At 45.4% G+C, this 121,896-nt stretch overlaps 3 protein-coding genes across 7 annotated transcripts in view; 1 reads left to right on the plus strand and 2 right to left on the minus strand.

The window, feature by feature from the left end:
* P2RX4 (purinergic receptor P2X 4) overlaps positions 1–15,119 on the plus strand; it is a 16,312-nt gene extending 1,193 nt beyond the window's left edge. The window contains exons 2-12 of the mRNA XM_065889349.1: positions 2,952–3,099; positions 6,074–6,145; positions 6,262–6,334; positions 6,786–6,882; positions 10,736–10,816; positions 10,915–11,056; positions 11,155–11,291; positions 13,702–13,795; positions 13,914–13,979; positions 14,320–14,415; positions 14,907–15,119. Coding sequence (XP_065745421.1) covers positions 2,952–3,099; positions 6,074–6,145; positions 6,262–6,334; positions 6,786–6,882; positions 10,736–10,816; positions 10,915–11,056; positions 11,155–11,291; positions 13,702–13,795; positions 13,914–13,979; positions 14,320–14,415; positions 14,907–14,933 — 1,033 coding nt within the window. The 3' untranslated portion in view covers positions 14,934–15,119. The remainder of the gene's footprint in view (positions 1–2,951; positions 3,100–6,073; positions 6,146–6,261; positions 6,335–6,785; positions 6,883–10,735; positions 10,817–10,914; positions 11,057–11,154; positions 11,292–13,701; positions 13,796–13,913; positions 13,980–14,319; positions 14,416–14,906) is intronic.
* A 4,945-nt stretch (positions 15,120–20,064) lies between these two features.
* Positions 20,065–79,815, minus strand: CAMKK2 (calcium/calmodulin dependent protein kinase kinase 2). Of its 4 annotated transcripts, none has more exons than XM_065890074.1 (16): positions 79,747–79,815; positions 57,569–58,086; positions 53,092–53,139; positions 52,385–52,438; positions 51,623–51,674; positions 48,729–48,862; positions 47,034–47,070; positions 41,086–41,107; positions 40,869–40,957; positions 39,559–39,758; positions 38,754–38,807; positions 36,432–36,505; positions 36,257–36,344; positions 34,773–34,901; positions 30,190–30,290; positions 20,065–20,581 (listed from the first exon to the last, which is right to left on the minus strand). In XM_065890074.1, the coding sequence occupies exons 2-16, from the start codon at positions 58,019–58,021 to the stop codon at positions 20,509–20,511; spliced, it is 1,608 nt and encodes a 535-aa protein (XP_065746146.1). In that variant the 5' UTR covers positions 58,022–58,086; positions 79,747–79,815; the 3' UTR covers positions 20,065–20,508. The 4 variants fall into 4 exon arrangements, with proteins under 4 accessions (XP_065746146.1, XP_065746144.1, XP_065746145.1 ...); XM_065890072.1 differs by lacking the exon at positions 79,747–79,815 and adding an exon at positions 29,608–29,650 and having other exon boundaries at positions 20,222–20,581; positions 57,569–58,042; XM_065890073.1 differs by lacking the exons at positions 34,773–34,901; positions 79,747–79,815 and adding an exon at positions 29,608–29,650 and having other exon boundaries at positions 20,417–20,581; positions 57,569–58,021.
* Positions 79,816–80,667: 852 nt separating this feature from the next.
* ANAPC5 (anaphase promoting complex subunit 5) lies at positions 80,668–119,335 on the minus strand. Of its 2 annotated transcripts, none has more exons than XM_065889602.1 (17): positions 119,031–119,335; positions 116,043–116,122; positions 115,467–115,576; positions 114,408–114,600; positions 107,565–107,631; positions 100,530–100,631; positions 99,455–99,645; positions 95,780–95,861; positions 95,055–95,144; positions 93,661–93,842; positions 92,477–92,612; positions 88,560–88,634; positions 85,802–85,923; positions 85,232–85,339; positions 85,001–85,148; positions 81,397–81,559; positions 80,668–80,999 (listed from the first exon to the last, which is right to left on the minus strand). In XM_065889602.1, exons 1-17 carry the CDS (start codon positions 119,235–119,237, stop codon positions 80,788–80,790), a joined length of 2,268 nt encoding a protein of 755 aa, XP_065745674.1. In that variant the 5' UTR covers positions 119,238–119,335; the 3' UTR covers positions 80,668–80,787. The 2 variants fall into 2 exon arrangements, with proteins under 2 accessions (XP_065745674.1, XP_065745675.1); XM_065889603.1 differs by having other exon boundaries at positions 80,788–80,999; positions 93,661–93,803; positions 119,031–119,237.
* Between the last annotated feature and the right edge of the window lie 2,561 nt (positions 119,336–121,896).

Genomic DNA, 121,896 nt, shown 5'->3' on the forward strand with positions numbered 1-121,896 from the left:
GTAGAGTATGACCCACTCCCCAGGTGATTCTAATGTGCGGCAAATTTTGGGAATCCGTGTCCTAGTGTTTCCCAAACCTACCTGAACATGAAGGACTCATCTGAGGAATTGTGTAAAGGTAACCGGACACCATCCCCCCTCCCCCCCCACCCTGGGGTGGGACTTGGAATCTGTTAACACTGCCTAAGGGAATCCCCATGATCTGGCAGGTTTGGCTTCTACCATCTGTCAGCGCAGCAGCAGTAGGTACTGACAGTAGTCAGTAAAAGGGCTTTCCAGGTATGAACTCTGCATCAGAACCACTTGGCCTACCCCCAGGTTTGGACTCTAAGTCACATTAAGTACCGTCACAACCAACTCCTTGCCCCCCAGTGATTGTGATGCACCCTTAAACTTTGAGACCCACTACAAGCTGGTTAACTAAACTCACATTGCTGGGTTGGACCTGAAGCATTTGGAATCAGGAGCTGTCAGGCAGCTTTTTCCTTTTGGCTTTTGCTGCTCGTAGGAGAATCAGTTTACATATACTTCAGGGTATCTGTAAAGTTCTAGACTGCATACGGTATATCTGCAGTATGGTAGCCAGGAGTCACATGAAACTGTTGAGCATTTGAAACACCCCTACTCCAAACTGAGATGTGCAATCACCGTACAATGCACGCCAGATTTCGAGGACATAGTACAAAAAACAAATATCATGTTAATACATCTTATATTGATAGCATTAACATATATTGGATATGTTGAGTTACATAAAACATATCATTAAAATTAATTTTACCTGTTACTTTTTAATTTTTAACATGGCTACGAGAAATGTTGAAATTACACGATTCGCATTGTATTTCTGTTGGGCAGTGCAGCTTTATAGGATTCCTATGGAGTGTTGTCTGCCTCGATCATGAGGATTTTTTAAGCAGTAAATGCTTTGCTTTTATACATCTTGCTGTGATCAGATCTGACTCAGGATCTGAATCTAGGGCTTTTAAGAAAAATTTTAAAAAACCTCATCTCTTAACTTTCTGATTCAATTCATCTTGGTGAAATTGTGGTCTCTTTTCCAGTACTGATCAAAGGTAATCCTTCCTCAAAAAGAGACTGAACAGGACTTTCCTGGTGGTCCAGTGGTTAAGACTCTGCACTTCCAATGCAGGGGGCATGGGTTCAATCCCTGGTCGGGGAACTAAGATCCTGTGTGCTGCATGGCCAAAAAAAAAAAAAAAAAAGAGAGAGAGACTGAACACTTCTCAGTTATCTAATTGTATTATCAGTCACAGGATGAGGTAATAGTTATTTACATAGTGATTGAGATGAAACCATGTGTCTCTGACTTAGCAACACACTATCCAGTCAGCCCTCTGTATCCTCAGGTTCTGCAGCCACAGATTCAACCAACCATAGATAAAAGATATTAAAAAAAAAATCCAGAAAGTTCCAGAAAGCAAAACTTGAATTTGTCACTTGCCAGCAACTATTTTTACATAGCATTTACATCGTATTTACAACTATTTACATGGCATTTACTTTGTATTAGATATTATAGGTAACCTAGAGATGATTTAAAGTATAGGGGAGGATGTGCATAGGTTACATGCAAATACTATGCCATTTTATATAAGGGTCTTGAGCATCTGTGGTTTTTGGTATCCCCAGGGGTCCTGGAACCAATCCCCTGTGGATACCAAGGGATGACTATACTTGGTGGTAAAGTAATAGTGACCCTGCTCTAAGCTTCTCTGTGTCTGACTAGAATTAAATGGAAGCTTATACTGCAGCTGAATTCCTAGAAACCCTGAAGAAGGGGACTTCTTAGGGAAAAAGCCCATCTCTAAGATGGGTAGTGAACTTGGAGACTACTCAGACAATAAGTAACCAAATAAGCAAATTTCTGAAGTCTCAGCACCTAGAGCTTATAAGGAGGGGAGAGGGATGCTAGTAGTATTTCTTGATTCTAGAAATTACAACAATAGTAGTCACTATTGATGTTTAACAACAGCTCTGATGGGGAGGAGTTCTGATTTGTAGTACTGGGCAATCTCCACGGTGTAAATGCTCCCATTGTGGCCAATTTCAGTCTGCTGATAATGGCTCACAAACATTGTTCCAAGCATTTGACATGCATTAACTCATGTAACCTCACAACAGTCCTGTGAAGTCTTGTTATCATCCCCGTCGTATAGACGGGAAAAAACAGGCACAGAGAGGTTAGGCAGCTTGGCCAAATTTATGCCTAGTGAGTGATGAACTGAGATAGGCTGGCTTCAGTCTGTTCCAGTGTCCTAACCACTATGCACCAATGCCTTCAGATTTTTAATTATTCAGGCTGGTAGTGAAGTCTCCACTTCAGAGGAGAGAAACATACATATGACCTGAATTCTTAGAGAAAAAGTAAGAAACTATTATACATTTACTTAAAAGATATGATTCTCCTTTCTAGAGGGCATATATAGCATAGAGGGCAAGAAAAGAGACTTCGAAAGCAAAAAGCTTGAGTTCAAATGCTGACTCTGCCATTCACTAGCTGTGTGACCTTGGGCAAGTGACTTAACCTCTCTGAATTACAGTTTTCTCCTCTGTAAAATGGAGAAGAATGACACCTGCCTTATAAAGTGGTCAGTATTAAATTAGTTAATACACATAAAGAGCTTAGATCAGTACCTGGCACCTAAACACATTCAAATGGTAACTATCATTATCATAATTTCTATTATCTCATGGTAATTCTGCGGGTTATAGTGCATTGAAAGTGTTCAAATACCTAGTAATAAAGACAGCATTCACTGAGCATTTTCTTTGTGCTGATCACTGCACTAAGTTACAAAGGTAAGCAGCTTTTGCAAAGTCACAACTAGTAAACATACTTTCAGCCTCTGGCTACCAGAGGCTCCCTAGCATTAACTCAAATTCATGCAATCCTAATGGCAATTTAAGAGACCTGTTTTATTTTGTAGCTGGGTGTTTGTGTGGGAAAAGGGCTACCAGGAAATGGACTCTGTGGTCAGCTCTGTTACTGCCAAAGCCAAGGGTGTAACCATGACCAATACTTCTAAACTTGGATTCCGGATCTGGGATGTGGCCGATTATGTGATTCCAGCTCAGGTAAGCCTCCCACTGTGTCTCTGTCTAAAGCTCAAGCCTCTAGTTAGCTGCTTTCCCTTCACCTTTGCACTCTTCATTAGTGATTGGCATGCCCAGAGTTCTAACATCACCAATGCCCAGACTGATTGTTTTAGTCCAAGAAAGCAGTGCAGACAGACCTCTTTTTGGCTTAGGGTCTAACAGGTAATATTCAATCAGCTACGTTTCTTCAGCCCTAAAACATGGCTGGCTTAAACAGAGGAAGCTTTCCATATGGACATCTGAGTCTGTCACGGGACTTGAAAAGTAGAAAAGCACATGTTTTAAATCCTGGGAAAAATGCAGGTGGAACTATCACCTTTCCACATTTTGTGGTTTGCTTTACTGTTGTAAACCCACAAGGTAAATCTTTTCAGACAGCGTAAAAACTTTAACAGCCCGTAGAGACCCAAAGCCAAAGAAGAAGGAAACAGCCATACCCATATAGGATTCCATCAGGAACATAGGGAAGGGAAGAAACTGATGCAGCATCCTAGTCTCCCGTCTGTTAATCCACAAAGCTCCAAGTTAAATATTGACTCTCTTTAACCATGATAATGGCTCTGATCCACAGTCAAACCCCACATATCCCTCCAGATGGCCAATGTGCTAGGGTGACTGGGGTGGCCACATGCAGATAAGCTGCCAACTCTTGGCTCAGAGCAAGGACTTCAGAAACTCTCTCTTCAAGTGTGTTCATTTTCCCTCTGCCTTCTCAAGAGAAGGTTCTTGTGGGGTGCCCAGAGAGAAATCAGAGCTAATAAGCCATAAAGGTCAAATGGAACAGGGGATTCATAGTTTGCTGGAGGAAGCTGGTGCTGTTGGCATGCACCTGTCTCTACAGAGAGACTTCTGCTTCCTACGAAGCCACGGCCTCGTCCTGGCAGGCTCGGAATATCACACTCCGTCTGTTTACTGGACCCACAGAAGGGTACGGCCCCCTACTTCTGCCCCTCAGTGGAAAGGAGCACACAGCAGCTCTGCCTTCCATCTCGGATCGGAGCCAGGGGCCGTTTGAGTCCCACAGGGCTCTCTTCATGAGCTTTCACGATATCCTTCTGCTCCTCCACAGATGGAACACAAACATGTATTTGCACCGCATCTACTCGGCTCATCTCCAGACTGAAATTTCCCTAAACTTAAAATAGATAAGAAATAGGAAACAAAAAGTAAACCACGCTGACTTGTTCAGGTCTAACTCAGGAGAGACGCAGGAACAGCCTTCTGTAAACACCAAGCAAGCAGTGTGTCTACATATGGAACACGGGAGCCTGCTGGGGCGCCTGACCCGGGCCTCCTGCCACATTCTCACGCCCCCTCCTGCGGCCATTTCCTCATTTCCCAACATGCTTTGTTCCAGGTCTGTCTTTGAAAGATGCCAACTATTCCCAGAGCGTCTACCACCTTATCAGACCTGGGAGTGGAGATGTCTACAGACCCTTTGGTCCCTGAGTTTCCCTGATGGCTCCCAGCACTGACTGCTCTTCTCAGGAGTATGAAATGTTCAGAGCATTTCATTTTAGAGCACCAGCACCCAATAAGGAGGAGGTCCAACTAGAATTTGCAGGGTCTTTGTCTTTTTTTCCTTATACTGGGAGGTCACTGTTAGCAATTCTTCAGTCTCATCCCCAAGTGAATTGCTCTCGAGAAACTTTAAATCAACCATTTGGCACCTTCACACTTAGGAGGAGAAAACAGAACCTTCTCAAAAGGAGAAGTGTCAGGCTTCCCTGGTAGTGCAGTGGTTAAGAATCCGTCTGCCAATGCACCAGGGTTCAAGCCCTGGTCCGGGAAGATCCCACATGCCGCAGAGCAACTAAGCCCGTGCGCCACAACTACTGAGCCTGCGTTCTAGAGCCTGCAAGCCACAACTACTGAAGCCCGCGTGCCTAGAGCGTATGCTCCACAACAAGAGAAGCCACTGCAGTGAGAAGCCCGTGCACCGCAACCAAGAGTAGCCCCTGCTCGCCGCAACTAGAGAAAGCCCATGCGCAGCAACGAAGACCCAACACAGCCAAAAATAAAATAAAGAAAGAAAAAAAAAGGAGAAGTGTCAATGGCAAGCCCTGATTGGGCCTTCTGTATAGAATGTTTTATGTATTTATTTTAGTTCCTGTTAGGAAAGAGAACCAGCCTAACTTGAGACCTTTGAGGTCTTGTGTTTCTGCGCCTGTGAGGTAATCCGGTTGGCAGAGGATATACTGAGTACTTATTGACTCTTTTCCCTCAAGTCAAGCTTTATTAAGGAACCATTTCAGGGTATAGACATGTTTTTTTAACCTGAGGTGAAATTCATGTATCACAATATTAACCAGTTCAGAATGAAAACTTCAGTGGCATTTAACACATTCACGATGTTGTGTACCATCACGTCAGTCTAGTTCCAGAACATTTTCATCAGTCTAAAAGGAAAGCCCCCACTCATTAAGCTATCATCCCCTTGTCCACCTTCTCCCTCACCCCCTCACAACCACTAATCTACTTTCTGTTCCTGGATTTGCCTATCCTGTACATTTCACATCAATGGGATCATACACTACGTGGTCGTTTGTGTCTGGCTTCTTGGACTCAGCATCACGTTTTTGAGGTTCATCCACATTGTAGCCAGGTCTGTGCTTCATTCCTTTTTATGGCTGAGTCATATTCCCTTACGGGTATGGACCACAATTGGTTTATCCATCCATCCGTTGATAGACACTGAGTTGTTTCCACCTTTAGGCTATTGTGAATGGTGCTGCTGTGAACATGTGTGCAAGTATTGGAGTCCCTGTTTTCAGTTAGGTTATAACTCTCATCGGTGAGAATGGGAGACCCTAAGATCAGTGTTTTTAACTGTTTTCTGCATGGCACAGCGGGGAAGTGAAGGCACTGTCCTAGTTAAGGGCCTTCCCTGTGGCTCTGCCTGGCTCCTCTGCAGGTAGTAGGCAGCACTCTCTCCCCTCTGCCTGCTTTACAGGAGGAGAACTCCCTCTTCATCATGACCAACATGATCGTCACCATGAACCAGACCCAGGGCCTCTGTCCTGAGGTAGGCAGCTTCTTGGGGAAGAGCCTCGGGTCTCATACCCACCTCTCTGTGCCTGTCCCACTTTGGGTGGGACCAGGCCATGTGAAACCTGTTTTCACTGGTTCTTCTTCTTCCAGATTCCAGATAAGACCACCGTGTGTGAATCTGATGCCAACTGTACTGCTGGCTCTGCAAGCACCCACAGCAATGGTACAACGACTGTGGCTGCGACTCCACAGTAGATGCTTAGCCTGGGGAGGGTAGCCCCGGACCAAACTGCCTGCCCCGTGGGCCCCCTCTCAGAGGGAAATCTCCAGGATGGAGAAATCCCCCACACGAGCCTGGGAGAGCCTGGTGTCCAGACTGGGGTCCTGGGGCCCTCTCGACATTTATCTCTGTCATCTGCACCCCAGAAGCCATCCCAGATCTTGCCCTGTCCTGTGGCTCTGCATCACCCCAGCCCTGCAGTTGGCAAAGCAGTGATGTGGCTAGGACTTAGACAACTCTTTTCCTCCGATTTGAATTTCTGGATGCTGTCTAAATCCCAGAATTAGACTAGCTCAAGATTGACTGCATAGGATACATGGTGGAGTTTCTACTCTGCCTCACAAAGTAGAAAGTAGGAGACCCCCATAGACCTGGGTGCCCCTCGCCCCTGTAGGAGTTGCGACAGGAAGGTGTGTGCCGTTCAATGAGACCATGAACACATGCGAGGTGGCAGCCTGGTGCCCGGTGGAGGATAACGCACAAGTGCCAACGTGAGTCCTGCCAAAGGGACAGAAGTGTCCTAAATGCTGGGTCTCGGGCCTGAGAGAGGTGGCAGGGGAGTTGTGGCTTTGTGCTCTTGGTGTCAGCCTGTAGAGTGAGGCTTCCCTGGGCTGGTGGTTCTCAACCACAAGGCAGCAGCCCTCAGTAGCTAGTGGGCCACGGTGTTTGTCACTCATGATAAGAGTGCAGATAACTTACTGCTAGTTAGGCCTCTGTCAGTTGCAAGTAACTGACAGGAAACAGTTCTCAGGGCCTTAAACGGGTGTGTACACACACACACACACACACACACACACACACGCACAGTGGGGGCGGTATGTTGTTCAACTAACCACAGAGATCCTAGCATGGCTAGACCTGGGGCTCGAAGGACAGCATCCGAGTCACCACCTCTTGGCTCTGCTTCCCTCCGTGGTGGCTTCGTTTGCAGGACCCATGGCATAGTCCCTAGTCTCCCTGCCCAGCTGTCCGTAAAGATTCTAGACCTGTCCATCTTCACAGCTTCAGCCACATCTGTCAACCGATCCAACCCATTACTGTGGCTGGGGGATGGATTTTGCTTATGGCTCAGGCCTAGGTCATGTGCCTTCCTAGCTAGGCGGGGAGTCAGACCCACCAAAATGACACAGGTTGAGAGTGGGGGAGGTGTGGCTTTTAAAGGAAGTGTGCGGTTCTGTTACCAGAAAAAAGGTACAGATGCTGGACAGGAAAATTATTAATGTCTGTTAAAGTGTGTTTTATAAACTAGAGCAGGTTCAAGGTTGCCTAGAATAACATTCTTTCGAACTGCGATCAGCTGTGCTGTGAGTGGGCGGAGTCAGAAGTAAGCTCTCGGAACTGCTGGCAACCTGGGGCCTTTCTCACTCAGCGTTCAGACTGAGGCCTAGATAAGCCCAGGGGAGCAGGTAACCATGTGATCCTCACCCTGGGTGTGTCGCCACACAAGAGAATGGTGAGGACTGTGGATTGCTGAGGGCAACAGCTCCGGCAAGGGAGGGAATCCTAGCATTCTGGAGCTGGAAGGGACTTTATGGAGCCGGTGGCCATGTGTGGCTACTGAGCACTTGAAATGCAGCTGGGTCCAAAATGAGCTCTCAGCGTAAAATACACTCCAGGTTCTGAAGGCGTATTATTGAAAAAAAAAATGTAGTATCTCATTAATAACATTCTATGTTGTTTACATGTTGGAGTAACATTATAGATATATTGGCTTATTACAGAAAAGTTCATTTCACTTGTTCCTTTTTACTTTATTTTTGGCCGCGAAGCATGTGGGATCTTAGTTCCCCGACCAGGGATGGAACCAGCGCCCCCTGCAGTGGAAGTGCAGAGTCCTAACTACAGGACCGCCAGGGAATTCCCTCTTTTTACTTTTTAATGTAGCTACTAGGAAATTTTAAATTACAGTGTGGTTTGTGCCTCACAGTATATTTTCACCGGACAGTGCTGTTATGTATTTTTTTTTAATGGAGTATAATTGCTTTGCAATGTTGTGTTAGTTTCTCCTGTACAATGAAGTGAATCAGCTATATGTATGCCTATATCAGCGCTGTTATAGATCTAATCCAGTGTAGGGTGATTTTTAAGTGTACACTGATACACAAAATTTCAGCACTGAGTCACATGGAGAGAAAGGTCTTCCCATCTCCACTCTTATTCAGCCCCTAGCTGATATCAAGGAGGAGATTCTGGTCTGGAGTGTCTTCAATACCTCTCTGTCCCTCGCTGATTTCCATTTCTCACCGAGAACAAGCCCCAGGCTCAGCACCTTGGGCTGACAAAAATATGTCAGCTCGTAATGACATTGTTCTTAGTTATATTTATTTGAACGATGACCTCTAACTTGTGGCAGACGATATTTTTTATGGTCATGATAGAAAGTTTTACTTCAAAATGAATGTCAGTAAAAAAAAAAAAAAAAAAAGTGAGTTGATCCTAAAGGTGGAAACAACCCAAATGTCCATCAACAGATTGTGGTGAACACGTACAATGGAATGTTATTGAGCCATAAAAAGGAATGAATAAAAAGCTCTGACACAGGCTACCACAGGGATGAACCTCGAAAACATGCTAAGTGCAAGAAGCCAGACACAAAAAAGTCACATACTGTCTGATCCCATTCATATGAAATGTCCAGAATAGACAAATCCATAGAGAAAGAAAGAAAGTAGGTTGGTGGTTCCCGAAGGCTGAGGGGAGGGGAGAATGGATAGTAGCTGCTTGACGAACAAGCAGTTTCCTTTCGGGGTGATAAAGATGTTCTTGAACTAGATAGAGGTGATGGTTGTATAACACTGGAATGTGCTTCATGCCACTGAATTGTATACTTTATGAATCTTTTTTTTTTTGCAGTACGCGGGCCTCTCACTGTTGTGGCCTCTCCCGCAGAGCACAGGCTCCAGACGCGCAGGCCAAGCGGCCATGGCTCACGGGCCCAGCCGCTCCGCGGCACGCGGGATCCTCCCGGACCGGGGCACGAACCGGCATCCCCTGCATCGGCAGGCGGACCCCCAACCACTGCGCCACCAGGGAAGCCCTGAATTGTATACTTTAAAATGTTTAATTTTATGTTCTCTGAATTTCACCTCAATTTTTTTTTAAAGGAGGGTTAATCTTTTTTTTTTTTTTTTTAAAGGAGGGTTAATCTTAAAGACAAGTATTGCACATGAGGCACACAGTGGTATAGGGAGTGACAGAAGTTTGAGAAACGTTGATATAGTCCATCCCCTTGATACAGGGACGAGGGAATTCAAAGCCCCAAAAGAAGTGCCTCAGTCAAGGTCTTTATCAGCGGTAGCGGCAGGCTCAGCTCCCCACATTGTGTGGCCTCGCTCCTTTCTCAGGGTGGGGAAGACTGCTGAGGTTTTTTATAGCTTCAAAGATTCCACCTGGGGGGCTTCCCTGGAGGTCCAGTGGTTAAGACTCCACGCTTCCACTGCAGGGGGCACGGGTTTGATCCCTGGTGGGGGAACTAAGATCCTGCATGCCATGTGGTGCAGCCAAACAAACAAACAAAAAGCTTCCACCTGGGTCAGGGGGCCCCCCCACCGAGGAGTCAGTCTACAGTGCCAGATCCTCCTGGAGAAACCCTCCAAAGCAGTGGGGTCCCCTTGGGAAATTCAGCTCCTACTGTCAGCAGGAGCTGACGTGGCACTTCCAAGGTGTGGTGCAACAGCAGACATGCACTTTTTGTGTCAAGCCTGTAGGTGAATTCACTTTTGCTTTTGCTTCTTAAACCAGATCTGTTGAGCATTCCCAAGAATACCTGAGGGAGGTAAGCCCTGAAACCCAGCACCTGCCGGATGAGTGATTTCTAGTGAGGCCACGAGGCACCACCAGTCCCGCCCTTCGTTAGCTATTCCTCAGGTTCTTAAATTCCCACTGCCTTGAGGAAGAGGCCCTGCCCTTCCATGACTGGAAGAAATCAGAAACCTTGGTTTGCAGTCTCCTCTCTTGACCTGGTGTTTATGCAGAGGAAAGTAGAAAAGACGAGATATGTTTTACTTTCTTCTTGGCAAAGTGACATTGTAAGACACATGGGTATGCGACTTAAAAATATTACCTAGGGGGCTTCCCTGGCGGCGCAGTGGTTGAGAGTCCGCCTGCCGATGCAGGGGACACGGGTTCGTGCCCCGGTCCGGGAAGATCCCACATGCCGCGGAGCGGCTGGACCCGTGAGCCATGGCCGCTGAGCCTGCGCGTCCGGAGCCTGTGCTCCGCAATGGGAGAGGCCACGACAGTGAGAGGCCCGTGTACCGCAAAAAAAAAAATATATTACCTAGGTATATTAGGAGTGTACATATGTTTGTACTTTTGTTAACAATACGTTGTAATTTTTTTCAGGCCTGCTTTTTTAAAGGCTGCAGAAAACTTCACTCTTTTGATTAAGAACAACATCTGGTATCCCAAATTTAATTTCAGCAAGTAAGTGGTGGCCAGGAATTCGCCAGTGTCTTGGGGAAACTTGTGGCTCTTCTTTGAGGTTGTCCTTGCCCCTATTTTATGCTTCCTCCCGACTTTAGGAGGAATATCCTTCCCAACATCACCACTACCTACCTCAAGACGTGCATTTATGACGCTAAAACAGATCCCTTCTGCCCCATATTCCGACTTGGCAAAATAGTGGAGAACGCAGGGCACAGCTTCCAGGACATGGCTGTCGAGGTAGGTGTAGGTCCTGGCTTTTCTAACACAGTCTTTGACACATCTCCTTCTAGAATGGGCTCTGAGGAAAGCTCGCTCTGTCTGTTCGCAACCCACAGGGAGGCATCATGGGCATCCAGATCAAATGGGACTGCAACCTGGACAGAGCCGCCTCCCTCTGCTTGCCCAGGTATTCCTTCCGCCGCCTGGACACCCGGGACGTGGACCACAACGTGTCCCCAGGCTACAATTTCAGGTGGGTGTGAGCTTGGGCCCCATTCCTCATGTGCTGGGGGTGATGGTAGTTGCATCACTCCCCAGTGGGGGCCTCCACGCCCACCCAAGACCAGCACTCAGGCGGCACCCCAAGGGCAGGTGGGGAGGCGTGTGCCAGGGAGAGTGGTCCAAGCAGGGCCTTGCCCCTGTGGCATCCCGACCTGTGAGCGCCCTCCTCGCCTTTTCTTGCCTCAAGAACAACTGTCTGCTTTAGCTTTCCTGGGCTGGCCAGCCTCAGCCAGGACCCTGCTGGGGTTTTTTTCATTTTTTTTTTTTTGGCTGTGCACTTGTGGGATCTTAATTCCCCAACCAGGGATTGAACCCAGGCCTCCTGCAGCGGAAGCATGGAGTCCTTACCACTGGACCGCCAGGGAAGTCCCTCTGCTAATTTTGAGGAGTGGATGAGGAGTCCAGAGCCCTCTGCGGCCTGATCCATGAATTGGTTTCTTGGTTGATCTGGCCCCCAGAATCTCCCAAGGTGCAGGGGATACAAGTTTTAGCCTCAGGAAAGGCCTCTGCTGGTATTTCCCCGCTAGAAGTGCTGTGTATTGGTTTCCTGGGGCTGCCATAACAAATGACTACAAACTGGGTGGCTTGAAACAGCAGGAATCTGTTCTCTCACAGTCTGGAGGCTGGAAGCCCAGAATCAGTGTGTCAGCAGGCCAGGCTCCTTCCTTGCCTCTTCCAGCTTCTGGTGGCTCCTGACAATCCTTGGTGGTCCTTGGTTCATAGGTACATTACTCAGTCTCTGCCTCTGTCGTCACATGGCCTTCTCCCATCTGTGCCTCTGTCTCTGTGTCCTTTGTCTCTCTTCTTTTACGGACACCAGTCATATTGGATTTGAGGTCCACCCTAATCCAGTATGACTGCATCTTAACTAATTACATCTACAAAGACCCTATTTCCAAGTAGGGTCAGTGGTGCTCTTTTGCTGCTCTTGTCTCCCTCTAGTGGTGATGTGTGGAATCAAATGCACAGAGCATCTGCTGTCCTCTTGAACCATCTGGCTCACTGATAGAAGGGCAGATCCTTGCATTTTTCCCTAGTAAGGGAGTCAGATTTGCATTGCTCTATCTCTACGGTTACACAGTTTCTTGTAGAAACCACTGTGGAAAACCTCAATCTTGGGTTGGAACCCCAGAACAGAGAAGCCGATGGGACCCTCACAAGGACACCCATCCCCCTGACCTCCACCAGCATCAGGCCCCACCTGAGTTCCCCAGGCCTGGACCACGGCATGGAAGTTGTGGGCCAGACAGATCTCAGGCCACAGCTTAGGCTCCTGGTGGATCCCCTGTATAACACGGGCAGCAAATGGTATCGGTCTCAGTGGTTCTCCCCCCAGCATGCCCCTTCGTGTTCTATTTTTGCATGTGGGATCTTAGTTCCCCGACCAGGGGTTGAACCTGTGCCCCCTGCAGTGGAAGCACAGAGTCCTAACCACTGGACTGCCAGGGAAGTCCCCCTCCTGGTGGTCCTTTATAAATGGTTTTATTGAGATACACTTCACATACTACACAGTTCACCCATTTAAAGTGTAGAATTCAGTTGTTTGTAGTCTATTCCCAGAGTTGTGCAACTGTCACCACAGTCAATTTCAGAACATTTTCATCACCTCAGAAAGAAACCCCAGACCCTTTAGCAGTATCCCTCTATCCCTTCAGCTACGTCAATCCCTGGCAACCACTAATCTACCTAATTTGCCGGTTCTTGACTTTCATAGGAATGGACTCATACGATATGTGGCCTTCTGTGACTGGCTTCTTTCACCTAGCATCATGGTTTTTTTCCAGGTTCATCCATGCTGTGGCATTTATCAGTACTTCTCTTTATGGCTAAATAATATTCCATGGTGTGGGTATAACACATTTTGTTTATCCACTCATCCAATTGATGGATCAATGGTTCTTTAATACAAAAAATGTCCAGTGCTGAGATGCTCGGTCCCCCCACCCACAAAGCAGACTTGGCCATCACTGCTGGCTGGCCACCTTCTGTTAGTGGCCAGGGTCTCCTTGAGAGAGGCGGGGCTCAGCTGTATCAGGAAGGACTTTCAGAGGAGGAAGTTCCGTTTTAAGTCGTAGGAAGTGAGGGTGATGACAGAGGAGGGATCTCTTCGTGCGCCTTTGTGCCAGCATTCCAGACCCTCTGCCCTGCGGGCCCCAGCGCCCTCCTCCTCAACAGGCCAGCCCTCCTTCTGCGTGGCTCACATGAGCCCGGAGAAGCCCCGAGGTGCTCGAGTGTGGTTCGTTTGGCAGGCAGAGTGAGCCCTAAGCCATTGCCAACTCCACCAGGGCCTTGGGAGTTCACTCTGACGTCCCTCAGCAGGACCCAGAGGCTGTCTCAGGCCTCCCTGTGCCTTTTCCCTCTAACCTGGCCTCCTTTACCAGGTTTGCCAAGTACTACAACGACCTGACCGGCACCGAGCGCCGCACGCTCACCAAAGCCTACGGCATCCGATTCGACATCATCGTGTTTGGAAAGGTAGCTTGGCCGCTGGCTCCCCTCGTTCAGAGCCCACTGGTCCTCTTCTGGGCTGGCCAGGGGCAAGGGGCCCTCTCCCCACCCCTATCACAACTTCTTTTTCTCCCACCATCTGCAGGCTGGGAAATTTGACATCATCCCCACCATGATCAACATTGGCTCTGGCTTGGCGCTCTTAGGGGTGGTGAGTGGCTCACTTAGACCTCTCTGGCCACCCGCCTGGGGCTGTGACCCCCCCCAGCACTGCAAGTTGAGACCCTCTGCTGGCATCCTGGTTCTTCCCCTTGACCCCAGACTTGTTTCTAGGCTCGACCCTCCAGGCTTATTTCCCTTCCCCATCCCCACCTGCTTCCTCCTGCCCTTCTCCAAGACAGCGCCCCTCAGGCCCTAACCTTTTCCCCCCGGAGAGATGGAGGAGCCCTTCATTTCCTTGGAAGATCCCAGGCTTTGTGGGAAGGGGCGCACGTAGCATAATAGGGCCACAGCATCCTGCCTCATTCTTTCTTGCCCTGTGCTGCATTCAGGCGACAGTGCTGTGTGATGTCATAGTCCTCTACTGCATGAAGAAAAGATACTACTATCGGGAGAAGAAATATAAATATGTGGAAGACTATGAGCGGGTAGGTCGCCTCCTGAGCTCCCAGCCGGCAGGAAGGCCCAAGCGGCCTTCCTCGCCTGCCTCTTGTCCCAGCGGTGAGAACCCCTAGGTCATCTAGGTGTGTTGTCCACTCACGCAGTCACATGCAACTCTTGTCGTCTGCTCCATTTCTAGACCACCTGTACTAGCCTTTACTTCATACTTTTCTTCAAATGGACTCACTCTTTAAAATCTAGCCTTCATTTTAATCAGTGATGTCTCAGGTTAGTTATGATAATGGATATCATGCCAAAACCTCTGTCCACTCTACTTAAATTCGCCTTGAAGAGAAAGAGGGGTTGGGTACCCCTGGGACCTACCTGAATACGCTCAGTTGTGAAGGGCTGTCCAGACGTCCTCAGGGAAAGTGCCCGATTCCCACCTGCCCGAAATGGTCCAGGCTTGCCTGCGGGCAGCACAGGGCGGTGCACATGTATCCATATCAACTGACGATAAGCATATTGTTCTTTGCAGGGTCTTGGCAGTGAGACGGACCAGTGATGCCCACCCCACACCTGGGCTCTCCTTGGCCCTCATCAGAGCACAGCAAGGAGGGAGAAAAGGCTGCCTGCCATGTCACCCCAGAGGAAGTTCCAGATTCTGAGGCAGTCTCCACAAGTACTGCAGGGTTGCCCAGCTGCTCCCATGTCTTGTGTGTAGGGTTTGCGTAGTAAACCACTATGCACATTGGTCACCTCCTGTCTGTGGCTGGGTCACCTCCTGTCTGTGGCTGGGTCACCTCCTGTCTGTGGCTGGGTCACCTCTGCCGTTCCTTCTCTTTGGGGTCACTGGGGCAAGCTCTGGCCCAAGGGCAGTGAAGTGGCTGTGGCTACAGTGCCGAGGACTTCTCCAGGGCCGGGTCTCCTCAGAAGTTTCCATCTCCAGCCCCCTTCGAGACAGGCCCAGTCCTCCGAGGCCCAGCAGCTCCACTCAAGCACTGTATAAGGAAGGCGGGACACCTGGCTGTGCTTGTAGCTCTTCGGCACACCCGGGCTGCTGTTCCCCTCCCCCCACCAGAGGCTTCAACCAGGAGGTCATGAGGCGGAGCTAGTGTTTTTCCTTTGAGAAGAGCTACATTGAGATGACTGAGGACCAAACATTAAAACAAATGATTTTCTTAATCTCTGTGTGGTTTCACAGCGTGAGCTAGAACTTTCCTTCCTTCCCCTTTACTTGGACCAGTAAATCCATTTGTTATCCCAGCTCACTGTGCTCCTGAAACAGTCTATTGCTGGAGCTTAGGGTTTTTTTTTTTCGACTTTAACCTTCTCTTAAAACCTAAGAAGTGTGATCTTTGTTAGCTTGTGTTCCTATAGAGTTTACGAGATTTTTTTTCTGTGGTGTGCCGTTGTCTTACCAGTGCTTATATTTTACATAAAAGTGTGGGTCTACACTACAGGGAAGAGTTTTAGGTGACATGAAGGTGGCTTATGCTCCCTCCTCCTCATTTGCCTTCCAGAAACCTCCAACCAAAAGCAGCACCCCCTACACCTACCTTGCCACCGATTTGAGATGTTAATGAAGCTATTTCTAGCTTGCCTTCACACCGACTTTATTCTGCATCAGGTGTTCAGGATCTCCCTAAAGAAAGCAGCCTGCCCCTCCTCCTTGTTATGAATTCGTTTCCAACTGCTGAGGGAACGTTTATTTTAGAAGTGCTCTGCTTCTGCAGGATAAATGGCCAACCTGGGCTTTTCTTGCTCTGGGGAAAAAAGAAAAAAGTTTACAGACCCCTTTGAAGAAGTTCTGGTTCAAGCTACCTTTCTGAAAAATGCCTGCTTGAACACACCAGTCACGTGGAGCTGGAATTTTTAGGAAAGGCTTATTATCTTGCAGGCTAAGGAGTGATGGTTACTCGAGTGAGGAAAGACTTCTTTCAGCCTCCCTTTTCTAAAATGGAATGCTACAGCCAGGTGGGATGAGGGTTGGGGGTGGCATCGTCCTTTAACTCACCAGAATCATCTTGCTTTCTGCTACAGCCCCACTTGTTGGCACTCCTTGGCACTGCCTCTTAAGTAGGGTTCCTTCAGCCTTGCATCCGTGGATGACCTTCTAGGAGATTCTGAAACCCCTAAAACTGTGCAAAGTGATGCACCTGTGTGCATTTCTGCTCGCTTTCATCAGATTCTCAGTGCGGTCTTTGAATAGGAACACCTGCTCTTGTCTCTGGAAGGCCCGTATTTCAATGTTGTATTTCTGCAGTAATGGAACAGGAATCTTTCAGATTTCACCTACTGTCGCTTGATAACAGAAAACTGAAGTTCAAAGCTAGTAAAGCAATCCTGTGGGCTAGGTTCACATTTAGAATACAGGGAGCCCTCAGCCCGCAGTCTGGAGAAAGCAACCGTTCTAAAATAGTCTCCAGAGGCCGTGAAAACCGGCAACCGTCAAGGCTCTGCAGAACACTGAATCTGCTGACAAATTCAGCCTACTTTCTGAGCCTCGGCTTACAGATGATGATCCATAAAATGGGGTTAATACCTACCTCATGGGTGAAGTGTCACGTTGCATGCCTACCCACGGAACGTATTCAATGTGTGATTCAAACTGCTACCGTAGCTGCTCGCCTGTTTGGTCTCCATCAGAAGAACCTATCTGCCAGTGACCTGCCTGGCAGAGCAGTGCTTTGCAAGCTTCAGCATACAGGTGAGTCACCTGGGGATCTTGTTTAAATGGGGCGTGGGAATATGAATTTCTAACCCAGTCCCAGGTGATGCTGACACTGCTGATCCGGGGACCACACTCTGAGTAGCGAGGTACTAGGACATGCTTAAATTAGGGATTTACTGAGTACATCAGCCCTGATGGGCATCTGATCTTGCTGTCAGCTTAAGGAAAGAAAACAGACATAAGGACAGATGACCTCGAGAGCACTGACTTAATTAAACGACCAACAAAAACATCCCGAAGAGGCCCAGGCTTTGCACCATTTTGCTGTCTGTTTATTTCAAGTTTACAGAGAAGCTTAAACATTTGTGGAAAAACACCAAAGGCTTATTTTTCTCTTAAGTTCATGTACTTTTTAGTGATAAATACACAGTATTTAACTTTGTACACCTGATAAAAGGAAAATGCATAGTAGAAAGGATCAGGGATAAAACAGAAGCATCGGGCATGAAATCAATCACAGGATAGAAAAGTCAGCAGTCCCACGAAACTCGGCCCGTAAAGCTGGAGAGAAGATGGGAATCAACGACCTTGAAACCTTCCCTAGCACCTTGGAAGTGAGTGGAGGTCTTGGTTCTTTTCCCCTGGCAACGTGAAGCTCCCCTTTGGAAGATGGGTGAGAGCGACAGGTGGAGCCTGTGTCTAAATGCGCAGCTTTCCCCTCCTTGTCCTGAAAGGCTTTGAGGAAGGGAGCCCTAACTCACGGAAAAGCCCAGACCAGAGGGGAGATGGCCTCTCAGGCCCCAAGTGCCAACAAGGGGCTAGATAAGGCTTTATGGGAGCCACTGGCCAGGCTGCGGAATAGATGGGGCAGTGAAACAGGACAGAAGGAAGATGGGTAGAGAACATGTGCTGCTTCAAAGCCACAGGTGCAGGCCACCGCTTGCTTTCACCAAACTGGTCCCACAGATGAGCCAGTAATGGAAGAGACGGATAGGCATCCTTTTTGCTTACCTGGAAAAGCTTCTGCCCTTTCCTGACAGAGCCGGCTTTTGAAAAAAATCAACGTTTGTGCTTTAGGAGTGGAGACAAACCCCAAGAGTTTGCGCTCCAAGTAGCTCTAATGCTTTATGTTACAGCCCTCTCTGCTTATACTTTTCTCAGTGGGGCGGTTCCTTTCCACAGCTTTCTTTGGTGTTTCTTAGTTTAAAAAAAAAAAAAAAAGTAGTGAACGTGGGCCTCCCCCAACCCACTCGCCTACATAGCTCAGTGCTGCCTGATCGCTGGCATTCCACATGTGAACCCTTAGACGGAGAGTTTCGTGGTGGGAGAAATGGCGTCGCCTGATGCAGTTGTATAAACACAGGAGGAGTTCTGCAGAGGCTCTGCATGCTGCCCGCCCTCCCTGGGCGAGCCACTCGGCCAGGCCAGAGTCCAAACAGACAGGCTAGGACTAAGACTAAGGACCAGTTGACCTGAACCACTGCAAGGTGCCTACTGCAAACTAACCAGACCCTGTTTGCTCCCAGGAAGGCTGGAGCCTGTAAATTTAAACAAGCAAAGGAGGTGAGAGGAAGTACCAGATTACAGAAAGCAAGCAAGCAGGCCAGAGGACCCTCCAGCAGATGGGTGTCCTTTGCTCTTGGAAACCAGCATTCTCTAGCTCGGTACTGCTTTTAAGGTAGCAAGAAAAGTCTGGCTAAACGACAGTCAAGAGCTTATGAAGACTGATGGACGCCAAGAACACCCGGGCTCTGTGAACACGCTGGACGGGGGGAACAAGGCCTGCTTCTCTGTCTCTCTGCAAAAAGTCCTCGTACCAGCACTGATCAGCCAGAAACCACAGGAAAGCACGTCCTTCTGAGCCCAGTTACTGACACTGTTTCCCCCAAGCCAGATTCCACAGAGCACTGGGAATTCCAAAGAAGGAAGGAAGACGAAGCCCTTCCAATTTTCCTCCCTCTTGAACTTCACACTCACCTATGTGTGGCTCTGGAAGAAGTCCACTTGAACTGCAGCCAAACTTCCCAAGGTTAGTTGGAAGTCAAAAAGGTAAACTTTTTCTTTCTGGACTTCTGGCTACAAAAAGGAACTCCCTGTACCAAGCCCTGGTTCCCGTGGACCTGAGGACTGCTGTAGGTTTCAATCATCTTCTCTTAAAGGGTGCCCTAAAGTTATTGTATAGATCCAAACAGAGCTTTGCCGGTAAGGATGATCATTTGTGTCTCAGCTGAAAGAAAGCATTTCTGAACTGGCCCTCCAGAAACTGGGTAAGTGTTTCATTGACTACAACAATCAGCTAGTATTTAAGAAGAAAACAGAACCTTAGCAGCCTCTAGGATACACACATTATAAACAAGTTGAGCTGCTAATACACAGGCATAGATTTCATTGGCTCTAACTCCGATCACATCCCTGAAGGCATGGGAGAGATCCTGGAAGCTCGAAATGATTTCTGAACTGCTCTAGAGTCCAGACTGGTTAGAAAATTGAAAGTATTTTTTGTTGTTGTTTACTCTTAATAATGTACATGGAAGTGTAGGATTTCACCCTGAAGTTTTTGTAATTTAACAAGAGATTTACCAGAGCTCCCTCAACTACTGAAGAAAAGTTTCAGCTTTGAGCGGCTGTCATAAAGAAACACACTCGTTCAGTCCTTTAGGGGAGATGTCCCACCACAACCATTGAATGCCCCTCTGAGGCTGGAAAATCCCCCCTGTGAAGCTGTTAAGTGTCAAGCCCTTTCCGTTTTCCTGACTACAGCTCTACTTATAAAAAAAATTTTTAAGTCCTTCTTAAGGATAAGTTGCATCGAAGCTCCCTGCAGCTACTGAGGGCCAGCCCTGTCCTGACTCCTTGAGTCCACAGTTCTAGAAGGTGCCATGGTTCGGGTCTTGGGGTTTTGTGCAAAATCACACCCGCTCTTCCCCTCCCTTTCAAATGCAGCGAGTGTGGTCTCAGACCACACCACCAGAGTTTCCTGCCAGTTTTCCCCAATTTTTAAACTCCACACACATTCACTTGGTATATCTGACATGATTCTCAGTTCACAAGGAAGGATTTTTGGCATAAAAACATTTTAAAAAGCAAGTGTCCCCAAATGTACGTGGCTTTGGGTCTGCAACTCCTCACACCCTCCCATTCAGCCAGCCAGCGGCCAAGGTCGATGTCATGGAGTCGTCTTTTTTTTTTTTTTTTGTCTCCTTTAAAACAATAAAGAAATCAAACAAACAAATGGGAAAAACAACAACAACAATAACCAGAGATGATGGTCAAGGCTCTACACACGTGCTCGGTTTCCGTAGGACATGCTGCTATGGAAACGCAGGGCGCGGCCCGCGGAGGTGAGACGTGCATGCGAGGTCGAGGTCCGGCAGCTACTCCATCACCTCGTCCGGCCACGGAGGATGCGTCCGCTTGCCGGAGCCGGGGGCCAGGGCCCCCCGACTCTCCAGCCCTGGGCCGCCTTTCACAAGAGCGCTTCCTCCTCCCCCACGGGAGGCGGGTTGGGGCCCCGGAGGCTGTCTTCGCTGCCTTGCTTCCTGCTCACCAAACAGAAAACCCGTGTTAAGACCCAGCGCAATGCTGGCACGTCCCTGAACCAAGGTTTCCCGCGGCCCCGCACCACCTGGGATGGACATTATTTACTTAACTTCTTTTAGATTCTCCCCCCCGTTTTTCTTGCTCACATGATAAAGTTTCAAAGGAGACTTTGTATCCCCTCTGTAAACGGAAAACCAGCATCAAGTGCAAAAACAGCAAGGAACTATAAAAACAGCTGTGAATCTAGGGGCCTAACACCTAAAATCATGGCACATGTCACAAGTCATGTGTGGGCTCCACACTGGGGCCTGCTCACCAAGGGCTTTAGGCTCTAAGCTCTTGTAGGGCAGGAACCGTGACACTTGTCTTCAGCCCCCAGGTGCGTTTCCTGGGGGCAACGAGCAGCACGCCTGACTTGGCCTGGCACATAGCCAGCCTTCAGGAAACGGTCGTCAACAGAACTGCCCTCCGTACACAGGCCCAGGGGATACCTCCGACGAAGAGAAGGGCCCTCAACTCGGCAATGTGTGATCAGAGCAGGAGACCAAGTTGGTGGGAAGAAGTGTCCTGGTGTCCCCAGCTAGAGCTGCCTGGGGTGACAGACATGGGCAGTGCGATGGGAAATGTGAGGGAAAGTCCCTAAGGAGAGGCCCAAACCCTTTGCCATCATCAAGCAAACAATGCCCCTCCTAAGGGGAGCCGTTGGGCTTGCTATGCAGGACTAATGTCTATTGTGAGCCCTAGGCCCAAAGGGCAACTGCCCTTGCACGAGAGAAGGGCAACTGCCCTTGCACGAGGGAAGGGCAACTGCCCTTGCACGAGGGAAGGGCAAGCGTGATGTCTGTACATTCCTAGGAAGAAACTCCTCTTTGTTTAAAACTCACACTCACTGGCTTTTACGTTTCTGCCAAAGAATAGGGTGTCAAGTCTCCTGGGAGGAGAGTTGTAACTGGATAACCAATGAGGCCCTACAGCTGCCTGCTCACACCAGCTGGTCTCCCTGCAGACAGCTAGTGGGCCATGGGCCCAAGGCCTCTAACGACTGACTGAGCCCTAAGAGCTCCAGAGTGCTGGACCATTGGGACAACCAAAACATCCCATCGGTGGGCTGAGGGCAAGGGCAGGTAATCCCCAGGTGCTGCTGGGACTGAGGTGAGGGAATAAAGAGGCAGTAAAGTCCTCTGGGCCAGTATCAGTCTTTGGTGTCTTGCAACTTTGATCTCATTAAAAATAAAAGGTGAAATAAACAACAGACTTGCACGAAAAGGGAGGCAAACTCTAAAACTGAGGTTGAGAAGAGAAGGGCCCAGCAAAGGCCAGCCCATTAGGCTTCACCCTGTCACCCTGTGAGGCTCAAAGCATAGGCGGGGTCACCCCATCATGTGCTGCAGAGATGGCTGGGAACAATTAGGGACAGAGGCGGCCTTCACAGGCTGTTGATGACTGGCTCTGATGGCTACCTGCCGCTTTCCCTGCTCCTTTTTCAAGCATAAATGATCCCCAAATGGTCTTCCTATATTATCATATAAGCACCTGACTCCTACGGTGGCCAATAAATTTCATCTCAGAAGCCAACTCCTCACAAACGGAAACAGCCGCTGCTTCTACAAGAATGTTCACAGCAGCGTTATTCATGTGTGACAGCCTCCAAAATGGAAACAATGTCCATCACCGGATGAATGGAGAAATAAAATGTGGGTATATCCATACAATGGAATATGATTCAGCCATAAAAAGGAATGAAGTTGGGAGAGGAACCAAGATGACGGAGTAGAAGGACGTGCTCTCACTCCCTCTTGCGAGAACACCAGAATCACAGCTAGCTGCTGGACAATCATCGACAGGAAGACACTGGAACTTACCAAAAAAGATACCCCACATCCTAAGACAAAGGAGAAGCCACAATGAGACGGTAGGAGGGGCGCAATCACATAAAATCAAATCCCTTAACCGCTGGGTGGGTGACTCACAGACTGGAGAACACTTATACCACAGAAGCCGACCCACTGGAGTGACGGTTCTGAGCCCCACGTCAGGCTTCCCAACCTGGGGGTCCAGCAATAGGAGGAGGAATTCCTAAAGAATCAGACTTTGAAGCCTAGTGGGAATTGATTGCAGGACTTCGACAGGACTGGGGGAAACAGAGACTCCACTCTTGGAGGGCACACACAAAGTAGTGTCCGCATCGGGACCCAGGGGAAGGAGCAGTGACCCCAGGGGAGACTCAACCAGACCTACCTGCTAGCGTTGGAGGGTCTCCTGCAGAGGCGGGGGGTGGGGGTGGCTGTGGCTCACCGTGGGGACAAGGACACTGGCAGCAGAAGTTCTGAGAAGTAATCCTTGGCGTGAGCCCTCCCAGAGTCTGTCATTAGCCCCACCAAAGAGCCCAGGTAGGCTCCAGTGTTGGGTCGCCTCAGGCAAAACAACCAACAGGGAGGGAGCCCAGCCCCACCCATCAACAGTCAATTAGATTAAAGTTTTACTGAGCTCTGCCCACCAGAGCAACTGTCAGCTCTACCCACCACCAGCCCCTCCCACTAGGAAACTTACATAAGCCTCTTAGATAGCCTCATCCACCAGAGGGCAGACAGCAGAAACAAGAAGAACTACAATCCTGCAGCCTATGGAACAAAAACCACATTCACAGAAAGATACACAAGATGAAAAGGCTATGTACCAGATGAAGGAACAAGATAAAACGCCAGAAAAACAACTAAATGAAGTGGAGATAGGCAACCTTCCAGAAAAAGAATTCAGAATAATGATAGTGAAGATGATCCAGGACCTCAGAAAAAGAATGGAGGCAAAGATCAAGAAGATGCAAGAAACGTTTAACAAAGACCTAGAAGAATTAAAGAAAAAACAAACAGAGATGAACAATACAATAACCAAAATGAAAACTACACTAGAAGGAATCAATAGCAGAATAACTGAGGCAAAAGAACAGATAAGTGACCTGGAAGACAGAATGCTGGAATTCACTGCTGTGGAACAGAATAAAGAAAAAAGAATGAAAAGAAATGAAGACAACCTAAGAGACCTCTGGGACAGCATTAAACACAACAACATTCGCATTATAGGGGTCCCAGAAGGAGAAGAAAGAGAGAAAGGACTCGAGAAAATATTTAAATAGATTATAGTCGAAAATTTCCCTAACATGGGAAAGGAAATAGCCACCCAAGTCCAGGAAGTGCAGAAAGTCCCATACAGCATAAACCCAAGGAGAAACACACCAGGACACGTAGTAATCAAATTGGAAAAAATTAAAGACAAAGAAAATTTATTGATAGCAGCAAGGGAAAAACGACAAATAACATACAAGGGAACTCCCATAAGGTTAACAGCTGATTTCTCAGCAGAAACTCTAAAAGCCAGAAGGGAGTGGCATGATATACTTAAAGTGATGAAAGGGAAGAACCCACAACCAAGATTACTCTGCCCAGCAAGGATCTCATTCACATTTGATGGAGACATCAAAAGCTTTACAGACAAGCAAAAGCTAAGAGAATTCAGCACCACCGAACCAGCTCTACAACAAATGCTAAAGGAACTTCTCTAAGTGGGAAACACAAGACAAGAAAAGGACCTACAAAAACAAACCCAAAACAATTAAGAAAATGGTAATAAGAACATACATATTGGGGTTTCCCTGGTGATGCAGTGGTTAAGAGTGTGCCTGCCAATGCAGGGGACACGGGTTCGATCCCTGGCCCGGGAGGATCCCACATGCCACAGAGCAACTCAGCCTGTGCACCACAACTGCTGAGCCTGAGCTCTGGAGCCCGAAAGCCACAACTACTGAGCCCATGTGCCACAACTAGAGAAGGCCCGCGCTCAGCAGTGAAGACCCAACACAGCCATAAATAAATAAATAAATAAATTTATATTAAAAAAAAAGAACATACATATCAATAACTACCTTAAACGTGAATGGATTAAATGCTCCAACCAAAAGACACAGGCTTGCTGAATGGATACAAAAACAAGACCCATATATATGCTGTCTACAAGAGGTCCACTTCAGACCTAGGGACACATACAGACTGAAAGTGAGGGGATGGAAGAAGATATTCCATGCAAATGGAAATCAAAAGAAAGCTGGAGTAGCAATCCTCATATCAGATAAAATAGACTTTAAAATAAAGAGTGTTACAAGAGACAAGGAAGGACACTACATAATGATCAAGGGATCAATCCAAGAAGAAGATATAACAATTATAAATATATATGCACCCAACATAGGAGCACCTCAATACATAAGGCAACTGCTAACCGCTATAAAAGAGGAAATCGACAGTAACACAATAATAGTGGGGGACTTTAACACCTCACTTACACCAATGGACAGATCATCCAAACAGAAAATTAATAAGGAAACACAAGCTTTATATGACACAACAGACCAGATAGACTTAATTGATATTTATAGGACATTCCATCAAAAAACAGCAGATTACACTTTCTTTTCAAGTGCACACGGAACATTCTCCAGGATAGATCACATCCTGGGTCACAAATCAAGCCTCAGTAAATTTAAGAAAACTGAAATCATATCAAGCATCTTTTCTGACCACAACGCTATGAGATTAGAAATCAATTACAGGGGAAAAAACGTAAAAAACACAAACACATGGAGGCTAAACAATACGTTACTAAATAACCAAGAGATCACTGAAGAAATCAAAGAGGAAATCAAAAAATACCTAGAGACAAATGACAATGAAAACACGACAATCCAAAACCTATAGGATGCAGCAAAAGCAGTTCTAAGAGGGAAGTTTATAGCTATACAAGCCTACCTCAAGAAACAAGAAATATCTCAAATAAAAAATCTAACCTTACACCTAAAGGGACTAGAGAAAGAAAAACAAACAAAATCCAAAGTTAGCAGAAGGAAAGAAATCATAAAGATCAGAGCACAAATAAATGAAATAGAAACAAAGAAAACAATAGCAAAGATCAATAAAACTAAAAGCTGGTTCTTTGAGAAGATAAACAAAATTGATAAACCATTAGCCAGACTCATCAAGAAAAAGAGGGAGAGGACTCAAATCAATAAAATTAGAAATGAAAAAGGAGAAGTTACAACAGACACCACAGAAATACAAAGCATCCTAAGAGACTACTACAAGCAACTCTATGCCAATAAAATGGACAACCTGGAAGAAACAGACAAATTCTTAGAAAGGGATAAGCTTCCAAGACTGAACCAGGAAGAAACAGAAAATATGAACAGACCTTCACAGGTAATAAAATTGAAACTGTGATTAAAAATCTTCCAACAAACAAACGTCCAGGACCAGATAGCTTCACAGGTGAATTCTATCAAACATTTAGAGAAGAGCTAACATCCATCCTTGTCAAACTCTTCCAAAAAACTGCAGAGGAAGGAACACTCCCAAACTCATTCTATGAGGCCGCCATCACCCTGATACCAAAACCAGACAAAGATACTACAAAAGAAGAAAATTACAGACCAATATCACTGATAAATATAGATGCAAAAATCCTCAACAAAATACCAGGAAACAGAATCCAACAACACATTAAAAGGATCATACACCATGATCAAGTGGGATTTATCCCAGAGATGCAAGGATTCTTCAGTATACACAAATCAAACAATGTGATACACCATATTAACAAATTGAAGAATAAAAACCATATGATCATCTCAATAGATGCAGAAAAAGCTTTTGACAAAATTCAACACCCATTTATGATAAAAACTCTCCAGAGAGTGGGCATAGAAGGAACCTACCTCAACATAATAAAGGCCATATACAACAAAACCACAGCAAACATCATTCTCAGTGTTGAAAAACTGAAAGCCTTTCCTCTAAGATCAGGAACAAGACAAGGATGTGCACTCTCACCACTATTATTCAACATAGTCTTGGAAGTCCTCGCCATGGCAATCAGAGAAGAAAAAGAAATAAAAGGAATACAAATTGGAAAAGAAGAAGTAAAACTGTCACTGTTTGCAAACGACATGATACCATACATAGAGAATCCTAAAAATGCCACCAGAAAACTACTAGAGCTAATCAATGAATTTGGTAAAGGTGCAGGATACAAAATTAATGCACAGAAATCTCTTGCATTCCTACACACTAATGATGAAAAATCTGAAAGAGAAATTAAAGAAACAATCCCATTTACCACTGCAACAAAAAGAATAAAATACCTAGGAATAAACCTACCTAGGAAGACAAAAGGCCTGTATGCAGAAAACTTATAAGACACTGATGAAAGAAATTAAAGATGATACCAACAGATGGAGAGATATACCATGTTCTTGGATTGGAAGAATCAATATTGTGAAATTGACTGTACTACCCAAAGCAATCTACAGATTCAATGCTACCCAGAGCAATCTACAGATTCAATGCAATCCCTATCAAATTACCAATGCATTTTTTACGTAACTAGAACAAATAATCTTAAAACTTGTATGGAGACACAAAAGACCCCAAATAGCCATAGCAGTCTTGAGGGAAGAAAACGGAGCTGGAGGAATCAGACTCCCTGACTTCAGACTATAGTACAAAGCTACAGTAATCAAGACAATATGGTACTGGCACAAAAACAGAAACACAGATCAATGGAACAAGATAGAAAGCCCAGAGATAAACCCATGCACCTATGGTCAACTAAACTATGACAAAGAAGGCAAGGACATACAATGGAGAAAAGACAGTCTCTTCAATAAGTGGTGCTGGGAAAACTGGACAGCTACATGTAAAAGAATGAAATTAGAACACTCCCTAACACCATACACAAAAATAAACTCAAAATGGATTCGAGACCTAAATGTAAGACCAGACACTATAAAACTCTTAGAGGAAAACATAGGAAGAACACTCTTTGATATAAAGCACAGCAAGATCTTTTTTGATCCACCTCCTAGATTAATGGAAATAAAAACAAAAATAAACAAATGGGACCTAATGAAACTTAAAAGCTTTTGCACAGCAAAGGAAACCATAAACAAGACGAAAAGACAACCCTCAGAATGGGAGAAAATATTTGCGAACGAATCAACAGACAAAGGATTAATCTCCAAAATATATAAACAGCTCATGCAGCTCAATATTAAAGAAACAAACAACCCCAATCAAAAAATGGGTGGAACATCTAAATAGACATTTTTCCAAAGAAGACATACAGATGGCCAAGAAGCACATGAAAAGCTGCTCAACATCACTCATTATTACAGAAATGCAAATCAAAACTACAATGAGGTGTCACCTCACACCAGCTAGAATGGGCATCATCAGAAAATCTACAAACGACAAATGCTGGAGAGGGTGTGGAGAAAAGGGAACCCTCTTGCACTGTTGGTGGGAATGTAAATTGATACAGCCACTATGGAGAACAGTATGGAGGTTCTTTAAAAAACTAAAAGCAGAATTACCATATGATCCAGCAATCCCACTACTGGGCATATACCCAGAGAAAACCATAATTCAAAAAGACACATGCATCCTAATGTTCATTGCAGCACTATTTACAATAGCCAGGTCATGGAAGCAACCTAAATGCCCATCGACAGACGAATGGATAAAGAAGTTGTGGTACATATATACAATGGAATAATACTCAGCCATAAAAAGGAACGAAATTGAGTCATCTGTTGAGACGTGGATGGATCTAGAGACTGTCATACAGAGTGAAGTCAGAAAGAAAACAACAAATATCGTATATTAACACATGTATGTGGAACCTAGAAAAATGGTACAGATGAACCGGTTTGCAGGGCAGAAGTTGAGACACAGATGTCGAGAACAAACGTATGGACACCAAGGGGGGGAAAACCCCGGGGTGGGTGGGGATGGTGGTGTGCTGAATTGGGCGATTGGGATTGACATGCACTGATGTGTATAAAACTGATGACTAATAAGAACCTGCTGTATAAAAAATAATAATTAAAAAAAAAAGGAATGAAGTTCTGACACATGCTACATCATAGATGAACCTTGAAAACATTACGCTGAGTGAAAGAAGCCAGACACAAAGGCCACATACTATATGATTCCATTTATATGAAATGTCCAGAATATGCAAATCTATAGAAACTGACAGTAGATTCGTGCTGGCTGGGGAACGGGTGAGTGGGTGGTGAGAGCTAAGGGTACAGGGTTTCTTCTTGGGCTAATGGAAATGTTCTAAAACTGATTGTGGTGATGGTTACACAGCTTTGTGAATATATTAAGAACTATTGAATTATATACTCTAAATGGGTGTGTGATTTATAGCTCAATAAAGCTGCTTTTAAAACTTAGAAATGGCTGCCTGGAGCTCCCAGCTGATAATGAGGTGGTGAGCTGGGCTCAGTGCGCAGAGTACTGGGACTGCTGTCCTGCCACAGGCATGGGGTGGGGCCAAGTGGCAGCAGGGGTGCAAGTATTTGTCACCTCAGTCTTGCGGGGACAAAAATTCTCATCTGTCCTGGGAGGCGCTGGGACTAATGAGCTGGGTATGTGTTTGAAAGAGGCTGGCTGACTGGTGAAAAGGTCCAGATCCTCCCCAGAGGCAGGGGACTCTCACACTCATTTGCAACAGGCTGGAAGGGGACTTATTTTCTAGGTCTTAACCCATCAGAGAAGAAAGGGTGGATGCTGGAGAGCCCCAGGGGGGAGCCCCCGAGCGCAGCATGCCCGATCTAGGCTCTGACCGCTGACCCAGAGGAGGGACTGCCTCGGCCGTGACACAGCTTCAATGCCATTGACGTGCACTGAGCATATGTGGGTGCCCGACTAGGTCTAAGACCTGGGTGAGCTCACAGGCATTCCAGGTGGAGCGCCATGCACCCACAGCCCCAGCCCACATGCACAACCCACCGTCGGGTCCAAGCCCCTGGATGCCCCTCGTTTTCTTCCTGCGTCCGGAGGCCCAAGGTGAGCCTGGGCACAGCAGCCTGGGCTGGAAGGAACGTCCGCCTGGGTGGGGATACCCCGTGCTCTGCAGCTGCCCCCGCCCCCAGGCCCTGGCAGAGGCTAAGGCACAGGCAGGCAGGCGTTACCTTGGGCTCAGACAGGGGCTCACACTCCCTGGTTGGTTTTTTGCTGGAATCGCCAGAGGGGAGGGAAAAGGGAAGTGAGAAGGGACACTTGGGACCCATGGGATTCCTGTCCCCCACCCCAGAGACACTCAGACCCCGAACACCAGCTTCACGGAGCTGTTGCCAGGGCAGTTAGGAGCAGGACACCTCTCCGCCGTGAGACGCGGGGTCCCATGAGCGAGACTGGCCTTGCTCACCCACCGCAGGGACAAAAATCCCACCGTCAAGCATGCATGCTTTGGGGTCAAACAGCCTTTCTGATTGTCAGCCACTCCCCCACCCTCGTTAAAGTGCAAGTCCCCCTGAGAAAGGTCAAACTTCCCTGTGGATTAGCTGTCAGCAAAGGAGGTGGGCTGAGTCCAGGGTGGGGCAAAACCAAAGCCAGCGGCTGCTCGGGTCTCCCCAGTGTGCCCAGTGGGGCTGGTCTGAGTCTTTCTGGACATGGCCGCTGCAGGGCTGGGCCCACACAGAGTCGGCCGGGCAGGGCTGCCCTGCGTTCAGCCTCCGGCTCCCCACCCCGGAGGAAGGCAGGTGGACACTCACATGAGCAGGTTTCCAGGCGCTGACAGCGAGCGCTCCTCCCGCCGGCTGCCCTCAAACGGGTTCCCGAAGGAGCGTTTTCGTATCATGGTCTTCACCAGGATCTGGAGGAAAGAAGAGGAGGCTCGGCCACATGGGGGAGATTCCAGGCAGCATCCTCCCTCGTGCGACAGTCCCACGAGTCCCGTCTACCTCTTCCTTTCTCCCCACAGCCCACCTCTGCTGCCTGCCAGCTCCCAGGGCTTGTGGCTGATGGCGGGCCTTTGAGAGACACCCACCAGGGATACAGCAGCCACAGCCATCACAAGCCTCACTGGCCTGCTCCTCAAATCTCCACGGCTCCCTGGCTGCCAACAAGATAAGGTCTAAACTCCTCAGTCTGACATTCAAGGCCTGGCATAAGCTAGTCTTGGCCTACTCAACTGCCAGGGGACGCTGTGCTCCAGGAGAGCTGGCCTGTACTGTCCGTCCAGTACCCCTGGTTCCATCTGTCTCACCTGAGCCATCACTGGACATGCCCTCCTGGCCCATCAACCTGTCTCATCTTCAAGGCCAGGCCTTTATTTTTGGTGAAAGCCATCTACAACCAACGCAACAAGTAACCAACTATTGCTTCCCAGGTATAATCCTGGGAGGGGGATGGGAGTCACTGCACTTTTAACTGAAATGTAATTCACACAGCAAAAAAGTCTCCATTTTAAAGTGTACAATTCAACGGTTTTTAGCATATTCACATCACCACTGTCTAATTTCAGAACATTTACATCACCCCGAAAAGAAACCCAGTACCCATTAGCAGTCAGTCCCCATTCCTCCTCCCCTCCAGCCCCTGGCAACCACCAATCCACTTTCTGTCTCTATGGGTTTGTCTATTCTCATTTCATATAAATGGAATCATTCAGTACGTGGCCTTTTGGGTCTGGCTTCTTTCACTCAGCATGTTTTCAAGGTCCATCCACGCTGCAGCACGAATCATTGCTTTATTCCTTTTTATGGCCTGGTAATAATCCTTTGTGTGTATATGCCACATTTTGTTTATTCATTCATCCTTTGGACTGTTTCCACTTTGGGGGTATTGTGACTAATGCTGCTATGAACAATTTGTGTACAAGTTTTTGTGTGGACACTTTCCACACAAAATGTTTTCGTTTCTCTTGGGTGTACACCTAGGAGTGGAATTCTTGGATCATTTGGTAACTCTATGTTTAACATTTTTAGGAGCTGCCAGGCTGTTTTCTACAGTGGCTACACAGTTTTTTACAGTCCCACTAACAATACAAAATGGTACCAGTTTCTCAGGGGGCTGCATTTTAGCTGAGGATGAGAAACATCTGTCTCAGTCTAAGGAGCTGAGGAAACATCCCAGGACACTGAGGGTGGCCAGTCCACGGGCTGGTGTGGCGTGAGGGCAAGAGAGGTCAGAGGTCCCGAAAGTCCTTTTTTTAAGTCTGAGAGGCACTGGGAGCTGGCATGTCCACTGTCGTGAGTGGGAACACTTTGGTGTCCCCCACCCCATCCACCCTAAGACAGACTGGGTCCACAGCTTGGCTGGGAAACACCTGCCAGAGGAGGGGATCTTTGGGGAAAAGGTAATATCCCTCCATCACGTCCCTCAGCCACTGCTCAGCTTCCCTCCTCTGCCTTCCAGTCTTCCCTTCAGCCCATCCTTTCTGAAACCCAGATCTGATTCCCTTACTCCCTGACTTGGTATCTCTCACCCATAGGAGTTTGGAACTTATCCTGTTACCAGTCAGGGAGTCATGGAAGGTTCATGGTGATGCTTTTGCCTGCTGTATTTCATGAAGGAATTTTCAAGGAAGTGGCCTCAACACCCTGTAAGGCTCTGGCCTCCTTCCAAGCAGGCATGATGCCTCTTCAAGCTGTTTCATGTACTGACTGAGCTTGTGGATTTTTCTTTTACAGGGTTTGCTGCTAAAAAGGAAAAAAAAAGTGTTTAAAAAACCACTAAAAGGTGGAAACACCCAAATGTCCATCGACTGATGAATGGATAAGCAAAATGTGCTCTAGCCATACAATGGAATACTTTTCAGCCCTAGAAAGGAATGACTGGCTACAATGTGGATGAACCTTGAAAACATTATGCTGAGTGATAGAAACCAAACACAAAAAATCACATACTGTATGACTCCATTTATATGACATGTCCAGAACAGGCAAATCTATAGAGACAGAAAACAGACTAATGGATGCCAGGGGCTGGGGGGAGGCGAGAACAGAGAGTGAGTGCTCACAGGTACGGGGTTTCTTTCGGGATGATGAAAATGTTTCAGAACTACAGAGGTGATGGTTGCACGATATTGTAAATGTACTACATGCCACCATATTGTTCACTTTAAGTGGTTAATTTTATGTTACATGAATTCTACCTCAATTTAAAAAAAAAAAAGAAAGAAAAGAGAAACGCTGAGCTAGAGAATGAAGGCTGTGCCCCTTGGCAAGCACTGAAGGTCCCTCCCTTGCCAAGGCCCGAGCTCTGTGGTTCCTGGAACAAAGGGCCTGTTTCCTCTGAGCCTGTGCAGGCACCATCCCCCCGGTCAGACTGGCCTCCCCAGTCCTCAGGACCAGGCGAAAGGGGCTCCTGCCCTGTGGCGCCTGCCACGCCTGCTCCTCTACCCGCTGGCCTGTCACCGTGTGATGGTACAGGAGAGTGATTCTTTCTTTCCAGATCCATCTTCCTTATGAGGCCGGGAGCCCCATGAGAGCTGGCACTGTCCCTTGTTCACCTCTGTAAACCCGTGCCCGGCACACCCTGCGCGCCAAGAGGGGGCCTGGGCCTCCCCGCTCCAGTCCCTCCTTCTCAGACAGCTGCTGAAGCCCTCACTTCCTCCCTGCCCCCCACAGTCCATTCTCCACGTGGGACTTTCCCAAGGCCAATAATGATCATGCCGCTCCCCTGAATCAAACCTCTTGGGACCAAGACTTAAACCTCTGCTGTGGCCTCAGGCCTTGTGTGGCCTGGCCCCACCTCCCATCCAGCTTCATGCCACCCTCCCTTCTTTGCCCTGCTTCAGCCACCCTGGCTTTCTTGAGGTTTCTCATGGACACGATCCCACCAGAGGATCACTGCGTTTGCTGTTCCCTTTTCCAGGAATGCCCTTGCCCTTTACCCTCTCTCGGCCTGATTAACACCCCGCCATCCTCTCAGCGTGCATCTTCCAAGAGGCCTCCTCCAATCCATCACCTGGGCTGCATTCCCCTCTTAGGCGTACCCCTTGCAGCCCCTCTGTTACTTGCATATTTTATTTGTTGGTTCTTTGCCCAGCGTCTGCAGGCACCATGTTTGTTGTATTCATCTCTGTATCCCCTGCTCCCAACACAGGCCTGGGGAAACCACTCAGTGTTCAAGAAGTGTTTCCTGAATAATCAATGCCTATTTCAGACCTCTAGGGTCAGACGCCTTCTCCCAAGAATACCCACAACCAGGAACAGAATAACCCAGGGTGGACGCTGGGAGCCCGATGTCAGCTGCCTTCCCCACGGCAGGCTTAGGACGTGGGTGCAGTGAGCAGGTGGATGAGAAGAAGGGGGTGTGTGTGGGTGAGTGTTCAACAGCAAAGACCGTGCAGAGGCCACTGGCTGGGGAGGAGGAGGAAGATGTGAATGGATGCCCCACCCGGGGGCTCAGGTTTTGGAGGGAGAGAGAAAGTGTGTGGGGAAGCAGAGGGTGAGGTGCAAAGCTGGGAGCGAAGGAGCCAGCACTGGGGGCTCCTAAACTGGGGGGGGGGGGGGTCACTCGAGGCTGGACACGGCAGAGCCTCCCCTCCCAGAGCCCAGGGCCCTGCCTGCCTGCTGGGGCTGACGCTGGCCAAACACACCCGGGACTCCCGAGGTGGTCATGGTGGGGCAGCCCACCAGATTCTGCCCCTAGGACTACAGCCTGGGCCCCAGGGCCCTGAGGGGCCTGGTCTCCCTCCTGGAGCCACACACCCTCTGGGCAGAGGCTTGGCAAGTGGGTGATTCCCTGAGTCTTCGAGGTTAGGCCTGAGGACTCCAATTCTAGCTCCTTCTTCCTGGGTCAGGACCCAAATCTAAGGCCATAAAAGGGGTCCCAGGAGTCGGGAAGAGCTTTCTGAGGCACGGGAAGTGGAGGCCCTGCCTCTAGCCCTGACAGCTGCCCACAGGGCAGAGATGAGACGAGCTCAGTCGTCTGCTCTGGGGACTGAAGACCCAGCCAGTGGGGAGCCCGTCTTGGAGACCTCGGCTCCAGCTGCCACCCTGGGCACCTAACCTGGTCCTTCCCCTCCTGCTCCCCTGACACGCTCTGAAAGCAGGAATTCCAGAAGGGGCAGTACAATCCTTAGAGAGGGGCTACCCTTGTCTACAGTAACCTCGGACCCGGCTGTAGACAGAGCTTGCACTAGAAGACGCAGGGGCCACCTGGCCTGACTCGTGACCAAGGCCCAGAGGCTGGTAGCTGTCTGTAGGTGAGGGGCAGACCCGGCCATCCCCTGACGCTCAGGCCCAACGTCTACTTCTTAGTGGCCCGCCCACGTCCCAGCTCATCCTCGCTGGCCTGCGGCAGGCTCTCTGTCCCTGCTCTCAGGCAGTGGTTTGCCCCACCTTACCACGGTTGCCAGGCTGGGTATGTGTTTGACCGAATTCTCCACCTCCTCTTCTGTCACCTCGACCAGCGTGCAGTTCTCATCCTCTGATGGCAGTGGCTCCGCCCCGTGCCTCGTGACCCAGGGGTGCAGCTTCAACGAATGACAGGAGGGGTGAGGGGCGGGCACAACTGGCTCCCAGGAACCCTGCCTATGAGCGGAGCCAGGGAGGGGACGCCGGAGGGGAGAGGCAGTGGCCTGAGGTCAGGCATGCAAGAGAGCAGGCAAGCCAGGCAGAGGCTGGGGGGCGAGCGAGGTGGGAGGAAATGTGAAACAGACGAAGGACAGACAATGGGAGGAAGCTACGAGGCCAGAACGTGAGCCGGGCTGGATTCGCCATCTGGCCCCAGGTCTCGGCAGAAGTGCCTGGAATTCGCCATCTGCGTTGCACGGTTGTCTGAGGAGCACCCATCACTCCTCAGCAACTCTCCCTGATGCCTGGAAGGCTCAGCTCAGAGCAGGCAGCATCCTCCCCATTTCACAGAAAGGGAAACAGAGGCATGGGGTGGCACAGGGAGAAGGATACAATCAGGAGAGGACCCAGGCAGAGGTCTGCCCCCCAACCACCTGCCCCTGGGGTCCAAGCCCTTATCTGTAACCTTCTGGGCTGCCCCCTCTTCAACTGCTAGTTAGCTGAGGTGCCTAGGAGTTCCCGAAGCAAATCTCTAGATTTCTTAAAGATCCATGTGTGTGCACGTGGCATTGGCAGGGTTGTAGGGGGTGGATAGGGATCTCTTCTAACAGTGCTTTCTGCAACAGAGTGGAATTCAGCAGGCCGGGGTCAGAGGTGGGGGGTCAAATTGCTCACTAACTTCCTCCCACCCCAACTGTACTTTCTCAAAGGGACAGGCAGGGTCTAAGAAAAGACCCCAGGGGCTTCCCTGGTGGCGCAGTGGTTTAGAGTCCGCCTGCCGATGCAGGGGACACAGATTCGTGCCCCTGGCCGGGAAGATCCCACATGCCGCGGAGCAACTAAGCCCGTGAGCCATGGCCACTGGGCCTGTGCGTCCGGAGCCTGTGCTCCGCAACGGGAGAGGCCACAGCAGTGAGAGGCCCACGTACCGCAAAAAAAAAAAAAAAAAAAAAAAAAAAGACCCCAGGATTGCAGCAGCCACACACTGGAGCACACAGAAACCTGGTCTGGTCGGTCTAGGGAGGGTGGATGCCATCAGCCCAAGCCAATTGGAGCAAGCGCTAGCTCCTCAGCTGGCAGCGGATCCCACTTCCACAATCACAGTGAACACGAGTCCCAAATCCTCCCCCACAAGCCCCCAGCACCCCAGAGGCCCCAGGACATGGGAGGGCAGTGGTGCCAAGAAGGACGCAGTGCTGTAAACAGAGGGGCGTGGGGCCTGACCGAGGCAGGGCTGAGCCAGACAATTCCAAGCAGAGGACACAGGCTGAGCCTCCAGCACATGCCCCAAGGGGCAGCAGCGGCCCCCAGGTACCTTGATCTCAGGCACCACGATCCTCAACTCGGGGTTCTTGTCCAACATGCGGGTGATCAGGTCCTTCAAGTCCTCGGCTATGTCAGGCCTGGGGATGGGAGATACATTAGGGGTGGAGGACGTCATCAAGGGCTCGGAGAGAAAAGGCAACTTGGGGTAGACGGACAATACTCACTGATCTGGAAATTCCAGGGCCTGGCTCTTGATCTTACTGTGTAAACACATGATCCGCTCATCCATGAATGGGCACTGCAAAGAGAGGTCAGGGACAGGGTGGCCATCAATGGCTGGCACATCTGTCCTGCAAGGGCAGGCAGCATTCCACACAGGTTGCAGCAGAGAAAGAGACAGCCCAGTGGCCCAATCCAGGGACAAAGCAGATCCCATTCCCCAAAGATCTAAAAGGACCAGGACTGTCTTTCCAGAAGGACTGGAGCCTTCCTAACCACACTGGCTTTCCTCTGTAGCTGTGCTTTAACTTACCAACTTATACAAAAGCAAACACTCTTTTCACCCACCTGCCAGTTGAACGATAATAATACAAAGAACAGTACAAAGACAAAGCAGCAGCAGCTGTGATTTGTGAGGGCTTAGCCTGGACCAGGCCCTGTACTGAGGTTTCTCAGCACCAGCATTTCATTTGGCTGTTACCTCTGCCCGGAATGTTCTTCCCACCAACATCTGCGTGGCTTGTTTTCTCCCATCCTTCAGGTGTCTGATCAAAGCTCACCCGCTCAGGGGGGCCTTCCGGAGCTCCTGTCTAAAACAGACACCCCCTCCACCTCCATGTGATTTCTCATCATAGCACCTCCCCCTGACATTATATTACATATGTATTTGGGGACTTCCCTGGCGGTCCAGTGGTTAGGATTCCACGCTTCCACTGCAGGGGACACAGGTTCAATCCCTGGTCGGGGAACTAAGATCCGCATATCACATGGTGCGGCCAAAAAAAAAAGAAAGAGAGGGTGGGAGGGAGGGAGACGCAAGAAGAAAGAGATATCGGGATATATGTATATGTACAGCTGACTCACTTTGTTATAGAGCAGAAACTAACACACCATTGTAAAGCAATTATACTCCAATAAAGATGTTAAAAAAAAAAAGAATTTGTCCACTGTTTAACTCCTGCCCTGGAACATCAGCTCCAAGAGGACAGAGAGTTTTTGTCTGTCTTGCTCACCGCTGACACCCAGTGCCCAGGAACATCCCTGGCACGAAGTAGGGGCTCGATAAATACCTGCTGAATTAATGAATGCTTGAATTATTTCTGTTGATCCTCTCAGAAGCCATAAAAAATAGTAAATATGATTCTCATTTTACAGAAGAGAAAAAAACCAGAAGCTCAGAGAGGTGCCGTGTCCTGGGAAGCGCAAAGCCTAGACCGGGCTGACTAAGAAGCCCGTTCATGCACCACCCCTGGGTGACAAGTTGATGCTTTCACTTGGTGGAGGGCCTGACCCAGGAGGAGCTCAGGGATTGTTCTGGAAAAAGAAACCTTTATGTGGGGTGCTCAGAAGGTTGGAAGAGGTCACAGAAAGTGACCTGGTCCACTCCTGTCCGAGGAAAATGATTTCATTAAGAGCAGTAACAAGATAAGAGCTTGGATTGTGCAGGTATATCAATTTGACAGAACTCATTAAATAGTACACTTAAGATCTGTATGTTCCACGATATGAGAATTTTACCCCCAAAGAAAAAAATGAAAACCACCAAGAGTGAGCTCTAGCTAATGACTGCACTCTGAAGTGTATGTAAGGAGGTACAATTCTTAACAACTTGGCTATATGATCGAAAATGTTCTCATCAAATGTTGGGTGGGGGGAGGAGATTATAAACTCCTTTACTTCCTCATGGGACTAGTTTCTTAAGCTTTCCTCAACAGGAGTACAGGGTCATGAAAAGGAATAATCCTCACATAATCAACCTGAACTTCAGAGTTTAAAATAGAAGCCCCTAAATGTCAGTTATATAAAAACAACATAAGAACAACAACAGAATGAAGACAAAACAGCACTCCCTAAATCAATGATGCCAAACGGGTTTTAACTTCCATTCCAATTCTATTCCTCCAACAACAGCTTCTAGGAACACTGTTGAGAAGAACATCAAAGCAGTACCAGGCTCAGGAAGAAAGAGTGCCGTTATTGATTAGTGATGCCTATCTGCAGTTTAGGAGAGGGTAGAGGTGGCACATTTGCTGTCCTTGCCCTAAATTCATCAACTACTGTATTTACAACCTCTAGAGCCTCTGCCAATCCTTCTGTTTTAACAGCTCGTTTTGTCACTATCATATGTCATATCATATGTATATGACTATCATATACAGCTATGTATATCTGGAAAGGCATCTTTTTTCATATTCAGATCTAATGGTGGAAATAAAATGAAATAACTTTCTAAGTGAATAAGTTCTATCTCCCTGCAAGGAGAGATAACCATTAATCCAAGGGGGCAACCCACAACACCCAGGATACAGGACACCCCACCCTGTTACCTGGCCAAACACAAAGCAGTACAGCGTCACACCCATGGCCCAAACATCCAGCGCCTGCAAGACAAAGAGCTCCGTGTGAGGGGCCAAGGGGCAGTAAAGGGCGTCTAATGCTTTCACCTGTCCAGCATCCAATCCTTCAGCTTTTCTTTGGGGAACCACGTCTTCTTGACTGCTCAGTCCATGGGAGTTTGGGTGAGACTATTCCTGTTCCCCAAACCCCACGCCTCTGGGTGGGCACAGGACCCAGGCCTGGCCAATGAGAGCAACACTTCCCCCAGGCACAGTGATTAGTTCAAGGATGGGCACATGACCCACATTCGGCCAATCAGAGCCAATCCCAGGATTTTCACTGGAGCTCTTCATAAAAAAAAAAAGCTCTTTCTAATTGAGGCTGGTAAACTGGTAGAAAGTAGTCTGGAGCTGCTGATGACCATCCACCCGGGGAGGAAACCAATTCAGGAAAACAGAGCTGAGGGGACTTCCCTGGTGGTCCAGTGGTTAAGACTCCACGCTTCCACTGCAGGGGGCACAGGTTCATCCCTGGCCGGGGAGGTAAGATCCCGTGTGCCACGTGGTGCAGACAAAATTTTTTTTAAAAAAAGGAAAACAGAGCTAAGAGATGGAGAGATGGATTCCTCTTTGAATCCCTGTATCTAGCCAAGCCTGAAAACAAACGCACCCTGCTCCTCATTCACATGGTCCAATGGATTCACTGTTTAAGCCAGTGAGTTGGGTTTTTGTCACTTACAGCTGAAAGGACCATAACACAGGCAGAACTCCTCATTGCAGGCAGGGCCAAACCTACCTTCCCAGAGAAGATCTTCCGGGTCTCCGAGAGCGACTCAGGTGCCATGAAGGCGGGAGTGCCCACGGTGTTAGAGAGGAGGGCGTCGCTGCCCTTAAACTCGTTGCTCACGCCAAAGTCCGCAATCTTGACGTGCCCATCTTCTCCAACCAACAGGTTGGAAGGTTTGATGTCCCGGTGGATGATCTTCTGGTAGTGTACTGGGGGTGGGATGGGAGGGGGGGGGCAGGAAAACCACGTGAGGAGCTCCATGTGGCCCACACAGCTCAGAGACACAGGCAGGAACCTCTCCGTTCTCTCAGGGTCCCAGGCCCTTCCCAGCCTTCCCCTCTCAAACCTGCTGAACACCCACAGCTCTGAAAGATAAGGGGAGTGTCTCTAAGGAAGCTGTCCCATCCTCCAAAGTGAGGAGTGAAACACTGACTGCCAACAGCAATTGGTAACTGCCTGCTACAGTCTAAGTCATGTGTGTGTGGAGAGTTTTTGTTGAGCTTGGCTCCCAGCTAGAAGCCTCAAGACTTGTGACAAACATCTTTTCATTTACTAATGCCACCACTCGACCTGAACACCAAACCAACAATGACTGGAGCAGGTCAATCTCAAGTGTGAAGCACAACAGGACTGAGGACTGAGGCTAACTGTTCCTGCCTGGATGTCAGCTCATGGGAGAGGACAGTCCTATGGCTTGGAAGACCCAACTGCACTTCTAGGGTGATGATGACGGTGATGATGAAATGATGACATTGGTAATAGGAGCAGCAGCTGACTTTGCTGAATGCCCAGTCTGAGGCCTTGCCCCGTGTTAAGTGCTTCCCATTCACCCCATTTCAATCTCACAACAATCCTATGTAATAGGCAAAGGGTATGAGTCAAAATGTTTAACAACCAGAGGCAGAAAGGACACCCTGCCAGTCAGAACTACTGATGTCCTGGCGGATTGCCGACCTGGCGAGAGATATTTTATTCCCATTTTACAGATGAGGAACTAAGGTTCCAGGAGATTAAAAGGATCCCAGGGTTGTTGGGAATAAGGGAAGATGCAAGGCACTTAACAGTGCCTGGGACACATAGAAAGTGCTGGATAAACAGTCACTAACACTATGACTCTTAATTTTTCTGTGTGGCAGGAAGAAGGGTTTCTGCTCGCAGGGGGCATGGCCCCAGCAGGTCTCTCTGCAGCTCAGACAGTTCTTCTTCCCGCACACCTCCCTGTGCTGCGGGAGGGAAATAAGAAACCCTCCACCTTCCATCCACTACCTGGAAATGCTAAGCACCCCCTGGGTGAGAGTCCTCCCACAGGCCCCACTTACAATACTCGATGCCTTTGATCAGATCCTGGAAATAGAAACGGGCCTGGTCTTCAGAGAGCGGTTTGAGGGTGGGCACTTCCATCACAGGCCTGAAAAGTCGATACATGCATGAAAAGCAAACCAGACACGCTGGCCTTTGCCCTCTCTCACCACCTCACTCAGCTTTGCAGCTCAAGAAGCTTCAAGCATCACACCTGCTGGGAATGGGGACACTCACCCTTGGTTGACCAGTTCAAACACTGTAGGATAGAGAAGGGGGTGAATGGTTACACTGGGAATTCGGAAATCCATCTTCCTCCCCTTCCTCCCCAACTCCCAACCACCCCTAGAAACACCAAGAAGCACTGAAACTAACATTGGGGCTGGGGCGAGGAACAGTCCACTGAACCAAAACCATGGAAGGTTCTGCTTTTCTAAGTTCCCATGAGGAGGCTAGGAGTCAGAGATTTCTGGTATCCCTGGGACCCCAGCCTGGCTGTACTTCTAGTCCTCAAACAGCTGAGGACCCTCTACCAGAGAAAACAAAGCAGGAAGACCCGAGACAGGTGGGGGCGGCTCCTGGACTCCTTTCATCTTCCTCTCATACCTGGGGGGTGGGGGCGTCTCCCAGGGATCTAACTGATGCTAAACTGTGTCCTCTCACTCACACCCAAGTCCTGAGCCACCTTATGCCACAGAACAGGTCTAAGGGGACACAACCCAAACGTCAATTTACTTAGACACAAAGAAGTAGCCCTAGGGGACTTCTGAACCCTAGCAAAGTTTCAATTCAAGAAACAGCAAGAAGAGGTTTCGATGACCCCTATCACATTTTCCAAGCTGCCAGGCTACATCAAGAATTGTTGGGGGGCTTCCCTGGTGGCGCAGTGGTTGGGGGTCCGCCTGCTGGTGCGGGGGACGCGGGTTCATGACCCGGTCCGGGGGGATCCCGCGTGCCGCAGAGCGGCTGGGCCCGTGGGCCATGGCCGCTGGGCCTGTGTGTCCGGAGCCTGTGCTCTGCAGCAGGAGAGGCCACAACGGTGAGAGGCCCGCGTACCGCAAAAAAAAAAAAAAAAAAAAAAAGAATTGTTGGATAGGACTTCCCTGGTGGTGCAGTGGTTAAGAATCCACCTGCCAATGCAGGGGACACAGGTTCGATCCCTGGTCCAGGAAGATCTCATATGCCACGGAGCAACTAAGCCTGTGTGCCACAACTACTGAGCCTGCATGCTGCAACTACTGATGTCCGCGTGCCTAGAGCCCGTGCTCTGCAACAAGAGAAGCCACCACAATGAGAAGCCCGCACACCACAACAAAGACCCAACGCAGCCAAAAATAAATAAATAAAAAGGAGAACATTGTTCCAACTCCTCAGCACTCTGTGGTCAGCTGGCCCTCAAACCCTTTCCTGTGATTCTCAATCCAAACCAAGGCTTGGAGCTAGAGGTGGGGGATGGAGATCTCCCCACCACCTCAAAGGCCAACTCATCCTATTCCTCCTAAATGGGCCCTTCTTGACTCACAGTCATGTGCGACATACAAATGCCTCACTCCCTGCCAGCTTCCTCCCAGCCCTGTGTATGTGGGGACCGCCCCCAAACCATCAAGTATTACATAAATCATATTCAGGGAATGCACAGGTTTTTTTTGTTGTTGGCGGGGTGGGTTATTTTTTGCATTTCTAAAAGTTGAGGTGAAATTTTCAGAACGTTAAACTATTTTAAAATGCATGATTCAGTGGCATTTAGTATTCCACTGCCTCCAGTGAAAGCATCGCCTCTATCTACTTCCAGAACATTTTCAGCCCCTAAAAAGAAACTCTGTGCCTCCCCCTAGCCCCTGGCAACCACTAATCCACTTTCTGTTTCCATAGATTTGCCTATTCTGTACATTTCATATATGTGGACTCATACAATATGCAACCTTTGGTAACTGGCTTTTTCGCTTAGCATGTTCTCAAGGTTCATCCATGTTGTAGCATGTATCAGTACTTTGTTCCTTTTTATGGCTGTATAATATTCCATGGTGTGGATATGCCACATTTTGTTTATCCATTCATCAACTGATGGATATTTAGGTTATTTCCACATTTTGGCTATTATGAATAACGCTGCTATGAACTTGCATGTTAAGTATTTGTGTGGCTATCTGCTTTCAATTCTTTGGGGTATATACTTAGGAGTGGCATTGCTGGGTCATGTGATGTAGTTATTTTAATTTTGTTCTGCTTGTACAAATATAACTGGGAATGTGAAGCTGTACCTTAGGAAATGAAAAAAACAGCACAGTGGATTTCAAAATCCAGTGGAGAATGACTTGGGAATTGTCTGTTTTCTGGAAGCATCTACCCACATTGGAGCTTCTTATGGAAGAAGGGTTGTTTCAAAGGTTGTCCAAGGGCTGAGGTGGCCAAGGGGAAAGAGCCAGCTCCTCAGACAAAAAGAGGGCTTAAAGATTCTGACCTGAAAAGGAACTTAACTCCCCCAAGGCCCCACCCTGTTTTCACGTTCATCAACCAGTGTTGGCCAAACCGTAGTTAGGGGAAATCTGTTGTGGCTTCAGGCTGTGGTTAGAAGCAAAAGTAATGGCGCTGAAGGTAAGGCTTCCACCAACAGGAGCGCTGGTCCCCTCAGCTCTCTCTTTCCCACCTTGGTTATGTAAACTTAACTTTCAAGAGCTGCTTCATGAATTTCTGTGCTTCCTCCCAAGCACTATAACTCGGTTGGCATGAGGGAAGCTGGCCTGTTGAAACAGGTCTATTTTCAGTCACTTACAGTTTAACCGCTCCTGGAACTGAGCAGTGATGCAAAGTTTTTAACCCCAAGAAATACCAGTCGTATTCTCTACCCTTTGAGGGTCAGGTCTGCAGTTGCAGAACCCTTGCTGATACCTGCAACCTGGCTTCACAGACTGCTGTGCCTGTCCTCACCACACACAGCTGTGGCTGGAAACTAAAAAATAACAGTGTCGGGATTTTTTTCAAAACCGCTGGAATCACATACCAAAATCGCATGGCTCCTTCCCACATTGCCACCTCAAGAAGTGAAAAATTCTGTCCATGAAGGTGCCTGGTCCAAATGGCTTAGGAAACTCTTCTTCGAGGCTTGGGTCACGTTCTTTACACGCTCATTCAACTCCTCGGCTCAAAACCCTCAAGGGGCTCCCTTCTCGCTCAGAGTAAAAGGAAAAGTTTTACAATGGTGTGAAATGTCCTCTGCCATCTGGTCTCCACTGTCCTGCACAAATGTCACCTCAGTGAGGCATCTCGAGGAGCCACTCTGTTTCCCAATTCCCCAACCTGGAGCTCCTGACTCCCGTGACCCTGCTCAGGTTAGCTTCTTCCCATGATATTGTCACCTTGGAAGCCGATGCCTAAGACTTAGGTCTGAGTGTGTCTGTCCATCCTCACCAGAGCAATGAAGTGCCCTGAGGGAGCGGGGGTGGGGGGGGTGGGGGCTTGAGTTTCATTCCTTGAAGAGCCTAGAACAGGGCCTGACAAACTGTAATGTTTGTTGAAAGAACGACCCATCTCCTCAGAAACAGCCCAAAGCCATTCAGTGTCAGGTCTGGGGCCCCAAGCGAGCAAATTACGCTGGGGATGCCATTCTGGGCCAAAAATTATCTTTCACATTTTATGATTTCTTTTATATTTCCCCAAACTCCACTCATTTGCCTACCATTTTTATAATCTGGCCATATTTATATACCATGTAAACTATTGTTTATTTCACACTTTTCTTTAAATTGACTTAGTGTTAAAACTTTTACCCTTATCCCGGGTACTAATATCCAGGAAATCATGAGTTTGGTGTGCTGGTTATAGTTTTTCCTGTGCAATGATAAATTAAACCTAAAACATTTTTTAAATGTTGGTCCAAATACCACCTAAAATCGTCTCATATACTTAAAGTGGTGTTGGTACCACATTTTGAGAAATTATGATTCTGTGGATGTTCATATTTTTATTATATGAATGTTTCACAATTTTTTAAAGTTATCATATCTGATGTTGTTCATGTGTACCTTCTAAAATGTTTCTAAAGGAAGGTTTTTAAAGTTCTAAAGTTGGAATATGGCCTGCACACTAGATGCTCTTAAGGAACCGGCATTAACTTTTCCAGGTGCAATAACGGTAGGATTATTGTGATCGTGTAGGAGATGCAGGCCAAAATGTTTAGGGGCTGAAGTGTCAAGACGTCTGCTACTTTTACTCTTGGGTGGTTCAGCAAAAAAAAAACACAGAGAGGGCTTCCCTGGTGGCTTAGTGGTTGAGAGTCTGCCTGCCAATGCAGGGGACACGGGTTTGAGCCCTGGTCTGGGAAGATCCCACATGCCGCGGAGCAACTAGGCCCATGAGCCACAACTACTGAGCCTGCGCGTCTGGAGCCTGTGCTCCGCAACAAGAGAGGCCGCGACAGTGAGAGGTCCGCACACCGCGGTGAAGAGTGGCCCCCGCTCGCCGCAACTAGAGAAAGCGCTCGCACAGAAACGAAGACCCAACACAGCAAAAATAAATAGATAAATAAATAAAATTTAAAAATATATACAGAGAAATGGATGGGTGGGTGGCTAGACTGATAAAGCAAATATGACAAAAATTACTAACTGTTGAATCTGGGCGGTAGGCATACAGGTACTCATTGTACTCTTCTTTCAACTTTAACATTTTTCATAATAAAAACCTGGGTGGGGGGGGGTGATGAAAAATAAAATGTCCTAAGCAACGACATCATCCTTGGAATTGAACCATGGCAACTACTGTAGGGGAAATTGAGCTCTGAGCTCTAGTTCCAGACCAGACCCATTATTTATGATTAAGCACTGCCTGTACAGCAGAGGATCACCCTGTGCTCATCCCGGGGACAGGCCGGGCTTGGCCCTGCCCATACCACCCATCTCCTTAACAGCCCTCCCGGCTGTCATATGTACCCGCGCGAAATGCATACGCTAATACGCTAGTCTGAACGCCTACCCAAGCCAGACAACAGCGGGACACATGACCTGTTGATCACGCCTTCCTGGGCCTGAGAGTCTGCTGTCCAGCTTTGAGTTAGTCCTGCACTTCCTTCCCTCATCAGTGCTTATGCGGGGAACTGACTGAGAATTGCCCCATGTCCTCATCATTTTTTAAAAACGAGGTCTCTGAGGACATACCTGAGTGCTTCCATTTCAGTGTTCAGGGCCCAGACCCTTCAATGGCCCCTCAAGGCTCCAAATGCCCCATCATGGCCTCCCAGGCCCTCCATCTTCATCCCCACCCCCTCTCCCTGGTTTTCTCTGCTGCAGTCCCATTTTTCTCAAACACACTAAGCTCTCACCAGCCTTGGGGCCTTTGTACCTGCTGTTTCCTCTGCCTGGAATGCCCTTCCTCAGATGCAACAGGGCTGTGTCCTTGATATTCAGGTGCTAAATGGTCACCTCTTCTCTGCCGTGACCCCTCCACCTCTCTGTCACATCACCCTGTTTAATCTTCTTCAGAGTATCTATCTGAAGTTGATTATCTGCTTTATTTACAGTCTTGCCTCAGGATCCATGGGGAATTGGTTCCAGGAACCCCCGTGGATACCAAAATCCACGGATGCTCAAGTTCCTTATATGAAATGGTGTAGTATTTGCATATAACCTATGCACATCCTCCCCTATACTTTGAACCATCTCTAGATTACTTATAGCTAATACAATATAAATGCTATGTAAATAGTTGCCAGTGCATTTTTACTTTTTGCAAATTCAAGTTTTACTTTCTGGAACATTCTGAAATTTTTTCTTTTTAATATTTTCGATCCACACTTGGTTGAATCTGCAGATGCAGAACCCGTGGACACGGAGGGCCGACTGTAGTTGTTGACTATCTGTCTTCCCTGACTAGAATACCAGCTTCATAAGAGCAAGGGCCTCATCTTTCGTACTCATCACTGCATCCTTCGTGCCTAGAATGGTGTCCAACACACAGTAGGTACTCAATAAATATCTGCAAATGGATGAATAGGACACCCAGATAAAGTCCCAGCAAGAACTCCTTTCCACCTCCTGCTTTGAACCAGGGGTGCAGCCTTCTGTGTGGGGCCCAGTTGGAGCAGGAAAGGGTGGGAGATGCCAGGGGCAGGGGTTGCTTGAAGAGCACCCCTGGGCTTTGGCAGGAGCAGCTGCCTGAGCAAGGGTGGCAGAAAGTAAGGGCTCTCTTACCCATGTACAGATGGTCCTCATTGGGGTCATCCAGGACCTGTTGGCATAGCCACATGGAACAGGCCGGAGATGAAGAGCAGGAGAGAGGAAGAGGGAGAAAAGGTATGAGCAGGGAGGAAGCATCATCCACATGACTGCATTTGCCAATGGGAGGGCTGTGCTTTCCACCGTTTTTCCTAGTTAAGATGAAGGGCACAGGAAAAAACCCAGAGTGCGTGATCCAAATGGCCATCTGGAAAATAAGCGCATTCTAGCCCAATCCTCAAGGGTCCTAAATACCCAGAAAGGAGGTTACGAAAAGGAGGGGGCAAATTCCTCCCCTGGAAAATGTCTCAGCTTGAATAAGAATCCCACCTGTCTCCTAGGAGACGACGGACTGGTCATCAGGGTGAAAATTCAAATCCTGTCCCCATTCCCCCTGCCCTGGCAGGAAATGATGTCTCCCTGCCTGGAACTGCCACAGCACTTTCTTTCTCTCTTTTACAGCCTTCCTGCTTTCATTTTATCACTATTTCTATCTTCCTCTCTCCAAAGGGCAGGCACCATGTTGTATCTACCTTGGTTGCCTCCTTGGTGCCCTCTAACAGGACTAGGCACCTAGTAGGTGCTCAGGAAATGTCTGATGAATGAATGAACAGGTAAGCTGGCAGAGTCTTGTTGGGTGGGGCACCACAGGGCACAGGGAGAGGGGAGATCCTGACAGGACCCAGACACATGCGCTAACCAAGTGCCCGTGGGCTTCCTCTAAGATGGCCGACTCAAGCATCAGTGAGTTGAAATTGTGAAACTCGGTGTGACAGGTGGAGATAGCCTGCAGCCACCATCTCTCTTCTTTTGGGAAGAAACAAAGACAGACTCCTTGGCTAGACTGGTCCGCCTACCTCTTCCCATACCACACTCACCTTCCCTAGTCATCTAAGAGTCACAGGACAAGAGCCCTGAGAAAGGGATGCATCCTAGGCAGAGGCCTGGGACAGCCAACCTGGAACCCTAAGCTCTGCCCTTCGAGGAAAAGTCAGACCCAGGCACTTGCCTACCTAGAGTTCTGTTATTTTTCTTTGAAAAAATCACTTACGTTAATGTGTAGGATTATTGTTGTTTTTAAATTGAATTAAAAATTTGTTTAGCTTCTCAGTTTTAAATTCTAATGTGATAAATATTAATAAACATAACCCCCATAAGCAAAAGTTTTCTGCCTTCTTCAATTATTTTAAGAGCATAAAAGGGTCTTGAGGCCACAAAGTGTGAGATCTAGAGCAGGGGTTGGCAAAGTACAGCGTACAGGCCAATTCTGGCCCTCCCCTGTTTCTGAAAGTAAAGTTTTATCGAAACACAGCCAGGCCCATTTGTTTACATGCAAATGGCTGCTTTTGTGCTACAACCACACATACGTATAGCAGAAGGAGAACCAGCTCCAAAAAGAGAGAAACAGGTGAAGGGCAAGCCTCAGTATCCCTCTGAGCCTCAATTCCTTCGTCTATAAAATGGAAGTAATAGTCCGAGCGAGGGGTGAGGATTACACAAGATAACAGGGTGAAGGAGCCCGGAGAAATAACTACCACTCAGCCCTGCAACAGGCTGTTTGATGTGATGTGGCTCTCCCTGGAAACCAGTGGTATGGCATTTTGATAATAACAGAGACAGGGTTGGACCATCACCATGCCTCCCTCTCTCCTCCGTGTCTCCCCACCTCACCTCCACCAGCTTCACCACGTTGGGGTGGTCCAGCTTCTTGAGGATGGCAATTTCCTGGTACACCTGCTCAATGGGGCCCCTGGGCTGGATGCAGCCCCTGGGGGCTGGCCGGGTCCCTCGGGGAGGCGGGCGACCTGGAGGAGACATGAACCATCCCAGAGTCAAGGCAAAGAGACTTTCCTCTGCAGAGGGGGACTGTAGGCAGGACAGATGAAGTAGGGGGCTCTCAGAAGGGCTGGAATGGCTGATGTCACACAGGGGTCTTTATTTACTTATTTATTTATTTTGGCTGTGTTGGGTCTTCGATGCTGCATGCGGGCTTTCTCTAGTTGCAGCGAGCGGGAGCTACTCTTCTTTGCGGTGCACAGGCTTCTCACTGCAGTGGCTTCTCTTGTTGCAGGAGCATGGGTTCTAGGCGCACAGGCTTCAGCAGTTGTAGCACGTGGGCTCAGTAGTTGCGGCACGCAGGCCCTAGAGCACGTGGGCTTCAGTAGATGTGGTGCACTGGCTCAGTAGTTGTGGCTCACGGGCTCTAAAGCACAGGCTCAGTAGTTGTGGGATCTTCCCGGAGCAGAGATCGAACCCATGTCCCCTGCACTGGCAGGCAGATTCTTAATCACTGCACCACCAGGGAAGTCCCCCACCAGGGGCTTTAAACAGCCTTCTCTTCATCTGACTCCTCTGCTGCTGGAAACACTGGACACCCAGTCCCCTTGCCCAGCCTTCTGTTAATTCTCTCCTTCCTGTCCCACTCCCCAGGCCACAGTGAGAATCAAGAGTTCACTGAGGTACAAGGAAAAGAAGTCTGAGGTCTAGTTCAGCAATCTCAATATTCCCCTCTCTGGAGCTCAGGTTTCCCACTCCATAAGATGGACAAAAACATTATCCTTCACCTCCATAACTCATGGAAGTAGGAGAGATATAAAATAAAGTCTGGGATAGGAAAAGAAGTAAGAGCTGATGAGAGAAAAAACAAAGGACTTGCTTGGCCCTGCAGTGACTGATAGTCAAAAGGTCACAGTGATGGAAAGGTCCACAGTCAAAACACTTACACTGCATATTATATGTAAGTAAGGATCTAAGTGCAACTAACAGACAGAACGTGGATGTGTCAGCCTTGGAAAAGTAAAAGCAGAGGTGCAGGTGTCAGAGTGGGATGTGAACAGAGGCAAGGCAAGTTCAAAGGAAAGATACTTGCTGCATCTGCTGTAACAAGGAAGAAAGTGACAAGGGCAGTAACCACAAAGGAGCTGAACATCGTGGTATCACCTCATTGCCTGGTTAGGGAAAGGGAGGAAAGGAGTGGTTTAAGTCATCCTCAGAGGAAGTCAGAAGTAAATGTCAAAAATTAATAAATCAAGAAATAATGGCACAAGGATATTAACTGGCTCAGTTCAGATAAGCAGGATAAACCAGGGTCCTGGTGATACGACAGGGTTTTGGGATTTATGTTTCTTCTTATCCACTTTCTCTTTTCAGCTCAAGTCAACATTTTGCTCAGCACTGCTGGCAGGGAGCTTATGCTGGAGCAGCATATGCTCACCTACACCTGATCACATGCAGTAACTACCAGCTCCTAAAAGAGCTAAAAGTGGGGGCTGCCTCTAGGGAGAGGGAGGAGTACAGCAAGAAACTGTTGATCTCCATTACACACCCTTTTGTTCTTTTGCATTTTTGTAGATATAATTGAAATACCTTATGGTATTTCAATTTTTTTAATTCATTGTTTTAAAATATATAATTTAATGGTTTTTAGTACATTCACAAGGTTGTGAAACCATCACCACTAGGTCTTTTTTTTTTTAATTTTTGTCTGCATTGGGTCTTGCTGCACCAGGCTTTCTCTCTAGTTGCGGCGAGCAGGGGCTACCCTTCGTTGCAGTGCACGGGCTTCTCACTGCAGTGGCTTCTCTTGTGGAGCATGCGCTCTAGGCGCATGGGCTTCAGTAGTTGCAGCACGCAGGCTCAGTAGTTGTGGCACGCGGGCTCTAGGGTGCACGGGCTTCAGTAGTTGTGGCGAGCGGGCTCCATACTTGTGGCCCATGGGCTCTAGAGCACAGGCTCAGTAGTTGTGGCACACGGGCTTTGTTGCTCTGTGGCATGTGGGATCTTCCCGGAGCAGGGATCGAACCCGTGTCTCCTGCATTGGCAGGCGGATTCTTAACCACTGCAGCACCAGGGAAGTCCCTCACCACTAAGTCTTGAACATTTTCAACTCCCCCACAAAAAAAAACCCATACCTATTAGCAGTCAGTCCCCGCTCCCTTTTAACCCTAGCCCCTGGAAATCACTAATCTGCTGTCTCTGTGGATTTACCTATTCCGGACATTTCGTGTAAGTGGAATCATACAATATGTGGCCTTTTTTGTCTGGCTTCTTTCATTTAGCATCATGTTTTCAAGGTCATCTGCGTTGCAGCATGTATCAGAATTTCATTTCTTTTTATGGTTGAATATTCCATTGACTAGACAGACCACCTTTTGTTTATTCCTTCATCCGTTGACAGACATTTAGGGTTGTTTCTACATTTTGGCTATTATGAATAGTGCTACTATGAGCCTTCACGTACGAGCTTGTGTGAACATGTGTTTTCAATTCTCTTGGGTATATATGCCTAGGAGTAGAATTGCTGGGTCATACGGTCACAGCATGTTTAACTTTTTGAGGAACAGTCAAACTGTTTTCCTCTGAGGGATTCTTTTTACTTGATACCAATATTACTTCAATAAATATTTTTAGAAGAAAATGAATTTTAAAACGTCAGCAGGAGGCCCAACGCTGTCTTAGGGGAATCCACCCAGGACACCTCTGCAGGGGACACCATTCAGTGGGTCTTCTCTGTATTGCCCCAGCCCCTGCACCTAAGAACAAAGGCTCTGGCCCAACAAACTCACGTGGAAAGCCCGCCTGTCGGATCAGTTTCTTTTTGGACAGCACCTTCATTGCCTGTGGGAGGAAAGACCCCACATCCTGGTTAAAATGGGTAGGAGGGAGGAGGGAGAGTTCCTTCCACTCCTAGGCCTGCCCAAGCTGTCAGTGACCCAGCAGCCGCAGGACAATGTAGTGAGCACCTTGTCACTGGAATGGGTCAACTCCACAGGTTGTGTGGAAGCTGGAGTCCTGGGGTCCCTCCAGGCCGGAGGGTACTTCCAAGGTTCCAGGTCAGCTCTCCCAGCTGGGAGGCCACAAACCTTGGGATTTGCTACCACTGAATCAAGACACAAGTGAGCCAGAGTGATGGGCAAGGGACATTTTACACATGGGGAAACTGAGTTTCAGCATTTATGTCACTTGTCCAAGGACACATAATTGGCACATGGGAGAGCAAGGATTTGAACCCACATTGGACTGATTTCAAAGTCTCAGCCACATGGCAGTTTGTCTCACTACCACCCAGTTCTTAGTGCTATGGAGGATGCAGAAAGGGTAGCCCAGAGTAAGGATACGAGACGTTTGCTGAATTTATTCACTCAATCTTCCTGAGCCAATCACTTCACCTCCCCATTTCCCCACTTCCTTCCTAATGCACAGAATAAACATGACCTAAGCATAAAATGAGTCAACAGCTAAGAAAACCTTCCAGGAAGGCAAGTGCTAGAAAGGAGCCTTTTTCTTTGGACAAGGATGGGGGCAGGGAGGGGGATGTGGATACTCACGTAGTAGGTATTGTCATTTTCATTGTAGGCCAGCTTGACCACGCCATAGGAGCCCTGGATAAAGGGAGATGCCTGTGACATACTACCCAGAAGTTATGATCTGCAAAATGAGGACCCTAGTACAGAGCTTGCAAACTGGCAGCCCATTGGCAAAATCCACCCTGTATGTTGTTGGATCTGCAGTTTTTAGAAAGTTTGAATTGGTGGCCAACATTTTAAAACAGGTCAGATATAAAAATCCAGATTCTGATATGGATATGGAGCCATAATCATTTCCATATGTTAACAGTTTGCCACAGTCCTCACCACTCCCTACTGTCTTATACCTAGCATGTTTTCCTCATTTATATTATTCACTTGCTCTCTACTGGCATTTGAGTTTTTGACCCTTGCAATGATACTGCCCATTGGCTGTTATAAAAGCAAAAACAGATGTGAGAGTACCTTAAGGAGAAAAAAAGCCAACACCAATGTTAGTGATATGGAATTTCCCTGGAAGCTTTGTGAGCTTTTGTAGAAACACAGCACATTGTAAAACAAAACAAAATAAAACAAAACAGATGGACCATAAATGACAAAACTCTCCCCCTCCCAGCCTCATCTCCAAGGACTCCTCTCCCACTCCCAAATCTAGTGGGGTTCCTTCCACAGTATCTGAGACATCCTTGGTAAATATGGAAAACCAGCCTGGCTCCTGGGATATTTACCTTTCCAATTTCGTCCTTCAGTGTGTACTGATTCAGCTGTACACAGTCCTGGAAAATAAGGAGAAACACATAGAATATGAATTGTAAGTTTGCAGCTAGATACATTTTTCACAAACTTAACAAACACCTTAACCAGGACCCAAATCAAGAAAGGGAACATTCCCAGCTCCCCAGAAGCGTCTCCCATATACTGGCCCCTGTCCAGGGTGACCACTATCCTGCCTTCTACCAGCACAGTTGTTGTTGGTTTTTTGTGTTTTTTTTTGGCTGTGCCACGCAGCATGTAGGAGATTAGTTCCCAGACCAGGGATTGAACCCATGCCCCCTGCAGTGGAAGCTTGGAGTCTTAACCACTGGATCACCAGGGAAGTCCCTACCAGCATAGCTTTTGTACATTGTAAGAGCGTAATGATATAGTATGTACTCTTTTAATATCCATTTTAAAGGTTCTTCCCACTTTTAAAAACTTCATTTATTTACTTTTTAAAAGTTAATTTAAAATTAAACAATAATCCATGACTGTGTTATCCTGTAAAAAAATGTAAAGTGATACAAGAGGAGAAAATCTGAGTGTCCTTAGCGCAAACAAAAGTTTCTTAACAGTTTCTCAAAAGTTCTTTTTTGTATTAAAAAAGTGCAAAATATAAAAGGAAACAAATGATAAATTGGATTTCAATCAAAATTAAAACTTTTGCTCTTTGAAACACTACTGAGAAAAAAAAGGTAAGACACGGACTGAGAGAAACTATTTGTAACACTTACAGTGGACAAAAGACTGGTATCCAGAACATATAAAGAACTCTGGGCTTCGCTGGTGGCGTGGTGGTTAAGAATCCGCCTGCCAGTGCAGGGGACATGGGTTCAAACCCTGGTCGGGGAAGATCCCACATGCCGTGGAGCAACTAAGCCCATGTGCCACAACTACTGAGCCTGCACTCTAGAGCCCACAAGACACAACTACTGAGCCTGCGCACCTAGAGCCCGTGCTTCGCAACAAGAGAAGCCACCGCAATGAGAAGCCTGCGTACCGCAACAAAGAGTAGCCCCCCTTCGCCGCAACTAGAGAAAAGCCCAAGCGTAGCAATGAAGACCCCACGTAACCAAAACAAAGAAAAAAACTTTAAAAAATAAATAAATAAAAAAGAACTCCTACAACTCATTAATAAAAAGACAACCCAATTAAAAATGGGCTAAAGATTTGATAAGCTATTTCTCCAAAGAAGGTACACAAATGATCAATAAGCACATGAAAAGATGCTCAACATCATTACTCGTCAGGGAAATGCAAATTAAAGCCACACCCACTAAACTGGCTAAAATCAAAAAGACAGACCAAACCAAGTATTGTCAGAATGTAGGGCAAATGAAACTTTCATACGCTACTAGTTGGAATGTAAAATGGTGCAGCCTCTTTGGAAAACAGTTTGGCAGTGTCTTAACAAGCACTTCCCATATGACCCAGCCATTCTACACCTAGGTGTTCACTCAAAAGAAATGAAAACTTGTGTCCATGCAAAGACTTGTATACAAATGTTCGCAACAGCTTTATTAGTAATAGTCAACAACTGGAAACAATCCAAATGTCCATCAATAGGTAAATGGATAAACGAACTATGGTATATAGCTGTACAGTGGAATACTATTTAGCAATAAAAAGGCATGAACTACTAATATGTGCAAAAATATGGATAAATCACAAAATCATTATGCTATGAAAGAAGCTAAGCTAAAAAAAGTGCATACTAAATGACTCCACTTATATAAAATTCCAGAACTTGTAAGCTAATCTATAATGAAAAGAGGCAGGTCAGCCGCTGCCTGGGAGAGGGGAGGTGGGGGAGGGATGCGCTGTTGGGTGTGCTGGAAATGTCTGCGATCTTGATGGGGGTGATGGTTTTATGGATGTATACATACATCACAGCTGATCCTATTGCACATCTGAAATATGAGCAGTTTATTTCACTTCAATTACACCTCAGTATAGTTAGGCTGAACATGTTAAGTGATACAAGAAGTAAAACTGGGAAAAGAAACACGATAGAAAGCAAAACTTCAAGTGTTACAGAGAAGCCCAAGATTTCCCTTGAAACCCCTCCCATGCCCCAATTCTATCCCTCTCCCCGAACCTTGATATCAGTTTTGTGTATAAACTTCTAGGCCTTTTTCTATGTAAATGCACACATACATGCATCTGTAGAAAATACAGAGTACTGTTTTGGGATGGGGTTGGGGAGGCATAGACGGTGTCACACTAAATCAGTTCTCAACTTCCTTTGACTGCAGTTAGTTCCATGTCAGACCTGCATCTTTGACTTGCTGTGTAACGGGCCCACAGAGCTCTCACCTCACTGGTGGACTTTTTAGTTTGTTTTGTGTTTCTCTCCAGTATTGTTTTCATTCCCCTGAGTCTTGAAGGGATGTGACAGGCAAAGGTGGGGCCCTGCAGAGCTGTCCTAAGGGGTCTCATTGCCTCATAATATAGCCCCCACATGCTGCTGAGTTCATCTTCCAAGAATCCACTCTGACCACATCAGCCCCAGCTCGCTGCTGCTTCCAGAGTCAAGTCCTGACTTCACAGCCTGACCTTCAAACCCTCTAAAGCTCTGACCTTGGCAGAGTTGTCTAGTTGCCCACCAAACACCAGTCTCTCCTTTCTTCCTTATAAGTGGTACTCTGTGTGGCAACATTCCAGGCTAGAAAACTTCATTTCCCAGCTTCTCTTACAGCTAAGGTGGCCATGTGTTCTGGCTAGTGGGAGATAAGCAGAAGTTGCTGGGTAGAGCTTCCAGGAAAGAGGACTGACTTAGGAGGCAGACATCTTTTGCCTTTCTTCCCTGCTCCTTCTTCCTGCCTGGAATGGAGCTGTGAAGGCTAGAGCCACAGCAGCCATCTTGAGATCATGAGGTTTTAAGGGCAAAAGCAACAACACAACTACCACACCAATCCCCAATGCCTAGCTCTAGATTTATTTTACATGGTTAAAAAAAAATCCTATTGTGTTAAAGCCACTGTTGTTGGGAGATGTCTGTTTCTCTAAGCTGACTCATTTCTAACAGATACAAACTCGAACTCGCTCTCCAGCCCTGTTTCCACAGTGCCCCCCATTTGGGGCCCCACACTCCAGTTAACTGAATCCCTGACCTATCCTGAATTCTATGGAAAGGAATACGTTGGTATACATAGCTGGTACTTAGTTAGGTTATGATAATCATACTTTTAAAACTAAAATATTAGTGGAATGAGACTACCTCTGTCACCTAGGTGGCCTGTGGCTAGTTAATAAACTAGGAGATGAAACAACAATAACAATTTTTTTTAAATGGGCTCATGCCTTCTACCTCGGGGCCCTTGCTCATGCCATGCTCACCCCCTGCAGTGAACTCTCAGTGTGTAGTTAAATATCAGCCCCTTTAGAAAGCCATTCCTGACTTCCAGGCATCCCCCAATAAAATGTATTCCTTCCTTCAACAAATATTTTTGAGCGACTATGCGCCAGGCAGCGTGCTCAGTGCTGGGGACTCTGTGGTGGACAGGACTGTTCCTAACATCCTAGCTGAGGCGGGGGCAGTGGCGGGGAACAGGCAATAAACAACTTAACAAACACACAGATAATCAGATGGTGACAAGTGCTGTGAAGGAAAGTCAACAGAGCAACAGGACAGACAGGGATGGAAGGCTGCTTAGAGGGGGTGGAATGAGAGGCCTTTCAGAGGAGGTGATATTTGAGTTGAGACTTGGAAGCCAGATGGAGATGTCCTTGCAAAGATGGTCGGGGGACGGTGTGGTTCCAAGCAGAGGGAACAGCAAGGGCAAAGGCCTAACGGAGGGAATGAGGAAGACAAAGAAGTGGGTAAGGTCGGAGCTCTGTGAGTTGGCAGCACAAAGGTAGGAGATGGGGCAGCAGGTGGGGCGGGGGCGGATCAGGCCCTGTGAACCCTGCTGGGGATCTGAGTTCCAACCCACCTCCCAGAAGTTTATGGTAAAGATCAAGTGAGAAGTTCAGGTGCAGTGCTGAGGACAGTGCCTGGGAAGGCAAACACTCAGCAACTGGGGCCGTGCTGTTTGTCAGGGTGCGAGGCCTCTCACTGACCCACCATCCCCATTTCAGAGTCCCCAGCACAACTTCCAACTGCCACCGCGTGCATCTCTGTGTGAGAGGCTCTGTCTGTCCCCGAGATGCTCTGCCCACACTCAGGGACTGCCAGCAGTTGGTGTAACAGGCCCGCCCTGTTACACCAGGTGGAATAACTCTGGGGCTCGTGTCCTACGCTGTCTCCCAGGGCTGCCCAGAGGTGGAGGCCCAGATGCCCACAGTGGTAACCGGCTCCAACATGCACCCTTTATTGACGTCTCCCTGGGTTTCCTGGGGTCACCTCCCCAATCAACTGGTTGCGCTGGAATCCTTCTGGGGGAGCCCAACCTAACGCGGAGACATTCCGGGCGCGGGGCAGGGCACCAGGGGCCGCCGCTCACATACCTGCAACCCGGTGATGGAGACGTGGTGCGACTCCACCGTGGGCCTCCGGGGCAGCCGCGGCGAGGACTGCGGAGAGCCCACGGGCGAGTGGGGCAGGGCCGGGTAGACGCAGCGCCCATTCGCATCCAGCAGGGACCGCTCCTGCAGAGAGAGCTTGCGACTGGAGAGGTGGGGCCGGGCCTGGGACCCGGAGACGTTGAGGGGGACCTCTCCGCCAGGGGCCTCCAGGGGCCGGTCCCGGGCCAGGCCGCTGTCCACAGCGCAGGCCGGCTCGCACTCAGTGACCACGATGAAGGACTCCATGCCCAGATGGATGCTCAGGGACGAGAGGCCCCGCAGGGCTTCACAGGGTTTCTGGCCTTCGCTGCTATTACTGTTGCCGCTCCCGCCCCCCAGCTCATCCTGGGGGGCGGCCCGGTCGCTACTGGGCTGGCTAGAGACGCATGATGACATGGTGCATGTGCCGACCTCATGCGACACGCACGTGCCCGGGCACTCCCATCCGGCAGCGGCGCCACCTGCAGAGAGAGGAAGGGTCACCTGCCCCCATCCTGTGCGGCAGGGGCAGGGAAGGGGGTCTCTCCTGCTGGGCCAGACTGGTGCCTCATTCCTGCTTTGAGTCGCCATCCTTGAAAAAAATATCTTGCAAAACACAGTGTGATCTGAAATCTTTTGCGTCTATATAGAAGAGCTTACTCCACATTTCCTCACCGTATCCACTTTTTTAAATTGATGTATAGTTGATTTACAACTCTGTGTTAGTTTCTGTTGTATAGCAAAGTGATTCAGTTATACATACGTATACATTCTGTTTTATATTCTTTTCCATTATGATTTATCACAGGATATTGAATATAGTTCCCTGTGCTATACAGTAGGACCCTGTTGTTTCACATTTCCTCATCTTAAAAGCCCCTTGTCACACAAACAAGAATCCCAAATTCAATTCCTGTAGAAACCAAGTATGAGAAAACCCCAAAATAGAGCACCCATGCCTCCTACAAAGGTGGCAGCTACTTCCAGCTCAAGCCAATTGTTGTTAAACAGGGACTGGAGCCTAGAATTGTCTGGTTATCTCTCCAACCCTTTTTTTTTTTTTTTTCAAGAGAAGCCCTAAAGCCAGGATGGTAAGTGAGATCTCTTGATTTTTTTTTTTTAATTAGCAATTATTTTAAATATTTTAAAATGCTGGGCAGGCCAAATGAAACACTTCCACATGGTGACCTCTAGGCTGCATCACTTCACAATAGCAATGATTCAGACAGCTCTTTACAGTTTATAAAATATCTTCCACACCTCAGGATAATTTCACAAGCACCCTAGCTTGTTGGTTTGCCATTATACCCTCATTTTGTAAATGGGGAAACTGAGGTTCAAGAGAGGGAGAGGGATTTGTCCAGGTCTCCAAATGCAAAGACCATGAGCACAGGAGTCCAGTCCCCTGGCCTGGCGTGGCCAATGATTCTCAACTGAGGAGTGGGGGTCAGGGGTCACACCAGCAGAGAGTGTGTGAGCCAGGGAAGTCTGTGTCGTCTGAGGAGCTAGGCTCGACATATCTATTATCTAATGTTTCCCTAGTTCAGCCCCCAGCTAGTACTTGCAAGATGTAAGGCAAATATGAGATTAAAAAAAGTTAACATCAAACAGCTTGGCGGTTCCTCAACAAATTAAACAGAGAATTACCATATGACTGAGCAATTCCGTTCCTAGGTATACACAACAGCCAAAAGGGAAAAAACAACCTACATGTCCACGGACAGATGAATGGATAAGCAAAATGTGGTCTGTCCACACAATAGAATATGACTAGAAAGGAATGAAGAACCGACACAGGCTACAAACTGCATGAACCTCAAAAACACGATGCTAAGTGAAAGATGCCAGACACAAAAGGGCACATGTGTATAATCCTATTTATATGAAATTTTTTTTTTTGGCCATGTCACGTGGCTTGCAGGATCTTAGTTCCCCAACAAGGGATCGAACCCGTGCCCCCTGCAGTGGAAGCGCAGAGTCCTAACCACTGGACAGCCAGGGAATTTCCCTGTATGAAATTTTTTAAATAGGCAAATGCATACAGACAGAAAGTAGATTAGTGGTTGCCTAGGGCTGGGGAGGTGTTGGGGGAAAAGGGGAATGACTGTCAATAGGTATGGGGTCTCCTTTTGGAGTGATGAAAATATTCTGGAACTAGATAGAGACGGTGGTTGCACAACACTGTGAATGGACTAAATGCCAGCCACTGATTTGTACATTTTTAAATAGTTAATTTTATGTTATGTGATTTAAAAAAAAAGATTGACACACTCCCTTAGACTGTCAATTCCTTCTGTCTCTGGGACAGAATATTAACCTTTGGTTTGTATGTTTGACAAATTCTGCTGGACAAATGTCACAGGTACCACTGGAATTCAGGGAGTATATCCACAGATGCAGACAGTGGCAGCTCTGTGCTGATCACCCACGTCACAAAGGTGCCAGGAAAACAGTGCGAGCTGAGTAGAGAGATTTTATGAATGAGTAAAATGATATCTCTTTAAGACACTGGGTGGCAGTGGGGGGATACAGAGGAAAGTAAAGATGGGAGCAGAAAGCCAGTGCTTCCTGGAGGGCTTGGTTGAGGGGCAGAGAAATGCTACCCGCCCTCTTGCGACAGTCCTGCAATAAGTATTTACGGAATAGCTTCTATGTATGCAATCTGGACCATGACGTGGGCAGATGGGGTCCCTTGTGGAGCAGGGAAAGATCAATGGGAAAGGCACTAAGGAACTAACAGCAGCATGCCAGCCCGGACATGGCACAATTTTTGAACACAGAGTACAGTGTAAAGGAATAACAAAGTACCCAGTCATGTGACAAGATGCTCAGCCTCAGTTATAGTAAGAGAAGTGCAAATTCAAACTACAACGAAATGGTTTGGTGGCTCCTCAAAAAGTTAAATGTAGAATTATCATTTGACTCAGCAATTCCTCTTCTAGGTGTGTATATATATATATATATATATATATATATATATATCCCCAAAAGAACTGAAAGCAGGGATTCAAACAGATACTTATACACCCATGTTCACAGCAGCATTATTCACAATAGCCAAAAGGTTGAAATGTCCCAAGTTTCCATCAATGGAAGAATAGATACACAGAATGTGGTCTATTTATACAACAGAACACTATTCAGCTATAAAAAGGAATAAAGTTCTGACACATGCTACAACATGGATGAGCCTTGAAAACATGCGAAGTGAAACACGCCAAATATTAAAGGACAAATACTGTATGGCTTCACTTATAGAACAGGCAAATTCATAGAGCCAGAAAGTTTAGAATAAAGGTTACCAGAAGAGACCGGGGGAGAGGGGAGCAGCGAGTCATTGCTTAAGGGGTACAGAGTTTCTATTTGGGGTGATGAAAAAGTTCTGGAAATGGACAGTGGTGATGGCTGCACAACAGTCCATATGTAAATAGTGCCATTGAATTGTACATCGAAAAGTGGTTAAAATCGTAAGTTTTATGTTATGTATATTTTACCAAAATAATAATAATAAAGCTACAATGAAATATCTTTTTTCCAACTATCGGATTGGCAAAGACAAAAAATATAATAACAGCAGTATTTTGATGAGGCTATGAGCCGTATGAATTAGTATCAACTTTATGAAGGGAAATTCACCAATATCTAACAAAATTCCAAATGCACATACCTTTGACTTACCAATTCTGCACCTGGGAGTATTTACCTTAAAGACAATCTCACACATAAAAAAATGATATACGTACAAAATTATTTTGGTAGTGTGGTTTGAAATGACTATCCACAGGGGACTGAGTAAATAAAATGAGGTACACGTAGCCCAGGAGAAAATCATGCATTTATTTTAAAAGAGGTGACTCTGTACATCCTAATGTGAATTAGCTCCAAGACACACTGTTACATGGAAAAAACCAAGGCATTCGGATACTGCTGTTGGCATAGGGGGAAAAGGGCCATACGTGCGTACATAATCACATGCAGAGCATATTCCTGGAAAGATACACAAGAAAATGATAAGAGTGGCCTCAAGAGAAGACAACTGGTTTGCAGAAGTGGGGGGGAGGCAGGGTGAGAGGGACTTAACTTTCACTGTATTCACTTTTATTTTTGTAAAAGTAAGTGTGCAAAGAGTAACTATTCAGAAATGAATTTTTAAAGGAAAGTAACCATAACCACAATGGGAGTTAGGATGTTCAGGCCCGAGTGCTACCTCCGGGGCACGAGGCAGAGGGAGCGAGCAGTTGGCTCTATCTCCTAATCCCTTATCCCACTCTGACTGTATCTGAGAAAGAAATCATTAAATGTGTCCCTGTCTTGGCTTCCTCGTCCGTGAAAGAATACAACCCAAGTTCAATGTTCTCCACAGTCTCAGCTGCCGTTCCTTTACATATCCTTTTTATAATCCTTATTTCCCAGGAGGGGAAAAGCAGGGTCCCTGAAGTTCGACTGCCTGGGGCCGCAGCCTCAGTTTTCTCTTCTATAAAATGGGCACTCACCCAAGAGTCATGAGGACTAACTGAACTAAGAACTCAGTATTCATGTCTGATGCATGGTTAAGTGCTCAAAAAGCTCTTCTTTCAACAAATACTTCCTGAATGCCTACTACCTGCCAGGCTATGCTCCAGAATGTTCCTCCTCCTGTGTGTGTTCTGTAGCCCTGGGAGCGTGGGCCTGCCTCCCCTCCACTGGCCCGTCCTCCCTCCCAGAGCCACCTCTGACATGGCTGCAGAGTTCCTGAAAAGAAAACTAGTCTGGCAGCACCTGAGACAGTTAATGGAGAATTTTTCTTCTTGCCAACAGAAAAACAATTGCTTATCGATCGCCACTCCAGGCCAAGGACACCAAGCCATCCACCCCCGGCAAAGCTGCATTTAATCAGTCTCCTTGACGAGCTGGCGTCTGGCTCCGTGCCTTGGCCCTTGAGGCCTGGAGGAGAAAGGAGAGAAAAAATGCACCGGCTGGCTCTGAGGCAGAGGTGTGGGCCCCTGTGCTGGAGGGATAGGTGTGTTCAGGTCTCAGGAAAGAGCCCCAAGGGACACAGACCTCAGTGCCTCGAGGCCACCTGGAGGCCCCTCACTGGTCTGCAGCAGGCCTGGCAGGTAAGGACTTGGCCAATCAGCACCACTGACCCCACAGAGTCCAAGCCAGAATCTGACCGTTTCTGAGGTCACAGATCGTATGAGGTCACACACCTTTTAAGGATCTGTTGAAAGCCACCAACACTCCCAGGAGAAGAAAAATCATACAAAAAGACAATGGTTTGCATTATAACAGCTAACATCCAACTGAGCATTTCTTCACCAAACATTGGAACAGCTCTGCCTGGGTCATTTAATCCTCACAGGCCCTCTGAGAGGGAGGGACAGCTAAGCATTCAGTTTTGGGGGGGCCGAGGTTTGATGAAATTCCAAAAGCCCCCTCCCCGAGCCTCCTGCCCCAATATGTGGTTCCTTCCCCAGGCCCTGAAGCCTCCCCTTGGCTGGCAGCCCTGCCTCCCCTCCCTCCCCTCTCACAGGCAGCTCCATGGAGGACCAGACCCTTCCTGGAGCAGATAAACCCGGCTCCAGGCCAGAACGAAGGAGCGCTCATTCCTCTGCCAGGAAGCCAAGTGCCAGCAGCCTCCAGGAAACACGTTCCCATATCCTGGGGGCATTTTCCAACCTGCGCCTGCTGACCAGATGCCGAGCCGCCACCACCACAGGAGCTGCAGCACAGCAAGTAGCCAGTGAGTGGGCCCGTGACATGCCCTGACCCATGATACACCCTTTGCATGGTCCCCTGAGGTCCCGGGCAACACAGGACAACAAAGAGGCCCAAAATAGCTGTGAGGATCCTGCCAAGGCCAGGGACAATGTCCTCCCTGGGATAACAGGCTTGGCCAGCCACATCTTCTCTCACCTGGGGAAACTGAGGCCCGGGGAGGTGCTAAAGGAAACCCACTCACCCATTTCTTCTTTCCACAAGTTATTACTGGGGACCTACTATGTGCCAGATAAACAAAACAGATGTGATTTCTGAAAAGTAGGGGCACAAGTGACTCTATAAGCACAAACTGGAGGAGAAAACCAGGATGAGATAAAAAAGAACAACACAGGGACCCAGGGGAGATCTGAATGGGAGGGGGTGAGTCAAGGAAGGCCTCACTTGGGGAAATTATATTTAGGCTGAGACCTACAGGGTGAGTAGGTGCTAAGGGGGCGGGAACTTGCTCCAGGAGGAGGAAACACATTCTGAGAAGGCCTCGCAGCAGGAAAGAGGTGGGAGAGCGGAGAGAACAGAAAGAAGACTCCTGGGATTGAACGAGGTTGGGAAAGGGGTGAGGGTGGATGGGCATGCTGGAGGGGCCAGAGCACAAGAGCTTTCTTTGTAGGAAGCTGATGAGAGCAGGAGGGGTGTCCCAGGCAAAGCCATAGGGACCCCACTCGGCACCTGTTATGGGTTGTGGAATTGTGGCCTCCAAAAAAGATATGCTGGAGTCCTAATGCAATATGACTGGTGTCCTTATAAAAAGGGGGAAACCTGGACAGACCTGCACACAGGGAGAACACCATGAGAACGTGAAGGCAGAGGTTGGGGTCCTGCACCTACAAGCCAAGGAACGCCAGATTGTCAGCAGCCATCAGACGCCAGGAGACAGACACGGACCAGATTCTCCTTCATGACCCCTGGAAGGAACCGACCCTACCAACACCTTGGTCTCAGACTTCTGGCCTCCAGAACTGTGAGATAATACATTTCTGTGGTTTAAGCTGCCCAGTTAGCGGTACTTTGTCCAGGCAATCCTAGCAAACTAACACAGCTCCCCTCCCAACCACAGAAGCCTGCTGCCCCAGGGGCCACGGATTCAGAGGGTGTTTCCCAATACTTAAGTGGGAGACCTGGGAGGCTCAGTTGTACAGCCGATGCAGTGCTGAGGCTTGACACCAGCTGGAATATTCCAGATGCGGGGCCTTGGCCCAAATAAGCAGTCGTATCAAATTCAGTGACACAGACTCTTACAACTGTCTTTCCTTGCATATTCTTTAGTTTAGAGGCACTGAAACTGATTGTCTCCCCAGAGACAAGGGCCCTTCCTTGGCAGAGGGCACGAGGGATAGTGCTGGCTTTATTTTATCTATCTATCTATCTGTGCCACACTGCAAGGCTTGCAGGATCTTAGTTCCCCAACCAGGGATTGAACCCAGTCCCTCGGCAGTGAGAGCACCAAGTCCTAACCACTGGGCCACCGGGGAACTCTGACAGTTGCTGGCTTTAATGTGCACAGACCCCATCCCATCACAGTCCCTGGAGCAAACAGTCCCTATCGCGTGACATCTGGCCACCGATGTATTTTGCTTGGCCTACACTGTATTTAAAACTATTTGAATGAGATGCCAACATTTCAGAGCCAGGAGAGTTCAGATAAAAATCAAAATTTCCAGAGTCTCTTGAAGAACTGGACACTGTTAGCACTGGACCTGTATTCACTCCTGGTAACAACTCCCTGAAGCTTTGGACAGGAGATATGCTCGCCGGCGTGCCACAGTCCTCACTGCTTCCCCTCATCTCCCCAGCGCCAAGGACAGGCTGAGTGTCCTATTACATGTCCTTCCCTTTTCTACCTCTCATGACCTATCTCACCCCTACAGGCCCTACTTTGAGATGCACTGGATATTAGTGCTATAATATCAGTGGTCACCTGTTCCAACAATTTCATTTCACCAATAAGAAAATGAAGGGTCAGAAAGGTTTACTAATTTTTTTTTTTTTTTTTTTTTTTTTGCAGTACGTGGGCTTCTCACTGTTGTGGCCTCTCCCATTGCGGAGCACAGGCTCCGGACGCGCAGGCTTAGTGGCCATGGCTCACGGGCTCACGGGCCCATGGGCCCATGGTCCCAGCCGCTCCGCGGCACGTGGGATCCTCCCGGACTGGGGCACGAGCCCGTGTCCCCTGTATCGGCAGGCGGACTCCCAACCACTGCGCCACCAGGGAAGCCCAGGTTTACTAATTTGTCCAAAGTTATGCAGTGGTTCCAAGTAGAGCTAAAACTGGTCTGAGTTTTTCAGAAAGGGGCTAAAAATTACAGGTACAGCCTTGCAATGTCCACATGTTGTATCCGGAATGAAGTCCAGGCTGAGCCAAAATCTCTAACAAAGGGGAATATCTAGCCCATTCCTCTGGCTCCAACCTGTGTGAGAGGGGAGAGTGTGAAGGCTCAGTGTCCTACAGCATTCAGGAAAGACGTGCATGGGCACAGAGACATCGATTTGACTTAACTTGTGAGAGCCGTGCCTTTGCCTTTTTGTTTACTGCTGGACTCCAGGACCTAGAACTTTCTAGAACACTGCCAGCACTCAGTAAATATTGGCTAGAGGTCATTGTTTATTTCATTCATCCCAAGGCCACTCAGAAGGTCAGATGCTTTCTTTAGCTGGACTAGACTCTATGTTCCTTTAGTCTGATAACAGCAGCCTGATTTATGTCTGGAACCCATCCTTCTGTGTGAAAGGTGACTCCATGGAGCTGTCCGTGCCATCAACTTCAGGGGTTCCACTATGACTCAAGTCTGGTTAACTGGGCATTGATTGCCCTGGTCAAGTGATTGTTTCAGGAGTAGATGTGTGGGGCTTCCCTGGTGGCGCAGTGGTTAAGAATCTGCCTGCCAGTGCAGGGGACACGGGTTCGAGCCCTAGCCTGGGAAGATCCTACATGCCGTGGAGCAACTAAGCCTGTGCACCACAACTACTGAGTCTACACTCTAGAGCCTGCGAGCCACAACTACTGAGCCCGTGTACCACAACTACTGAAGCCCACACGCCTAGAGCCAGTGCTCTGCAATAAGAGAAGCCACCGCAATGAGAAGCTTGCGCATGGCAACGAAGAGTAACCCTCCCTCGCCACAACCAGAGAAAAGCCCGCATGCAGCAACAAAGACCCAACGCAGCCAAAAATAAACAAATTTATTAAAAAAAAAAAAAGAGTAGATGTGTGACCCAAGTCAGTCTACTAAGTTTTATTCTAGGATTTTGTGGAAGCATTAAGAATGTCTCTTTCTGTGGCACACAGAGCAATGAAGATGTACTTCTAGAGTTACCAGGAGCTTGGGAGAACCCTGCCTTAGAATGAAGTTGACAGAGAGAGAAGAGAGCCAACAGATAGAAAAGAACTAAAACTGGAGACACTGCATGGGCACCTCGATCCAGCCATGCCTGAAGCCCACCTACCCCAGGAGTTTTTAAACTACATGAGCCAATAAATTCCCATGTTTGCTTAAGTTAGTTTGCAGTTGGTTTTCTGTCATTTACAATCAAAGGTCCTAACGGACAGATGACACAGAGCTGACTGACAGAAAAGCTTTTCCACTAAGCTCCCTGCCAGATGATAAGTTGCCTACACCTTAAGGCTCCCAACCAGGCGAAACTGTCAGGCAGCTGCAACTCCCCTGACAGCCTTCACCTTGATGGTTTGGCAGAAACAAGAACTTCCAAACTCATTTTTAATTTCTTTCTTTTTTTTTAATTTTAAAAGAAAAAAATCAAAAACAGGGAAGGAAAGGGCTTAAGAATAGGATGAAATGAAGGGAAGAAACTGACTAGTACTTTTAACACAAGAATCACATCACTACAGTGGCAGCCATAGTAGTTGTAGATAGTAACAGTGGTGACTAGTCTTCTTTATTGCTGGCCAAGTGCCAGGCGCTATTCTAAGCACCTTGCATGTATCACCTCATTTAACCATCACAATAAACTTATGAGTTAGTTACTATTATCATGATCTCACCAATGAGGAAACTGAGGCACAGAGAGTCTGAGGGACTTGCCCCAAATCACACAGCAGTTTGGGAGGGCACAGGTGTGAAATCAAAGGCTCCTAGAAAGGTGGGCACATCGTGATCAGGGGTACAGCCCTTCTCCTTAGCTGGTGACCTTGAGGATAACAATACCTACCTCACCCACCACACAGGCCCCTGCACACAGCAAATGCTCCCTAAACAGAAGCTGTTGCCAAGAAAGCACTTCAACGGCTATCAAATTCAAGCCCCTCAATTGGCTTTAATTTATATTAAAATAAAATTTTTGTTTCTAATCACAACCTGCCAACTTAACTCTTTTCATCTTCCCTTCTAATTCTTATCCATATGCACCACTTTCTACAAAATTAAAAGCAAAGTGTGCATATAATTTCGCATCCTTGCTTATTTGTGTCAGAAGAATTTTGCACACACTCTCACAGCTTTCATAATCAACGCACTAGGGCTCCAGAAGGAGTGGCTGAGACCCAGGGAGGTGAGATGACCTCTCCCGGGCAGCCCAGCAGGTTCTAGGCTAGGCCAGGGCATGACCCCTGACCCCTGCAGTGTCCCCTTCGGCCCTGGATGCTGGCGGAGCAAGAAGCTCCACTGCCTTAAGAGTTCCTAGGCAGCTACTGTTGGGTCAATCATGAAGTATCACGGAGAAGCGGCCCGCATCACACACCCGGTACCTAAAACCAGGTATGCACAGGAGGCCCCTGCCTTGAAGAGCTAGTAAGTGTGAATGGGTGAGTGTGGGTGTGGGTGTTGGGGGTATTTAGAAAAGGGAGGTGGGGACCATCATACTTCCTTCCTCTTCTCCTACTGAATCCATCCCAGTCTTTCACTGAACCTAAGGAAGAGGCTGGGAAACAACTGAAATTTCAATTTTTAATGAAAAGAAAAAGACTTTGACTCCAACATTCTGTAGCTTGACAAATCAGAGGGAGGGGGCTGGCTGGGAATCCACAGGCATCCGGGCCTCGCCCACTCACAGCCCTTCTCCTCCTTCTTCCCTGCTGTTTGGAGGTGATGCTAAATCTAGCTGTTCCCTCCCCAGCCTCCAGCACAAAGCAACCCCAGGAAGGGCCAAAGAGGGGCTGGGAGCTGGCTCTCGGGGTCCAACCCTGTCCTAGACACCTGTACCCAGAGGGCAGGAGAACTGTCTGGGAAGAATCTAAATAAAATCTCTTTCTGCCAGAGGCCTTAACGGCAAAATTCCAAAGTAGCTTTAGAAACCCATAAGGGAGGTGTCCTTTCCTCCACACCCTGCCCACCACCCAAACCACTGGTTCCCCATTTAAACTTCTCCAGCAGAGGCTTATCTCAGCCACCTCCCACAATGTCCCTTCCCCACCCACTCCCACTCACTTCCTACCTCATGCCCAAGCAGAGGGGCAAGACCTTGGCCTCTCCCCCCATTTCCTTGGGGGGCCATCAGTCGCTCCTCTCCAGGTTGGAATTAGCATTTTTATCTCTGCAACCGCCATCTCTCAACTATTTACAGAAGCCAAAGGGATAAAAAGGGACAATATAAAAATAGTCGCTCAGCAGCTTTCAGGATGGGGTGAGGGTAAGGGCACAACAGACTCTCCCAATGTTCTTTCTCTCCTTTTCAAAAGGGAAAAATGCTAGAATTGTTCATCTTTTCCAAAGCGATCCCCAACAGTTCCAGACCCCTCACCCAAGAGCTCCTAAGGGACAAGGACCAAGTCCCAGTGTTCCTCGGTTCCCAGGGCACGGCTTGTCACCAGCCCCTCCCAAAAGTGTGGGTTCAATGAAAGATCATCAGGGTTCCAGAGCCAGCGGCCTGCTCTGTCCCGTTTCCATCACCTCCTGGTTCTCCTTCCAGCCAGCCAAAACCATGAGCCAGTCAAAAACAAAACAAAACTTTGGGTTTTTTGTCTATCCTTAAAATGGTTCATAATTGAGGGGGGAAATTCAGCAGCAACACTACGCCCATGACTGAAACTGAAAACACTGACAGCTAAAATAGTTCCTTCACCATTTTGGTCACTAGCTGCCCCAGCAGGGAATGCCAGAGCCAGAGGTCTTCCCTATGAAGTCTAACAGCGCTTACCTCCTTTTAAATATGCCCCTCTTTTTGGTTTTGTCGGGGAAGGGATCCAATCAGGGAAGAAAGAAAAAATAATCATTCAAAATCTTATTTTCCTGAGAGCACAAGCATTTGGAAATTATTTCCACACCATAACCTCCTGGAGAATGTGGATTCCACTCCATGAGAAAATGGGCATCGTTTGGCATCATAAGGAGGCCGAGGGAGACATGAGAGCTCAGGATTAGAAGGTATGTCAGGAAACTAGACAGATCTCAGGGGACTTGGGCCTTGATTTTCTCAGCTGTAAAATGAAGCTGCAGCAACCTACCTAAAGGGCAGCTGTAGAGTCAATCTTCTATAAAAGTGCCCAGCACGTGGGCTTCCCTGGTGGCACAGTGGATGGGAGTCCGCCTGCCGATGCAGGGGACGCGGGTTCGTGCCCCGGTCCGGGAAGATCCCACATGCCGCGGAGCGGCTGGGCCCGTGAGCCATGGCCGCTGAGCCTGCGCGTCCGGAGCCTGTGCTCCGCAGTGGGAGAGGCCGCAGCAGTGACAGGCCCGCGTACCGCAAAAAAAAAAAAAAAAAAAAAAATTGCCCAGCACACAACATGGCTCATAGACGATGCTCTCTTTAAAAAGACCACGTTCTCCCTTCCTCTCTGCCCTCCACTTTTCCCAGCCATCACATGGGAGCGGTTGAGGGGCTGGAATTTTCTAGACTTCCTCCTAGTTCAGTTTTCACGCTGCTCCATTTCCACATCCTTGGAGGGCATTCCTGGCAAAGCTATCAGGAGACTGAGTCGACTCCATGCCTGGCCACAGGGTTCAAGCACCAACTGTCTGGTGAGGCCCTCTCCACTTTATGGATTTACTAACCTGGAAAAAGGTCTCACAAAATATATACCAATAAAATCACATGGGACCCACATTTAACAAATCATGACAGAAAAGAATGAAACTGAATGAAATCCAGGCTCTCCCTGAAAATCACACTGGTAATACCTGTGAAGTGATCTGGGAGGCGATGGGCTAAGACGGAAGCTAGGATTCTCGTGGAGGAGCAGGTGGGAGTGGCGTTAAGGGAGTCTCGGAAACCTTGTTCCAGGAAGCTCGTCTCCAATTGATTTTGGAGAACCTTCCTTCCATCACCCTCCCCCTGCAAATTCAGTGACAACACAGTGTTTTGTGCCCAGAGGTTTATTAGTTGGGGGCTGTGGAGACAAAGGAATGGTCAAAGTGGCCTTAAGAAGCTCTTATGGCAGAAACAACCCAAATGTCCATCAAAAGATGAATGGATAAGCAAAATGTGGTATATCCATACATGGGAATATTATCCGGTCATAGAAAGGAAGCACTGATATATTCTACAACATGGGTGAACCTTGAAAATATCATGCTCAATGAAAGCCAGACACAAAAGGTCACATGTTGCTAACAGGTCAGTAAAGTTGTAACAAGCACAGCCTGAAAGAAGAAAAGTCACTTCCAAAAGGGAAATGCAATTTCCTCAGTCTTCCAGGAAAGAAGGCACAGAAGTGAGGCTGAAGGCCACTGCAGCACCATGGAGCCAGTGAACCCCACATCTGGGCTCTCTAACCCAGTCCAAAGAGGAGGAGCTACTGGGAAAGCAAAACATCTGCAAAAAATAGCAAAACAAGGCCCTCTGACCAGAAGGAAAAACTGAAATAGCATTTGCCCGAAATCCCCGGGATCAGGAAAGGAAATGGGAACCATATGCTTCCCACAACCACCAGAAGAAGGCATGTTGCGGAGGTCACAAGTGATCCTGAACGAGCTATTTAGCTTCTCCAAGCCCTTCCATAAAACGGGCTCATGATGAGGTAAGGGTGATTCTGCGGCCTACTTTAAAATCTGAGCCCAAAAGCCTTGAAAACGGGCTTGGCCTGGCCCTCCCGCCCATCCCTTCCTCCTGAGAGAGGTGCTTCCCCACCCACCAGCCCATCTTGGATGCAGTTCTCAAGGAGGGCATTCCGGGTCACTCCAGAAAGTTCCCTCTGCTAGGTCATCCCATCCTAGTCCCTTCCCCTCCTACTCCCATCCAATCTCCACTTTTCAGCCCATCCTTCAAAATTCAGTACAAACGATACCTCCTTCAGGAAGCCTCCTGGATTCACACCTGCCACAAAGGATTTCTCCAGAACCCCCACTGCCCTTTGCTTCCTCACTCCCACAGCGCTTATTCCTCCTGGTATTTCTCAACAGGAGCACTGCTGGCATCCAGGGCAGGGTAATTCTTCACGCCTGCTGTGAATCTGGCCTGCTTGCAGGATATGTGCCATCCCCAGCTCCCGCCTAGCAAAAGTCAGGAGTGCTCAGCATCATTTTGACAATCGAAATTCGCCCCACACTTCTCCAAACGCTCACCAGGAAGGTGGAACCACCCCCGATGAGAACTACTGCATAGTTATTAGTGAATATATTTGTCTACCAGCCCACTAACAACCTGGAAACAAACACAAGCCCACGTTGATCAGCCACACCACCATGGCTCCTTAGGTTGTTTTAGCAAACATTTGTGGGCTCCCCAGGAACTGAGGGCAGCCTTGCAAAGGCCTCTGCTCTAAAACAGGTGGTAAACTGCAAAGGCTTTAAGACCTGACATGCCTGGGTTGGCTGTGTGATCCTGGACAAGTAATTTAACCTCTCTGAGTCCTTCTATAAAATGGGCTAACTCCTAGCAATATGGCAGGATTGTTTTTAGCCTCAATTTCCTCATTTCTCCAATGGAGATAAAAATCTCTGCGTCACAGGACTTTGGTAGGCAGTAAATGGGATAATGCCTGCAACACATAGCACAATATCTAACACACAGAACTCAATAAAAGTTATGAACATTATTATTATTATCCAAGTTAGGGGCCCATCAAATGATGGCTATTACTTTTTATTACAAAAACACATTGTGTGCTTTCCCTACAAATGGCTGCTTTCTATACAGGAAGAGTTTCAGACCAGCAATCTGAAAAGAAGTTACAGGACCCACCATGAAGCTGCATTTTGCATAGCATGCACACTGTTTATTCTTAAAGTGTATGCTTTTGTGAGGTGGTTTGGGGGGGGGGGAGGGCTATCTCCCCCAAAGGCCTACCCTTGTTGCTGCCCCTGCCTCCCCCTAGGAACAAGGGAGTCTTTCCGGACAGAGCTATCTTACTCTCTCTCCTGGGGGCAGAGCCAGGGGAGGGGGAGTGGTAAATGACAGCAAAGCTCTAAGGCACAAGAAGTTTCTGTCTCCAGGACTGTGGGACTTCCAGACTGAGGAAGGTAAAAGTTGCCTCACCCCAGGCCAGCATGCCCCTCTTACTGATGGCACTGAGATCCCCGCCCCCCAAGCACCATCCCTCTGCCCCAACCTTCGCGGGGAGATAGGAGGGGCTTCGGTGCAATCTCTTCAGCGCCAAGTGAGAGAAGCAGGGCCGCTGGCAGAGCTGTGAAAACACCCCGCTTCCCAAACTGGTCAGTGCAGGGGGTGGGGAAGCCAGGAAAAGCTCAAGGCTGGAACGTGTGGCACCCCAGGCACCAAGACCCAACGCTGAGCGGGGCCGAGCCCAGCATCCCCACGAGCCCAAGAGTCAGGCGGAGGGTGCCGGTGAAGGCAGCTCTCCGCGTTCACAGTAGGCAGCGGCCCCGAGGTGAATTTAGGTCAAAAGGACCAAGCCAGTGAGGTTCCGGCTGAGAGAAGGGGGCGGGGGCAGAGGGCCGACTGAGGCGAGGCTAAGGGACCCCGGTCCCACAGCTGCTGGTCTAGGGTCCTGCCGCCAGGTGTCCAACCCACCACGGGCCAGGTGTGCCTCCAAGACAAGAGGGGAGCGGGGACGGGGGTGCGCAAAGTCCGTTTGCCCTCTCCTCGCCTGCGCGCCCTAGCTTTCCCCACCTGTCAAACGCGAGGGGGTGGGCCTAGGCCGCCTCCAAGATCCTTGACTGCCCCGGCCCCCGGTAACAATGGTTCCAAACTCCGGGACCGACCCTGCCACCCCGGGCCGGGCGCGGCCCAGTCGAGGGGGCCACCCCCAGGACCCCGGTGCCCCGAGGACGCGGGGGAAGGGGCGCCGGGGGCCGCGTCCCCACGTGGCAGGGCGTGGGGCGGCGCACGTGGGGTCCCCTAGGTGTTGGGAACCTGGAGCCGGCCTCAGGGCTTTGTCTGCAATCCTGGCCGTGGTTCCGCACCCTGAGAGGGCGAGGGCTCCGGGTCTGCAGCGGCTGCGTCCCCTGCCCGCGGCCCAGCTCCCGCCAGCTCACCTGGGCTCCACGCCGCCGCCACCGCCGCCTCCCGCGCTCTGCGCCCCCGGCTCAGCTCTGCTGGGCTCGGCACGGCCGCGCGCTCCTCTCCGCGGCCCCGGCGGGCGCGCGGGGGGCGGGGGCGGGAGGAACCGCGGGGTTCGGGCTCGGGCGCGACGCTGCCGCGGGCTGCGCAAAGATTGGCTGCTGCCGCTGGGAACCTCGGCACGGAGCCGCCCGCGCCCGCCGCGCGCCCCCGAGGGCTCGGCCCCGCGCCGGGGAGGGGAGGGAGGCGGGAGCGGCGGAGACGAAAGTAGCGGCGCGGCAGAGGGAAGGGAGAAGAAAGGGGAGGAGGCTGAGCGGGGGGAACTGAGGCCGGAACGGGAGCGGGGTCGGAAGAGGTAGCGGACCCGCGAGGAGGACAGAGACCTTGCTGGGGCGCAGAAGCGCGGGAGGCTGCGCTGTAACTTTGCCCCCGCCCGCGGCGTCACCTGCCCCGGTTCTCCCCACAGCGGCCGGGGCACCCTCGGGCAGGCCGGACGCGCCAGCTGCGCTCGCTTTGTTTAGTCAAATGCAGGGACTGCAGGGCGGCGTCTGAGCTGCGGGAAGTTCCCCAAGCCTGCGAGTCACCCGTAGCCCCGCCTCGAGGCCCGGCTCCCGTCTCCCGGCTGCTGCCCCTCCCAAGCCTGCGAGTCACCCGGGGCCCCGCCTCGAGGCTCAGCTCCTTTCTCCTGGCTGCTGCCCCTGCACCAGGCGCCCGGCGGTGGATGCGGCCTGGATTTTGGGTCACCACCCATTCGCGGAAACCCTCTTCCGCACCTGCCTCCCCAGAGACCGCTGTTCGGGGCTCGCCCTAAAGGCTGGGAACTGTGTTCCTTTCCCAGCGCCCCCTCCACCCGGATGTACCAAACTACAGGAAACCCAATGAAGTTCTGGCTTTCCTGAAGACTACTTAGATGCTTTTTGTGACATACATCCTATTCTTCCCAAACGTTCTACCCCTTTGCCGCCCTACTTTGCTGGAGCCCTTAGAGTGTGTTTAGTGTCCCAGCTGGGTAACAGCACTCGGAGGAGGGGCGAAAGAAGACCTCACAAGGGCTGCCTGACGCCGCAGTCCTTGGGTGGTTGCAAAGCTCAGTCCTGAGTCAAGGGCCAAATTAATTAAAGGTTCAAAGTCCCTTTCATGCTGCAGGGGCGCTCACAAGCAATTCAGAGTGTTCCGCTAAGATGACCGCCCCTTCCGATGTTTTTCAACATGGAAGCATGTGTTGGTAATAGTAAAAACCTGGGAACAACTGTCTTAAATGTTCATCAGGGGAATGGATCAATGAAACGTGTTATAGCCATTTGATGGGATATGACGCAATAGTTTAAGTGAATGCATCATATCTGTTTGTACAGACATGGGGAGAGCCCAAAACAAGGTGCTGAGTAAAAGAGTAGGTTGCAGAATACAGTCTATACTGTTCACAGACCAAAGCTTCCATACAACGGCTTTAAAAGTCAAAGGGGATGAGTGCAAATGACAGTCTGCCACAGAGACAAGGAAGAATAGAGATGGGGAGCATAAGGAATGTTGTAAAGTTTTATGCCTTTTACTGGTAAATGGATTTGAAGCAAATGGCACAAGGTTAATTAACAACAGTCAATTCTGACTAGCAGATGCAGAGTTCTGTATTTTTCTATATTTTTCTATTTTCTCCAAAAAATATATTTATTGTGGCTGATGGGGAGCATTTTGAACAGGTCTGACTCTGTGACAGGGGTCGGCTAACTTTTTCTGTAAAGGGCCAGATAGTAACAATTTTAGGCTTTGCAAGCCATACTGTCTCTGTTGCAACTACTCAACTCTGCCATTCTAGCAGCCACAGACAAAAATAAGTGAATGGGCACGGCTGTGTTCCAGTAAATATTTACAGACACTGAAAGTTGAACTTCATGTATTTCTCACATGTCACAAAATATTATTTTGATTTTTCTTCAACCATTTAAAAATGTATAAACCATTGTTAGCTAGTGGGCCACATAAAAATAGGTGGCATGCCAGACTCAGCCCCTGGGCAAAAGTCTGGCAACCCCTGCTTTAAAGAAACCAAAATAGATACTGATCATTTCCTGTTGCTTATTAAAATGTGCAATTCTATATGTTTACATTGTTACTAAATTGCCTGTTTTATTAGAACACTGTAGCTAACACAGGCAGACACTTAGATATGTTGATACATACAGCTATGTAAAGAAGCCAGTTATGTGAGAAAGGTTAAGAAAGTGTCCATTCAAATCCAAACTCAAGCCCCAGACCCACTTCTGTCTGGAAGAATTTCCTGAAATGCTGTGACTAGGCCCTCCTTGACCTCTCCCCTCTCTGAGCTCCTACAGCAAGGACTCTTCCACTTATTTGATGCTCAGCCACCGTGTCTTCTTTAGTCTTTACTTTTCACTCCTGCATTGACTTGCCAATAGAGTTATTCATTCCCGGAATACAGATAGATACCACACTGAAACATTTGTTTACCTTCAACACTGCGGTAGAAAGCAGTGACTTTGGAGTCAGACCTAACTGAAATCCCAGCTTCGCTAGTTACCAGGTCTGTAAGCCTTGGATGAGTGTCTTTGGGTTCATCAGCTGTCAAATGAGGATAAAAACCTAGCTCACAGGCTCGGCTTGAGGTTAAATACAATACTGTGTGTAGGGTCCATTGATGGATAAATGGATAAAGAAGATATATTTATACACAATGGAATACTAGTTGGCCATAAAAAGAATGAAATCTTGCATTTGCAACAATGTGGTTGGAAGGTATTATGAAGGTATTATGTTAAGTGAAATAAATCAGAGGGTGAAAGACAGAAACAATATGATTTCACTCATATATATCTAAAAAACAGAAAAACAAAACAAAACTCTTAGACACAGAGAACACACTGGTGGTTACCAGAGGGGAAGGGGACTGGCGGTGAAGGAAATGAGTAAAGGGGACCAAGTGTATGGTGATGAACGGTGACTAGACTTTTGGTGATGATTACCGTGGGATGCACACAGACGTCAAATCATAATGCTGTACACCCGAAACATATAATGTTACATAACAATTTTACCTCAAAAAAAAGATAATACTTCAGTGCTGGCACTTAAGCACTCAAAGGTGCTAACTATTAATATACTTTGCACAGAGCTAAAAACCCCATCAATTATGTGCCTTTCTTATTAAAGTGAATTGGAACAAAGCAGAGAAACCACAATTGCCTTTCACTGACATTCAGCCCCTCTTAAGATAGAAGTCGTCCCATTCAAGGGAACCGTTTTCTTCTTAGAGATATGAAAATAAAAATTGGCTTTGCTTTTTGAGTTTTTCTCCTCCAAGAACACCAGAAAAACCTATTCTAGGCAAACAGCTCTTGTTCTCTTGACAACACAAATTGCCAAGAAAATAAGTAAACAAAGCATCTGAATCTTATTTTCAAGAAAATTTGGATAGCACGGGGGGGGGGGGTGGGGGAGGATGAAAAGCAAGACTTTCAAATTATCTCGCCCACTAGCACAGCATCGTAAACTCCTGCCAAGACTTTGTCTTTTCCTTTCTGAACTGTTCTGTGTTCTACTCACGTTGTCCACTGGAATGTTCCACCTCCCAAATCTTGAACACCCGGATAGAGACAGCAGGATTAATCACACCAATGTGACTTATTTGTTGAATTCTTTCCCACTCAACAGGACAGTAGAAAATTGCTGGGATAAAAAAAGAGAAAGAGAGAAAGAAAGAAAGAAAAAAGAAAGAAAGAAAAGGAACAAAGAAAGAAAGAAAGGAAGGAAGGAAGGAAGAAAGAAAGAAAGGAAGAAAGAAAGAAAGAAAGAAGGAAGGAAGGAAGGAAGGAAAGAAGGAAAGAAAGAAAGAAAGGAGGAAAGAAATAAAGGAAGAAAGAAGGGAGGGAGGGAGGAAGGAAGGAAGGAAGGAAGGGAGAAAGAAAGAAGACCCTGAGAAGTTTCTTGTTTCTCCTCAACAGGCAGTGAGATTAATATGTTTGTTAGTCCCAAACATAAACAGCAGCATAAAAGACGTCAGCAGGAGCACAGATGAAGTTCTTCATTTGCCTTCGCTGTATTATGAGGAAGAAAAAAATCAGTGTGACCACCCCAAAACGACAAAGTTTAAAACACTCTAAACAAGTAGAAGTGTTCAAGATACATAGGTGAACACAAAGGCAGCCTGGTGATGAGAGAAAGAATGTAGGTTGAGGAAGCTGTCACACCTGCACTGAATCCTGACTGGTCCTCCCTGCTGAGGGGGCTGGGTCAGGCCACGTCTCTGGGCCTAAGTTTCCTCAACTGTAAAATGGTATTTGGCTTACAAGCATTAGAAATGGTATTGATATGTGTGAAAGTACCTGGCACAGTGTCTGGCCTATCCTGGGCACTAGATAAATGACAACTGATTTTATCAATTATATTTTCAACAAACGAAAAGAATGTTCCCCCAAACAGTAAAGTACTTTTGAAAACTCTGGGAGCAGACAGCTCTAGGGTAATACACCAGCAAGGTTGGATTCCCAGCCCTGCAACCTACTAACAGTGTGAGCTTGGGTTGTGAGTGACTTAACCTCCATATGCCTCAGTTTCTGTCTGTTAAATGGGATTATTACTATTGCCTACCTCTTAGGACTGTTATGAAGATTAAATGTGTTAATATTTAATGAAAATAATTTAACACTCTGTAAGTGTTAAGCTGTTTGTTCCCACCTGCCCCAGGACTGGAAACACTCAACACCAAACCTGCTGGGGAGAGTTTCCATCATGCCAAGCCACTGGCGTGGGTCATGACCCCACTCCTCTCTTCCCCTTTGAGGATCTATCCTCAGGCCTCTGGTATAGACCCAAATGCCCATTGGTTATTTACTTTTAGTTCCCTACTCACCAAACCCCTTCTCCATTTAACCAAATCATTGATTCTTATACCCCTACATTAAACCACCCATAATTACACTGTTCTGATTCTTCCTTCTCCCACCAAATGCTCCACCAGGAAAAAAGATAATTAGCTGTAATCCAGACAGTTATGAGTTTTTGGGTCACTCTGATGTTTCCAACTTTCCATTTAACCCACTATTCCTTCCTGAAGAAGCCAGGCTCCAGCCAACAAATCTAAGTCACAGATGGCAGGGAGCCTCAGACTCTTTATATTAGCTTTGGATGCAGGCCTGGCAGGGTGAATGTGCAGCAAGCTGAGAGCAGGGTCGGGCAGGAGACTTCACGGGCATGCCAACTGTGCGGTCAAACAGGGCTGTGTGTTTAGAAGGGCCCCGTACCTGGCTTAACGCTCCACTTAATATAGGCCTCAGGACTTCCCCGGCGGCACAGTGGTGAAGAATCTGCCTGCCAATGCAGGGGACATGGGGTCGAGCCCTGGTCCGGGAAGATCCCACATGCTGGTGAGCAACTAAGCCCGTGCACCACAACTACTGAGCCTGCGCTCTACAGTCCGCGAGCCACAACTACTGAGCCAACATGCCACAACTACTGAGCCAATGTGCCACAACTACTGAAGCCCGCACGCCTAGAGCCTGTGCTCTGCCACAAAAGTCACAGCAATGAGAAGCCCGCGCACCGCAACGAAGAGTAGCCCCCGCTACTCCACTCGCCCGCGGCTAGAGGAAGCCCACATGCAGCAACAAAGACCTGACACAGCCAAAAATAAATAAATTTTTAAAAATTATATATATATATATATATATATATATAGGCCTTGTAATTTTACTTTGCACTGGGCCCCACAAATTATGTAGCTGGTCCTGGTCAGGTGTAATGATGTCTAGTTTTTATGTCACCCCATCTCTTGAACTTTCTTACGCTGAGGCAGAGTAAGATCACTTCGTAGATTGGAAGGAGCTTAAGTACATTGACCAAAAATGACATCAGATTAGAGAATATATGGGAAGAATCGAAAGAAACTGATTAATAATGGTTACTTCCTGGGAGGAAGAATTACATCTTACTATACAGCCTTTAACAATATTTAATTTTTACCATCTACGTATATAACCTTTCAAATAAATGTAAGGAAAGATTTTTAAACATCAACATACTAATTAGTGTCTTTATCTCCACACTGAGTCTCTTATTTTCAGAGCAGCTGTCTTTGGCCAGCAAACGCACCCTAATGAGTGGGAGTTGTTTTACACTGTTTCGAAGAGCTCTGGGGATAAATTATTTCCCATCCGAAGGTTTAAATTTAACAGAGAAAGAGCCACTGATAGAAGCTGCAAAATTTGGTTGGTTCCTGGTTGCTGTTTTGGATTTGAAACACGGGGATTTTTCTGTGAACACTGAAGGGTAAGATAAATACACAAACAGAGCAATAACTGGCTTCTGCAGGGCTGAGATATGTAAATTAGTGTATATTTGAGCGATAGCATCCACACACCTCTGAGCTTCAGACCCTTTCTCAACTTATAATCACCTCATTCATGATGAATTCCTTATCATCATCCCTGATTTATTAAGTATAGAAAAAATATACCCATGCAGAAGATATGAGAAAGCCAACCCCCAGAAAGTGACTGAAACATGCTTCTTGTCATTGGTCCAAAAACCATAAAAAGATCTTTCCCATCTTAATCTCCAGTCAGGGACTGACATGTGCTTGCAAGTACACACAGACCCAACCCAAGCACCAGTCCAGCAGAACAAAACAGGGGAGCTTCCAAAGGAAAATCCAAGCCTCCGAGAAACCTGCACCAACCCCCTCGAGAGATCTACCAATACCCGAAAGAGCTCTTGTCTGAGCATAGGTGCAAAATGAATTTACACACTGGTGGAGAGTGTGCACAACTGCTAATAAGATATTGGCAACTTTGCCCAGAGAGAACATAATCTTTAACACTTGCACTAAGTTATTAATAAACCAGCCACTTATTAACAAAATGTTGGTATCCTTTGCTATCAAAAGAAAGAAAAGGGAAAACAAAAAACAAATATGTATATTTTAGCAACAAAATAAGACAAACTAATCAGAATGCAGTTTATTCATAAGACAGATATCAAATACATCATTTATATGGAGGGAGGGAGTATGAACAAGTCCAAAATCATCTACTCTGCACAGTGGTCCAGTGGGGATGTTCTCACTAGAGAAGATTTATCAAGGGCACCCCATGAAAGGGCAGGTCCTGATGCAGCTGCCGGAAGAGCATCGCACACCGGTTCCTCTCCTGGGTCTTCCCCAGGGTGTGGTAGAGTCTGGCCTGGAAGTAAACGACGTCTCTGATCTGCTCTTTGCAGTCGACCTTTGCAAAATAGTTCTTGGCTTCACTGAGGTTCTCAATGGCGGCCTCAAGAACTGATGGAAAATGGGGAAAATACCACACATATTTAACTCAATGCTTCACATATAGTTTTCAAAGCTTAATATCTATTTTTATTGATTTAACATATACCAGAAACTCTTACATTCTACTCTTTGAGAAGAAACAAACAGACAAACAAAAAAACACCACTAAGTCTTTAGTACTGATTTCCAGCCTCACACCTAGTTCTGTAGGGTTAAAATAACAATTCACTTGCCCTCAACCTTCATGCAAGTATGCAAGTGAAAGCACTTTAAATGCTGCATGAAATTATAACATATATTTGTGAACACTCAAAACTTAAATACTGTCCCAAGTTTAATGTCTTTTCCCCTTCTTTACAAGTTTTCTGTAATAGTATTACCTAACAATCTTTGTATGGTTTCCTACCTGCTGCTTTCTTCAGTGGCTCATAGGAAGCTGCTGAAGCCACCTGGCACTTGGCCACCAAGAACATGGCACGGCCTTTGTCCAGGACAGCCCCGTCAGCCAAGATGGGCTCAATGGCCATATGGAGAAGACTTAAGGCCTGTTCTGGGATTCCAAGGATGAGCTGAAAAAGAAACATCATGGTGCTATACACACCCACACCCACTGCCGACTACAGGAAGGGCTTCATTTCTGGCTCTTCTCTTCTGAATGGCAATGTCTGGCTTACTTTCTCCCTGACATGTACTATCTTTAATGTGCACCACACTCTTAGAAAACATAACGTGTGACAATCGGTTTCAGGCTACAATAGATAAGGGAGGGAGTAGTTATTTACATTATAGAAAGGTCTCTGTCTTTACAAAAATCTTTTACATTGATGATTCAAAAAGGTTGAACTAGCTGTATAAGAATCACTAGGAGAAAAGGAACCACTTTAAAAAAACTCAAAAATATATAGTAAAATAAACAAGGGTACACTAGAAACATCCATTTAACAGAAAATAAACAGTAATGGAGGAACAAGAAAAGATGTAAGACATATAGAAAAATATAGCAAAATAGAAGTAAATCCTTTCAAATCCATAATTAAATTAAATGTAAATGGCTTAAACTCTTCAATTAAAAGGAAGAGATTGGCAGAACAGATTTTTGCAAACATGATAAAACTATATGTTATCTATAAGAGACTCACTTTAGATTAAAAGACATAAATAGGCTGAAAGTAAAAGGATAGTAAAAAAAGATATTCCATGCAAACAGTAACCAAAAGAGAGCTGGACTGATTATACTAATATCAGACAAAATAGACTTTAAGTCAAAAACTGTAATAAGAGACAAAGGACATTATATACTGATAAAGGGCCAATTCATCAAGAAGATACAACAATTATAAACATATATACACCAAACAACAGAAACCCAAAATATATGAAGCAAAAACTGACAGAACTGAAGGGAGAAATAGTTCAACAATAATAGTTTCAGAGTTCAATACTCTACTTTCAATAGTGGATAGAAACTTAACAGAAGATCAGCAAGGAAATAGAAGACTTGAGCAAGACTATAAACCAACTAGCCCAACAACAGCAGAACACATATTCTTCTCAAATGTACATGGAACATCTCCCAGGATAGACCATATGTTATGCCACAAAATAACACTCATATTTTAAAAGGTTTAAATCATACAAAATATCTTCTCTGACCACGTGAAGTTAAATTAGAAAACAGTAATAAAAGGGAATCTGAAAAATTCACAAATATGTGGAAATTAAACAACACACTCGTAAATAGTCAAAGTGTCAAAGAAGAAATCACAAGGGAAATTAGAAAATACCTTGAGATGAACAAAAACACAACATACCAAAACTTATGGGATGCAGTGAAAACCTATAGGATACGGCGTTCAGAAGAAAATTTATAGCTGTAAAAGCAAACATTAAAAAATAAAAGAATCTCTGGGGCTTCCCTGGTGGCGCAGTGGTTGAGAGTCCACCTGCCGATGCAGGGGACACGGGTTCGTGCCCTGGTCTGGGAAGATCCCACATGCCGCATAGCGGCTGGGCCCGTGAGCCATGGCCGCTAAGCCTGCGTGTCCGGAGCCTGTGCTCCACAACAGGAGAGGCCACAGCAGTGAGGGGCCCGTGTACCGCAAAAAAAAAAAAAAAAAAAGAAAAAGAAAGTGAAAAGACAACCCAGAGAATGGGACAAAATATTTGCAAATCATATATCTGACAAGCGTCTAGCAACCAGAATATATAAAAACTCTTACAACTGAAAACTAAAATTAGACAACCCAATTTAAAAACAGGTAAAGGACTTGGACATTTCTCCAGGAACATACACAAATGGCCAGTACTCACACGAAAAGATGCTCCATATTATTACTTATTAGGAAAATGCAAATCAAAACCACAATGAGATATAACTTCACACTAATAAAATGGAAAATAACAAGTGCTGGCAGAGATATAGAGAAAGTGGAACCTTCATACATTGCTGGTGAGAATATGAGATGGTAGAGCCGCAGTGGAAAACAGTTTGGTGGTTCCACAAAAAAGTTAAACAAAGAACTATATGACCCAGCAATCCCACTGTTAAGTATACCCAAGAGAAATGAAAACATATATCCAGAAAAAAACTTGTACATCAATGTTAAGAGCTATTTATAATAGTCAAAAGGTGGAAACAACCCAAATGTCCATCAACTTATGAATGGATAAACAAAATGTAGTGTATCCATCTGATGGAACAGTATTCCATTAGAAGGAATCTAGAACTGACTGACACATGCCACAACATGAATGAATCCTGAAAACATGATGCTAAGCGAAGAAGCCAGACACAAAGGCCACACACTGTATGATCCCATTTATATGAAATATCCAGAACAGGCAAACCCATAGAGACAGAAAACAGACTAGTGGTTGCCAGGGGCTGGAGGGAGGAGGAAGTGGGGAATGACTGCTTCAGAAATAATGGGTCTGGGCTTTCTATTTGGTGTGGTGAAAATATTCTGGAATTAGACAGTGGTGATGTTTGCAAAATAATGTAAATATTCTAAAAACCACTGAACTGTATACTTTGTGTGTGTGTGTGTGTGTGTGTGTGTGTGTGTGTGTGTGTGTGTTTTGCGGTATGCGGGCCTCTCACTGTTATGGCCTCTCCCGCTGCGGAGCGCAGGCTCAGCGGCCATGGCTCACGGGCCCAGCTGCTCCGCGCCATGTGGGATCTTCCCAGACGGGGCACAAACCCGTGTCCCCTGCATCGGCAGGCGGACTCTCAACCACTGCGCCACCAGGGAAGCCCTGAACTGTATACTTTTAAATGGTAAATTTTATGTTATGTGAATTTTATCTTAATTAAGAAAAAAAAATCACTGGGGAAGCTGGTAAGGAAAATAGACTCCTAGGCTCCTCCCCTAGAGATTCTGACTCTGTAGGTTTGAGGCAAGGCCAGATATGCAGATATTTTTAAAATCTCCCCAACAATGCTGATGCATGGTTTGGGGAACCTCTGCTTTAGTTAGTAAATTCCTCCAGTAAGTTCAAAATTCATTCATTCAATAAATATTTATTAAAAACCTACTATGTGTGGATCCTATTAGGTACCACAGGATATAGCAGGGAAAAAACAGTCCCTTCTCTCATGGTCTTTACATTCTACAGGGAGGGACAGAAAACAAACATAAAATACAATTTAACTTCCAAAACCTTTCAATGAACACATGACTTCCTCATTTCCTTATTCATTCTCTTGTTAAATCAAGCATAGCTCTGGGCCAGCTAAGTCATTAATATGATGCAAATGTCCTCAATGAAGAGGCACATCCTCCTTAGTAAATACACAGCTCGGTAAAGCCAGTACCACTGGGAGGTGTCAGCTTGTCACCAAGTTCACAACTCCAGACTTCCATGGAAGGCTTGCACAGTGACACTACCTTCCCAGATTTCAATATTAAGAAGCAAAAGCTCATTACCATCCTTTTCAAAACCAAAGAGTAGTAACAGACTCACCAGTTCTTGAGCACAAATATGTGCTATAAAAACAGAGATCAGCTTACCTGGGCAAAAGCCAAGTTCAGCACTGTTTCAGAGGCCAAATGCTGCAACCGGTACTCCTTGGAGAGAGCCAGAGCCTGCAGGAGCACAGGCAGCGCGATGGTAGGGGAGGAAGATCGCCAGTACAGCTCTGCCACAGACAGCAGGACACTGCCCACAAAGAGGAAGACATGGGATGACAATAACCAGCACAAAGTACCACCTAGGTGAGATGCACAAAAGCCCTGCCTTACCTGATCACCATTTCTGTATTCCTGATTTTCTGACAATGAATCAACAATTTTTGTAAAAGCTTGTGCGCCTCTGACATTTGGTTCTGAGCTTGTAGTACAATTGCTTTTCTGACACAGAAACAAAATAAACACAAATGGTTATGTTGATGTTTTGCAAGGGTTGTAAGTAGAGTCACTTGCAGGTTTAGAATCTCTATTTCCCCAATTAGACTGTAATTGTAACCTCCCAAGGGGAATAACTGTGTCTGATATAATTTTTCTTAAAAGAGAAAAAAAAATTGTGTGTATGTGTGTGTGTGTGTGAGCACATGTGTGCACATACACACATACATGCACACAAGAAAAAAGTCTGGAATTATAGATAGCATGTTAGTGATTATTTCTGGGTACTATTTAACTTTCTCCATTTTGTTTATTTGTATTTTCTAATGGTCTGTAATAAACAGGTAATAAATAGAAAAAAAAGGTTTTTTTCCTAAGCTAATCAATTAAGTCACACACAAAACAAATAAGAATAAAGCCATTTGAGAACTACTTCATTCTGGGGTTGGAATTTTCAAAATTTCTTACCTGTATACACCCTCTATGCTATTAAGAGCTGTGATTCCTGTAACAATTGAATCAGCCAAATGATATTTGCCATCATTCATTGCTCTGTCAAACTGTATTTTTTGATCACACAGCATCCATAACTAGTAAGAAAAAAAACACAGTTAAGAACAGAATGGCAGGGGCGTCCCTGGTGGCGCAGTGGTTAAGAATCCGCCTGCCAATGCAGGGGACATGGGGTCGAGCCCTGGTCCGGGAAGATCCCACATGCCACAGAGCAACTAAGCCCATGCACCACAACTACTGAGCCTGTGCTCTAGAGCCCGCGAGCCACAACTACTAAAGCCCGCGCACCTAGAGCCTGTGCTCCACAACAAGAGAAGCCACCCACTGCAAGGAGAAGCCTGCGCACCACAACGAAGAGTAGTCCCCACTCCCCGCAACTAGAGAAAGGCCGCACGCAGCCAAAAAAAAAAAACAAAGAACAGAATGGCAGATGCTCACCTCATTATTCAACAGAAATATAAAAGTATTTTCGCTTGCTTAACAAATATCCTTACAATTCACACACTTTTTTTTTTAGATTAAAAAAATTTTTTTTAAATATTTCAAGTCTGTGGAAAAGCACTAAGAATAAAATAACAAAACATGTATCGCAACCATCAACTTTGTCAAATCACAACATTTTGCTTTACTTGCTTTGGATACTACTGCACATTATTGAGGTACTTTGCAAATTCCATTCTCCTCTTTCTGTTTTCAAAGGAAGCATGTGATTTGTTATTTATCATTCCCATTTTTTTTTAAGAATTTTTTTTAATGACTGACCTATGACGATTGATTATTCATTCATTCATTTATTTACCACACGGCATGTGGGATCTTAGTTCCCCGACCAGGGATTGAACCCACACCCCTTGCATTGGAAGTGAGGAGTCTTAACCACTGGACCACCGGGGAAGTCCCCCCAATCATGTTTTTATACTTTTACAAAATATTTACTTATCCTTAAACAATATATAGTATGAAAAAAAACAATATATAGTATGATCTTACACGTTTTTAAACTTTGTGTAAATAGATAGTATCATACTGTACGCATCCTTGACAACTCGCTTTTAAGCTCAACATTATTTTGGGGAGGCTTACACATGTTAATACAAGTAGTTCTAGTTCATTCCTTTTCACTGATGAATAGTTTTCAATTGTATGAATATGCAACAACTTATCTATTCTCATGTTGATGGGTATTTAGGTACTTCCAATTTCTCACTCTTCTGAACAGTGCTGCAGCAAACACTCCCCTACATCATCCCCTGTGCTGTGCAACAGTTACCCTGGGTATACAGCAAGCCGTGGGAAAGCTGGGCTGCAGGACATGTGCACCTTCTCCTTAACACAGTGCCCATTTGTTCTCCAGATGGGTCACACCAGTTTACACTCCCTGCCGGCGGTGTATGACATGACTCATTGCTCCACACCGTCACCAACAATTGGTGGTGTCAGATATGTTACTTCTGGCCAGTCTGTTGGGTATGAAATACCTCCTTATTTTTTCACTTGTATGCCCCTTGATCAACTGTCAGGCTGAGCATCTTTTCATCTCTTTATCAGCCATACATGTTTCTTCTAGAATGTGAGTTAAATTGTGTCTTTTTTTCTTTTTACTGTGCACCTTCTTAAAAAGTGCCTAGAACAGTAACCGAAACCGCTCCATCACATTAGCACTACCACAGAACCACGCTTAATTCTTTTTCCCCACAGCATCCTTGGGTACTAGCTTCTATTTTGTTTGCTTACCACCTTTCCGTCTGGGTACTCTGAATTCAGATCACAGCCAGCAGCAGTGAGATCCCAGCACAGCTCATAAGCAGACGGGCATTCACACCATATCTAATGAGGTGGGGCCAGCAACCCATGTGAACAGAAGCCCCCCCACCCCCGGCTCAGGGACCAACAGTAGGAGATTCCCAGGCCATGGTCTCTCATGATTTCAAATTCCCTAATTTAGTTAATACTAAACTTGGTAAAGGGAGGAAGAGAAAGAGGCCCCTCGTAATAGTTTTCTTGGCCCCATCAGAGATGGAAATTGGTGCAACAAGGAACAGAGTGCCTAGGACTGCTTTATAAAGTTCATTCCCTCTGCATACATCTTGCCAAAAGGTTATTCAATTCTGGGAGGAAAAGGTTAGAGCTGCCAAGTAGGAGAAAACAGAGTAACAAAACGGAGACCTAATTCTTTATCTATCAAAGGACACTGACGATTTCTTTGCTTATTCCCATACAGTTAGAGGTATAGGGAATACTAATTTAAAACCACGAAGACAGGAATGAAAAAAGTACCCTACTTTGATCTTTTCTCAGAGTTTATTCCTCAGCCTTCTGGAACGCATTTTACAGAGTCTCCTATGTTGACCTCAAAGCACAGATGTCACAGAAAGGAACCAAGACACGAGAGGCTGAGGGGAGACTCGAAAATACCCTATTTTGACAATAATACAGTAAAAATGGTATTTTCAAAAATAAATCGATGAGGCCTTCCCTGGTGGCGCAGTGGTTGAGAGTCCGCCTGCCAATGCAGGGGACGCGGGTTTGTGCCCCGGTCCAGGAAGATCCCACATGCCGCGGAGCAGCTGGGCCCGTGAGCCATGGCCTCTGAGCCTGTGCGTCGGAGCCTGTGCTCCGCAATGGGAGAGGCCACAACAGTGGGAGGCCCGCGTACCGCAAAAAAAAAAATAAATAAATAAAATAAATCGATGACACACAAAAGGCAGGTTACCTGGGCATGCTGACTGTTAGGTGGGAATCGCTCCTTCAAGTGCTTTAACACTTCCGAAGCTGCAGCGAAACAGCCCTAAAATAGAAAGCCACGATTTTTTTAGCACACCTGTGCTGACACCACACCTGCTATCCCACTCACAGGACATGAGTATGACTCACCTGTTCTTGGTGCAGCAGCCTGACGACCCTAGGCAGAGACTGTCAAATATCAAGGGGCCATTTTTTTTAGGTTCTAATGTATTTCACTTGTACATTAAAAAAAAATTTTTTTAATTACACCTGTAATACATGTTCACTCTAGGAAAAAAACTTACGAAACACATGTGAACAATGAGAAAAAGGCAAATTACTTTTAATCCCACCAAAGATAATCACAGTAATTTCTCGGCACATATCCTTCTGAACTTCTCATATTCACATGAATATAAAACATATAAGTATTCCAAAAATAGGTATACATACCATTTTTGTAAACTGCCTATTTACCACATGGTAGGTACTCAATAAATATTTTTTGAATGAATGAATCTTTACAGTGTCAACAAATACAAATCTATACATCACAGTATTTTATTAGGTACATAAATTATAGTCCAATCAAAATAATCTCCGGGCTTCCCTGGTGGCGCAGTGGTTGAGAGTCCACCTGCCGATGCAGGGGACATGGGCTCGTGCCCCGGTCCGGGAAGATCCCACACGCCGCAGAGCGGCTGGGCCCGTGAGCCATGGCCGCTGAGCCTGCGCGTCCGGAGCCTGTGCTCTGCAACGGGAGAGGCCACAACAGTGAGAGGCCCGCGTACGCCCCCCAAAAAAAAAAAATCGCCTAGTTTGGGATATTTTGATTGTTTCCAATTTTTTCCATTTTAAAAATGCTAGAATGATTATCTTGGTGGATACATCTTTGCATACTTGTCCAATTATTTCCTTAGGATAATACCTTAGAAGTAAAATTGCTGGGCTAAATGGTAGACACTTTTAAGCTTTTTGATAGGTATATTACTAAATTACCATACAGAAATATACCAAGTACTCTTTTTTTTTTTTTTTTTTTTGCGGTACGCGGGCCTCTTACTGTTGTGGCCTCTCCCGTTGCGGAGCACAGGCTCCGGACGCGCAGGCTCAGCGGCCATGGCTCACGGGCCCAGCCGCTCCGCGGCACGTGGGATCTTCCCGGACCGGGGCACGAACCCGTGTCCCCTGCATCGGCAGGCGGACTGTCAACCACTGCGCCACCAGGGAAGCCCATACCAAGTACTCTTATACCAGCATTCTACACCTTTCTCCTCCCCTGATATTTAAGCTTCTTTGCCTATTTGTTTGATGAAATGGGTTATTTCACTGTGTTAATTTGAATTCCTTTAATGACTAGATTGAAATTTTTTCATGTTTTATAATCATTTATGTTTTTTCTGTGAATACATGTTCATGTCTTTTTTACACTCTTATATTGCTAGAATGTCTATCTTATTAAGCCCCCAAAAGCTTTTCAATTTGTCCCTATCCTTTGATCAGGTAGTATATCTTCAGTCTATATAGAAGCTCAGTTAGACCACAGGTGAACTTCTATTTGAAGTGAATTAAGTCGAAAGTATACTGAATTATAATAAAAGATCATTAATCTTTTTATTCTTGTGATTTTAACTGGCCAGTCTTGCCAATTATTTTCATGACTACCATGACTACCATACGGAGTTCGGCGTGTGGATCTAGATGGCTGTCAAACCTTCAGGCCAAGTAGAGAGAACAGCACTCCCCCAAAACATTCCTATTGTGACCTGCCATTTCCTGAGGCTGGGAGAGGAATGTGACACGACGAACCAGAGTTACGCAGAAGGAGTAAAGGGGGCCGGATCTCTTAGCACTTCCTCTGGGCTGCAGGAGGAAGCTCACAAACAGCAGTTCAGACCCCGTAACTTCCTTCTAGGTTCACCCAAGCCCCAGTCACTACCACAACGAAGTGCAGCATCCAGTTTATCTAGAGATCAGTTTCAGGACACAACGGGAAGCACAACACAAAGGAAATAAAAGAGCAAATAGAAATTCATGATAAAACTGCCTTCTCCGCAGTTGGCCAAGCTTAATTTCATAGGTGTAAGTCTAACCTATATAATTGAAAATGCGACAGTCATCAGCTCAGTGGGTTTATCTACGTGGTCAATGTTCTGACACTAGGAAAGTCTTTCTAAGGCAGGTTGAGAAGAGGTGGGGAAAGAGACCGAATTGAAATAAAGTGGCCACTGACTGTCTTCTAGCTGTACAATTAGAGGTCTCCTAGCACATCCACTGGAGCCAGGCAACAATGGCGTCAGCAGGTCTTTCACATAAGCCCGGAGATGGAAAGATTAATACAGACCCAAAGAGCATGGTATTACCCCCAGAAAAATCACAGAACTATTAACAACTGAACTTGGAGAAAGCTAAGGCTAAAGAATTGAGCCAAGACCAGATTTTTGTAAAGCGGTTCTCCATTCCAGGAGATGAAGGAATAACTTCTACCCTACATCACTCAAAGAGAACCAAAGGGAAGTTATTCCACTCTTTAAGCTTGGGGTCAGTGGGGAGAATCCTACTTGAAAAAGTCACAAGGGGACACTTTAAATGGGTGGATTGTATGGCATGTGAATTCTATCTCAATAAAGTTGTTGGGGAAAAAAAGTCAACATGAGGCTCGTACCAAATACCTAACTGAATGTTCACTGACTCATTTATTACAAACGCTCCACTTAACCAAGGCACCAGCAGAGGAAAAGAATCCACGTTAAAGAGGTTCCAGAACCATTACGAGGGGGGGAAAAAGACCAAGAAAGTGATTAATGTGCAACATTCCTGGAGGAAAGCAAACAGCAAGAGCAGCTGGTCTGCTGTTTTAATGTCAGAGAGCTCGGGCGGGCGCTGCTTCCCAGATACAGGAAGATAGCAGCTGATGCAGGTGCAGGCAGACGCCATCAGCCAGAGCCCATCCATGCCCTTTGTTTACACAACCACTTAGAGGATTGTAAAATGCTAAAGTATGTCTAGTAGAGGGAGGTATTTATAGACTTCTGAAAGGGGTGGAAACCACTCAAAGATTTTAGGATGCAGATTAAGGAATACTGAGTGTTACGATGCAACCTAACGATCATTATTATACCACAAAGAGCTGGAGAAAATGACACGATCAAGGAAATGTGCTTACAGCAAGGCAGCAGTTAGTTAGAGGGCTTTAGATAAGAGCTTTCCCTTACCTTTTCCCATGGAAGAAGATACTTTTGAGCAAAGGGGAAAGAAGCCTAGAGCATCGTGAGAGACCCTTTAATCAATCCCCTATAAAGAGAATCGTGTGAAATTACTTGGGCTGTAAGTAAAGGTAATGCCCTATTCCAACCGTCTTTCTTTGGAGTCAATCAGACTTGGGTTGAAGATCTGACACTGACATTTACTGGCTGTGGATATGGGATTTAGCTCCCTGGAGCTCAGTTCCTTTTCTGTGAAATAGGGGTGACGATAAAGCTGACCTTATGAGGCTACTATAAGGAATCAGGAAGATGATACATGTAAATCGCTAAGCATAGGGCCCGGCACAGGACAAATGTACAACAAACCTTGGCTGTTGTCATCTTAGCTGTACTCTTATTATGTTCTTCCCTTTCCCACAAACATACACAGCTCTACTACCCTAAATTTCAAAGACTCCTTTTTATTCCATTTGGTACATAGAAACAGCTGACCTCTCACTCTCTTCCCTGATGCCAAAAGAGATCCCAAGTTCAACAAACCTTGCAGACTCCACACCCAGTCCATTTCTACTGGTGGGATTTCACCCTTCCAACCACTTGCATCCAAACAGACCCGTCCAGTGCTTTTCTCAAGCACTAGAGGACAGAAATGGCGGGGCCTACGTGGCTCCAGAAGCACAGGGCCCGGCCGCCTGCCCACCTGCTCCGCGTGCAGCTTGGCGAGGTGGCCCAGCGCCACCGCGAACGATTCCGTGTTGTTCTGTTGCACGCCTGCGTTCACCGAGTCTAGGCTGTTCATGCTCAGCAGGAGCTGGGCTTGCTGCAGGGCCATGGTGCTGGGGAGGAGACACAGGAAGCCCCGTCAGTCAAGAGACACAGGCTGCCCTCAGCCACACCCTAGTTACCTTGGGTGGAAACAGGAGGAAGCAGGCTCTGGCTTCCAGGGAGCAGCTGCCTCCCAAAGCCAGTTCTCCTGTCCTCGGGACGAGGAGAGCAGAAAAGCATCCTGGATGTGCAGCCCCAAAGAAAACGTAGTGGTTACGGCACAATTGGGAGCTCCAAGCTCCAGACCGCCCCACTGCCTCTAATTTTCCCTGTGGTCACAGTATGTTAATTAGTTTTCACGGGTAAATTCAGACCTGATGCCATCCTGGCACCGGCTGCTCTGACAGTGGAAGCAGTGGCTAGTGTCTGCAGCTGTTTCAGACCACATTGTGCCAAAAATTATTTCAAGTACAAAAACAAGACTGATAAAATAGGCACTTCCTTTCATGACTGAATTCCTAGAAACAGCATATTGTCTAGGTGAGGTAGCTCCAGGATTAAAAATCTGGTTCAGAAGTTTACTTCCGAGCTACAGGAGGCTAAATGGGAATTACACACAAAGCTGGAGACAGTCCAGAGAATACATCCTGGGTAACAGGGAAGCAACTTTCTTTACATAGAAGCTTTTGGGTTAAGGGGGTGCTTGGCTTGAGTGACTGTGGCCCATGCCTCCTGGCCAACAGGAAGAGAGGTTCCCATCTCAGAGTGCAGGGGCATGGTACTTGGAGTCAGAGAACCTGGGCTTGAGTCTGGGCTCTGTCACTTGTTAATTCGTTTGTGATCTGGGGCAGATCAGATTTGTGAACCTTGTCCTATGCATCCTGGAATGGAGATCACCCCCCAGTTACCTCCCAGAGCTGTTGGGAGGAGTAAATAAAAATGCACATAGGAAAAATCTTTGCAAAGTCTGTGCAAAGTAGAAAATGTTTTAAAATTCTAAAGCACTTTCTTTAATCCCCTGTACAAACAACCTCCATCCATTTGGCCTTCACAGAACCCATTTACTGGCTTCTGCTCATCTATAAAAGGATTCATGCCCTCATAGCCTGGAAGACCCACCTGCGGCCGTAGAGTCTCCAGATGGCTGTTTTCTGTGCGATGCTGATGTCGATGAGCTCTGACAAGCTGTGTTTCCAGTGCAGGAGGTCGGAGTCCTTTAGTGCATCCATAAGTTTGTTTGCGGTCTTCCCAGCAAAAGCTCTCTGCTGAACTAGGGACTGTATTCCCAGAGAGGCGAGGTACTAAGGAGACAGACATACGCACAACTCATGATAGAGATTACGTGGCAAAATTTTGTTTTGCTCTTCAGAAATTTGGCATATTTCATTTCAGCACGCGCACAATGATAGCACTATTGAAAAAGAAAGTACCTTAAGCCTGACCCTGACCCGTATGCGATATGTTCCTGAAAAACTGGGGATGGAAGAGAGGGTAATAGTACAATGGGAAGAGCCAGGGCTTTGAAATTAAACGGATCTGGACTTAAGCACTGCCTCTGCCATCTACCATGTGACCTGGGGCCAGTCACTTAGCTTCTTAGACAAGCCCATCTGTAAAATGGGCATCACACCCATCATAAAGAATTATTTTAAGGATTAAAATTAAATAGTATATATCAAACAGTGCTGGGCACATGATGTGGTAGGAGATTAAGAAAGGCTGCCTATTATGAGCATAATTATCTTTTCATTAACTTCTGGTATAATTTTCAAGGATGAAAGCTCAACTAAAAAAAGTCCACTTAAATCCGTAACAAAAATTGTGCTTAAGAAGTCTATCATTTATTTTTTAATTTTTTTTAGACAGAATAAGGTTCTTTGAGCAATAGTAATCTAGATTCTAACAGTCATTACTATTTCATGTGTGGAGACTATGCCCCTTCAATGCCCCTCAGTATTTGTCATCGAGGAATATAATTCAGGTCCTTCCCTGTTACTCAAAATGAGAAAGGACAAATCTGCTGGTCAGGTTTACTGGTTCCTGGCTTTGTTTATTATTTCAAATAAGGATCAGCAAACTTGTTCTGTAAAGGGCCAGATAGTAAATAATTTAGGTTTTGCAGGCCACAGTTGGTCTATGTCGCATATTCTTCTTTGTTTTTTTTCCCCAACTATTTAAAAATGTAAAACCCATTCTTAGCTTGAGGGCCATACATAAGCAGGCAGTGAGCCAGATCTGGCCCATGGGCTGTAGAGTTTGCCAATCCCTGGTTTAAAAATAAGCCTTCCCTAAAAATTTTCTAAATAAATATGTGTAAGTTAGTGTTGATAATAAACTAAACAAAGATCTCATCAAGTTGATAAATGGAACTTTCACAGATGTTATTAGGATAAAGGGAGCAGAGAGAAACCCATCAAGAGAATTTAGTGGTTTAATAATTAAGGTCACATGAAACTACCAAGAATAAAACCATACCATTTGTTTAAACAATCTCACAGAAAGATGAGCCTTACCGGTAACCCAAAATGTACAGCTTTCTTCACAGAATGTTCTAGAAGAACATAGCTATCAGATCTCTTCTGTCCCAGCACATAAAGCCAGCTCTGGCAAGAGAAGTCATGAAAATGTATCATAACAATAATAATGGCTAATGTTCTGCTGAAAGCATCAGCATGGTTGTAAGAACAAATTAACAACTGACAAGATAAATCCTCTAAAATACACTTTCACAAATTATAAACCTAAATGAAACCCATCAAACACATTAAAACCATCAGACTGAAATAATCAAGCCATTTATCTTCTTCACCTCTGAGAGCAGTGAGTGGCAAATGTTCCAGAAAAAAAGCATGAAGCCCCCATATGGCCTGTAACTGAGAAAGTGAAATTCTCAGGTGGTTGCTGAAGTCTGTGTTCTACTTGTGCTTGGTAATGATGCTTTGACAGGACCAGGTCTTATCCAGTTACCAGTATTGCAAACACCTTTGTTAATGCCAACACTTGATGCGGCAGTTTTGCATGGCAAGCTGCATTAAAACTTGTAGACAAGAAATGCCTCCAAAGTAAAATGGACATCAAGAATTAAGAAACATAAATAAACATGGGTTGCCTTTCCTGAATTTCCCTGACCACCTAACTAGTTTCCCATCACTGCTGAGGACCTCCCAATTCAAACAGGACCTTTCGAAGGCCAACTCAACCCAAGGGCAGAACTTCCAAGACAGGAAGGTGGCCTCACCAAGCAATGCTGGAGACACACGTGATCGTTGGACTCCTGGGCAATCCTAATCGCCTCCTGCAGGGCAAGCTCTGCCTGTTGACTAATGACAGACTGAACATTAATAACTCATTAACAACCACAAACATGTACAAGCAACAGTAACAGGAAGTCATCTGTAGGGTAATTCACCAGCGTGCAGGCCTCTGGGTTGGAAATTGAAACCATGGGCTTATTCCCTCAGAGGCACTCCCCTCCCCCAGCGGTAAGAAACAGTAACAGTGCAGATACAGAACATGTCCCTTCTAAGGTGGACTTCTACTAAAACGGACATGAAAGAATGGCTTTTCTTCATCCCAGCTCCTAAGATTTTTTTTTTTAGTTGTCTACTGCTGAGGGGAGGGACAAGGAGAGGATGTAAGATTTTACTTTCCATTGCCTTCGCTTCTGCATCATTTGAAAATTTTTTTTAACTACGGGATCTGATACTTTTATAATTTTTTCAATACTAGTTTTTAAAAGTATTTTGAGGATTTTCCCTTCTGAGATGTCTTCTTTCTGCTCATGTGGTTCTCCTCCCTCCGGGACGTGTCCCCCAACCTCGCAACTTCTGTGGAAACTCAGCCAACTGTTCCTGGCCCCACTGGGCCTTCGCTTCTGAAAAAGCCCACAAAAACGCTACCTGCTTGCGGTGCTTAATTAAATACTACTGTGCACCACCCTCTATTTATTTAATCTGTGTTAGTTTTATTTCTTCAACCTGCAGAGGGCACAGAAGTTCTATAAATACTGGATCACTGAGGATCTCAAAAAAGAATGAGGAATTCTATGGGTAGCACTTACATAGGGAAAAATTTATGTCAAATTTTCTATCAACACGAGCAATAGCCTCACACAATCAATTAACAGCTGAATTCTTCCTCAATAATTACCTGTTTGAATAAAGAAACCAGATACATTTTTACCTATTTTACATTTCTTTTAAATCCTTTTTAATGCTGAGAGGCACCAGAATATAAGCTATTTGAAAGCAGGAAGCATATCTTTACACACAGGCCCTCAATAAATATCAGTTGATTTAATTTTGTTGAACATCTGATGACCAAATAAATAATGTTACATTTAGAAAAAAGGCTTTTGGGAGAACTGTATAGATAGTATGCTAAAACAGGACTAAAGAAAGACTATTTTTCTCAGGTAGGAAGAAAAGGTAGATTACCAACACAGAAACTTCAAAGTTTCTGGCAAATCCTTAAAGAACCTATGGTTTTCCATTGCTGCTAATCAGAAAAGCCTCTGATAAAAATTTTCAGTAAAAGAGCAAGAGGCAAACTGGTTGTAAGATCTGAAATGCATTGGCTGTCTACCGTTCGCAAAATGCCAGAGCAGAAAGATCTGTAGCCTCTAAACAACAGCTTCCTATGTCATTCAGTGTAAAAGCCAAAGTCCTTACTTGGGCCTACAGGACCCTAAACTCTTTGACCCCTGCCACCTCTACAACCTCGTCCTCCTCTATCCCCCCTTACTACAGCACTCTAACCACACTACTTGCTCCTCCTCAAACATGCCAAGTAAATCCTGCCTCAGGGCCTTTGAACTTTCCGTTCTAGCTAATAAGGACACTCTTTCTTCAGATAATGCACCGATTACTCACTCCCTCAATTCCTTTAAATCTCTATTCAAATATTAAGTTAATAGAGGCAAGGGAGGGCCGAGTTGCTACCTTACTATTTAAACAGAAATTTACAAATTGACAAATAAGTGATTTGTGTGTATATCTGGAAGAAGAGTGTTACTTATGAAAACAATAGTACTCCCCATCATCACTCTCTAATCTCTTATCCTGACCTATCACTACCTGATTCATTATAATTATGTTTAGTGCTGTTTATTATTTATCTCCCCCACTGTAAGCTCCATGAGAACAGGGGTATTTTTTTTCCTCTTTTTTTTCACTCCTGATCCCCAGCACCTAGAACAGTGCCTAGTACATAGTAGATGCTCAATAAGCAACTACAAAGATTTTCAAGAAATCTCCACAATCCTATTAGCTAAGTGAGAAAGATTTATACAAGCCCATAGCTCCAGGACTAAAAATAAAGAAGCCTGGAGTTGAGTAAATCAGATATTAATTAGTAATTAATTCCATACAGTTAGCTGCCTATCCACTGATAATATTGTAAATATAGAGAAATTCATCAACAGATTAATTACTTGTATCTAGCAGACTGCATACAAATTTCCAAACCTAGGGCAAGCTGTGTGTAACACAGAGATAGGTTACTGGCAAATATTACAAATGGTGCTGCTATTTATTATGAGTACATAAAACATGAAAGGCCCTGATCAAAGAGGTTATTAAAGCTGGGCAGAAAAAAAGAAGTTGACTCTTAAAAGATAATATGGAATCTCACAAAATCATGAAGTTCAGAGTAGCCTTAAACATTCTTTGGTTCAAGTATCAATCTGACACTTGGATTGCCTTAATGTCACCCTTGCTGCACACATGAGCACTCTGCTGACACCTTTCTCAGAGGGTTCCATACAAGGAAACCTCCTCCTTATAAGGAGCAAAAATGTTTTGCCCTTTAACTTGCACTTACCAGCTCCCTATCTTCTCTAGTAGTCACACCCTCGATCAATCTAAGCCCTTTTCACATGACCTTCACTACAGGAAGATGTCAAACACATGCTTGGCTAAATCATTTCTTTCTTTTCCAGGCTAAACATTCTCACATCCTTCCCACACTATTTATATGACATGGCTTTGAATGCCTCCAGTGAGACTCTCCCCGCCACAAGCTCCAGCTTGTCTATGTCCCTTTTAAAATGTGACAACCAGAAGTTAATAGAATTTCCTGGCTGTTGCCTGGGCCATAGAGCAAGGTGTAGAAGTCTCAATTCTTGAACTTGGAACACTATACTTCCATTAACACACTCTAGTCTCTATTCAAAGATGCCTGTGGCAGAAACCATATTTTTCTTAAATGGGAAAAAGCCACAGGGGAGGCAGAGAGACTCTTTCAATTAGTAATTTCCTACCTTTTCACCGTTATTCACATTATTTCATTATTTCCAAAATAGCCTCCATATTTTGAAAGTTTTTATCCTCTTAACTCTTTACTAAATAATAACTGATCAATTTCCTATTTTTATTTATTAAAATCACAGGCATATCTTAGCAATGGCATAAGTCATTGTCACGCACTGAGCTGCCTGAATTCCAACCAAAAGCACAAACGTGACGTTCGGTAAGCCACGCAGTCTTTTATACAGTAAAGATACAACTTCCTTTTGGCTTTTTGAAATACTGAAAATAACTTTTACATCCCCATTATTACCTCTGAAAAATCCTGTTGGGAATCTCTGGCCTAATGACCTAATTTCCTTTTAATTCAGTGGCCGTTATTCTTAGAAGTAAAGAAAGAAAGAGGCCGTGTACTTGGATGGTAATGCTAAATAGTGACACCAGGGGGCAGACTCTTTAGGCAGAAGGTTTTCATTAACTTCTGTTCATTGCAAAAACCTTCCTTCTTTAGAAGTTATTGACAATTCCAGGTTGAACAGGCTCTTTCTTTTCTCCTTTTCCTCCTTCATTTTTTTTTAATACAGCATATTAAAAAGAAAATACATCTCAATTAACATTTGAGAGATAATTTCTTCAATTTCCGCATGAACAAAAGTCTATAAACTTACTAGTGACCAAAGCGGCAGTGCAGGGCAGCCAGGTTCAGAGCAGCGTATCTCAAGCTCCGGCCATAGCCCTCTTCCCCATTACTTTTGCTTTCAGCTCCAGTAAGAATCAGGCGGTCAAAATAATGAAGGAGGCTGTGTGTTGAACTGAAAACATCTTGGACCCGGAGGTTGTTTAAGTAGCTGAGGTAGTGCTAAAACAAGAAACAATCAACATATTTTAAATGCTCTGCTTCCTCTTGTGTAATATTAATTCAGAGAGGTCCACTGGCTGCAAACACCTGTGTATCCCCTACCATTTTAACAAGATGGTCATAGTTTAGCTTAATCTTTTCCCCACAGGCAGGATTAAATAGGCTTAAGGTACATTAGCTGGTTTGGGTACACTTTCCCCCCAGAAGGTGTACCCAAACGAGTAAAGGGAATTCCATTAGAATTTGTGTCAGAGTTTTATCCTAAATATTCATCCACTATGCCACTGGTTATATTAGGATCCATGGGTGATACGTGAGGATGGAGGGGGAATCACCTAGCTCAGGCATTAAGGAACAGTGTGAGTACAAAACTAAAGATCTTAAAACTTGAATTCAGAGCTTCCCTTGTGGCGCAGTGGTTAAGAATCCGCCTCCCAATGCAGGCGACACGGGTTCAAGCCCTGGCCCGGGAGGATCCCACATGCCACAGGGCAACTAAGCCCATGCGCCACAACTACTGAGCCTGCGCTCTAGAGCCCACGAGCCACAACTACTGAGCCTGCATGCCGCAACTAATGAAGCCCATGCATCTAGAGCCTGTGCTCTGCAACAAGAGAAGCCACCACAATGAGAAGCCCATGCACCACAACAAAGAGTAGCCCCCTGCTCGCAGCAACTAGAGAAAGAAATCCCCCCGGGCCAGTAGGGGTAGAGGTGGGAGGGAAAGCTTTGCAACCTAGGCTGAGTCCTTTAAGTGCCAACAACATGATTTCTTTCCAAGAACCTGGGTCATTCGGCCAATCCTCATTTGCACGACTACACAATAGGAAGAACAGTCTTGTCCCTGCTTTCCAACTTAGCAACAAATTCTGGAAAAGACTCACCGCTTCAGCAAAATCAGGATTAAATTTCAACAAGTTGTTCAACTCTTTCTGCAAGGAAGCTGGAGTGAGGGCTTTAGTCTCATCATTCTTTAACAAAGAAGCCTGAAATTTAAAAATGACAACTCAGTAGAAAGAAATGGCCAATAAACATATAGACATGTATACTAAATAGCATCATCTAATTACTTTTTTTTCTGCACCTACACTCTCCTCTTGACCATGCAGAACACTGTTTCCTCTTCCTGGACTTCTAAGCTTCCCAACGACCCATCCACATAGTCTTCCACGCAAACTCCTGCTCAGTCCTCAGGGCCCAGTTTAGATTTCAGCCACCTGTTTCTATCACCTTCTAAACTAGATAAACTCCTGTAAGTACCAACATGCTCCCACAAGCGCCCTGCACTAACCCTTCCTGCAGTACTTATCAAATTATATTAAAAGTACCAGCTGACCCCACCCCCAGACTGTAAGTGCCTTTAAGGCAGGAAGTATGTATCTCCAGCCTGGCAAAGGGAGATGCACACTTGCCCTACTCCTGGTTATCTGTTTCATATGGATGGTACCAGCAATGATTATATAAAATATGTAGAAAATGACTTCTAAATTAATGATTAGTACTTAACTGGGTTATGGACTCTTCAATTTTAGCTAGACAAATTTTTCTTTATGAATAATAATAATTTCTAATTATATTTGAATTCATTATATCACTATAGAAGATTCCAAAAATATGGAAAAGCATACAGAAGAAAACAAAAATCATCTGTAATCCTTCCACCCAGAAATAACACTACTTTTTTGTCAGTGTATCTCATTCCAGTCTTTTTCCTGTGTGTGTGTGTGTGTGTGTGTGTGTGTGTGTATGTATGTGTTTATACATATATATATGCATACTTTTTTAACAAAGTTAGAATATATCATTTTATTACCTGCTTTTTTCATGTAATAATATATTATAAATTTGTCTCATCATCAAATGAGCTTTGAAACTACAATTTTTTAAGCAAAAGTATTAACCCTTTGTCATACGTATTGCAACTCTTTTTCCCGTTTTGTTGTTTGAGTTTTAATTTTGTTAGAACATGTACTGACATGTAGATGTTTTTCATTTTTATGATGAAAAATCAAATGATCTCCTACGTGTTTTCTTCCACAGCTTTTCTGTTTAGAAAGTCCTTCCCCACCCACAGATCAGTTAAAAGTTAATATGTAACATTCACAGAGGGATGGACAGGATGAAAAGGCAGAGGGCTATGTACCAGATGAAGGAACAAGATAAAACCCCAGGAAAACAACTAACTGAAGTAGAGATAGGCAACCTTCCAGAAAAAGAATTCAGAATAATGATAGTGAAGAAGATCCAGGACCTCAGAAAAAGAATGGAGGCAAAGATCGAGAAGATGCAGGAAATGTTTAACAAAGATCTAGAAGAATTAAAGAACAAACAAACAGAGATGAACAACACAATAACTGAAATGAAAAATACACTAGAAGGAATCAGTAGCAGAATAACTGAGGCAGAAAAACGGATAAGTGACCTGGAAGACAGAATGGTGGAATTCACTGCTGTGGAACAGAATAAAGAAAGAAAAAATGAGAAGAAATGAAGACAGCCTAAGGGACCTCTGGGACAACATTAAACACGACAACATTCGCATTATAGGGGTCCCAGAAGGAGAAGAGAGAGAGGAAGGACCCAAGAAAATATCTGAAGAGATTATAGTCGAAAATTTCCCTAACATGGGAAAGGAAATAGCCACCCAAGTCCAGGAAGCGCAGAAAGTCCCATACAGCATAAACCCAAGGAGAAACACACCGAGACACGTAGTAATCAAATTGGCAAAAATTAAAGACAAAGAAAAATTATTGAAAGCAGCAAGGGAAAAACAACAAATAACATACAAGGGAACTCCCATAAGGTTAACAGCTGATTTCTCAGCAGAAACTCTACAAGCCAGAAGGGAGTAGCATGACATACTTAAAGTGATGAAAGGGAAGAACCTACAACCAAGATTACTCTACCCAGCAAGGATCTCATTCAGATTCGATGCAGAAATCAGAAGCTTTACAGATAAGGAAAAGCTAAGAGAATTCAGCACCACCAAACCAGCTCTACAACAAATGCTAAAGAAACTTCTCTAAGTGGGAAAAACAAGAGAAGAAAAGGACCTACAAAAACAAACCCAAAACAATTGAAAAAATGGTAATAGGAACATACATATTAATAACTACCTTAAATGTGAGTGGATTAAATGCTCCAACCAAAAGACACAGGCTTGCTGAATGGATACAAAAACAAGACCCATATATATGCTGTCTACAAGAGACCCACTTCAGACCTAGGGACACATACAGACTGAAAGTGAGGGGATGGAAAAAGACATTCCATGCAAATGGAAATCAAAAGAAAGCTGGAGTAGCAATCCTTATATCAGATAAAATAGACTTTAAAATAAAGAATGTTACAAGAGACCAAGGAAGGAGACAGTACATAATGATCAAGGGATCAATCCAAGAAGAAGATATAACAATTATAAATATATATGCACCCAACATAGAAGCACCTCAATACATAAGGCAACTGCTAACCGCTATAAAAGAGGAAATCGACAGTAGCACAATAATAGTGGGGGATTTTAACACCTCACTTACACCAACGGACAGATCATCCAAACAGAAAATTAATAAGGAAACATAAGCTTTAAATGACACAATAGACCAGATAGATTTAATTGATATTTATAGGACATTCCATCCAAAAACAGCAGATTACACTTTCTTCTCAAGTACGCACGGAACATTCTCCAGGATAGATCACATCTTGGGTCACAAATCAAGCCTCGGTAAACTTAAGAAAATTGAAATCACATCAAGCATCTTTTCTGACCACAATGCTATGAGATTAGAAATGAATTACAGGGAAAAAAATGTAAAAAACACAAATACATGGAGGCTAAACAATACATTACTAAATAACCAATAGATCACTGAAGAAATCAAAAAACACCTAGAGACAAATGATAATGAAGACACGACAATCCAAAACCTATGGGATGCAGCAAAAGCAGTTCTAAGGCGGAAGTTTATATTAATACAAGCCTACCTCAAGAAACAAGAAAAATCTCAAATAAGCAACCTAACCTTACACCTAAATGAACTAGAGAAAGAAACAAAACCCGAAGTTAGCAGAAGGAAAGAAATCATAAAGATCAGAGCAGAAATAAATGAAATAGAAACAAAGAAAACAATAGCAAAGATCAATAAAACTAAAAGCTGGTTATTTGAGAAGATAAACAAAATTGATAAACCATTAGCCAGACTCATCAAGAAAAAGAGGGAGAGGACTCAAATCAATAAAATTAGAAATGAAAAAGGAGAAGTTACAACAGACACCACAGAAATACAAAGCATCCTAAGAGACTACTACAAGCAACTCTATGCCAATAAAATGGACAACCTGGAAGAAATGGACAAATTCTTAAAAAGTATAACCTTCCAAGACGGAACCAGGAAGAAATAGAAAATATGAACAGACCAATCACAAGTAATGAAATTGAAACTGTGATTAAAAATCTTCCAACAAACAAAAGTCCAGGACCAGATGGCTTCACAGGTGAATTCTATCAAACATTTAGAGAAGAGCTAACACCCATCCTTCTCAAACTCTTCCAAAAATCTGCAGAGGAAGGAACACTCCCAAACACATTCTATGAGGCCACCATCACCCTGACACCAAAACCAGACAAAGGTACTACAGAAAAAGAAAATTACAGACCAATATCATTGATGAATATAGATGCAAAAATCCTCAACAAAATACTAGCAAACAGAATCCAACAACACACTAAAAAGGTCATACACCATGATCAAGTGGGATTTATCCCAGGGATGCAAGGATTCTTCAATATACACAAATCAATCAATGTGATACACCATATTAACAAATTGAAGAATAAAAACCATATGATCAAATTTGACAAAATTCAACACCCATTTATGATAAAAACTCTCCAGAAAGTGGGCATAGAGAGAACCTACTTCAACATAATAAAGGCCATACATGACAAACCCACAGAGAACACCATTCTCAATTGTGAAAAACTGAAAGCATTTCCTCTAAGATCAGGAACAAGACAAGGATGTCCACTGTCACCACTATTATTCAACATAGTTTTGGAAGTCCTAGCCACGGCAATCAGAGAAGAAAAAGAAGGAAAAGGAATACAAATTGGAAAAGAAGAAGTAAAACTGTCACTGTTTGCAGATGACATGATACTATACATAGAAAATCCTAAAGATGCCACCAGAAAACTACTAGAGCTAATCAATGAATTTGGTAAAGTTGCAGGATACAAAATTAATGCACAAAAATCTCTTGCATTCCTATACACTAATGATGAAAAATCTGAAAGAGAAATTAAGGAAACACTCCCATTTACCACTGCAACAAAAAGAATAAAATACCTAGGAATAAACCTACCTAGGGGGACAAAAGACCTCTATGCAGAAAACTGTAAGACACTGATGAAAGAAATTAATGATGATACCAACAGATGGAGAGATATACCATGTTCTTGGATTAGAAGAATCAATATTGTGAAAATGACTATACTACCCAAAGCAATCTACAGATTCAATGCAATCCCTATCAAATTACCAATGGCATTTTTTATGGAACTAGAACAAAAAATCTTAAAATTTGTATGGAGACACAAAAGACCCTGAATAGCCAAAGCAGTCTTGAGGGAAAAAAACAGAGCTGGAGGAATCAGACTCCCTGACTTCAGACTATAGTACAAAGCTACAATAATCAAGACAATATGGTACTAGCACAAAAACAGAAATATAGATCAATGGAACAGGATAGAAAGCCCAGAGATAAACCCACGCACCTGTGGTCAACTAATCTAAGACAAAGGAGGCAAGGATAAACAATGCAGAAAAGACAGTCTCTTCAATAAGTGGTGCTGGGAAAACTGGACAGCTACATGTACAAGAATGAAATTAGAACACTTCCTAATGCCATACAGAAAAATAAACTCAAAATGGATTAGAGACCTAAATGTAAGACTGGACACTATTAAACTCTTAGAGGAAAACATAGGAAGAACACTCTTTGACATTAATCACAGCAAGATCTTTTTTGATCCACCTCCTAGAGTAATGGAAATAAAAACAAAAATAAACAAATGGACCTAATGAAACTTAAAAGCTTCTGCAAAGCAAAGGAAACTACAAACAAGACGAAAAGACAACCCTCAGAATGGGAGAAAATATTTGCAAACGAATCAACGGACAAAGGATTAATCTCCAAAATATATAAACAGCTCATGCAGCTCAACATTAGAAAAGCAAACAACCCAATCAAAAAATGGGCAGAAGACCTAAATAGACATTTCTCCAAAGAAGACATATAGATGGCTAAGAAGCACATGAAAAGTTTCTCAACATCATTAATTATTAGAAAAATGCAAATCAAAACTACAATGAGGTATCACCTCACACCAGTTAGAATGGGCATCATCAGAAAATCTACAAACGACAAATGCTGGAGAGGGTGTGGAGAAAAGGGAACCCTCTTGCACTGTTGGTGGGAACGTAAATTGATAACAGCCACTATGGAGAACAGTATGGAGGTTCTTTAAAAAACTAAAAATAGAATTACCATATGACCCAGCAATCCCACTACTGGGCATATACCCAGAGAAAACCATAATTCAAAAAGACACATGCACCCCAATGTTCATTGCAGCACTATTTACAATAGCCAGGTCATGGAAGCAACCTAAATGCCCATGGACAGACGAGTGGATAAAGAAGATGTGGTACATATATACAATGGAATATTACTCATCCATAAAAAGGAACAAAACTGGGTCATTTGTAGAGACATGGATTAATCTAGAGACTGTCATACAGAGTGAAGTAAGTCAGAAAGAGAAAAACAAATATCGCATATTAACACATATATGTGGAACCCAGAAAAATGGTACAGATGAACCGGTTTGCAGGGCAGAAATTGAGACACAGATGTAGAGAACAAACGTATGGACACCAAGGGGGGAAAGCAGCGGAGTGGGGGGGTGGTGTGATGAATTGGGAGATTGGGATTGACATGTATACACTTATGTGTATAAAATGGATGACTAATAAGAACCTGCTATATAAAAAAATAAATGAAATTCAAAAAAAAAGTTAATACGTAGTTCCTCCTGGTCTAATTATAACCTTAAATGTTTATAGTTAAGCCTTTAATCCACCTGTAAAGTACTGAGGTACAAAGATGAGGTGAAGATCCAGGTCTATTTTCTCCTCTACAGTTAACCAAATGTCCAGATGAGTTTTTCAATCTGTTTAATATTCATCTGTAGGGGTGATTCTATCACCTGCATCTAGATCTAAACATTACATCTTTCTGCAGAAAGAAAATTAATAACAAAAATAGGGAAAAGTAGAGCAAAAATCAAAATTCTATGCTGAAAATAACATGGGAGAAAAACATCCAGCTTATATTACCAAAAAAAAGGAAAAAGTATGGCTCAAAAACACCAGTAAGAAATGTCTGGGGTAAAAGTGTACCGATGCTTGCAACTTGAAATGTATCAAAAAATAAGATGAAATGGTGGCTATATGGGTAGATATATAATAAACGGAGCAAAATATTAATTGCAGGATCTAGACGATGGGTATATGGGTATTCACTATATAATGCTTTTCAATTTGTATTTCTGTTTGAAAATGTCCATGATAAAGTGTTGGGGAAAAGGGAAGTAGGTCTTCTAAATCACATTTTTGGGCTGTGTTAGTCACAGTTCATTAATAAATGAACATGCATTATGACCCTAACAGAGAAATAAAATCACACAGAAAATAGGAAGGGACACACAGCTACAACTGCATTGTTAGTGAAGAAAAAATGACCAAGAATAAGAATAATGCTGCTTCACCAATAAACCTACTCACATAACAAACATATTTCATGACATATAATGTCACAGGATTAAAAAAAAATTCATGACCAATTACAGAACATACCTGTTGAGAAAGAAAAAATTCTGCTTGTTTTTGGGACAGAGGCCCACTGCAAGATACCTCCTCTTCTCTGGAAAAAAACAAAACAAAAATAATAATGAATTACACAATAGTGAAAATGATAATGCTTTACAAAGTCAAATAGATTCTTCATCAGAAAAGTTTAAAAACTTTTAAAATTAATTCTCTCTTCTCAGGAATAGAAAAGACATGCTTAAAAAGTGATGTTGAATGACCTGCCGAACTTCACATGATATAATTATGGACAGATGTAGACCTCAACTGTACATAGCCTCCAGCATGATCTTTCTAAAATGCAAGTCTATCATCCCTGATTTAAAGCGCTCCTAAAAAAATAAAAATAAAAAAAAATAAAAATAAAAAAAATAAAAAAAAATAAAAAAATAAAAAAAATAAAGCGCTCCTGTGGTATCTCATCACCTTCCAGAATAAAGTCTGCACTGCTTAGCAGGGCAGGTGCAATGCTTCCTGAGTGTTCTTACCTCTCTCCTCTGCCTTCTCTTTCTCACCCACACCCCAGCCCTGATGAACTCCTTACAATCTCCTATCATGCCAAGATGTCCCCCTGCTTCCTCAACCTGCAGGGCCCATTTTCCATCCACTGTTGCACTGTTGTACCATCCGTCATTCAAGAATACCTCAAGTGTCATATCCTCCAAGAATCTCTCCTGACATCTCACATTTGAGCTCCCACTGTCTCCCAGAGATAGGGATCACTGCATCTAGCACTGCCACACTGGCTGTTCTTACTTATATTTGTATATGAACACCCAGTCCCCCAGGCACACAATGGGCACTCAGAGTTTGAGAAATGAATGAATAAAAAGTCTCTAACTCCTCGCTACACATATAAGATGGTGCTGTATTCCAGAACAAGAAAAAGAGGTGTTATGTAAGAAATAACCATTTGCCTGGAAGTTTAGATCACACAGAACCAACAAATAAGAAATATACTGATATAAATCTAGACTTGAGAAATCTATACATGCACAAACAGTCTTATTTTTGAGAGCAAAGTATGAATAATACCCTTTTGCCACATGACTCTGAATAAATGGCTTCTCTATACAGGATTACAATAAGTAGAAAAATCAATATTTACTCATCAATAATATTTTTATAAGCACTCTGTGTCTAATACAGCAGTTCTCAAACTGTTTCATGCAAACAATATGTAAACAGGTATTCCAAAAGAAAACAAAATGCTGCTGAGGTTAAATCACTTGGGGAAAGCTGTACACCCTCTCTTCCCTGGGAGATTCATGATACACATTAGAGAAATCCAACAGAGAGACACTTTATTCACTTTTGTTTAATGTACCATTTACCAAACTCATTTGAATGAAGAATCCTTTCCTCACATCTCTCAAGAAGCACTGGTGTTCCACAGAAAACACTTTGGGAAGAGCTGCTCTGATATTCTCTTGGTTACGTTTCTGATACAAAGCAGCAAGCATATCAGATTCTACAGGTATCGGAGCTGCCAAGGACCAGCCCTGAGCAGCATAACAAAGATCAGCGAAACAACAGTGACCTGGAGGGAAATGGAAAGAAAATTCACAGGCCAAGTTCTCAAATGGAAAACAGCTAAATGTCTGGGCAATAAGAAGCCCTTTTCTCTTAACATACCCTTCAAAGAAAGTAAGCCCAAGGCTTGAAATAAATATGACTGTACACAAAAAGGCTAGAGACAGACAAGGATCTGAAAGAAATGGGACACACCACTCCCGGTCCCACCCTCCTCTAAGGTCCATGATGCTCACTGTTACCAAATGCTTTATTTACTTAAACCCTTCCCCCAAAAAAGACTTGAGGTAGCTTATAACACAGGACACAAGAACAATAAGGTTAATAAAACAGAAAGAGAAAACCAGAATCACATAAAAAGAAATTGCTACAAATTAAGGCAAACACATTTGCTATAAATGAAGATCAAGTTTGGCTCTGGCTTCCATGGCGGCAACAGTGGCCGACGTGAACAAGCTTGGAAACAGGAAGTAAAAATACCATGGCCCAAACCATCCTTTTACTGACTCCTTCTTTGCCTCCTCAGGACCTCAAACACATGCCAGAGAAAGTAACTCTTAAAAAGCCACAAAGGGGGACTTCCCTGGTGGTCCAGTGGCTAAGATTCCACGCTCCCAACGCAGGGGGCCCAGGTTCGATCCCTGGTCAGGGAGCTAAACCCCGCATGCCGCAACTAAAAGCCTCGCATGCCGCAACTAAAGGTCCTGCACGTGGCAACAAAGATCCCGAGGGCCACAACTAAGACCCAACACAGCCAAATAAATAAATTTTTTAAAAAAAGCCACAAATATATTCAATTTAGGAAGGGGGTTACTCCTTTAGGAAAAGGACTCAAGTATACCTTGTTTATGAATCCCATTACCAGTTGAGACAGAACTTTAAACTTCCAAGTGCTATACATCAAAGGCATTTAACCTGGGTCCACGGATGGGCTTTAGGAGCCCATGAACCTTGTAAAACTGCAAAATATGCATTTTTAATGTGGGGATAGTACATGGCATTCATCAGATTCTCAAAAGGACTCTGGAAACTCCTCTAAAGGGCTCAAATCACCCACTATAACTGAAATTTTTAAAATATAACATAGGATTAAACAATCAACAAACTGGGGTGTTTATGTACTTGCAATGCATAAAACACAAGTCTAGGTCCCCCAAGAAAATGTCTTAATGGGCTTACAGTCTTGGTGAAGGTTAAGACCAGCGTATGTGAAAAGATGGCAATAAACAATAAATACCAAGAATTAATATGATCTCTGCACTTAGAAGAGGGAGAAATCACTCCAGCTGAAGTGGTGAGGACCCTGAAAGTTGGCAAGGAGTGAAGAAATGACAAGGAAGGAAGAAGGCATTCCAGGAAAGGAAACCAAAAGATGCAGAATGGGAAAATGCCTGGCCTGTCAGAGGGATACAAGCACACCTGGCTGGCTGGGGTAAAGGATCCAAGTTGAGGAACAGAAATTAAAGGTCAGAAAGGTCAACTGTGGAAGGCCTCAAATACCAGGCTGGGAGACGTTGTGAATCTCTGGAGACTCCTGAGCAGGGTGATGGCAAGACAAAAGCAGGGGAGGGGAAGGACTGAGATTGGGAACAGTTACTAAACACCCAGGAGGCCATGAGGACCTGAACCCTTCTGAGGTGTGTGACCGGAGAGGTGATCCAACCCCTCCTCCCGACTTGTGTTCTCAGGCCACACTGTCCTCCATCTGTCCCTCCAACATGTCAGCTTGTCCTGTCTTGGGCTGTGAGTCTGCATGTGCTCTGGCAACTCTTCTCAGGGCTGGCTCCTTCGTCACCTAGCTCCCAGTCTTAAAGGGCCCTTCCCTGATAGCACCCCACAGTTCTTCTGTATCCCTGTGTCCCAGTCATTCCTTTCCTGCACTGACACTCTCTGAAATGACATTAGTTGTTAATTTAGTTACCTCTCGATTACCTGACCCTCCCACAACTTCATGAGGACGGGGACTTTCTCCTCTGCGCTGACAGCATAGCAGCTAGCATAGTGCTTGGCACACCAGAACCACTGAATAAGTATGTGCTGAATAAATTAATGAATTTTGGAGATTTATATTAAATCACTGGCAAGTGAAGAAATGCCAGAGAACTTCTACTTTTGTTAGGTCTTTTTAGAAGCACAGAGAAGATGTAGCTCCAGCAGCTTGCAGACTAGTAGCCTCCGCTGCAAACTCACAAGGTGTGACCCTGTAAGCCCCCCTCTCTTGTTGCAGGAAACAAATGCTGCCCTGTAGCAACAACGAGTAAATGAAAAGCTGAAGCTAAGTGTCAGTCTGTACTTTCTTCTGTAATTGGATTTTTAAAAAACACCTGATAAACATTCGTTCACTGAATATTCCCTCCCTTCTAAATTAACAGGTGGGTCCCCCTTTTTCAAACAGTGGTTATTTCATTGTAGGATGGGAGATTTGCAAGCTAGTCAATGTTACTCTGGGCTTTCTAATTTTAATACAAATTTCTAGGGCAAGAAAAATAATTTCCCTGAAGAAAGCAAGACCTAAAAACATTCCAAAAACTAAGAAAGGAAGGGAGGGAGGGAGGGAGGGCAGAAAGAAAGGAAGGAAGAAAATGAAAGGGCTAAAGTGAGAAGCCTCTCATAATGCAATAAAACACTAGAAAAGAGCACAAAAAGAAAAAAATGAAATTTTCCTTTTTAAAAGAATCAAGAAATGTATGTAAATATACATTATGAAATTTTAAAAATCCTATAACAGGTCAAAATCATTTCTTTTTGGACGAAGAATTATAATACTTAAGTAGAATAATATTTAAATAATACATTTCTTCTATTTCAGTGATGAAACTCAGTTTACTAAATGCACACTATTTTCTGAAACCATACACCTTAACAGTATACACACTATTATTACACACAAATGAATTCTTAGATTAGAATAAAAACAAAACGATGCAGTTAGACCTAATTAAATCAGATTAATTTAGGAGAAAGTCAAAGCTAAATAAGAAAAGTTTGAATTTTAACATTTCTGAAGAACTGACATTCTGCTACTTTAAGCATATAAAGCAGCTAGGACAAAGATTACATTGTTTCCTGGAACCCTTCCTCAGGGGAATTAAACAAAAGAGAAATTAGATAAGAAGAATAGTGAATATTTGTCAAATGTTTAAAGGCACAGTTGTAAACACTTCATATAGATTTATCATTTAATTCTCAAAATAACCTTCTGAGGAGGTGACATGAGCCCCATTTTGCAGATGAGAAAACTGAGGTACAGAGAGGGTGACTTGCCCAAGGTCTTAAGGGAATAAGTGGAGGAGCCAGAATTCAAATCCAGGGGTCTGACTCCAGGGCCAGACTCAACCCTACAAGGTTCTGCCTTTCCACTAGATGAGAAGCCTCTTTGAGCAACTCTGAGTTTTTGGAAGTACTTACTGGTACTACAATCTTCTTGCTCCCAGAGTGTGCTGAACAAATCACATAACTGTACAAAGGCCACTCATAGGAACTGCAGGGAAATATTCTCTGGCTACACACATAGACCTCCCCCAGCCCCCAAGGGGGTTAGCCAGCCTACATAGGGCAGGTGGGGCTTACTTCTCTCAGAGCTCTGAACACATTGTTACTTGTAGTGATCTGTTTGGGTGCCAGTCTTCCTCACCAGACTGTGGGCTCCCTGAGATCAGGAAATACAAAACACACACACACACACACACACACACACACACACACACACACACACTTTATGTGCTTCCCCTCCAAATATAAGTAGTCTATTTGGGAGGTGATCCCAGGTAACAGCTGGGGAGAGGGGACGTGAGACAGCGAAGGGAAGTCAATACAAAGTGTTTTATGGGGCCAGTTACCAGTGTGGGCGATGAATGATGTGTTCTGATTCTCTGCGTTCATTCATCCAACACATACTCACAGACATTACAAGCCAAGCACTGAGGAAAATGAGGTGAAATACAACAGAGAAGGGTCTTAGCTCTTGAAGGAGTGCAAAGACAAATACAAATGAGTCTAAGTAAATAAATGTAAAAAGTTACTTAGTGAGGAGAGCTGTGGAAGAAATAAAGAAGTTGGAAGTATTTAGGATGAAGGTTACTTCAGACATGTGGTCAGGGAAGGCCTGTGTGAGGACACGGGAGCTGAGATCTGAACCGTGAAAGGGAGTGAACGGTGAAAGGGAGCGAGGTAAGAAGCCAGGGAGAGCCTGCGAGGCACCCTGAGGCAGACCTCGGCTTGGTATTGAAGAAACTGAAAGCAAGCCAGAGCAGACAGACTCTGACAGTGAATGGAAAGTAAGGAGAAAGAGGTAGGGAAGACGACAGGGAACAGATCATGCAAGTAATGAGGCCACAGTAGCTCAGATTTGTCTAAATTCCATGTATAGTCAAGGAGGGTTTGGGGCATAAGAATACATGGTGTGATTTACATCATAATGGTTCGCTTGGATGCTACAGGAAAAACTCATAGTAAGGAGACAAGAGTGGAGGCAAGGAAAGCAGTCGGGAGGCTAGAGCAGTCATCCAGGAAAGAGATTCGGTGCTTAGACCACAGGGGAAGCAGTGGCGATGGACAGAAGTGAACTAATTCCAAACATACTGAGGAAGAAGGACTGGCTGCAGGGGTGAAGGAGGGGGAGGACACAGGGACATGCCTAGGCTTTGAGCTTAAACAACTAGGTGAGCAGTGGCACTACATCCCCAGGCTTAAACTTTAGGAGGCATTGAATAAATTTTCACTAAATTAATCAATTGTTAATTCACTGTGATATAATGAACACTACCGCTCAGGGTCCCAGCAGAAAACAAATGGCATATTCAAATGGGGTAATTTGAGAAGAGTTTAATAAAGGGCCAGTTACAAAAACAGGGGCAGGGGATGGATAAGCCATAGCGGGTAATAAAGTTCCCAGGGCTGGTAATAGTGGGGCACCTTCTGCACCAGGCCTGGGAAACCTCCCCAGTTACTAGACCCCTGAGGTATGCAGAGCAGGCCACCTGACAGAGGCTGTGACCCTACTGCCAGCCCACCGTGACCCCGAAGGAAGGGAGCCAGTGAATCAACACCTTGACCTCACTCTCCTTGACCCTCTGGATTTACCACCAGTGCCTCTCAATCAGAAGTTAGAGGGCAAGGAGCTTACTGATGAAGCCCGTAAGGGTGAACTTCCTGGATCTGGAGGGACAAAAAGATGACAGCCAGCACATGAACTCTGGATGAATGAGTTCATCCAGAACGAGGATGAATGAGGATTTACTGCCCCATAATGATGCTATTTCACAGGAAAGGGATTCCCGCCAGAAAAACCCAACTTACCTTATAGATACATCAAGTTCTTCTTTTTCCATTTTTCTTTCGCTCTCCTCTCTGCTGGGCAGTTCCATATCAGCATCCTCCACCGTCTTTTTCTCACCATTCTGGAAGTACTGCTGAAGGGCAGTGTACAGTTTAAACACTTGACTGAAAGAAAGCTTACTGTAGGCCAAGATCATGTGACGCAGAAATAAACCTATGAAACAAGACAGAGAGGAGGTGAAGGCATTAACTTGAAGTCCAGGCTACAAAGAGTTGATGACTATTTGTTGCAGTTCTTCCTCCAAAATAATGAAAAAAAAAAAGACACTTGCAGTTGCTGTTCCCCTCCGCATAGAATCTTCTTTCACCACCTCTTACGAAGCTGACTTTCTCTTTATATTAAAGGCTCAGTCCTCCCACCCTCACTCCACTCTTTATCCAGCCAATGTATCCTTCCGTGACTGTTACAACATCTGAAGTGATCCTATTTGTTTACTTTCTACTGTCTGCCTGCTCCTCTGCCCACAACCACAAGAAAGGAATCTCCATAAGAGGAAGTTTCCAGTCTCTCTTAAAGTCCAGAGCCTGGCACATGGAAGATCAATAAATAACTGATGGTAAATAACATAAAAACTACCAGGAAAAAAACGCCAGATGGATGGAGTATGACTATACCGCTAACAGCAAAGCGTCAAGAAACTTCATATATACCCTTGCCTTATAAACTGTATCAGTAATCTACTCTTACTTACCTCTCCTCATAAAAGTTTAGTTGGTGACCCTGACTCAGTTGTACAATGTGGACAAGTGAGCAGAGGACTGTGAGAAAGAGCTGAGGAACCCTAAAAGGCTCCACGACCAGGCTAATACTCTGATGACAGTAGACAAAACAGAAGATGCTTTTCCACAAGACAATTATTTAAACACAGGTCAAAATGGCAAGGCGATGAATACAAACAATAACATGTCCAACATCCCCACTGTGTGTGCTCAGATACAGCAGAGTAACGACAGATGTGATTTAAAGAGCAGTTCACTTCAGTGAAAATATTCTCTGCTCTCCTTAGAAGAACTTCATACCTACTACACTCGTTTTGTGAACCTCTGGTTCAGTTCCAGAAAAAGAATCTGAAAGGTCATCAAAAAATTGTTCCATATCCTTCAATTCGCCTTCAGCCATCAGTTTGATTCTGAACAAGAAAAATGAGGTGTGTATTTTAGGAAGGCCCTTTGAACATCTTCCCACATTTCATATTCCACAATCACCTAAATCTATTTAAAAAACAATTCAGAGATTCATATAAAGTGGTGGAACACAAAACAAATTTGATAACCCAAAATGTCACTCCCATATTCTGAAAAGCATCATTGCTGATGTTTTCTTGATTATAAAACTTCTCAAAGTTACATATCAGCTAGTAAAAATGAAATTTTCTGCAACAGCTAAAAGGAGCAATGTAGATCTGTACAGAATAATAAATTTTTAAGCAGTATGTTTAATGCTATCCATTTTTCAAAAAAAATTAAATACATGTACTTAAGAAAACAACCTAGAATAATAAAGTTTTTTTTTAAGGAATTAATCACCATGTCCCCTCTTCTAATTTTTATCTACTTTGACATCTTTTCATATATACAGAAGAAAATGAAGCTTACCTGATCTGTACTGAATTTGCCAGCTGAGGACAAGATTCTTCAATTAACTTGTAAAGTTTAGACAGCGTAATATCTGGGCCCTGGGTAAAGGAGAGATAGAAAGGTTACAGAAAAATTTTAAAGAGCTGGAAATTGATAAACATCTGCAAACATGAATTCATTTACAACCTCTCTGCTTTACAATCATTCCAAATATGAAATCTCAAATCAGGAAGAGAAAAAAACCTATCTGCATAAAACGCTAAAGTAATACTTCATATTTGCATAGCATTCCTTTTAGTTGGAGGAATGACTTAAATGCAAAAAAAGCGTAGAATCTGTAGTCTGAGGTTCCTTCCTTCTCAGTGTTGCAATCATGGCAAAGTTGTAGCCTCCCTGAGCCCTAGTTTCCTTCATCAGTGAGATGGAGATAATAATAACCTCCCTTGTTTGTGGCAAAGATTAAGTAAAATAATTCAAATTGTTTCGTAACCTGGAGAACATTATACAAACACAGGGGTCCTATTTTCCATAAACATAATCTCATTTGATCCTCCCCAAAACACTGTAAGGTAGGCAGTCATACTATGTGCCCAAGTCCATAAAAGGTACCATTAGAGACAGAGAGTATGCAACCTCAGCTATCAAGAAGGTTACAACCTAGCTGAGGTTTAAAACTAAACACTGAATATTTGGGGAACAGTAAGTTCAGTAGGTCAATTTTAGATGTGGATAACACAGTAATCCCACTTCTGGGGCAAGTATGTTCCATGTGCATTGTTTGAAATGAAGAAAAACTAAAAAGAACCTATAAGTCCATGAATAAAGAGTTATTTTTAATTTACAAATTTTAATATTAATTAAAAGCATGAGTTAAATTATGTTTCTTTTCTTACTGTGGAAAACAATGCAGTCGTTAAAAAGAATGAAGTAGATCTACTCAAATGTGCTGACAAGAAAAGATTTCCAAGACTTGCTAAGTGAAAGGAATAAGCTGTAGAACAGAAGTAGCATTCATGTAAAAAAAAAAAAAGGGGGAAATTAAATTAAAAGGATATATGTATATATACTTATAATCATATACAGATACACACAGCAAAAGGTCTAGAAAGATCCATTCTGAACTGTTACTCAATAAATAGTTGAATGGGGCTTCCCTGGAGGAGCAGTGGTTAAGAATCCGCCTGCCAAGGCAGGAGACACGGGTTCGAGCCCTGGTCCGGGAAGATACCACATGCCACAGAACTAAGCCCATGTGCCACAACTACTGAGCCCGCACGCCATAACTACTGAAGCCCGTGCTCCTAGAGCCCATGCTCCGCAACAAGAGAAGCCACCGCAATGAGAAGCCCGCGCACTGCAACAAAGAGTAGCCCCTGCTCGCCACAACCAGAGAAAGCCCACGGGCAGCAATGAAGACCCAATGCAGCCAAAAATAAATTAATAAATAAATTTTATAAATAAATAAATAGTTGAATGAAGGAACATTAACTGTGATAATCTCTGAGAAGGAACAGGATTAGAGGGCCTGCAGAAGAACCATAACCTTTCACTCCATCAATTTTAGCATCATTTAAAGTTTTTACAATGAATCTTCATGTATTAGTTGAGCAGTTAAAAGTTAGTTAATTTTTAAAGCCAAACAATAAGCAAATAAGTAAAGGCTGGAATTTTGCTAGACGAATTCTATATACACATTAAAACTACATTCGTGGGAGTTCCCTGGTGGCCTAGTGGTTAGGATTCCAGGTGTTCACTGCTGTGGCCGGCTTCAATCCCTGGTCAGGGAGCTGAGATCCTGCAAGCCATGCAGTGCAGCTCCACCCCCCGTCCCCCGCCGCCAAAACAAAACAAAACAAAATAAACTACACGATAGTTAGCCAGGCAAAAAAACAGAAGGAGAATCCAAGACACAAAAAACAGCAAGAACAAAGGCAGAAAAACACATGAGCTAAGACACCAGAATTATTGTTTTGTTTCTTTTCTCTATCAAATTTTTTAGTATTATGACTTTTATTTGAATAATGGGGAAATGCACTTATAATAGTAATATAGATAGGACTGGGAGCTGCAAGTTACGGGGAACCCACTACTTTTATTTAACTAACTGGGCAAGCCACTTAACCTGTGTCCTCAGTACCCCTTCTCCCCCTGCCCCAAAAAAGGTGATGGATTAAAAAAAGCCCTTTATAAACTATACAGTACTAGGCTTTGGGGATACAAGGGTGAAAAAAATAGGACAAAGTAATGCCCTCATGTAGGTTACAGTCTAGTAGGGGAGAGAGACATCACTCATATAATCACACAAATAAATGGAAAAGCCACAACTGATATAAGGGAAAGTGCATGCCCTATCCCTATGAGATTAAAATGAAAATAGCTAAAATTGACTGAGCATTTACCATGTGCCATACACTGTAAAGTGTTCCCATGGATCTTCTAACTTAATACGGCCATCACATGACAGTTTCTATTATTGCTTTCATTTTACAGAGAGAAAGCAAAGACCCAAATAAGTTATGGAACTTGCCCAAGTCGCACAGCGGGTAAGTGGTGGAGCTACAACCTCAGTCTGCAAAATGAAATAAAACATGTAATGTGCTTAGTACACAGTAAGTGTTCAATCAATGTTGGCTGTTACTTTTGTCATTGTTACCACTTATTACCGTCTTCTGGGGTACAGAGCCTGTAGCTGTGTCTCCAAAGATCAGGGCTACATGTAGCCTCATTCTACAGAAGACGGAGGATCTGAGAAAATAACTCTTCTCCCAGTCACTCAGCTAATAAATGCTGGAGCCAGATATAAACCTGCTCCCCAAAAATGAATGTAAAGTGACTGGTCCACTGTTAAGTACTCACTAAGTGTTAGCTGGTGGTATTAACTATATTTTTCGCGATCCTACACGGCAGAGAGAGTGTCCGATGAACCCCCGTGCCCCCAACCAAGGAGCTGTCCGGCACAGAGCAGGTGCTTAGTAAGGGTTTGCTGAATGAGCAGGAGCCCCTCACCTGCAGCAGCGGCAGGAGCAGCTGGTTGAGCCTCCGCCGCTCCATGAGGCTAACGGCGCCCTCGCCAGTGCGGCCCATCTCGTTCAGCAGCACCAGCACCGCGATTTTATACGGCGTCACCCAGTCCTTGATACCGAACACGTTGGCGTGCACCACCCCATTGGTCATCATGGGGTTGAAGTAGAGGCTCTCGTGGACGCTGGCCATGGCGCCCCAGGACTACGTCCAGAAGCCTTGGTGCGCACCGCGGCCAGGTTCCCGCTCCGAGCACGCCACCAACCGCCCTAGGCCTCCGCCCGCCGGCGCCGTATCCCAGGAAACTGGCATCCTCCCGATGGCACGCCGTCGGCCAATCAGAGAAACCAGACCAGAGCACGAGGGAGCGCTACAGCCAATCAAAATGCCTAGAAGTACTGTGAAGGGTGGGGCAAAGGCGGTGCACCTAAAGATTGAGTCCCTACAGAAACTCTTGCAGAAGGAGAGCAGGTTCCCGGTCCCCGTGGACTGGCACAGAGTGAAAGTGAGTCGAAGCTTTCGGGCAAGGTCTGAACAGCCAGCAGGGCTGCCCAGTTTGTTCGTTTAATTTGAAAATAATTAAAATTAAATTCAAAAATGATTGCGTTTAAAAGCAAAGAAGTTAGGGAATTCTTTGGTGGTCCAATGGTTAGGACTCTGCGCTTCCACTGCAGAGGCTCGGGTTCCATTCCTGGTCGGGGAACTAAGATCCCCCATGCCGCGTGGCACGGCCGTAAGTAAATAAATAAATAAATGTAATGGTAAGTCTGCCATTGAGAACAACAAAAAAAAGCAACGAAGTTAAACTTGCACCTTTAAAATTTGTATTTTATTCATTATGCTAATTTTTAAATTCAAAGTTTGGAAGTTTCATTTAGCTCTTTTTTTAATGCGCCCTGACAAAACTTATATATGCCAGAGGAAATAGGTAGGAGGATAACACAAAAATAACAGTGGTTATCAATTCTCTTATTCACCAGATATTTTGTTATCATCTAGTACGTGCTAGGTACTTAACTAGATGCTGGTAGAATAGTGATGAATGAGACACTAGTTCAGACATAGACAAGCCATAAACAGGGACAACCACAGTAAGACTCCACACCCACTAGGATATCTGTAATAAAAAAGATGGACAATAACAAATGCTGGGGGCTTCCCTGGTGGCGCAGTAATTGAGAGTCCGCCTGCCGCGGCTCTCGTGCCCGGGTCCAGGAAGATCCCACATGCCGCAGAGCGGCTGGGCCCGTGAGCCATGGCCGCCGAGCCTGCGCGTCCGGAGCCTGTGCTCCGCAACGGAAGAGGCCACAACAGTGAGAGGCCTGCGTACCGGAAAAAAAAAAAAAAAAAATTTTGGAAAGGATGTGGAGAAATTGAAACACGTATTCATTACGGATGGGAATGGAAAAGTTTGACGGTGCCTCAAAAAGCTAAACTTAGATTTGCCATACGACACAGCAGTTCCACTCCTATGTACATACCCAAGAGAATACAAATATATATCCACGCAAAATCTGTACGCAAATGTTCACAGTAGCAGCATTCACAGTAGTCAAAAGATGGATGCAACCCAAATGTACATCAGCTGATGAACGGATGAACAAAATGTGGTATATCCATATAATGGAATATTTTTCATCCATGAAAAGGAATAAAGCACTGATACATGTTATAACATGTATGAACCTGGAAAACATTTTGCTAAGTGAAAGAAGGCAATGCAAAAGACCACACATTGTATGATTCCATTTATATGAAATGTCCAGAATAGGTAGGTCCACAGAGATGAAAGCAGAGTAGTGGTTTCAGGGGTTAGGGGGTGGGGGAGAAAATGCAGTACTGCTTAATGGGTATGGGGCCTCTTTTTAGGGTGATGAAATTGTTTTGGGAGTTAGAGGTGATAGTTGCACAACATTGTGAATGTGCTAAATGCCACTGCATTGTACATTTTATTTTATTTATTTATTTGTTTCTGGCTGTGCCGTGTGGCTTGTGAGATCTTAATTCCCCGACCAGGGATTGAACCCAGGTCCCGGCAGTGAAAACGCTGAGTCCTGACCACTGGACTGCCAGGGAATTCCTGAATTGTACATTTTAAAATGATGACTTTTGTTATTTGTATTTTACCTCAATTAAAAAAATTAATTGAGTTGATTTATCTCATTTTGCAATCATTATGACTGCATATCTATGTATTTATACGTGTAGAGTGTTATTGCAAATGAACCCGGCTGGGTTAAGGAACACATGGAAAAATCTGTCTCTTTAGTTCCTTCTTGCACGTACAAGATAGAGCCATACGGTCAATTTCCACTTTTTAATTGGTTTATCAGGTACATATTAATACTTACCCTTGTTATCCTGATCAGGATATATAGAACGTAAGTAGTTTTTCAGTAGAAAAACTGTAATAAAAGCATAATAGTTTAACAGCTTTAAAAGTCACTATCCTGGGAATTCCCTGGTAGCCCAGTGGTTAGGACTTGGCGCTTCCACTGCAGGAGGCACAGGTTTGATCCCTGGTCTGGGAACTAAGATCCCGCATGCTGTACTGTGTGGCCAAAAAAAAAGTGTCAAAATAACTTTAAAAAAAAATCACTATCCTACCTTCAAATTAAACTGATATTGAACAATAATATGACACTGAATCTATTTTAAAATGTTTACATAACCATATATTTTTCAGATTATAAAGTAATTCATGCTTATTGTAGAAAACTTGGAAAACATAGGAAAGGAAAAAGCAGAAAAAGCAAAATTACCTATCATATCACAACTGAGTGATAATTTTGATGTCACCTCAGTATATTTTCCTTATCTTTGGTCATTGCTGAATCTCCATACATACAGC

This window comes from Phocoena phocoena, chromosome 13 (assembly GCF_963924675.1).
Source record: "Phocoena phocoena chromosome 13, mPhoPho1.1, whole genome shotgun sequence".
In the NCBI taxonomy this organism is placed as follows: domain Eukaryota; kingdom Metazoa; phylum Chordata; class Mammalia; order Artiodactyla; family Phocoenidae; genus Phocoena; species Phocoena phocoena.

What these genes read in the sequence shown, in the direction of transcription:
- ANAPC5 (XM_065889602.1), bottom strand. Translation starts at nt 119,237, where the DNA reads ATGGCCAGCGTCCACGAGAGCCTCTACTTCAACCCCATGATGACCAAT. An exon ending in ATCCTGATTTTGCTGAAGCG is followed by an intron (nt 99,646 to 100,529) that starts GTGAGTCTTTTC and finishes TTCTTGTTTTAG; the next exon opens with CACTACCTCAGCTACTTAAA. An exon ending in GCCACTGAAGAAAGCAGCAG is followed by an intron (nt 81,000 to 81,396) that starts GTAGGAAACCAT and finishes ATTTTCCATCAG; the next exon opens with TTCTTGAGGCCGCCATTGAG.
- CAMKK2 (XM_065890072.1), bottom strand. Translation starts at nt 58,021, where the DNA reads ATGTCATCATGCGTCTCTAGCCAGCCCAGTAGCGACCGGGCCGCCCCC. An exon ending in CCGACAGGCGGGCTTTCCAC is followed by an intron (nt 48,863 to 51,622) that starts GTGAGTTTGTTG and finishes TGTCTCCTCCAG; the next exon opens with GTCGCCCGCCTCCCCGAGGG. An exon ending in GATCAAAGGCATCGAGTATT is followed by an intron (nt 39,759 to 40,868) that starts GTAAGTGGGGCC and finishes TCCCACCCCCAG; the next exon opens with TACACTACCAGAAGATCATC.